Here is a 144,179-nt window from a genome sequence, read left to right on the forward strand (position 1 = left end):
TGTAATAGATGAAAATTGTTACTCAAAGGTACCAATCATTGTTGGAGGAAGTCATCAAGAGGACGTGACTGTTGGTTGACCTGCAAGCTGGACCTGGGCAGTTGGAGGTTCCCCACTCCCTCTCCATCCTTGGAACACGTATTCTTCCCACTATTCCTACACCAGGAGCTGTTTCAAGGACACACCCTTGAGAGACTGAGGTATGTTGAGACCATCTGGATTGAATATGTGATGGAACACAGGTAAGGCTTCTATACAAACGTTTTAAGATTCTGGCAGGAGAGTGCAGGGATCTACTTGTCTTATGGCTGCAAAGGCAGGTCTCTTATGTAAGTTCTCTTGGTTATTAAAGCTGCCACCTACCAATCTGGAGTGGCTGGCCTTTTTCTTCAGTCTCTCCTTGTCCTGTGTTCAGGGGCCAGTTTATAAATCAAAAAGTATTCTAGTAGAAGTGGGTACACAACAACTAGATGACAAACAAATTGTGTATAATGTTGAATGGTGCTATTTGCTGTGGAAAATGTTTATTTTTTTAAAAAGTGGGTAAAGGAGAAATGGGTTTGGGGGATTTCAGATTTCAATAGATTGCTTAATATGAGTCCTCATCTAGAAAGTGGCATCTGACCCAGGACTTAAAGGAAGTGTTACAGTTAACTTCATGGATATCAGGGGAAAGATGGTTCCAAGTAGACTGATCAGTCGGTTCAAAGGAAAAATGTTTAGCATTTTTAAGGAACAACAAGAAGCCCAGAATAACTAAAGTGACACAAATTAAGGAGATAGGGCAGAATAAGTTCAAAGAGATAACATGATCCTGATCTAGTAGATAATTTGGGAGGACTAACTCTTGCTTTGGAGAGCAATTGATAAGTTTTGAATAGAGAAATGGGATGCTCATATCTAGTTAAAACAAAACAAAACAGGAAAAGAAATGCCACCTCCTCTGTATCTGGTATTCAAAGTAAGATGGTAGGAGAAAAGGTTAGTGAGAGAGAACATTTAGGAGCGTGTTGCCGTAATCCAGGTAAGACATTTAGACCAGGACTGTGGCAGGAGATGTGATGAAAAGTCATCGTATATCAGATAAATTTGAAGGTATAGTCAATAGGATTTTCTAAAATATTGGGTATGAAGGATAACACAATGAGAGGAATCAAGGGTGACTGCAAGGGTTTTGGCCCAGGCAGGTAGAAGGATTGATTTGTCATCAGCCTATGCAAGACAAGTGGAGAATAGAACACATATAGGGATGAAAATTAGAAATTAAAATCTGGGTATATCCCACTTAATTAGACATGCAAGTGACAATTTAGAATAGTTAGTTGTATATATGTTTGGATTATAGGAAAGAGGTAAAGATGGGAGTTCTGAATTTGGAAATTGTCAATTTGTATCTGTAATTATTGCTGTATCAAGTTATAGGTATCGAATGTATATAGTAACTGAGGGAATAAATAAGCTCATCAAGGGCCAGAATTTAGAGGGAAAAAGATTAGGGCCAGTATCACTCCAAAATAAAGAGTTAGAAAGAAGAGAAGGAACCAATGAAGGACACTGAGTAAAGTAAAACAAAAACCAGAATAATGTGGAATCCTGGAAAGCAATTGTGTTTTTGCCATGGTGAAAGGAATAATCGACTAGATCAGTTCAATCACTGGCCAAGGTAAGATGCTGTTCCTTTTTTTTTTGTACTTGTTGGCTTGCTTTTGTTGTTAATGCTGTTTAGTTGTCTTTACTGTTTGTTTTTTAAGTCATTGGAATCTATTTCATATGTCTGAGAGCAGGATGGAATGTGATGATATCCAGGCTGTGTGTTAAAGTCCTAATAATGTTGGTAGGTTCCTCTCAATGAAAAATATTCAGGGTTAAATATAGACACATATTTTTTTCTGAAAATTATTGAACATTCAAAATAAAACAGTAATTAGGTTTTAATTATATTTGTAAAGATGGTTACTCAAATGGTTTTAATTCAAATCTACCTCAAGTTTAAGCAGTCAAAGCTAATTAATTTTGTTTGAAAACTAAGCACACGGTAACTAGTAATTTTCAAATTTTACCAACTCCACAGTCCAAGAGAGTCAAGTAATGGAAACTAATATCATCAAGTGTATTGTGTGCATCTAGTGAAATAAAATTAACCAAACCCAATAGGATAAATATTATCAAATCTATTTTTCTAGGTAAGTTAAATAATTTCTTTATTTGCCAGTAGGAAATAAAATTTGTTCTGCCTCCTAAATGCATTTTTTCTACTACAAGAATTTCAAAGGTCACTGGAAAATTATAGGAAGTATTACTATGATACAGATCTGGTAATTTCTTTGATCAATTCTGACCCTTGGATTTTAGCAAAAACAAGTATGTACCTATTAAATATGAAATCTGGTAGCCTGTCCTTATAAAGACTCCAGTAGTGTATCAGTGATTTCCAGGTCAACAAAAGGGAGACCTCTGAAACTAGCTTCATTATTTAATTGCCGAAAAGTCGTAGTCAAATTAACAATTCTTCACAATTGAGCTTAAAAATTTAATATGTCTTATTTGTTATTGATGTGATTTTTTCATAGCAATTATAGGTCTACAACTGAAGGTTGGTTGGTTGTGGTGCTCTTAGTATTGGCAGCATGGTAAACCTAGGCAGGCAACGTAACTACCAATTTCCCATTTCTGATTTGACATCGTTTCTTCTTTTTTAAGCAGCCATTACTTATTGTGAGCCCCCTAAGACTATGTTTACTTATTGTTACTTATCCCTTTAGTGATTACAGAATAAAGTGGTTATAAGAGGCATAAATAAATACCTAATTCATTTTTTCTAACTACCTTAAACCACTCTATACCATCCTTCTCAAATATTTGTCTTAATTTATGTTGGAATATTTCTAGCAGTGGGTAAACTAATTACTTTTTGAGTTAAAAGCTAATACTTTCTGAACTACAACTAAAACAAAAATTTCTGTTTTCTGGGCAAGTGCAACAATTAGAAAAATTTCAAATATTTCTTAAGTACTCAGTATGTTTTTGCTTTCTCGGCATTAAATCAAATCTTTAATATGTGCTCCCTATTGATGGTAAAGTTACTGAAATAATCTTAGCCTTTAAGAGGAATCACCATGGGCATGACATTTGCTCGTCAAAAAAGGAGTAATACATGAGAAAGAAAAGGATAATTCATGACACAGAAAATGGATATCATGCATGTAATCTCCCTCTGAAGGACCCATCTTTCAATTTAGATTTATTCTCCAGGCCAAACCAGGGCTAGTTTGCTGCATTGCAGTCTTTCAAAGATTTGCTAATGATTATCGTGCAAAATTCTCCTTCTCTCTTCTTTCCCAAGTTTTAAGGTGTCTATATTTTCTTTTCTGGGCAATCCTAATCACTAATAAAACTTTACATTTCTTAAAGTTTCTTATCGCTAGTCTGCATGTCACTAATTCTATCAAGATTTGCTCAAATACAATGACTTCCAACCTCTACAACAAAATTATTAATTTAAAAATTATTGATACACATTTTAAATGTTACCCAAATTATATTCCATGAATTATCTATTCATAAAGAAAAAAAAATCAGAACTATTACTTCTCATCCTGAAAACTATACTGTTGATGAAGAAAGAGTGATTTAGATTTTTTTCTTCATCTACATAACATTACCAACACATACTTCATTTACTCTCAAATAAAAATCACTGCTCGATACCATAGGAAAGAATTGTACAAAAAACTTATAGTTAATTATTCACAAGTAAATTTATAATAGTTTATATTCCAAATGTGTCTCACATCCTTATCAATGGGTAAACATCAGTGGTTTGATAAACATTTGTCCATATTTGAGTAGTTGTAGCAGAAAATCACAATTTGCTCTAAAGCTCCTTTATAGTCCTGTCGCCTTCTAGTTCCAAATTACATGCTGTAATTTAGCTGCTTTTTCCCTGAGTAAATCATGTTTTACTTTTAAAGATGTTTAAAAAATGTTACAAGTGAGATCAGAGCTGCTTCTAGGAATTAAATAAAATGAAATTTATTTTTATAAATACTATTTTATTTCATAAAAATACAAAAATATAAATATACATTTATAAAAATATGAATGAATTAACACAAAGACATTCTTCAACTAAATAAATATGGCAGTAATAGTCATTCCTATTTCTTTAGGGATATATTTTTTCATATTAATTTACAAAGCGCTTGCACAATGTTTCATTAAATAGTAAAGGTGACTAAGTCAGTTAAGAAAACATTTATAAAGTTCTTATATCTAAGAAAAGGCACAAAAAGCCTTTTATGGATTCTTATTGATTATTGATGTGATATACTTTCCTTCAGAGATTGTTAGGCAAAGAGGGTGAACTGGTTATTATTACTTTTTAAGATCTATGTCATTCGTATTCATTCACAGAAACTTACTGATTAAGCAAACCCTTACTAAGACAACACCTACGTATTGTTTGTAATTTTGATTTTTAAAAAAATTTCCTCCAAGGAAGAGAATCCACTCCATCTAGTAACAAAGAGAGTACTTCCACTGACATCTATGAAGTCATACCATACTCTTAATCTCGGTCACTATCGTCACCCCCATACATATCAGCAAGTTTTTTAAAACGAGGCCCCCAGTCGCTAAGGTAATCGTAATCTTGATTACAATCTGCTGTGAGAGATTCCAAAGAACTGAGTGAATCTGCTATGGAATCATTCCCTTCATAGGCATATGTTGCCAGTGAATCATAAGGAGGTGCACTTGGGTCGGAGTCATTTTCTTTTAATCTCCGATGAATAAAATCTTGTACATCAATGTTTTCCCACAGAGGCACAGTCCTCCTGATCTGAAAAATTGTTTCAGGCATTACGTCCCTCCTAAGTTTACTGTCTTCTCTAGCTTCTGGATTCCTTAATGTGCCAATGTCAAACGCTTGGGTATCTTCTTCCCCACCGCCTTCATCATTGTAGGTCACGATGTTGTCCCGAACATCATCTTTTGAAATTATCAGAGGTTCCTTTTTTCTTTGCCTCTTCAATGCAGCAAACAGCACAACTAAAACTATTAACAAAAACAAACAAATAAAAATAACAACAAAAAAGGGACAGAGAGAAAATTGTGGGATTCCATGATTCAGGCTTAAATTAAATGTAACACACTTCTGTGTTTGTGGTGTAAGAGGCATTACATTCATTTGGATATAAAAAGTAACTATCCTATACAGATTCACAATGACTTAGGCCAATGACTGGATGCACTGTATTGATAAAGAAGCAGATAGTATAGTGCCATTTGTTTACTTTTAAGACTCAATTTCTTATGGGGCTCTGGCATTGAAAAACTTTATTCAACTATGGCCAATGCATTTAGTCAACTGTAAGTATATAATCATTCATTCTTCCCCAATGCATGTTTGTTTCAAAATACTAAAATTCTAAAGCTACATTATTATCCCAAGAGAAAATGAGCACCAATTTAATATTTTCTTAATGACTCAAGAGAATACATGTAAAACATTACTCACATATATGCATATATACATATTTGCATTATATGCATAGGTTGTATGTATATGTGTATGTATGTTATGTGTATATATTACACATGTGTTATGCATATATATATATATATATATATATATATGCTGTTGATCTCATCTATTCCCATATGTCATATCTGTTTAGCTAAATTTTTTTATTGATCTGGTTTTGAAAGTCTGCTTAAAATATGAAATATAACTCTATAGGCTACAATATAAAATTCAAACTCAAACTCATCCTTAAGTTGTAAGTTGTAAGTATAGGCCTCTATAACTACACTAAAGTCCTGTCCAGTGCTGTTGTCATATTGGCCAACAAACTTTTCTCACTTCCTACTAGTTGGTAGAAAGAATACAAAAATTTTATTAGAATTATCTTCACTAACTTCCCAAGAGTTGACATTGAATGCTGAGTTATGTTGGAGACATTTCTTAAAACTATGCATTAAAAATGAGATATATCTATACTCTCACCTACTAAAGATCGAACATAAGTTAATTAAGTCCAACATAAATATGAAATTCACCAATCTAGTGAACCATACAGTAAGTTTAACATTGAATGAACTAATTTATAAATTCTCTACTGTTTTTTTGCATAGAAGAACAACCATAAAGTCAAATTGTTTTAAGGGTTTCTTAACTAATAAAAGGTTTACAGACTTTCACAAATGGTCCCTAGAACCTGGCCTCAGTGTTTTCTCCTTTGCCAGGTCAAATTATCTGCTTCTTTTCCCTCAACTGAGGTTTTTAATCTGGGATATGTGAATAGTATTTAGAGAGGCTAAACAAGAAACTGAAAAAAGTGCATCACTGTTTTCACTAATCTGTAACCTGAGTTTTAGCATTTTTTTTCTGTAATGAATATCAGGATAAACTGTAGTGATAGTACCAGTATGTGTGACTATTAAGCCAACAGAAATTACAGGTACTTTATATTGCATTATGGTTAGGACATCTCGAGGGATCATTAGACTTGCACTAGAACAAGGCACATGTAACAGTAATCAAGCTTGTCTCCCTTTTTGTTTTTTGTTTAATTTGGACAAACATATTTCCTTTTGTGTTACATGTCTTATTTTTATAAATTTAAATTATTATTCTAAATAGGTCCATAAGCTGTATCTGATTACCAAAGGTGTCCAAGGAACCAAAAAGATTAAAAAGCCCTGCCCTAGGTTTTCATCCTCTACTTTGCCTTGTAACATGGATATGAACTAAGAACCACATTTTTCAAACTGTAACAGGGTAGGTCTAAAATATTATTTTCCGTGCTATATTACCACCTTGCAAAGAGCAGACTCTGCTAACTACAGAAATATAGTAACTGTGTCCAGCCATTAGTATAAAGACTTGAATAGCAGCAAGGATGTTTAAGGAGCTTTTATGATGAAACTCTATGAGTTAGAACCCATTTTAACTAAAATAATAGAAAATCATTCCACATTTAGGCAAATAAATTGGGAAGATACAATAAAAGAAATGTATGCCTTCTATATTACTCAGGGCAGAAAGATGGCAGACTTTTCAGAATGAAAGAAGCCTTCTAAGGATTTCAGCATAGAGAAAAATATAATACAATTTAGTTGGATAATGTTATACTATCTAAACTTATTTCGGAGGGGTGGATTTTGTTCCTCCATGTATGCATGCATGTCTTTATGTGCGTGTTATTGTATTAATATTAAAATTTAAAAATTAATTTTGAAATATGCATAGTTCTATGTTGTTTTAAATTAGAAAAGTAGAACTATTTGAGCAAATAAAGCAATATGGTATCAGTAACACTTAGCTAAAAGGATAAGCCAGAATTTAATCTCCCTGGGGATACAAAAATATTTTACAGAGGAGTTGAACTTTCTAGCAGCAGGTGGAGATGCAGACTGCTGAAGGTTATGGTAGTAGTGTCTATGTTCTAAACCACCCTGAAAAAATGTTCTTTTAAATAGTTGGATCATCTTAAATGAAACAAATGTTTTCCCCTCACTTTCATCAGTTCCCCACTGAAGTCCTGCAAGAATATCTGGCCAAAGGGATTTCATCCAGATAGCTTGAAAGGATTTTCAATGAAAAGGAGCCAAAACATATGAGCATTGGAACATAAATTTGGCCAGCTCTCCTGCCCTAAGCATTCATTTTGGATGAATATTTGATGGAAACAAGTTTTGGGGGAATGTTTTACAGTGGAACAACTGTTTAATTGAATTAAATCATTGTCCTGTTAGGGCATGCTCAAATAAAACATTTGCAATTGGAAGCATGACTCCATTATGAAACATTGCTGGACTAGGTATGACCACAATGCCATAGTGATAATTTTTTAAATGAATTTAAACTTTTAATTTTGTATACTGGACCTACACTTAACACATTTTATGGAAAAAAAAATTACCTTACTGTGACAACTTAAGTGCATTGGCCAATTCTATGTCTGATATACATAGCTTGGTATTTGTTAGGAATATTATGTGTAAAGTAGTCTTTTGTATTAAGGATAATGGTTATAAAGGAGAATTCTAGAATAGAACAGTCTGGGTTTGAATGCTAGTTTAAATGCCCTCTAAATGAGTGACTTTGTGTAAGTTATTTGACCTTTCTGTAGAAGAATAAAAGTATTTACCTTATACGGTTGCTATGAAAATTCAATCAATTATTAGATGAAATGTCCATTGAAATGTGACCGTGTTAACACAAAACACTATAAATATAAAATATATTGTAAAATATACCTATATAACATTAGCTATTATATCTTGGTTTTTGGTCTCTTGAGAGCTAGACCTATCCCCATGCAGTCAGAAACTCAATTTTATTTTTTAATTGAAAGAACTATTTTAATACAAAGTTGAAAGAGTTCAATCTTTATCTATAAAGAAGAGTGCTCTTCAGTACTGGGTCGTGAGGGAGAGAATTCCATGAGTTGAATGAGCATAGCTTGGGGGTGCATATCATTCAGGGACACAGCTTACCAAGCAGTATGATGACACAGAGAAGGATGGCGATGAGGGCCCCCGTGCTCAGGCCGGCAGAGAGGACCAAGGCTTCGGCGTTGCAGGACTGCATGTTGCCTTGACTGTCACAGGCGCACACACGAATGGTGAGTGTGCCAGTGCTGCTTTGAATTGGATAGTCATTGTCAAAGATCAAAATGGGCAGTAGGTAGGTGCTCATTTTGTTGCGGCTGTACCCATCTTTTCGAGTCATGATGCCCGCTGTATTGTCTGGGAAATAAAAAGGTGGGGAAAAAACAAAAAATCAGACTAGTTCTTAAATTTTGCCTCTTGGGATTTCTTAATATTTGGCTTTAAAAATGTTCCATACCTTTATTATCTACAATGGTGAAGTTTGGATTGAGGGGAAATTCAGGCACTGGTTCAAAGAAGAATTTGTGGCCTCGGGGAGGGTCATCTTTGTCCATGACACTGACAGTCTGAATCAACTAAAACCAAATGAAAATTAATTAATTTAAGCACAACAGAAAGCAACTCTTGCTATTACAAGACATTTTAAATCAGCGTTTGTGCTTTAAGTATATCACTGAAATGAAATAAACAAAAAATATGCCACTTTCAGAAAATTTTTCCAAGGCTTTTTATAGTTCTGTCTAATGTAACTTATTTAATGAGGAATGAAAAACACCTATCTAGTGTCAGTTTGCAGAGGACCTGTATGAATCGTTGTCTGAGTCCTGGCCACTATAGCATCCAGCCTTACGGAAAACATTGATCATTCCAATGTCTATCTTCTTTTAACATTGTTAATATATATTACCAGTCTGCTTTGTTATTTGGTTACCAATCTAATGCCTCCACTAGATAATGATTGCTTCAAAGGCAGAGAACATAACAGATGCATTAAAAAAAAATGCTTAGCACAACCACTCCTAGAGATAAAGGAAACTATAAATAGAGTTTTGGAAAAATAAGCAATATTCTGCATAATATCAGAAAGCAGAAGATTTTAAAGCTATGGGGCACCATAATTATAATCACATTGCATACTTTATTCAAATTGTTTGCTTTTCTTTTTAGTAGTATTCACAAAATTTAGAAGAATGTAAAAATAAATTCTTCTAACATTTTGTAAAATCATTCTTCAACTTGAGAAATTATAGCACCTCTCAGCTGTGCTCGCTGTAGGTCAGAGTTGTGCCATAGTGTGAAGATAGAGCAGAAATGACAGGTTGGGCAGAAAAATTCCATTGAACATTTTATCATGGATAGAACACAAAGCTACACATCAGGGTGCCTGTTTTCTAGTCCTGGGTCTGCCATCTGTGTGATTTGTAATCACAGTCATTTAATTATCATGACTTTCAAATTTCTCTTCTACAAAAACAAATAGTTGCACCACTTTTTTGAGGTATAATACTCCACATTCTATGATGAAGAATTACTGGAATTTCATTGTAGTTTAATGCATCCATTGCTTTGGTTGTTGTGCACCTTCTATGGCCATCCCAGTCTGCATACTCACTAGTCAATACATTTTCCTCTTTAACTTGATATTAACTATATAATTTCATTCATTTTACTGATAAAATGACATGTAACTTTATGTTTCTTTATACAGTGTTTCTGAAAGTGCATAATTAATACAAACTTGATACACTTTTTCTTCTCAGAAGATTGGAGCATGACATTGAAAAATTCACATAAGATCTAATATTCTTGCTCAAACTTCTATTCTAGAATAGCAATAACATAGCTAATATTTAGTAATATTTTAAACATAAACAACATTGATCCTTTCATTATATGACACAAAGAGAGATACAGAAAGAATGTCATATAACAATGGAAATAGAGATTGGAGTAATCTAGGTCCACAAACCAAGGAATGCCAAGAATTGCCAACAACCACAGAGGCTAGGAAGTGGCAGTGAAGGATCCTCCCCTAGAGTCTTTTGAAAGGCCATGGACCTGCTGACACAATGATTCTGGACTTCTCACCTCCTGAACTGTGGGGAAGAATATATTTCTGTTGCTTTAAGCTAACTAGTTTGTGGTAATTTGCCATGGTAGCCTTAGAAAACTAATATGGCTGTGAAGACTTTTTAAAAATGGCCAAAATTATGAAAAAATGTTCAGCTCCAATAATTTTGGAGGAATTCATGTTAATATTATCACGAGATATTGAGTATTGGTAGATATTTAAAACCTAGTGTTGCCTAATAAGTGAGCAATTATCTACAATTGGTGGAAGTTATTACTAACCAATACAGATACAGAACGTATCTGGAGAGCAATTTAGAAGCACTGATGAATATTTATGGATAAAATTTATTTCTACTTTGAGGAGTATATCAAAGAAAAATGGTACCAGGTCATATATGACTATAAGTGTATTATAATGCTCACTGTAGGGCTGTCTGCTAGAGTAACGTTTTGTTGGTAAACCAAATTTCCATTAATAAATGTGTAGTTGAATAAGGTAACTAATGTGTAGCTTTGCTATGAAAAGTAAGCATCAAGTTAAAGATAATCATTCACTGAACTGAGCGTATTCCCATTACATGTTACAAAGTGAAAAAAGGAAAGCAATTTTTAATCCAAATAACTGTGTAGTGATTCTGTGCAGGTGAAAAGAAAATAAAAACTTCATTTGTATTTCTCTGTCTGTCAGTGGAATGTGATATGCATCTCTGTCTTAGCCTGCTTGAGCTACGGTAACAAAATACCACAGAACTGGATATCTTAAATAGCAGAAATGTATTTCCTCCCAGTTCTGGAGGTTGGAAGTGCTGATCAGGGTATCGGCACGGTGGGCTTCTGGTGCGAGGTCTCTCCCTGGCTTCCAGACAGCTGCCTTCTGCTTTGAGTGTTTGTAAAGACATAGTGATCTCTCTGGTGTCTCTTCTTTAAGGGACACTTATCCTGTCAGATCAGAGCCCCACATTGTGCCTTCATTTAACCTTAACTGCTTCCTTAGAGACCCTACCTCCAGATACAGTCGTATTGGGGAACAGGACTTCAACGTATTAATTTTGGGGGGACAGGAATATTCGCTCCATTATAATGTCTACTAGAATAGATGAAAGACTGTATTTCACTTCATTTTCTATATTAAAAAGATGATAGAATTATATATGATTCTTAGCAGCTGACTACTTTTTCCTTAAAGAAACATCTAAATAACTGGTTAAAATTTCTTTCAGTAAGATTTGTATAGTTACTGCCATTTGTTAAATACTATATTAATGTACACATGAACATACTCTGCATTTTCTTAAAATTACTTTAGATATATCTGAAATATTACTTTATAAGAGGACTTTGTAACTCTTGTACAATCTTTCTTTATCTCACTAATACTAATGTTGAAAAATCACAAGCAAAATACAACCTGTATCAAACCGAAGTATCTTGATTGAATAACTGAAAGTGGGAAGATACAATCAATGAAACAATTATTATGATTTCCTTTATATTAACATTAAACACTTATTTTCATACTTCATGTTTTATTTAATAATGCATTTTCATTCTATTCATGATTATAACTCAGTATCAGTATAATTATTAATCCAGGTAGGAAGTTTTTAATATATATGAGATTGATTATGTAACTGGTATGTGAAGTAAAACATATATTATAATTTTCCTATTATATTAATGATATAAAAACCAAGTTAAAAAGTCATCTTTTTAAGATCATTGTGAGCTTTTTGGTAAGAGGACATAAACAAGTGACAAGGAGGACTGAGAATAGTTTGCATGAAAAAAAAATTGCGCAAGTAAATTAATGCAATGTCATCTGCCTTTGTGAAGAGAAACTTTTTTTTAAGTTTATAATAACTTACCTGCCCAGGTTTTGCATTTTCACAAACAAATGTTTCATAGTACATGGCAAATTCCGGAGCATGGTCATTTATATCTAGAATTCTGATGAAGACAGGAATGTGGCTACTTTGCTTTGAGTTATCTGCAGAAAGAACATGTGGGAGATTTCAGTCTCATTTACAGAGTAGTGGTGATACTATTTGCCCCATTTGTAACTTAGCAACAGATCATTTCTGTGGTATTCACGTCTTGATTGGGTTGCTGATGGATATCTCAGCTTCTTATGTGGTTCAGATGAAAAGCATGATAAAAAGAGGAGAATATAATTGAGAATGAATATTATTTATAAGAGATAATTTTCTTAGACTGCCTATTTGGATGAGGTTAAATTATATTTTTATCCTGCAGTAGGGTATAAAAGGAAATCAAGTTTAAAATAAATGAATATTTGATAATCATTAAAATAATTGAAAAATCCACACTCTAAATCATTTCTCTCAGACCTTGCTATATTAGTAAAATCATTCCAGTCAAGAAAACAAGCCTACTTAAAGCTATTATTTTACTACTTTGGAGAAAAATAACGTGTTCAGATAGATGTATTTCCAACTTACTTATTTCTGTGGCTGTAATAGTGATGTTGTGCCAAGGAGTTGATTCCCGGTCAAGAGGCTTCAAAGTGAAAATAGAGCCATTTTCTGAGTGAATACTGAAAATCCGGTCCATATCAGTATGCCGATCAACAGAGTATCTAGCAGAAAAGACTCATAAGTCTAGGCCTTGTTTTAACATTATAGTTCATCTGCCATATCTTAAAGTTACAGGTAGTTCACACAATGGTCTGATAAATGTGACAAGTAAAATACTGCATTTTCTGATATAATGTAATTCTCATTTAGACAATTTGATAAATTTGACCATTTTCATTATTACTATTCTATGATTATATGTGCTTTGGAGTCATTATTTATACTTGTAAATCCTTGTGGGAGATTTTAAGTGAGATTTTTAATTGTCACTTTATTTATCATTTGCATTGGCTTAAATGGAAATTAAGTTGAAAAAACACATAAAAGCATGTATCCATAGAGTCCTTATGATTATAAGTGAATATGCAGAAGCTGTTGTAAAATACATGGCTCTTCAATGGTTCTCTTCAAGGATCATCTCAGCTGAATCAGAGGTCTTCCTCCAATCTCTCCCTTCAACCTATTTCAGATAAAAACTGAAGTGACAAAGGTCTGCAGAATTACGTGACTCTTTCTCATCAAGGCTGAATGTGAAAGATGTCACCATAAACTTTGTACCATTCAGTAGTTGGCAAAATATTGCCCACCCCCCTCCAAAGAACGTCCATTTCCTAATCCCTGGAACCTGTGAATATGTTACTTCATGTGGTAAAAGTAACTTTGCAGGTATGATTAAAGCTAAAGATACTGAGATTTGAGATTAATCTTGATTGTGTACATGGGCCTAAACTCATCATAAGAACTCTTAAAAGTGGAAGAAGAAGCAGAAAAGTAAAATTCTAGCTTGTATGAAAATCCTTTAGTTGCATCAGGCCATGATAGGCTGTACTAGCTACCGTTCTTGCATGTTTAAGGTTTCTGCTGCGGAGTGTTTAATTGAGCCACATGGGACACTTAGTGTGTCTCAAACGTTATTGTTTATATGAATCACATGGGACTCTTGGTAAAAACAGATACTGATTCAGTAGGTCTAGTGTGGGAATGGTCATTCTGCATTTCTAACAGACTGTTAGGTGAATCCCAGTAGTAAAGTCCATAGACAAGGCTTTGCATAGCATGGGACAAGCTGGTTAGAATAAGGACAGTTAAAGGAACAATAATGACAGAGAACAACTAATTAGCATCTGGTATCATCCTTACTTTTCTGGGTATCTATTAAAGACACTTAGTAAATGAACTTCTTTTTAATCTGGTGAACTAAGGAATTAACTTCTGTTATAAATCTGTGATATATCCACTATCAGGCACTGATTTTGACAAAAATAAGAAATAGATATTTAGGTTTCTAAACATGGTGAAACATTGGCAATTTTTAAAATATTGTATGAAAATACATTTATCCAAATTCTGTGATTTTTTTTGTGGGTCATTTTAATAAAGAACATGTAACAGTCTATTGTTAAAAGAACTTTGCTTAACTTAAGGGATCCATTAGTAAACTCAGGTTTCAAAAATAATTTTAACAATTTTATATAGTATATTATGTGCTTACCTAATTTATTTTCTACTAAACTTTATGAAATTATTGTTTTTGACTCATAAATACTGCTTCAAAGTGAGTCTTTGGGCATGTGGAAAATATATATATTGGGTTTCATCTTAAAGGTAGAATCGCTAAAACTTTTGCATAGTTGGTCTCGGATTTCTTTCTGTACTTTACTCCCATAAATATGAAACCAGCTCAGTCACCTTCTTGTTGTCCTTTGGAAATGTTATGCAGTGGACAGTGAAGCTACATGGAAAAGGTAGTATTCCACCACTTTTGCAGTAATTGTGATTATAATTTTTTCTACATGCTTGTTCTGAAAAAGAGGGGATTTTTAAAAAACTCAAATGACATACGGTCACTGTCCAAGAGTAACCATCTTTCTGGGGTGCAAAATCCTAAGTAAATAGAGGATAATTTAGAAACTTGGGTATAAAAATTATTAAAATGCATAATGGTGTGTATATACATATATTTCCAGAAGCAAAAGTTATGTTGGGTTTTAACTAAGAAATTGTCAGACAAGGATCTGAGATAGTTCTTATCTTTAAAATAATCCATTAATGTACTAAAATCAAGGATGAAAATCATAATGAAATTTTCTCTTTTTAATTTCTATTGCCTAAATAATGCTAAAATGAAACAAAATATAGTGTTTCCTATCTCTAGGTTTCAATCTTCCTACAGTTTAATTCCTAATGTGGGCTAACAAAGTCACTGGACCATTAAAATTTTTTTCCTAAAGTATCTACACCAAATTCTGATTTTGAGTACACATAATCCTAAAAGGAACACAAAGAATGAAACTATGTGCTGAATGGAACTCAATTAATAATATTTAGTTGTATATCTTTATCTCCATTGTTGAAAGGTCAATAGTTAACCATTATCTGCTTATTACTGAATAGATGTTGGATTTCTTCCTGCCATTTGCATCAAAGACCAAAGAGGAAAATAAAAATTGCTTTGTGCTCATTGCTACTTGCCCTAGAGATTAGTTTGGGGGTTTCTATGATTGAGGAATAGTGAACAATTGTAACATTATGCAAATCTAGCTTTGACTCACTTGGAGCTTATGTGGGATTAAAGTAGGTTGGTGTTTTTGGCTGCCCTACTCTTAGGTTCAACTTTGAAAGGAACTGTTTTCAAGTTAAGAATTCATGAAGGAGAATCGCTTTGATGATTTATTAATAGTTCACTTTAACAGTAACACTGTAAACTTCCGGATCTATATTCAGAAATTTGCTCTACTGCAAATGATGTCTTGCAGTTTTTCAGAGCTCAGAAATAATTTTCTTTTATATAGCAACCAGTGTTCTATTTTCAACACAGAATAGGATGTTCTGGTTTACCTATTAATAATAAATACACTGGATTGCAACAAATGACCAGAAAGAGGCTGATGAACACTTAATGCAGGACAAAGCTATCTCCATGTACCAGCAAATGGCTTATTAAAACAACATTTTATTGATCTCATTACATTGAATTTTGAACAATATATTTTTTCAAAAGATTATTGGCTAATTTTTTCAATGAATACCTTTTGCAGAGACAGGATCCAATCATATAGGCAGTAAAAATGACAATGTAAAAAGATTGCAAGAGAGCTAAACTGGCAGGTGAACTCTGGTTCTAGTTTCTGTTTTGTTTTGTTTTTAATGTTCTACTATTAAGAATCAAACACATTGTGGATCCCTGTATTTTCACCTACTATGAGAAAATATGTGTATTAAATTACAGACACCAGAATGAATCAGTAATATGCAGGAGTTTGTCAAAGATGGCATTCCTTTTCCTTTTTATTTCCTGAATTTCAGCTACATCTTCCACTAAGTCAGTACAATTAGGCCATGAGTCTGCTTATTCATTTCCAGCTACTGCTTTCCAGAAATACTTTTATAGCTATGAAATATGAAATCGTCATTCCCCTTTAAAAAGGGAATATGGCTATATAATGCTTGAACTAAAAGTTCAAGAAGCCTTTTTATTTTTTTTGCAACTATTAGTGACATGATTTTAAAATTACTATTATTTTACTCTCTGTAATAAAATCAAGCAAATATTAAGAAAGTACTGATATATACAAAGGCACTTAGTTATTCCAGCTTATGGTGGAATCATGTACATTGTATTGTGGCATAAACTGAATTTCTCACCAGCAAGTTTGTTTTGTACTTACTTCTCTATTTGATTTCAGTAAAAATGATTTCTTCTAAAATTTGTTGAACTTTAAATATGTTGAGCATAAAATAGGTGTGAAATGAGGCAGCATGTTATTTCAGAACCTGTAAAGCTATAATCAACCCTATAACTTGGGAAATCCATGATTACTAATGAGGTGAAGCAGAGCTGACAACAGCTGCTAATTGTAACCATAATCTCATGTTGCAAGTGGCAGATGTATGTCAGAAAATGTGATGAACAGATTTACTTGGTCGGGGGGTGTGGTGAAGATTACTTCCCAAATTTTCCCTGGAAAATATTTCTCCATGATGCTTATCATAGCCTGTTTATGTTCTGGGGATCAGTCATCGTCCTAAATGCTATCAGAGCAAACAAGAATAAAATATTCCAATGTTGTCTCCTTGTTGAATTATTGATGGTTTTTCACAATTACAATTGAAAATCTAAAGCTTTTTTTTCTATACATTTTTATACTAACAGAAATAAGCTTATGTATTATATTTTCAAGCATTGCCTTGTATTTTGGCAGACTTGGCAGTATAATTTTAGGAATATAATTTGAGATTCATTTGTTCTCCAAATATTTTTCCTCCCTTTGTTATAATTCTTGAGATTTTATAGGTAAAACTGCTGCGCATTGTTTTTTCAAGACTTGAGTACCCTGTAAAAAGCAAGTATTTCTGGGAGAGCTATAAACTTAAAAATGTACCAGCCACTTTTATATACCGTAAAGTAAGATTGCAAGTTTTACTGTTAGTCTTTGACTAAAAATTTTTTCTCTTAAAATTACATCCTAAGGAAATTATCAGATACAGGGAAGGAGGTATATATACACACACCAAAAAATGTAATTCTCATCAGTGATGCATTACCTACATTTTAGTATGTTATCTGTACAATGGAAGTTTATTAAGAAGTTTAATGACATTAGCAAATATTCATAATTGATAAAATACATAAACCTATATGTGTATTATATAAGCTCTACTTAATAAAAAATTGGAAATTAATAAATTGAAAGTTGAAATATTTGATGCAAGTAGAATAAAATAGCACTGGAGTATCTACTAAGGGGAGAATTACACATGTCTTATTTGCTACAAAATTACCTGTGCAATCCATTTTCTCTAAAATAAATGGCTACAGTTATATAATCAAAAACATGTTTGAAATGATATTTTGAATATCCTCTTCAAATATAAAATAAAAGGGGTTGGATTTACCATCCCCCCCCCCAAAATAAGCCACTAAAAACTAGTTGAAATATATGAAACTATTTTTGCAGCATTAGATATCAGGAGACAGAGAGGGTAATTTCTGAGAAAAAGAGGAAGAAACAATGTGATTCCTAAAACTGACTGCTCCTTGAGAGGGTTTGTAGAGTATAATGCAGGAAGTGGGAGCCCAGATGGAGTCTGTCAAACCCCTGAGTTCAGGAAATGGTGCTGAGAGTCCAGGGAGACCAAGGTAGCTAAAATTTGCTGGGCAGAGAACTTCAGAGGATAGAGCTTCACGGAGAGAGAACTACAGCAATTTAAAGAGGACTCTACTCAACCCTTCAGCTGAGTACTGATCAGAACATGCATGGGAGCAGATAAAATGAAGCCACAGATATAACCAACTGTAAGGGCCTGAGGGAGCAACACTGAACTGGCATGCATCTGAAACAGTTCTAGTTCCCACCAGCCAAAGTAGAAAAACCCATAACTCATTGGGCTTTGGTAGATTATTCAGAAATCTCATACCTGACTTCTGGAGAAAAATTAGTTCTAGACAAAAGGCTGCTAAAGCAAGGGTCAAAAGGATTAAGCTGTTTCAAGTAACTTAGCCACACATCTAAACACAGCTCAAGAGTATTTATGAAAATGCAAAGCTGTCCCACACTAAACACAGTAAAAACACAGTATTTATCATCCAATCACAAATCATAGGCATGCAAAAAACAGGAAATGTGACTGAAAAGAAAAATCTGTCGATTGAAACTAACCCAGAAATGATGCAGTTGACAGTTATCTGAAAATGATATTTAAGATGTTATTTTAAATAGCTCTATATGTTTACTTAGAAGAAAGAATAAGGAAATAATATAGATAGATAAATATATATAGGTATATAGATATAGATATAGATGTAGATAGATAGTGTCCTTCACAGAACTTCTAGAGAAGAAACTACAGTCTACTACTACAGTTAAAAATTATACTTGGATGGAATTAAAGCAGGTTAAATATTTCAGGAAAAAAAGATGATTAAACTTGAAAAGTAAGATGGATGGGAACTATTTAAAATGACTAAGAGGGGAAAAATAAGGCTAAAAAATAAATAAATAAACAGCACCAGTGAGCTGTTACACTTTCAAGAGACTTAACATAATTAAAATTAAATGATTTGAAAGAGAGGAAGGTAGGGCAAAAAATACTGAAGAAGCAGTGGTTGAAAATTTCCCAAGTTTGAGACAAGCCATAAACGCACAGATCCAAGAAGGTTAATAACTTCAAGTACAAAATATATGAAGCATATTAAAGAAAATCACATAATAATCAAATTGCTTAAAACTGGTGACTGAATTTAAATGCATCATAAGGAAAAACTAATTTACAAAAAGGAAAGTAGATAAAGACAGTGCAAAATCTTTACTATTACAACTAGAGAAAACAACTACTATCAATTTAAAATTCTATACCCAGCAAAAAATAACGATAGCATAAGAATAAGGAAATAAAAGGAGTGCAAAATAATATAAAGTATTAATTCAAATAAGGCAAAAATTAAGAAGGAGAAAAAAGAACAGTAATAAAACAAATAGCAATATGATAAACTAAACAGTATCAATAGTCACTTTAAATGTACATGGTCTAAACATCACAGTCAAAAGTCACAGCATGTTAGATTGTGCAGTGAAGCAAAACATAACTGTATCCTTCTTATAAGAAACATACTTTAAATACAAAAGCAGAAATAGCATCATATTTAGTGATGAAAACCTGTTTTCTTCATAAGACAAGGAAGAAGGCAAGAACTTCTGCTCTTGTCAGTTCTATTTAACATTGTTCTGGTGGTATTTGCCAGGGTAATAAAGCAATAAAAAATATAAAATATGTTCTTGATATGTAGACATAAAACCACAAAACATGGCTGAAAAGTTCTCTATGAGTGCAGAAATGCACATTGTATATAGAATAATATATTCAAAATTTCCTGAACCTGAGAAAGGAAACAGGCATCCAAGCCAGGAAGTACAGAGTCCAAAATAGACTAATCTCAAAGTGGACCACACCAAGACATATTTTAATTAAAATGGCAAAAATTAAAGATAAAGAGAGAATATTAAAAGCAGCAAAGATTATGTCTAACTGAATCTCTTTGCTGTACACCTGAAACTAACACTGTAAATCAACTACACTTCAATAAAAATTTTAAAAATTAAAAAAAAAAAAAAAAAAACCAGCAAGGAAAAGGAAAAACAAGTTCCATACAAAGGAACTCCCATAAAGCTATCAATCAACTTTGCAACATAAACTCTGCAGGCCAGAGGGAGGGACACAATATATTTAAAGTGATAAAGAGAAAAACCTACCATCAAGAATACTCTACCTGGCAAGGTTTTTATTCAAATTTGAGAGAGACGTCAAAAGTTTTACGGGCGAGCAAAAACTAAAGAATTCAGCACTACCAAACCAGCTTTATAAGAAAATTTAAAGGGACTTGTCTAAGTAAAAAGGAAAAGGCCAGAACTAGAAATATGAACATTACAAAAGGCAAAATCTCATTGGTAAAGACAAGTATACAATAAAGGTGGTAAATCACATGTAAAGCTAGTAGGAAGGTTAAAAGACAAAAGTAGTAAAATCATCTACATACACAATAAGTAGTTAAGTGATACACAAAACTTAAAGTTACAAAAGATGATGTCATATACAGTAAACATGGAGGGGTGGGGAGTAAAAATACTGGGTTGCTAAAAGCTGTTTGTACTTAAGAGATCAACAAATTAAGATAAATAAGTACTGGTGATATAATGTACAACATGATAAATATAATTAACACTGCTATATGTTATATGTGGAAATTGTCAAAAGTGTAAGTCCTAAATGTTCTCATCACAAGAAAAACATTTTTCTGTTTCTTTAATTTTGTATTTATATGAGATGATGGATGTTCACTAAACTTATTATAGTAATCATTTAATGATGTATGTAAGTCAGTCAAATCATTATGCTGTGCACTTCAAACTTTTACGTTACTGAATGTCAGTTATATCTCAGTAAAACTGGGCAACAGTTCTATTGTGGGCAACAGATTAGATGAAGAAAAACTAGACCAAATTTTGAGGGACATAGTTTGCTTTTTATATAATTTTGTTCTTCGGTCTCAGCTTTGTACCACTGATGCCAGTCAAATTAGTCTATAAATGCAAAAAATATATATATATATACACACACACATATATATATATTTTTTTTACTACTAGAAAACTAGATTACTTATTCATTTCATTTTCATTTTAGGAGTTTTGTTTAATACAATTTGTGGATTTTAAATTAATATATTTTATGTATGCTGATACAAAATTGTGAGAGTAAAATAATTTTCTGTGCATTGGGATTATCATAACTCATGTTTTTAAATTAATGTTGAACAATATATAAAATATATAATTTGAACCCAGACATTTATTAAAAAGAGAAAGTTAAGTGAATTTCATTCTAATTAACCTAACACTAACCAAATATTTCAAGCTAAACTCTGAGTATTAACTGCAGATTAAAATTTTATGAACCATTATTTTTATAATATATTAATCAACCAACAAATGAAATATTCATTAGAATATATTTAGAGCAACAAATGTTGCTTTGTAAATTAACACTTGAGGAGTAATTACATCTTAAACTAAATTTAATAATTATATATTCAGTATTGTGCTCATTAATTTTTTTATGTGTGATAGTATGACATAAATTCTAGGAAATTTGGGCATTCCCAATAATAATTTAACCATATATTTTCCTTAATTAAAAGTTAAATTTAAAAAAAGCAGAATTTTAGGCATCTTACTAGCCACCCATTAATAGACAGTATGTCAATATGTTATCTGTCTCTTTAGCCTCTGTGTCTTCATTGATATAGCTATCCATCTTCATCCACCCATCCTATTCATCTATTTATGTCACAACTGTATTTATATTCTCCTTAATCACCATGTATAGAAATTATTTAAATATTTCTGGCATATTTGAAAGCTTTGAAATTACTACAATATTCAAATTTTGGGAAAGTATTACCCTATAGTATTCAATACTATATTAATTTTTAATAGTTTTACCATTCTCAAGTATCATTACTCTCTTTACCAATCCTCTGTGTTATTAGAAGGTAATCGACATTTTGTTTCTCCAAAATTTTGATATTCAGTATGCCTAGTGACTATTTTCAAAAGAAGATATTTCAACAATTTTCAAGGTATCTCTTAATAGCTTTTCAAGTAGAGTATTTGTTCTAATTTATTTGTTTAGATCACTTATTACATGAACTGCGATTTATCCAAGAAGGACAATGAGACAAGAAACACATCAATAGCTAAGGGATTAAAATTATGGACTCTGGAGCCAGACAGCCTGATTCTCAAACCAAGCTTTGCTAGTGACTATTTGGCAAGTTATTTAAATGTTCAGTGTCTTAGTCTTATCTGCAGAAAGATATAATAGGAACTACCTTGTAGAGTGTGATAAGAGTCAAATGAAATAATATTTCCAGAGCACTTAGAATACAGCCCGACTAGAGTCTGTGCCATAGAAGTGTTTGGTCTTATTACTGTACTTGATCATATGTTGAACCTTTTTTTTTTTTTCTTTTCATGCAGCTTGTAAATAGCTAGAAGATTATTATTTTTCTGCAAACTTAGGTTTTCTCAAAGTACTTACTTTATTAAATTGTTCATGGCATCTGGGTCATATGCTGTAACCTGTCCAATGATGCTGCCCTCCTTAACATCTTCATCGACTTCTATCAAGTAAAAAATTTTAGTGAACACAGGAGGCTCGTCTATGTCTTCCACAGATATTTTGACCACAGCTGTGTCTTTAAAAGGTCCCAGGTGTAGGAATCGTGGATCAGGATGAGTGTTACTTGCATCCACTCTTAAAGTGTACAGCATTTTGTTTTCAAAATCTAAATTCTGAAGTTGAAGGAAATAAGAAAAATTAGTATAACAGAGCAGACATAACAATGGAAGACTGTTTCAAAATTTAATAACCACCTCTCATAACAATACCAATAATTCTGACTGAATAACTTTCCCACTTATTGCCTCATATCAAATAAATTAGTAAAAATTTGTTTTGCCTTACATTTATTTATAAGGAGTAATTTAATATAAGTAGTAAACACTATAAGGTTGATTCCCACTTAGTAATGCATTTTACATTTTGGTGGTCATAGCTAAATGAAGTATTATCTAATAAATACATAGCTTATTAATTTATTTCTATTATTGTTATTATTAAGGTTATACAAACTTAAAATCAGCATATAAAGTTGAGATTCAGTAAACTATTTATATGTTTCTTCCTTAGCCCTTACATTTCTAAAACTGGTGTTTTAAAAAGAAAAAAAATTTTCATTAAACTGAACACTGTGGAAAGCAAGATGTGAATGAAAGCAGGGAAATTTCAATATTTAGCTAGATTATTCTATGTTACATTTTATTGTGTTCTCCTACATGCATTAAAAATCAAGAAATTCAACAGTAAAACACATAGCATCTCCAGCCTTCATCTATTTGAATAGACCATAACACTTAACAATTTAAATATTTTGAAAAGTGCATGAAATAATGTGATGTTTGCATGCCTATTTTTTCTGCCATGGAGAAATATAAAACAAAAACTTTCAAGATTATCTAATCCTAGTTTGATTGTTGTCTACTATAAGCACAAATAGTTAAGGTTTTATAACAGTTTGTAAGTGTCAATGATGAAGATGCCTAGCTTATTTGGAATGAAATCACAACTTTCCCACTTAGATGAAGGGTAGACAGCATGTTAAGGATGAGAGAAATAAATCCTAGGCTTTTCTTCCCTGAAAAGCAAAAATAAACTATAAAGCACTCAATGAAAAAATGAAGACAGTGAGAAGAAACCTGTTTGACAGTTATAATCCCTTCCTGTGTATCCTTGTCAGTGATGACATCGAACATGTCTGCTCCATCTCCTTCAGCAATGCTGTATTCCATCTCAGCATTTTCCCCCACATCAGGGTCATTGGCTTTTATCCTTCCAAGATGAGTTCCAAGAGGTACAGACTCAGGAGAATGAAATTGATACGTACCTGAAAATTAAATCACAGCTGTTTTGACATTGCATCTTTAGATAACAAAATCTTTCATTTCCTCTGCCTTTTTCACATAAATAAATAAATTTCGAATTGAGTTTTTCATCATATTGAATTGTAAGCTGTCAAAATTATAAATTTATTAAGCTGGAAAAATAATTTATAAAGGCAGAACACTCTCATTTTGTAAATGAGAAATATATGTTCCAGGAAGATTAAGTGAATGTCTCAAGGTTATTTAGATAATAGATGGTAGTCCTGATATTAGAATCCAGAACTTCTGACTTAAGAGGGCAAGTAAAACAATAATTTACTGCTTGTCTGGAACTTTCAACGTTGTCATTGCAGTTTTACATATACTAAATAATTTAAGTAACATGTATTTATTCCTATATTCTAACTCAAGAATGGAAAAAAAATAAATCCATACACAGCAACTTCATCTTTTTTTGCTTGTTTAAGTCTTTAACTGGGATATAAATGTTATGTTTCCTGCAATTTCAGCTAATCATTATATTGCATTTTGCTGTTCATGAAAACGTTTTAGTTTGTGATTATTTATTCAAGAGATGATAGGAAACTATTACAAAAAAATGTTAATGAAAGTTAGAAATGTTTTTCAAATGTGCTGAAATCTACATAAGGCCAGTGGCCATCCCTGTTAATTTATTTAATCTAATATTAGTCCTCATAGGACCTCAGAGATAGGGCTCAAGGAAATCATCCCATAAAATTGGGGAAAGCAGAAGGCAAAACTAAGTCTCTCTGACTTCAAAGTCTATTCTCTTTCCAATTTGCTTGGTGATTAAGAAGATGGACTTCTAAATCAAACTACCCTGAATTTGAATTCTCATCACTGGGCAAGTTAGTTAAATTCTCTAACCCTTGATTTCCACATCTATAATATAAAATGAGAGCAATTAACTCTTAGGTTTGTTATGAAGATTACATGAAATTATGTCTTGAATATGCTCATCCCACTTCTTACTTCAAGGACATTTTTACTATTGCTGTTACAGTTTCAAACTTTCTGCTAAGATTATAGTAGATCATAGAATAATAGAGTGACAGGTCATTTAATGCATCAAATCATATTCTTTCAGTTTATATTTAAGGAAATGGAATGCAAAGTTTAGATTTATTTAATTAGGCTTATTATTCATATTCTCAGAAAACTTTATTTTTTTAACATTTATCATATGTCCACCATCCGGAGCTGTATCATCAAGTATTTCAAATTTGATTAGCCTGAGAAAATGCTTTTCTCTGTTGGAATCAATGCTATAAATTTAAGTTTGAGGGCCCTTCCCTTAACTAGGTATTCCAAGATAGAGCCCCTGAAACTTATACTTGCTGCAAAATGGAAACATTTTCAGCAGATGATGAGAGTCTGTTTTTGTAGGATCTCATGGCATGCAACGAATTCATCGTTTAACATACATGCCCCAAATGGTGACAACTGAAAGGCTATTGACTGATTCAATCTTCACCAGTAGATGGCAGATACTAGCAAACTTTAACATATCTGAGATGTCACCACAACCAAGGCATACCATGATACTATGGGCCACTAAGGAGAGAAATGTGGCTAATTAAATCAATATATTGATTTTAATGTAGTATCTGATTTCAGAGATGTTAAAACATCAACAAGCCTGTGTTTTAGAACTGAATAAATAAGAGATTATAATTGTTAAGTACAAACAAGAGAGCTTAGGCAAGACAAGTGACAGACGTGAGATTTAAAGCCAGATTAAAGTCAGACTTGGGAGTCTACACTCCTAACTAGGAAAGAGATAAGAAAAAGAGCCAGATGATCATAGGAAATATTGGGATAGGTAGTCTAGAAAGTGTTATAACTCTTCAAAAGTTAGAAGAAGACTAAAGTTGCCAAAAAGAACCTCATTTCCTTGTTTTCTCCACTACCTACTCAATGATGAGAGTGATCATGATAAAAATGATGAAAGTCACTTTTAATATGTGGGAAATTGTCATATTCTGTGGGGGGAGGGGTTGTAGATTTGTCTTTATGCATAAATCAGTAGTGAAAATACTAGTAAAAGTGTTAGACTGTTCATAACGTGTTTGAGAAGCTCTCCACTGAGATTACTGAAACCTTCCTTACTCTGGGGAAATCGAGGAGGATTGTTGTTGACATCTGTCAGAGTGATGTTCACTGTGGTGGTTCCAGAAAGGCCTCCCATCTGGCCACCCATGTCTTTGGCTTGTATGACCACTTGGTACTGCTCTCTGTTTTCTCTGCTCATGTCTGGTAATGCAGTTTTTATTATACCTTTTGGAAAAAGTAGAAAGATATTTTACAACTTATTCACTGACTTTTAAAATTAAGCCATGCAAGATCCATTTTACAGAAGTTAACCAGAACAAACAGATGATAACATGCCAGTGTACCTCAATAAGTCTTTCACTCCATAACCAATTTAACATAACTCACAGAACAGAAAAAAAAAAAAATTCTTCCATGGGCTATTGTTCAGGGAATGAATTTTGCTAAATCAATTTAATTATCCATTTGATTTAAAAACTCAGCCTCAGTCAAAAGTCTTTAGATGAATAAGCTTGTTTAATTTTGACAATGGTCACATTCTTCAGGTATGGAGTATTTCCTAAGACATATAATTTATTGACTCTAAAATTTTGTATTTAGTGTCATAAATTTAAACTTAATAAATAGTGATCTAAAGAGCTAAGGATTCAAATATTTTCAAACAATAGGAAATTTGCTTTTGTTTCCATGGAATAACTATAAGGAATAAGTAAAACATGATATGCTTAATAGATAGCTTTTTAAATATAGAAATTAATAATGCATCCAGATGTATTATGTAATGAGAAAGATACCAACTATTATATGTTGTTACCTGATTCTGGGTCCACTGAAAAATATGGCTGTCCTTGTAATATGCTGTAGACCACTTTCGCACTATTTCCATAGTTGGCATCATCAGCATCTGTTGCAGTCACTTGTATGACAGATGTACCTACATGAATCCCACCCAAACACAGACACTTAAATACGTATAAATTTGAAGCTATCTTTCTGAAAATATATTACTGGGAGTGTGGTGTGTTAGTCCATGGTATAAATTTCAAGAAATTTGTTTTAATTATATTACTCAAAAAATATCACTTATCTCTTTTATTATTTTTAATTTAAATACTCCTTAATAATATTGTTTGAGCTATCTAAAAAAAAATCCAAAAACAAATTTTATCATAAGGATGAATGTAATAAGATAAATGCACTGCTCCGTTAATTGGTTGAAAATACTGTGATGGACAGCACTTTTTCACTGAATATACAATGCATGTGCAATTTTTAATTAATGCATTTATTGCTAACTGGAAATATATATTCAAAGATAAACTCAACCTTGAAAGCACTCCTGCTGCTTTTTATTCTGATAAATTAACTATATACTGTAAGTTGAGTGAAAATAGAGGCTCTGTTTTTATGAAGAAACAAACAAAAGATATAAAATTGACTGCCAAAATTTTTGGTGTGCAAGATATATATGACTATTGAGTGTCTGTGCCTCTCTTTGAAGTGTACTTAACATAGTCATATATAATTGTACCTACTGACATGCTATGTATTATTATTTGCTACACATATGTAAGTCAGCAAATATACCCCCCAAAGTTAAGAGTTTATAATTGTGTCACATGCAATACTATAGTTTAACATTATTCTTTGTTTAATTTTATTTTGCAAATATTAAACTATTTTTCCTTAACTTTCTCACACATTATTTTTTAAAAGATAAGAGAGCTTTAAAGGAGCTAGCTTCAGGAGCTAAATATAATGTATATATACACAGTGTATACTTTATATAAAAATAGATATTTATACAAGATATAATATATTTATGGACTTTTATTTTCTAGAACTCTACAAATATTTAAAGCACGACTGTAAAACTACCGTTAACTAAAGCCTACCATGTAGTGCTTGTGTAAAATGAGTTTGTAGGACATTTTCCAGTATATTACACAGAATTTTTCAAATTGTTGACTCTGATTCTTACATAGATTTTAAAATTATTTTGGAAGGGTGATTTCCATATTGGCTCTGTCACCTACTTTAATGCCCCGCATCTATTACACATTCATGGTTCGTCTAATTGAGTTGTAGTGAACGTTTCTCAAAATTTGCATGTATACACTCATGCAGATTCTAAAAATCAGTACGTTGCACATTAAGGTTAAACTAACAGCTTTGTTTTTCATCAATGTGTTTGAATACCAATACATGAATTTAGCAAGTCTTTTTTATGTTTTCTCAAAATTAGCGCAAGAATTTGAGCTCTTCCTCCTGAGGCCTCTGTTTCTTCAGCTGCAACCAAATTGATATGTCCTGTGAGAGGACACACTACAATTTACTCGGTTGGTCCCAGGTGTACTCTTTTATCATTTAAAAAACATCCATTCATGTCTAAGTTAGACCAAAGCAAAATTCATAAAGTTATTTCCACCCCAAAATAATGTTCAGAAATTCTACTAAAGTGATTTTCTGATTGATATTTATTTTTATATAACATATAACTATGTGAACCTATATTAGTTAGATTAAGAATTATTTTCATAGTTGAGGATTATTTGAAATATAAATTATTAAGCAAGATGCTAAATGCAAGTGGTTAATTCATCAACTTTATGGCATTTCTTTTGCTCCAGATTCATTTTTCTTTTACTGTGGCTATCCTTTCATAATGTGCACAGGTAACAGCACTCCTCTGTACTTTTTCTGACACTTTTAATATTATTTTTGTTGTTAAATTTGGTTTGATCATTTGCTCTTTATAATGGGTATGTGAACTTGAACTTACCCCAAAATACTTGACCTAAAAAACAATAAAGAATAGAAATCAATCCCATAAGGTGCCTGACATGCTACAAACACCCGTGTAAAATACTGCCCCTCCCCTTTCAGAATCATGGTAATAATTAGGAATGTTGTTAAGCAATAATAAATACTGACAGCATGTCACTGACATGGTTATTCATAATAGCAAAATGAGGAAAAGAGAGATATCTAGTGTGTTCAGCTTTAGGGAATGGATTTTTTTTCATAAATATAATGACATTACACAGTTAGTACTATTTAGTAATAAAATTAGACAGGAAGTGGTTTATGTGTTTTTGTACTAATTTTATAAATATTTGTTTATAAAGACAGACTAAAAGGGAATATACCACTTTGATTTTTATATCCCTCTAAATTTTCTGAGCTATATATGTTTCATGTATTCCCAAATAATTTAAAATAAGAATTTTACTTTTTTATTAAACAATGTCAACTGAAATATAGTGATGCTGAAATGATAAATTTAAGTCATTTATTTGTTGGTTTTGTGTTGTGTGATATAAACTCCCCAAACGCAGGGGCCATGTCTGCTTTTGTTCACCATTTTATCTCTAAAGCCCAGCAGAATTTCTAGCGCAAAGTCATTACAAGATCTAACATTTACAGTATGTTTAATGTAGACTAGGCAGAATTCTTAGCACTTGATTTTAATCATTTTTTTATCCTCATGATAAACCTGGGATGTAGACCTTGGGGCATACAGAGGTTGATCATAATCACACATTTAGTAGGTGATAGACTGGGATTTGACCTAACTAGTTTGAAAAAAGAAGCTTCATTCTAAACAGTGTGCTAAATGTCCTGTCTGGACATATAATTGAACATGTTACTGAATGTACAGGCAGTGAACCTCTAAGAAAGAGCCTAGATTAGGACATGAAGCATTTATTGTGAGTATTTGTGTGATCTGTGAATATCTACAGACAGACTCCTTATTGAGGGGATGGCGTGGGAGGGGAACTGGGTAAGTTTTTGCAAAGTTAGGGGAAATTTCCAGTTAATGAGAAATCACCAAAATTACACAATAGGAATTTGCCTTGAGGGAGATGAATGCATGGACATATAGAAAGTTGATAGATAATCTTTACTTACAGTATAATGACCACAAAAAATGGAAAACATAAAAAAGTAGGCATCTGCTGTAAATATCTAAATCAAAGTTTATGCCATTTTCTTTCACTCTGTATCCTCATATATCACCCAGATTATGTGTTCTGATCAGAAGAGGCTTAATGTGTTTCAGATTTCAAGAGTTAATTTCAGTCATTTGATTTTAACTAAAAAGAGGGAGGGACACATGATCCAGAGAACCAAAATGAAATATGACATATGATACTTATGATTTTGACAGAAAGAATCAGGGGCAGAGGAGAAAGCAAGAAGAGGATATGGTAAAAGAGAAAAAGAAAACACAAATGTGTTAAGACAAAAATAACCAAGGAGACGGGGACAGGATAAAGGAGAACACTGAAGGGTAACATTGGAAAGAAGGGTAAAATGAGAATAAAGAATTTGTATTTTATTCCATTAGACTTCATTTACCCCCAAAGTTAATAATAGTAGTTTCTCAATTCTTTGATGTAAATTAAAATCACTAATATAATGATAATAACTTTAGAATTAAATCATTGTACATTATTACTTCATTTAGAAAAATTCTTTATTATGAGATTGTTCATGGGCTTTGAATGTTAATATATGGATTATACATAGCCTGACAAATTCCTAAGTTCAACTGTTACATTTCTCTGTAAATGGTTATTTCCATAGGTAAAAGCAGAGAAAAATATATAAAAGTATAATAAGTTCATCTTTATTTTCCTTTAAATCAGGTAGGAGAGTTACAAAAGAACAATAAAATTTCAGGATATAAATACATCTACTTTTTATTTAGAAATTATACACACACACACACACACACACATACATACAATGGATCTAAAATCTAATGTAATCTTATAGTAAAATGCAGTTTCCCCCTTACCTTACACTTATGTGGATTTATTTTACTAAGAGAGAAATTTGAATTAAAAGAATAAAATAAAAATGTTGCTTTTTGAGGAGTCACTAAGAATCCTATAAACTTAGAAGTTTTCCAAACTAATTTTGCATAATAACCATCACTATTTTACAGTGGAGAAAAATAGTGAGGTATAAAAATTATCCAGCCATCTTTACATTTTATTAACTATTTTTTTCTTTTTAAAACTAGTATAATAATAAGTTGCCACTATATATTCTGGGATACTTTTTACTTACTAAAATAGGTAACTAAATTAAGTGTAGTATCTTTCACATATACATATTATATTTATAAATATGTACGTTTATTTTTAAAAATAGATACACAATCAATTAGTGCAGTAATGCCAATATTACTAATAAGGAATAATAACCATCTTCTATAAATAGGATCAAGATTTACCTATAGTTCTTAAATCTTTATTTATTAGTACCAAAATCTGCAACCAGAGCCATATAGCTGCTTCTCATATACTATTCTCAGTTTTCTTGAAATTTGTAGACATGCAAGAAATGCAGTTGGCAGTGGCCCAGGTTCTCACATTTAAGGTCTACAATTCTGCAATAATCAGAGATTGTACTGCCTACAATTTAAAGTTTATATAAATGAAATACAGATTGCCTTATATGAAGGATTTTTTGGAAAAATGATCTGTAAGCCTTTTCCCATGTATAAACTTATGTATTCTGTATTTTAAAGTAGGTATTGAATAAGCAAAATGTTTTTAAAAAATAGAGAAATGCTTAGTGCAGTTCTGATTTTATTACACATTTGATAATATTAATAGAATCTAGATTGTATTAGTATTTCAGATGAGAAAGACTATTTGAATTAGGTAGGTAGATTATAAGAATATTCTGAGTGAGAGATAATATTCTATTAAATAACACAAAATAATATAGCAGAAAATACAGGTTATTTGAGTTCAAATAGAAGCTCTGATAAATAAATACTATGGTTTTAAAACTGAAGTAATGCTTTGAAAAATTTAAAAAGTTATTCAAATTTAAATCAATTATTATCAAAATTTATCATATTAAAATATCTCTGTCATCTTAATTAGAATTTTTAATTTTAATTTTTACTCCTATAGGTATATCAAACATTTTTGGAGAAGGATAAGTGAAAATTTTTATACTGTTGTGTCAAAGTATCTGACAAAATGACATATATACAAGAAAAAAATCAATAATGTTTTGTGATGGTTAAAGGGTTTTAACTGGAAAACCAAACTACTTTAGACTGCTCATCAAAGGGAGCAGAAATGAAGAGCATAATTTTAGATGTAACTTCATCTGAGATGTAAGCCCACAGACAAAGTATACATCTACATTAGCCCACTGGTCGACCTATAATGCACCAATTCAGTACTTTTCATGGAACTTTACGAGGCTAACAGATATTTTAAAATATTAAAGAAAACACAACCACTCATATTTCATCCTAGACTTTATGGTTTCATAGGACTCTTGTCTAATTTGGTAAGTCCCTTTCATATTATTGGAACGAATACCTCAAAAGGCAGAATGGCACTTTGCTCAGACATGTGATTTCATTTGAGTTTGGAGTCTGTAAATAACTTTACAGACTCTTGGATCTTCTGGCTAGATGTCATACATAGTTAAGAAACATTTAGCGTCATCACTCAGTATAGGTGGATATGTTTGTTTATCCTCATAAAGAAATTATTTGAGACTGATACTTATATTAATTGCAATAATGTCAAAGTTATATATTTAAAACTGACTTTAAAAGAATATTCAACTAAATACCGAATTTTGAAAATTGGTTGCATATTTGGGTTATAATATACTATATTATATCCCAAATATATCCCAAAATGTAAGTGTATATCACTGGATAGTTTTAGAAATGTGTTATGACTTAAGAGTCAGTTCTTATTGTCTCATTAACAAAGCTAAACCCTTCGTGTATGTATAGCTAAATGTAGTCACATTAAAACATTTCATAAAAACATTTCATAATAACAAATAGTATCTAAAATCACTGGCAGCTTTAAAAAATGAACCAATTATTTGTAGACTTCACGATAAACCATTAATGGGTAGAATATAACTAGAATAACATAAAAAAGACTTGGAATATTGTTGTTATGATACCAGGTTATTTGATCTTAATTCAGTTGCTTAATCTTTCTGAATCCAGGGTTCCTAATTAACAGAATGGGGATTTAAAGTTCTATTTGCCATGCTTCCCATGTTAAGTTGTTTCAATGATCAAATGAGACCATCAAAAGAAATTTGTCAAGTGCAAGCATTAGTTGTTATTATGCAAAATAATGCAAGCAAAACTGTCCAAAACTGCTGACACTATTTGGTATTCCTTTCATTTAAAGCAAAAATACATTAAACTTGACTGCCATTTGAATGATAGTTGAATTGAGGTGAAGACGTTGGTTGAACTGCAATGGAGTAATTGTTCTCAGTAATTACCTTAGATACCAGTTACAAAATAGCAGGAAATGTTAAGAAACATACATTGAAAATTATTAGACGTCAGATGGCTAACACTAAATAGTAGTTTTCAGTTACAGTTCTTATCTTGAGAGGCCGTGTCTCATAACTGTATGTTCATAATAAGTATCTTAGCAAAAAAAAAAAAAAAATTAAAAGTTAGTTTACATGGATTAGCATATACCTACCAACTCCAGACATTTCAGGAACACTGGCAGTGTATATGTCTTTTGTGAATTTTGGTTCATTGTCGTTGATATCATGGATCTTAATGATAAATTCAGATTCAGGTTCCACCTGCCGTCCAGTCTTTCTGTCTATAGCCTTGGCACGAAGAATGTACAGGGACTTTTCTTCTCTGTCTAATTTCTTTGCAGCATGAATATCTCCTGTGTTTTCATCTATTACGAACAGACTGCCAGCCCCATCTCCTGTTAATATGTATTTTAAATTTCCGTCTCCTTTATCTTGGTCAGTGTGAAGCTTCAGAGAGGTAGAAAAGAAGAGTTCTGTAAATATGCATTGTTGTTATAGAAAAAATAATTTTGGCAAATACCAGTTTATCTCCATGTGACATAACAGGAACAATGACTGCAATGGTTACCTTATTTTTCACTTTGGAGAAATTGAGCAGTTCAACTTCATCATTCTCAAAAATTTTAAACACACATTTTAAGGGATTAAAATTTAAATAAAATAAAGATAAAAATCTCTTTTCCAAAACACAGTGTTTCCAAGATATTTTTGAATAGAATGCTACCAAAATTTGAACCTCTAGTACATTAACAATAAAAAACCTATTAATCTAGTTCTTAAGTGTAAAATATTAATATCTTTTTGATTATATTTAAAATCACTAAACTCAAAGAGATGATGTGAGGAATCTCTGACCTTATTATAATGATAAGATTAGGATAAATACTGTAATTTTAAAATGATTTTATCTCCCTTCAGGATAGTATTGTTTGCAGATGCACAGGCTCTGTCTGTCATCAGGGAGACCACTCAGAGAAAGAGAATTTTAACCTCAGAGATCATTCTCTGTATGACTTTGGGAGGGTACTATTTCAATCACGATATTTTCATTTTTTTTAGAAATTGATGTATTTTATAGACTGATTTGAAATTTCAAGTGATATAAAACACACAGGATTTCTCCATTGGCCATATAGTTTGATGAAAATTTTAGAATTTTTTTCATAAATGTCTTCTGACTCTTTTCCATCTTAAAAGTAAAATCTTAGTATAGAAGGTTGTTCATTGAGTATTTAAAACAGACAAGTGGATCATGTATTCATAGAAATTGTGAATTTGAAAAAATCCTAGCATTTTTGCAAGCCTAAGACTATTCTGAAACTTGAGTACTTTACTAGCCTATACCTGCTCTGTTGTCTTCCATCAAATACATAGCAATTCCCATTACATGCTGGCTACGCCTATTTCTTTGGTGTCCCATTTCATCTCTGAATTATTTGACTGTTTTAATCTATTTTTTTATGGTAGCCAAAATTTCAGACTTGGGATTCATATTTCACTCGTTCCTCACTTTTAAGCCCGATGTTCAAGTAACCATATGCAGCCTTTTCTTTTCTGAAGTAATCTTCCTCATTCATCTGTCTCCACCTCTCTGGCTGCACCCTAGTTTTATTGATCAGTCTTATCTGGACCACTGCAGCAGTCTCCTAATTGATGCCTACCTCCCTCTTGCTCTACTCCAAACCATTTTTCTTACTAAAGAAGTTTATTTTTCCACATCACAAACCTAGTCATGTTACTTTTAGCTTAAAAAATCTTCAACCAAGTACAGTGCATAAAAATCATGAATCTAATGTCTTACAAACCAGGGTTAGTCTTATCAAATTTCTGTTATATTGGGCAATGTGTGTGTGTGTGTGTGTGTGTGAATTTATGTGGCTTCTATTAAAAGGGGATACTATTCTTTTTTAAAAGAATCATTTTATTGTTATTCTAATTGCTTGGACCCTATAGCTTTATTTATGCATCACCCCTAATCTTCTTCTCATCTCCAGATGCATCTCTGCCACCTTTATCCTCTTTGCTATACACTCTACATACTAATTATTTTCTTTTGCCTCCTTTTATTTTCCTCATTTCTCAGAAGGCCTGTTCAAGCTTTCACACCTGATGTTTGCAGATGTTTTCTTCACCCTTTAACACCCTTCTTCTCTGCATTTCCCCTAACTAAATATGTATCAAATCTCGTTTTAAAAATTCCTTCTTAGGGATGCCTTCCCTGACTCTCTAGATGAGAATTAATATATCTGCTGTGTAATTATAAAGCACATTTCACTATCCTATCCTGATATTCATCCCATTTGGTTAAATTATTTTTTGTGCCCACTGAAATGTAAAATCCAAAAGAGAACGATTGATATATATATATAGATATGTGTGTGTGTGTATATATATATATATATAAAATATTGATATAGTATACATGTATATATAAAATTGTTAGTTTCAATACATCTTTCCTAAAAAACAAAATATTTCCTCTTTTTTAACAATATGTTTTTACATATACATATGCATTTAATTGTCAGTGATTATTAGAAAAATCAGACCATCAATAATATAAAACCTGCCTTTTTTACTAAAATTACATATTAGAAATCTCTATATGTAAATACATTATTTTAATGACTGCATTTTTCAAATACTTTTTTCAAACTATTTTTGTACATGTATCTTTGTGTTACTAGTACTTTTATTCTAAGAGGATAAAAAGAAAAGATGCTTTAATGAAAGTAAAAAATTAGAAGAGGATAAAAATAGATGGTAGAGAATTTATATGTATTAGAAGCTTTACTTACTTTGGCAAAAAATGTGGAAACAACTAAAATGTTCACCTTATTAATGTGGTTCGAATGTATACAATGCTGCTATCTACAGCCATTAAAGTTATGACCTACATATATACTGTTGGGTTAATCATTTAAGTGAGATATTATGTCAAAATATGGTATATTGTGCATAATTTCACCTTCTTACATCTTTATTTTTCATAAAAATACTGTCAACAGGTATATAGTATTGAAAGCAACTATACAGTTTTAAAATTTCTCTTTATTTTTAAGTTGTACATATTTTATACATTTTATGAATAGATTTTTGTTAATTTCTCAATAAAAGAAAAGAAAAGTAAACAAAACTAGTCAAGAGCAATGGAGGAAATAAACTACACAATGTCTCCCACAGTGTATACTCTACTGTTCTTACATTTGTACACAGAAAAGGGAACATGAGAGATTGGTCAATTGTCAATATCATCAAATGTAGTTTCAGACTGAAACAAAGATAATCCAGGGATAATGATGCAATTTTTTGAAAATTGTGGAATATTAAATGGTGTGGAGCAAAGATTGTGTAGTATGTCAGGGGCCCCATCTTATGCTTATATTATGGAAATTATTAATAAGTAGCCAAAATAAAAAGCAGGAACAAGTTTGTACTGTTAGAAAATTTCAGTGGAAATTTTAGACATATATATGTATATGTATATGTATGTATATATATACACAAAAATAAAAGTTAGTTTTAATTTTTCTGTATTCCTCTCCATTATTTTCCATATGTTTAACATAATTATCATAATATTATAATAGATTAGTATATTATACCTTTATTTTTCACATTTAATAAATATTTTATTTAACATTCTATTGTGATATAATGAAATGTTCAGGGAACTAATTCTGTATCTATCACACTAAATTAGATCTGATTCTACATCTTACTTAGATTCAAATACCAATGGAGACAATTTACTTCTGAATGAATTTCTACTCATTCAAAATAGCTAGGAGTCTAGAAAAATGCCATTTTAAAAGAATTATTTTACACAAAATCAAACACATTTTAAAGTGATGTCTTTAATTTACACCTTGATTTTAAGAATGAAAGCTTCCAATAGTTATTTTCTGGTGCAATCTAGCAAAAACAAAAACTATTATCTTAAAATACTAAATTTCTCTATTGTGTACATTATTAGTTTTGAGTTATACACTTAGAATTAATAGAATCAATGGTAAAACCTATTATACAATAACCTAAATATAAACTCTTAAAAATAAACCCAAAAGTTGATAGTTTTATAAGATCAGTGAAAATAAAGTAGATATTAAAAATATTGTGTATATTATAGAACAAAGCCCACATAAAAGGCCTTAAGAAATAAGAGTTCCAAAACGTAATTATTTTCTTCATATGTCAGTGAAGCAAGTAGTCCCCTCTTCCTGGAAATAACTGTTTGCCTTTTCTAAACTTCAAGAAATACACTGAAAGCAAAGTAAATCTTAGATAAATATTTCAAATGCCAACTATTATTTTCCAACAGTATCATTTTTAGTTTTACTCTGCTACAATTTTTTTTAAACTTGAGAAGATAAGCATGTATATGCAAAATAGGCTAAAAATTTTAACTGTGATGGGTTTTTTTAATATATCAACTTGACTGGGCCACAGAATGTCCAGATATTTGTTTAAACATTATTCTGCATGTATCTATAGGAATGCTTCTGAAAGAGATGAACAATTTTCCTTGTAGACTGAGTGAAGTAGATGGTCCTTCCCCTAAGTGGATGGGCCTTATCTAATCCTTTGAAGCCCAAAATACAAAAAAGACTGAATAAAGGAGAATTTACTTTTTCTGCCTTCTATCTCCAATTCAGACTGTAAATTACATCATTGACTCTCTGGTTCTCAAGCATTTGGACTCGAAATATTTCATCGGTATTCTAGGTCTCCAGCTTGCCAACAGCAGATCTTAGGACTTTCCAGGCTCCATAATCATGAGCTAATTATTTGTACATATATTATTTATTTTTATATAATAATATAAATATATATTTGTATATAATAATAAAGTATATATTTATTATATATAACATATATTTACAGAGAGGGAAGTAATTTTGGGTATATGCATATAATATACAAATAATATATGTTATATGTAAGTTATATTTTACATAAATAAAATCTCTCTTAGTCTGGGTTTTTCAGAGAAAACAAACCAATAGTTTTTCGGAAAATTGGAATGTTAGAGGAGGTTTGTCATTTAAGATCTACTCACCTACACTGAGAGGGTTTAGAAGACATGTCTTTCACCACTACTGTGAGAAACAAATTTGTAAGGGAGCTCAGGCATCTCTGAAGAGTTTTGTGATCACTCTTCTCCATAGGCCAGGTGTTATAGTGGGAACTGTTATCACTGAATTGAGAAACCTAAATGCAATGGGAGTAATTGGATCCCAGAGTGACAGGGGCCAAGTGTAGCCCTCAACTGCCTAAAGAAAGGTGGCAGCATTATCATAATGAACAGCAAAGTCAAAGGAGCAGTCAGTAGCCTGACTCACACAGACCTATAGCATTGGCTAGTTGATTATGGTGTTCCTACAAGTGAAATAGATAGGAAAACTACTACATTCACACTTGACCTATAAATGTGGAAAAGTTCAAGATCAAGAGAACAAAAGACCAGTGTGAGTCATAAAAACAAATATGACCCCTTAATCAATTCCCAGACCTAACATGCCTTGAATAAAGAGGATGTCAAGTCTTCTTGAGGAAGGACACCTGCACACACCAAAAATTTGCACTCTGGAGTCTTTTTCTCAGCCTTCCGCAAATAAACCTATGCCTTTTTACCAGGGTAGCCATACACTGGGGAAAAGGAAATAATCGGGCATTTTTGGAATACTGGACACTGGTTCTGAACTTACATTGATACCATGAGACCCAAACTATCAATATGATATGCCAATCTGAGTAGAGGCATGAAATTCAGGTGATTGATGGACTTCTACCTGAGGTTTGTCTCATACTGAGTCAGTGGGTCCCCAAATCCATTGTGGTAAAGGATAAATTGTTACAGCTGGCCCATGCTTCAGCCAGAAAAGAGGCACAATGCCTGGTGGGCCTCTTTGGATTTTAGAGGCAGCATATTCCTCATTTGGGGGTTTTATTCCTATACATTTACCCAGTTACCTGAATAGCTGCTGGTTTTGAGTAGGACTAAGAACTTGAAAAGTCCCAGTAAGCAGGTCTGGGCTGGTGTGCAAGCTGCTCTACCACTTTAGCCGTATAATCCTCCACATCCAGAGGTGCTTAGAGTGTCAGTGGCAGATAGAGATGCTGGTTGGAGCCTTTGACTAGCCCTTATAGGTGAGTTTCAGTGTAGACTCTCCTAATTTTGGAGCAAAGCCCTGCTATCCTCCTTGGATAATTAATCTCCTTTTGAGAAAAACCTCTTGGCCTACTATGAGTCTTTAGAAACTGACTGCTTAACCAAGGGGCACCAAGTTACCATAAACCTGAGATGCTCATCATCCACTGATGTTACCTGACCTATAAAACCAAAAAGTTGAGTGTGCACAACAGCACTTCATCATCAAATGGAAGCTGTGTAGTATGTGATCAGGCCTGGACATGCCCTGAAAACACAAACTTTTAAATTACCAGAAGAAGGGCCCAAATGCCCATAGTCTCCACTGCTACTACATTGCCTTCTCTCTCCCAGTCTGCACCTATGGCCTCATGAGAACCTCTTTCTATCAGGTGACAGAAAGAGAAAAGTCTTGGGCAAGGTTTGAAGAGAATTTTGCATAGTATTCAGGCATCACTGGAAAGTGGACTGCAGCACCCCAGTCCCTTTCCGGGACATCCTTGAAGGACACAGTTGAAGAGAAATCCTCCCAGTGGATAGATACTATATATACGCGCATATATATATATATATATATATGTGTGTATATATATATATATATAGTATGTCTGTGTATATATATAAACATTAAGACTTGACAGGAGTTTGTATTATCTACGATGCCCAGAATATAGTAATATAAATCAATTATTGAAATATCAGGAGAATATTATATATATGATATAGTTTATAATGTATTTATATATATTATGTATATACATATACCCATCTCAATGGAAGCAGAAACACAAACAACTCAGATTATGAACTAACAAACATACATGTAATTGGAGAAGAGAAGTAAAGATATAAGTAAAGATAATAAGTAGTTTTATCTGAAATAAACAAGAAAAAATAAACTGTTAAGAATGATTCACAATATACTATCCTGTTTTCCTGTTATTTTTAATCAGTTTTAGTCCTATTGTGAAAGAAAAGATCTTTAAAGCATCCGAAGAATAAACATATGTTCAGGAAAAAAAATACAACAATAAAGACAACTGAATTCACATTAGAGGTAATGAAACCCAGAATTGTTCAGTAAAAATAACCTTCAAAAATGAAGAAATAATAACATTTTGAGAGAAAAAATGCTGAGAGAATTTACTGTAATAAGGATTTCATTTTAAACAATACTAAATAAATATCTTTAGGCTGAATAGAAATAATTGTAGATTGAATCCTTGACATAAAGAAATGAGAAACCTTGGAAAGGGCAATACAGTTGGTAAATATGAGACTTTTAAAATATTCCTTTAAGACAATTGACTATTTAAATGTAGGATAATATCGATACAATATGAGGTTTATACAACACACTAAAAGTAAATTATATAGCAATAATAGTCAAGTGTGTGAAAGGTAAATGGAATCGTACTTTTGTAAAGTTATGACATTTTGCAGTGATGGCATCATATTCCAGTTGGACATAAGTAAATTAAGGATGGATATTTATCTTATCCTTATAATCTTTTCATAATCCTTAGAGCAGTCGCTAAATAACAGAAGAAGATAAAACTGAAAAGACAATAGTGAAAGTAAAGTGGAATACTAGTTAGTGGAGAAAGACATAGAGAAATAGAAACATTGTTCTATAAACAAAGGCAGGAAACAAAGAAGGGATAAAGGAACAAATGTAATACAAGTAGGCCAGTACAATAATGGGCTAAAACCTCAAGTAACAGAGATTATTAGAATCCACTAAAAAATACTTAACTATATGTAGATTACAAGAGCCATGATTTCAATATAGCAGCACAGATACATTTAAAGTAAAGAAATAAAACAATAGCAAATAATAATTGTAAGGAAGCATGTGGAATGTATTAATATCAGACAAAATAAACTTTGAGAAATAAAGAGGAATATTTCATCATAATGAAAGGGGCTTTATCTCAGAAAGATATAATAATCATTATTGTTCATGGAGCTAATAATACATTTTAAAACACGTGAAGCACATTTCACAGAACTAAAAGAAGTAGTATACAAATCCAAATCACAGTTGAGTTTTATTGTGGAAATGATTAGCTTTTATTTCTTATGAGAAATGAATACATTAGATATATAATGAAAATGATATTTTAGAATAGGTGATCACATGTAATTAAAGCAGTAAATAAGAATTTATGTACAAAGAATAGATAGGTTCACCTAATACTGTGCATTATGTTAATAATGCTCTTAGAGTAGTTTTTGATTAACAGAAAAAATACAAAGATACTACAGTTAGTTCCCACATACCTCACCCCTAGTTTTATTTACCTCATATTACTATAGCATATTTCTTACAACTAATGAACCAATGTTGACAACTTATTATTATCTAAAGTCTTTATTTTATTCTGAATCCCTTACTTTTTACCTAATATCTTTTATCTAAACTACAGTTAGTCCTCGTGCCCCTTAGGCTTCTCTATACTGTGACAGTTTCAAGGATTCTCTGTGTTTTTAATTACCTCCAAAGTTTTGAGGAATTATGCCATGTATTTATAGTATGGCCCTCTAATGGGATTTATCTGATGTTCTTTCCCATGATTGTATAGGATTATGTGTTTTGGAGAAAAAGACCACAGTGGTAAGGTGTCATTTCATCACATCATATCAAGGGTACTTTCAACATGATGTATTACTGTTGATGTTAAGTTAATACACTTAGTGTTTACCCAGTTTCTCCACTGTCAAGTTCTCCCTTCGTTTAGTGTATTCTTTGGGAAGAAGTCACTGCATTCTACCAACATTTAAGAAATGGGGAAATATGCTTAACCTCTTTGAAGGAGGAGTATCTTCATACATTATTTTGAGTTGCTCTATATGGAAGATTTATTTATTCTCTCCCATTTACTTATTTATGATTGGTTATATACTAATATCAACATGGACTTGGATTTTTTTATTTTAATGCTCCAATTTTTTCAGCTTTGCCCATTGGGAACCCTTAAAGTCAATTATTGTGTCCTTTTGCTATACCCTCAACTTCATTGTGTGTTTCTGTGTGTGCACATTTTCTGGCAATACAAGATATTCCAGAACCATCTTCTGTATTTCCTTTCCCAGTCCTACAATCAGCTATTTCTTCAACAAGCTTTGATTCTTTTTATTGAAGAATGACATTAGAAACCAAGATCTAGTTGCTAGATTGCTACTGTGGATTTCTGCTGGGGTATCACTTTTAGAACTGCTCAGCTGATAGAACAATTAAATTATATATGGGTGTATCTGGAGGAAACTCTAATTTGAAAAGACACATGCATTCCAGTGTTCACAGCAACACTGTTTACAGAAGCCAAGACATGGAAGCAATCTAAATGTCTATCAACAAATGACTGGATAAAGAAGTTGTGGTATATAGATACAGTGAAATACTACTTAACCATAAAAAATAATAAAAACAATGCCACTTGCAGCAACATGGATAGATGTGGAGATTTTCGTACTAAGTGAAGTAAGCCAGAAAGAGAAAGACAAATGTGATATGATATAACTTATATGTAGAATCTAAGAAGAGGATACAAATGAATTTACTTACAAAAGAGAAATAGACTCACAGACATAGAAAACAAACTTAGGTTACCAGGGTGGGAAGGGGAGGTAGACGGATACATTGGGAGTTCAGGCTTTGCAGATACCAACTACTATATATAAAATAAATAAACAGCAAAGTCCTGTATAGCTCAGGGAACTATATTCACTATCTTGTAACATCCTATAATGAAAAAGAGTATGAAAAGGAATATATGTGAATATATATATTCAATATATAAACTGAATCACTATGCTGTACACACATCATAAACCAAATATATGTCAAAAATAGGCAAAAAATTTATGTGGTTGTATACTAATCCATGTATATACATATATCTGTATGAAACTAGTTGTATCAATATAAAGTTCATTCTGATATCTACACTTGGATATTTTAATATGCTAATTTTAGTAATTATAGAACAGAAAAGCAAATACTATAAAGATACAAGATATCTGGACAATACTATTAGCCAAATCAATCACAATAATATTTCTGTAACACAGATCCTAACATCTGCATAATATACATTTTTTAAAGTACACATGAATCCCCAGCACTCCCTTCAAAATGAAATATGCAAACTTAATTACCCCCAAGAAAATAAATAAAACAGTTAAAAAAACATAAATCTCTCTTATAAAGTACACTTGAAACATTCACCACATTATGCTGTGTACTAATCTGGCCCACAGCCTGTTTATGTATGATCTGCACTATGTCTTTCCTCCCTCTTCCCCAAAAATATATATTTAATATTTTTAACATTTTATATCATATGTCATATATGGAATCAATGCTATCCTTATCAAAATCCAGCAAATATTTTTAATCACAAATTGAAAACTTAAAATTAAACTTGAGAATGCAAATGACCTAGAGTAGAACTAGGCAATTTTAAAAAAAATAAAGTAATCAAACTCATATTACTGTATTCCAAAACTTATTGCATAACTACAACAATGAGGCCAGTGAGGTATTAGAAAGAAAAACAAGAATAAATAGAAAATCCAGAAATAAGCCCACATATATACAGTCATTTGGGTCTGTAAAAAGGTGCCAATGCAATTTCAATGTTAAAGAATTCTCAGTAAATCTTGCTGAAGCAATCTGATACCAGTATTTTAATAATGAAGAAACTTCAGCCATACCTCACATCATCCACAGAAATTAATAGAGATGTATTTTGGCTTCTTGATGTAGTTGATTTCATATCTACCATATTTGTAATTATTTTTATTCATTGCTTTGGTTCTTTGTTCTTTTAGTAGAACCTCGAGGAAGTAAGGGAAAGGTGAATAGATGGAGCACATGGGACTTTTTAGGGCTCAGTAAATAATGGTGGATCCAAGACACTATCCACTTGCCAAAATCCTAAGAATGTACAGCACAAACAGTAAACTCTAAACTGTGGAGTTTAGTTAATTACAGTATTACAATATTTGTTACATCAATTTTAACAAATGTTTGACACTATTGCATGATGTTAATAATAGGGGAAATTATATGAGGTAAGTGGTGCGGGAACTCTACTTTCTGATCCGTTTTTTGGTAAACTTAAAATTGCTTTAAAAATAAATTCTATTAATTAAAAACAAAACAAAAAATACAAAGTCACAAAAAAAGTCAATGTAAAGAAAGTGAAAATCAAGCCATAGACTGAAATTAAATACTTGCAGAGTATATGTATTAGGACAGGCCATATCTCTATAAATATGAAAAAATTAGAAATAGAATACCTGAAATTGAAAACTAAACTGACAAAAATAAGCTGTCCAAAAAACTGTCCAATTTTTGTCCTTATTTTACAGATCTGATAAACTCTTTCCTAGTTTTTAATAAAATCAACTATACACTTAATCCTAAGACCTACTAATTATACTTACTCTTTTGTGGGTACCCATATATGACAATGTGCACTTATACACTTGTATAAAAATTTATATTGTATTGTTCATATTAATTTTTTATTGTATCAAAGTGTTTATATATGTTTATTCAAAATAATCTGATAATTAATAGAATTGATAAACAAATTATTATGTCCATACAATCAAACACTACTCAGCATTAAAAAACAAAATGCTGACACATTAAAACAACACGTATGAATTTCAAATACAGTACAGTGACTAAAAAGAAGTCAAACATACAAATGAACATCTTGTATGATTCCATTTATACAAAGTTCAAAAACATGCAAAACTATTTATGGTGAAAATAAATCACAGTATCAGTATATTGACTGGAAAAGTCAAAAATGGCACTTTCATAAATGATGGAGACTCTATCCCTTGTTCTGAGAAGTGGTCGCAAATTGTGTGTGTGGGTGCATGCACGTGTGTGTGAGTGTATCTATACATGTGACATCGTCAAGCTCTTAAGAACAGTTGCGTGGTTTTACTTTTATTTTATGTAAATCTTGACTTAAAATCACTATAAAATGTTGTTCTTTAAACAACAATTAAAAAAAAAAAGAAATAGATGGCAACTCAGACAATGGAATGCTAAGGGAATGCCCTAGTTGGATTTATAGCGCTATTCGGGTTTATGAAAGAAAAGGACATAAGGGGTTCCACCAATCACTGATAGCTGAGAGATAAATTCCCTTAAAACCCTACAAATATCTCATGTGTCCAGAAATCCATCCAGTATCAACAGAAAAGTAATTGCTTGAAAATGGATGTGGCTAAAGTTCCTTAGGACTAGGACATGACATAGCTCATGCCACTTCATCTCTACTGGTAGCCCTAAGGGTTTCAAATATGAATTATCCAGGCCTGACACCAATCCTTATTTTAGTTTTGCTAATCATGTAACAAATGTAACATCAGAGAATACATGTAAAGGTTAGAACAGCAATTTTCTGTCAACATGGCCTACACAGGTATATTTCTTCTGTTCAAGTTACACGTTTTTTACATTGTTTTACTATAGTGAAAGAATTAGGGAAACAAATTTTATGAGCATATCACAATACTTATTACATGCAGAGAATTGCGCTATTCCATAGGCATTTGAAATACCTGTTATTAAAAATGGTGGGGGAGGGTATAGCTCAGTGGTAGAATGCCTGCTTAGCATGCACGACGTCCTGGGTTCATTCCCCACTACTTCCATCAGGAAATAAATAAATAACCTAATTACCTCCCCCCTCCCCAATATATAAATAAATTTTTTTTAAAAAAATGGATTACTAAAAAGACTCTATGGGTTGGTTTAATCATCTAAATGAATATGTCCTAAGTTTGAGAATGGGAGGGAGTAATACGAGATCCTCACTGGAATTGTTTGTAAAATCTAGCGGTAGGAATTGAGGAATAGGGGGATGCAATATAAAACACTCCATATTTCCATCTTAGAAAAATTTTCTTCCATTATTCCTTCTCCAGTGATGCTGGACCCATTTAACATTTTTGTATATCTAAAGAATGCCTGAGGCCTGATTTTGATGTCATTGAATTTACTGTGTATATTTCTAAAGGTATTTTAGGATGAGTCATCAGCCCTTCAGGACATTCAGTTCCATCACCAAGCAGCAGGGCTTGTCCTGTGTTCTCTACTTTTCAAATACCTCAACTGCCTAAGACAGGAGTTGAGAGTGGCCAGGTGTTAATAAGGCTGCTTTTATTATCAGCTCTATAGGCATATAACATGCCTACGATGCTTACACATCATTTTGGGTGGAAAGAAAAGTAATAAATAGAAATGGGTCACATAACAAATGGAAAAGGTACCCATAAAAGGATTAAAATACTAGAGAGGGGTGCCACTATGCAATTTCCAAACGAGCATCTCATCAGAAGAGAGTAATACTCTTAGTTATTCCCCTCAAATCTAATGATGCCCAGTTAGAGGGAGAAACCTCAGGACTTGTTATACCCACAGAAGAATTCCATGGCAACAACATATGTGGTGACTTGATAAGCATGAGTCCCATTGTTTCAAATATTCTGTGGGTATGTTAGGAGCTTGTCTGGAGATTCTCAGTAGGATTGAAATAACATTCCTAGAAGGTTGTCAGCATGATGAAAAAGTCTTGCTTAACATAAATAGAGGCATTAGAAAAGCTATTTTCCAGGAGACTAGGAATGGCTGGAAATTGGTTTAAGAGAAAACAAACTGTAGTTATATAGATTAATTTAATAATAACTTTAGCAAAGCTGTCAACAGTGGTGGCAGAGGGCTTATTCATTACAAGCATAGGGAATCAGATATAGTCACCGATGGCTTTAAAGGTCAGTGACTGTGTGGCTTAAAGAAACAAGCAAAGGAAGTTCAATTGTATAAATACTATATTAAACGTAAGTAATAGTGGGTCATCACAAAGAAGTGTGGCTTTTATCATTGTTTTCTAGTGGCCTGAATATCACAAATTTTTTTAAATGGCAATTATTCAACTCACTGGGTTTGAATAAACAAAGAAGCAAAACTGTGTCATCTCCACTGGATATACGTGGACTGTGTAACACAGTGACGCCTGGACCCCAATGTCCTAAATTCTTTCCTATTATCACTGGGATACTGTATGTCCACAAACCAAATGTAATCCAGAATTCACAGAATAATGTTCTTTGATTACTATCTCAGTCAGTTGTAAAGTTTGGTGCATAGGGAAATTACTACATTAATCTCTCTGACAAACCAGTACAATAAACGAATGCTTTGAAAATTGATTTATAGAATGAAAGTAAAACCAGACTTTTGTAAATGATAATTCTTCAGGATGAGAATATATTTTATGATCTGAACTAGAGCCACCACTTGATGAAAGCCCTCTGAAAACTGTCCAGAAAAGGAAGTAAAGTTGGCCTTATAAAAATTAAACATTCAATAAATGCTTACATCAACACATTTAAAAAGTTAAAATGACTGTGGTTGCTGCAAGAATAAGAGTAACTGCACTGACAATAGGATATTAAAACAACTCTGAAGACATATCATGTTTAACAAATATTGCAAAAGAGATTCTTATTAAAAACTGTGTAAGTCAAAAATCCAATCAATTTTCATGATGCTAGTAAGATTAATCTTTGTAGAAAATATAGCACAAAATATAAGACAGAAATGAAAATACGTCTTAGAAATATTCAGTAAGGAGATACGTACTGAGGAGAGTAGGTAGACTAGGAAATAGTTCACCTATAAAATATTTTTGCATTACTGGAGAGACACTCCTTAGGTTGAAAGAAGGCAGATGAACATGATCTATACTCATTGCTAACCCACTAAGAATGGATGTTCTAAACACACACTAATGGTATTTAGTAGGACGAGAATACTCATCTTTAAAACCCTTTAGGAGACTATCTGGTTTAGGGTTGCCTTTGGTAATTAAATCAAGAATCTATTATTCATGAGGCATGCTCTCTGGAAAATGTCACACAAGCTATATGAGTATAAAATGTAGATACTTCATAACCTAAATACGCCATGTTTTATAAAGCAAGTGACTGCCCATCTTACTTACACCTATTCATTAGTCATGGGCTTGAGATGCATCCTGTAGGAATCAGAGATGCTGCACTGAATACCCTGCACCTCTCCCTCCTTCATATTTTCCATAGATTGTATGTGTCCTTGAAACTATTAATAAAACTTAATTTGGGGCAATAGCTCTGATCTATACAGATTTGATCTGACAATTCCCTCTCATTTGTCTGAGCTCGAAAGGAAAGGACACACTTATTATTCCTTAATCAGTGCCATCCCGATTCTATTCTCGCAGATTCCTCTTTTACTGGTTCAAATGTGCCTACTAAACTTGCATCTTCAACACATATGCCCAGTAACAAAACAACAAAACAAAACAAAACAGTTCTCCTTGCTGTTCTGAGACTAATGTTCATTGAATTAATCCAAAATGTCTTCATTCCTTAAGAGCAAACAGTTTAAGGAAAGAATAGTCAAAAGTTGAATAGTGAGGCTGTTTTCAAAACAACGAAGGAAACTAAATATGTAATTGGGAAGCATGTTGTAGAATTGATATTCTATGCAGTATCAGCATAAAACACACTGCCTGCAGTTAATTCTTCACATTGATTTCACTGTAACCTCAGTGTTTTTAGAAGCTTTTATAATTCTGCAACACATTTCCTCATTTTTATTGGAAAACATTAAAGCTCTTACTTAGTAATGTATCAAACATTCTTTCTTAGAAAACCTAATGAGACAGTAATTTGACATACACAGACATTGTATCATTTTGATTCAACTATTACAGAGTGAATTTGAAAATCTGACTATTATTCTATTATTTTTTCTCTATTATACTTCAAAAATATTTTTAAATAAAACGTAAGCACTAGTACACTGTAACTCTGCTCATAAAGCATTGTCTTCTAGGATGCTGCCTTAATGAATTTATCATTATACAATAAAGGAACCCTTATCCCTGTCTTCTATTTATACATTCTCTTTAAGTAGCTTACCTAGTAAAATGTTTTTACGTACAAATTTTATGTGAATGAGATTGTATGTGATATCTCCATGCTAATTTTCCACTGTCTTTCCAAATCTGATACTGAAATACCTGCCTTTCATGTCCATCAATGTGTCAGATAAACCATTTAAAACTTTATATGGCCCCAAAAGAATTTCTTTCTGAGTTATCCTCTCTTGATCTCTTAACCTTGCGTTTTCCAGTAGACTCCACTGTAGTCAAATAGTGCTACCCATTGTAAAACTGATCGTGTCAAAAGTATTTCCTCTTCAATGGACTCTTAATCGGTCTACTTGAATCTCTTTCTCCTTTAGAATCCATGTTCTACATAACACCCAGGACTGATTCTTTCCAAAACAGAATCAGTTTATGTGCAACTCACTTGGTTAACACACATCCATGGCTTTTCATTGCACTAAATCTCTCTATCTCTCTCTCACCAAAAAAACAAAGCCAAAAGATTACCATGATTTCCAAGAACCTACATGGCCTTGCCTATTTCTACCTCTCCAAATTTATCTAGGCATTATTTTTCTCCTTGCTCACTAAACTATAACCATACTGACTTTCTTTCTTCACCATGGATCTCAAAGTCAGAAATCTTTCCTCCACTAGTCTCCCTTGTTTATTTAAGTAATGAATGCCCTCCTTGTTTGCCTGCCCTATTCCCACATGTGCCTCCTGAGATAAAGTCTGTTATTTTATAGAGATCTGTTGTTTCTGTAGAGATCTTTCATATAAACAAATCTAAAGGTCACCTACAATTTAAAGGATAGTGGCTATAATAATAGACATAGATATGAACAGACAAAAAAATGCTTATGATATGTTTGAAGAAAACTGAAGTCTTGAAAGGAACTAAATTAATATTAGAAAATTGCAGTATTGTCTGAAGTCTGGGAGAGTTATTCCTCTAGCCTCTTTCTTTTTCTGCAGTAACGCTTTGGCAATTCTAGGTCTTTTGTGGTTCCATATAAATTTTATTATGACTTGTTCTAGTTCTGTGAAATATGTCCTGGGGAATTTGATAGGGATTGCTTTAAATCTGTAGATTGCCTTGGGCAGTTATGACCATTTTAACAATATTGATTCTTCCAATCCAGGAGCATGGGATATCTTTCCATTTTTCTTAAAGTCTTCTTTAATTTCCTTCATCAGCGTTTTATTGTTTTCTGTGTATACGTCTTTCACCTCCTTGGTTAGATTTACTTCTAGGTATTTTATTACTTTGGGTGCTATTTTAAAGGGGATCGTTTCTTTACTTTCTTTTTCTGTTGATTCATCATTAGTGTAAAGAAGTGCAACTGATTTTTGAACGTTAATTTTGTAACCTGCTACCTTGCTGAATTCTTCAATCAGCTCTAGTAGTTTTTGTGTGGACCTTTTAGGGTTTTCTGTATATATATCATGTCATCTGCATATAGTGACACTTTTACGTCTTCTTTTCCAATTTGGATCCTTTTTATTTCTCTCTCTTGCCTGATTGCTGTGGCTAGGACTTCCAGGACTGTGTTGAATAGGAGTGGTGATAGTGGGCATCCTTGTCTTGTCCCAGATTTTAGTGGGAAGCTTTTGAGTTTTTCACCATTGAGTACTATGCTGGCTGTAGGTTTGTCATATATAGCTTTTATTATGTTGAGATATGTTCCCTCTATACCCACTTTGGTGAGAGTTTTTATCATAAATGGGTGTTGAATTTTATCAAAAGCTTTTTCTTTTTCTTAAGATTTTTTACTGATTTATAATCATTGAACAATGTTGTGTCAAATTCCAGTGTAAAGCACAATTTTTCAGTCATACATGAGCATATACATATTCATTGTCACTTTTTTTTCTCTGTGAGCTACCATAAGATCTTGTGTGTATTTCCCTGTGCTATACAGTATAATCTTGTTTATGTATTCCTACAATTTTGAAATCCCATCTGTCCCTTCCCACCCTTCTCCCCCTTGGCAACCACAAGTTTGTATTCTATGTCTATGAATCTGTTTCTGTTTTGTATTTATGCTTTGTTTGTTTGTCAAAAGCTTTTTCTGCATCTATTGAGATGATCCTGTGATTTTTGTCCTTTCTCTTATTGATGTGATCTATTACATTGATTGATTTGCGTATGTTGAACCATCCTTGTGTCCCTGGGATGAACCCCACTTGATCATGATGTAGGATAATCTTTTTTATGTGCTGTTGGATTCTATTTGCTAGTATTTTGGTAAGGATTTTTGCATCTATGTTCATCAGTGATACCGGTCTATAATTCTCTTTTTTGGTGGTGTCTTTGCCTGGTTTTGGTATCAGGGTGATGGTGGCTTCATAGAATGAGTTTGGGAATATTCCCTCTTTTTCAATCTTCTGGAAGAGTTTGAGAAGGACTGGTATGAGTTGTTCGTAAACAACAATTCTCCAAGGAAGAAATACAAATGATCAATAGGCACATGAAAAAATGCTCAGTATCACTAATTATCAGAGAAATGCAAATCAAAACTACAATGAGGTATCACTTCACACCAGTCAGAATGGCCATCATTCAAAACTCCACAAATGACAAATGCTGTGGACAAAAGGGAACCCTCCTACACTGCTAGTGGGAATGCAGTTTGGTGCATCCACTGTGGAAAACAGTATGGAGATTCCTCAAAAGACTAGAAATAGACTTACCATAAGACCCAGGAATCCCACTCCTGGGCATATATCCAGAAGGAACCCTACTTCAAAATGACACCTACACCTCAATGTTCATAGCAGCACTATTTACAATAGCCAAAACATGGAAACAGCCTAAATATCCATCAACAGATGACTGGATAAAGAAGATGTGATATATTTATACAATGGAATACTATTCAGCCATAAAAACTGACAACATAATGCCATTTGCAGCAACATGGATGTTTCTGGAGAATGTCATTCTAAGTGAAGTAAGCCGGAAAAAGAAAGAAAAATACCATATGAGATCGCTCATATGCGGAATCTAAAAGAAAAAAAACATAAATACAAAACAGAAACAGACTCTTAGACATTGAATACAAACTTGTGGTTGCTGGGGGACGGGGGGTGGGAAGGGAATGGAATTTCAAAATGTAGAAAAGATAAACAAGATTGTACTGTGTAGCACAGGGAAATATATACAGGATCTTGTGGTGGACTCACAGTGAAAGAGAATGTGACAATGAATGTATGTATGTTCATGTATAACTGAAAAATTGTGCTCTACACTGGAATTTGACACAACATTGTAAAATGAGTATCACTCAATTAAAAAAAGTTAAAAAAATAATAACAAGAAAATTGCACCCAAAAGATACTGCATCAGTACAGTGAAGACAAATTTACTTTAAACAAATTCTAAATTATGTTTATTATACTTAGAAAGACTACATTCACCACAATAAAATATTTCACTATAAAAGAAGGACAGTTAGAAATCCAGAAAGAATCTGTGTAATAAGAACAAATGCAAAAATATTGATAAGAACAACTGGACAAAAGTAGGGATAAAAACAACACAGTGCCCAAAATTAACTCAAGGATAGATCAATGACCTAAGTTTAAGAGCTAAAAATATAAAACTCTTAGAAGAAGGATTTAACAGTATATTCTTATATATGACACCAAAAATACAAGCAACAAAAGAAGACATAGATAAACTGGATATCATAGAAAAAGCCAAAAATGAACAAACAAAAACCATTGTGCATCAAAAGACACTATCAGGAAAGTAAAAAAGTAACCTACATAATGGAAGGAAATATTTTCAAAACATATATCTCATAAAAGTCTAGTACCCAGAATATATAAAGAATTCTTACAACTTAACACCAAAAGACAACACAATTTAAAAAATGGTCAAAGGGTTTGAATGTTTTTTTCCTAAAAGTTGATATACAAAAGACCAACAAAACATGAAAAGGTTTTTGTAGTATCAAAAAGTTAAAAATATAATTAGCATGTGCCCCAGCATTTTCACTCCTAATTGTATACCCTCCAAAATTGAAAACATATATTGAAACAAGTATGTGTACTTGAATGTCCAGAGCGGCACTACTTACAATAGCACAAAACTGATACCAAAGATCCATTACTGGATGAATGGATAAACAAAATGTGGTGTATTCATGTAATGGGATTTTACTCAATTTTAAAAAGAAATGAAGTACTGACAAGTGCTACAGTGTGGATGAACCTCAGAAATGTTATGCTAAATGAAAAAAGCTTGAAATAAAAGATGACAAATTATAGATTCCATTTGTATGAAATATCCAAAATGAGAAAATAATTAAAGATAGGAAACAGGTTAGTGGTTGACAGGGCTGGGGCTAGGGGGAACTAGGTAGTGACTGCTTTAATGGGTGTAGGGTTTATTTGAGGCAGTGGGTAAAAATGTTTTAGAATTAGGTAAAAAGTGATGGTTGCACACTGAAAGTGTACTAAATTCCACTGAATTATATACTTCAAAAACATTTATGTTAGTAATATTTCCAGAAAACTATAAACATGATAAAGTGATGAAACATAAGAAATCAGATCCTCTTAATGTTGATTTCCTTCTTCTTCTGTGATCATGAAATTTTACAATACTACATAAAGAGAAAGCATACTAAATGCTTCCAGAGAGAAGATCACCTGTGCAGGAATGTTCCCATCAACAGCTTTGGACACTAAAAGATAAGGAGTGACCAGTGCTGTTTATGTTTATGTAGAAGTTATTTTGAAAATGAGTTCATATTCAGTAATTAGTTAAATATGAGGATAAAATTAAGACAATTCATTCACAGACACAGTTTACCTTCCGTATGCCATTATAAAACAATGAAAAGTTTAGACATCAGGTTAGGCTCTCCAATTCATAATACAGTTAAGGCACTGGAGGCTTTGTGTTGAGAGTGATATTTATACATTTTGCCACATAAAAAAGACAATCAGTTACTTCAAAAAAATTAAAAATCTCTGGAAAGTATTAATAGTTCAATTAGGAAACAAACTAAAACTAAAAAGTGGCATGATTTTAATGGCTAGTAGATATTAAGAAAATTCATATGATCTTGAGGCTTTGAGTATTTTCATTTGTTATTTAAGTAGCATTGATTTTCAAGTATATATTAAATCTCCAACTGTAAACTCTGTATCAGTTGGTATATTCTGACCTTTTGAAATTTTAAATAGAACTGCACTAACCCCTTTTAATATCCTACTGAAATGCAAAGCCAGCTCCATTTAGCTGAACAATTATCAAGGATGCTGATATTCTATCACTTTTACTCCTCTTCCCTTGTGTGTCTTCCAGATCATCATCTATATATATTTTTTTTCTTAAAGTAAAAAAATAAGAAAAAATAAATTTAATCCTCCTAATTTCTACCCAAACCAGTGAACCAGTTAACATACGTAACAGATCCATACATAATTTTAATTTTGTTGTAGGAGATTTCATTTACTACATGAAAGCCCTAGCACAAAGTTACTTTGACCACTATCCAGAAATTTAACACTATGTGTTCATTATCTTAGAGTCCTCTTTTGCTTCCAAACACAGGGTTTTATTACTGACTTTTATTAATCCTTAATCAGAGCAGTTAGCCTCTGTCACCAGTAGTCTCCTTACCTCTGTCCTCTCCTGTTGCACTACCCACCAATAGGACCAAAATAGCCCCAAACTTTCTCATTTTACCTCTCTTTTTGTATTGGGTTTTAATTCTGCTCTAAAGATCTCACTCTCCGTCTAATCCATTCAACTTTTTTTCTTAAAAAAATGTATTTCCTTAATAAAAAGTACCCTCCTAAAAACTAAGTCAATATATTTTACTACCCCCAAAAATCTATTTTCTTTGAACAGGTTAATCAGCAATGATTTCATGAGAATATAAAAAAGGTAAAAAATTACTCATGTTGCCATTATTTGCAAATGCAATTACTATGATTCATATAAATACTGAATAATGATCAGAACTCACTAAACCATATTAGAATTGATTGTTTAGAACTACTGGTAATGACTTTTGTCCTTTTAAAGGAATAGTACTTGTTTTGCCTAGAGGAAAATGTAAAGCATAAAACAGTACCCAAATAATTTACATTCCTATGTATGATAGCAGCGAATCAGGCTTCTGGCTCCAGTTCCCTTTTAGGTGCTCTCTGATGGACTACTTTTTAAATTATTTTGGATAAGCCATTTATGTCTTAGACTCTTTCAAAGTATATGGAAAAAATAAGGATAAGTACAAAGGCATTGAACGTCAGTTCTTTTTCCTGGGCTGTGGCAACAGCAACTGTGCATTGCTGACATTTGAGCTCAACCGGAGCAATATAGATTAATACTTTATATTTTGCTACAAAGATGTGAAATCAACAACAAATCAATCAGTCAGTCAATCAGTAGCCACCATTAACCTTCTTCCAAAGTTTCTGAAACAGAGAAACCCAGGAGTTTTTACTTCATTAATACATATATTTTTCTACAGTGATGAGCATAAATTCAAGATTACCTTTACCATGTATCATATAAACATTAGTGCAGATTGGTAATTTACTACTCCTTTATCATTCTTTTTTTTAATGATACATTATTTCAATGGACATTGTAAAGGGATCCACAGAGATTATGTAACTCTGTGAATGTTAACTGAAGCACAAAATAAAGAGGTGGGAAAATGTACATTTAACTGGAACTTAAAGATTAATAGAAAGAACACGGAATAGGAGTTTGAAAATCTTTCTGAATAAATACTATCAGGCTCTTGGAAAAGACAAACCATTTTACTAAATTGAATAGCTTTTACCAAATTATAGTCAAGGTCTATGACAGGATTAACAATATAATATTCCATAAAATAAAAGAAAAGTATGAGTGTTCATGCTAAGTGTAATCAAGACATTGTGAATCATATTTTCACAAGCTTTGTAACAGAGCTATAGTATTGCTTTATTCAAGAAAAGACTCTCTTATCTTCACAAAACTTACCTCAACACAGAGCAAGCCTCCATGATGATTCACACACACACACACACACACACACACACACTCATTATAGAACATGGGGATTGTTTTCCATTCCAAATCTCACTGAAGCCAGATTTCTGAGAGCACCACAAGGAAACAGTTGTGTCTGCTCTCTAAGATTTTGGCCCGCTACGTTATGGTGTATCCTTTTTTTTAAAGAATTCATAGGTATCAAAGTTATAAAATATAAAAAACTATAAATTCTGTGCTATTTTTTCTCCATGTATCTTTCTCTTTTCCCAGGAAAGTAACAAGTGTGTTGATTGAGTGAGATAGTTTTGCCTTTATGAACCAAATAAATTTCCTAAATACTATTATACTTAGGAACCTTTGGTTTTTTTTTTTTTTTTTTTTTTTTTTAGGGGGGTGGTTGGTGAGAGATCAGTAATACAGCTTCTGATTCAGCAAAATTCCAATCACTTATCTCCTTAGGAAATATTTCCAGCTAATATGTTTCATTCTTTTTAGTCTCCTAGTGATTTTACTGGGACAGGCAATGAGGGAATTCATCAATTACCTGAGATATATTAGAACATCCTTTACATATTATGCCTTTTTAACAGAATAATTGTCAATTCCTGTATCAAAAAACTCTTTTAATTAAAACATCCAGGTAACATTAGTACTGACTTTTAACTGGCCATATCTGTAAAACAGTTTTCCTATTATACCATTAAAGTAAAATCTCTCTCTTTTGCAGCTGGTAATACAAATACTAGCTTTACGAACAAGAAACAATAATTAGACAACTAGAAACTGAATTTATTATTTCAGCCTAACTTTTGAACACTTCTGAGTTTGTCCCAAGAAATGTGGAAACCAGAGTGGCAGAAAGAACCAGAGTGCTAGATTAATTTGGTTCATTATTTTTCATGTTCTCAGTAGAACTGATTCAAAAGCATTACAACAGCAGTAATAACAGCAACACAAAAATTTTAAATTCTATGAAAATATAGAATAAAGCAAAGCACTTATAATTAATATAATATATTATAGTTTATACTATTTTTGCCAGTTGAATTTAGAGCCATAAACCTATATATTCTAATAAACCTTATCTCCTCTTCAGAACTAGGGCACTTATTTCCCCAGTTTACCAATGAGGTTCTCTTCAGTCATTGCAACTCAGTGAAAGGGAGCCACCTTACTCAAGGATACACTCTTCCCTGGGGCTCCCCACATCCTGTGTTGTATTGATTCAGAGTACAAAGGTCTAGGCTCTTTGTCTCAATCTGCAAGAGCTCTGAAAGACAATTAATGGGGCTGGCTTTTGTAACAATATCACATTTCAACCTCTCCCTCTGTCCAATCTTCACTTTTTTACTACCTCGTGGCTCTTGTTCCCAGAGTGCTCCCTAATATCTTCTTTATACAAAGCTCTGTCTCAGAATCTGCTTCCTAGGAAACAATCTAAGATGCAATCCACATTCAAATTATTCTCCTGAATATACATCACTTGATTGCCTCTAATTATCCAAAGAACAAACAAAATACTGTATTTCTGCTGCTTTGAAAAAGCTTCCGCTTTTTCTTTTTTCTGTAATACATTATAAAGTCTCTGATAACTTTCTCAAATTACTCTTCTAATATTCCCAAGGATTTGCCCACAATTTGACTTCTATCCACAAAAGTGAAGTGTTCTTTCAGAGTTAACAAATCCTGTATTTCTCTTGGCCCAGCTAAATAAATATATTGCAGTGACATCATTTTCTACACAATTACTACAAATTATCCTTGCTTGAGTTTCATAATGTTGAATTTTTCTGGTTCTCCTGTAGCCTCTCTTTATCTATATTTCTGAGTCTTTCTGGAATGACAAGTTTTTTTCCTGCTCCCCAAAAACATGCATTCCTCAGTGTTCAGACCTAGAGTTCTCTTCTATTGTCTTCCCTTCTCTTCTCTTGTCTTCTTTTCTCTTGTCTTTTCTTTCTAAATTTGTTGCCCTCATAACTTAATTCCCACTAGTTTCATTAAATACCAGATTTATATGAGTAAGTCCTTCTAAAGCAGTAGCCTTGCTCATAATTTTCAACACCAAGTTCTGTTGGACTGCTCCCCTGGAAATTAAAACTGTATCCTAATTTAAATTGATTGTAAAGTAAAACCTTTAGGAAAGTTACTTAATTATTCTAAGTTTCCTCAAAAAAAGTACTTATAAATGTATTCACTTGTTAAGTATTAAAATATATTCCAGGCACTTTTTAAGGCATTAGGAATGTAGCAATGAAATACACAAATGAAAATGCCTGCTGAATGGAGCTTATATTCTAGTAAAGAGAAACCATGGAACAGTGAAAGGTATTCACATTATTCTATCTTAAATTACACTCAGCCCTTTAAACCTCCATTTGTAAAAATTTCTTATAGTTTTTTATTAGATGCAAATTATAGATCCTACTGTATACCAGCAACTATGCATTCCATTATATCTGCAGAGATAAAAACATACACATTAATTCAATGAATTTACATTTTAGTGGAATGCAAAACATCCAAACAAAGGAAATATAAAATGATATTATTAGAGAATATTAAGAAATATGTTCAGGGGTGACAAGAAACCCAGCAAAGATTTGAGAGAAACTTTCCTAGAATTGATGATATATGAGGTGAATTTTGAAAGATGAACAAGTGTTATATTAAGTTGATGGCAAACCAAAGAGGTGGGAGATAGTACAGGACAATTTGAAAAAAGAACAAACCATTTATAAAATGCTGGAGGTATAAGAAGCATGATATGATCTAAGGACGATAAAGATTTTGGTATTATTGGGGGAAGTGCCTAGAATTTAAACACAGTAAGGCCATGTCTGAACAGGTTCTTATGCCAGGCAAAACTGGATTGAAGGGTTGGTGGTTTTCATTAGTATGAAAGTAACATGTGACAAAGATAAAGAATTAAGATACTATATAAAGCAAAGTAAACATAAAAATTCCATCTATTCTCACCTCATTGACCTGAAATACAGTCTACTATATGAGGTATAAATATGAAGCTATTAACTTATATTGTTTGTCCTCCTAAAATTAAAAAGTCTTCTGCACTTTTTTTTCACTGAATAATTTATCTCAGAGCTTCTCATATCATTTTAACTTTCATATACTCATTTTTCACAGTGAAGGAAGTATTCATTCTTACTTAAGAAATCTTTAATGAATGGATGTTTAGGTTCATTATTTTGTTGTTGTCACTGATTATTTTATCCAGTGATATAATGAATATGCTTGTACATATATCTTTGTGTATTTCTAAGATGGTAGGTATCTAATGGATATATTTCTGGTGGGAGAATTGTTGCATCAACTATTAATTATTTTTATTTTTGTTAATTTTAAAGACATAGCTAAAATGCACTTCAAAATCTCTTGCCAAGTCTCAATTTTTTTTTTTAAGTTTTTACAAGGCTCACTGGAAAAGAACTGCATCTAATAATTGTTTTGATATTGTTTTTGTTATTGTGAGTGAAGTAGAGAATCTGTTATGTTAATTGGCTAGAAAAATATTTTCAAGATGATGATCATTTAAAATTTTTGAAATAACAGGGTAATAAATTAGAACATGGAAATAATGCAAAAGTAGAAATTCCAATTAAGTAGGCTGTGAAAAGTTTAGCTTTTTCCCTTGGACATACGCTCCTGCTCCCAATGCCATTGGACATTACGCCATATATAAACATAAACGTGTGTGTGTGTGTGTACACACACATTTATACATATGAGTATATATACACCTTGAAAAAGATGAGTCTCAAAATTGTCTCAAAATTTCTTCATAAAAGACATTTTAAGTTCTTAAATATTTCTAATGACACTTTGAATGTTTAAATTAAAACGAAAGTTTAGAATACAGTAGTAAATTCTGAATTCTAATAATTTGCAAGATATCAGGTTTCTGTTTTTATAAAAATGTCACAAAACTAAGTAGTCACTGACCTTTTACTTATATGTGTAATTTAAATTATAATTACTGACCTTAAATTACTAGACTTTCTAATCAAACTAGTTCAAGTAGCCAAGTGAATAAGTGACCATAAGGCACATTGTTTTACTGTAAAGAATAATTCTTATAGATTTATTTATAGTTTTTCTAACAACCTGCCTAATCTTAGAATTGTATGAGGAAAAACAAACTCACTACATCAATACACATACATACACATGATGTATGTGGTTCCATATGTCATATAAGTGGTTTCCCCAGTGTTGTATTGCTTTGGTATTTATGATCAAGCTTCATTGTTCAAGTTATATCATATTAACAGGCTTGTCAGCCTAAAATAAACATAGAAAATAACTACATCATTGCAACTTCAAAGAAGTATGACAGAACAATTGAATACACCCTGAAGTTTTTCATTAGTAGTCAGAACCTTTACTTCTCTGCCTTCACTGATTTTTCCGTATATTTACATATAGACCTTATTTATCTGAGAAAAAACTCACTTTGCAAATTTGACCTTGTCTGTATACACCTGTATATGTATTAATAAGATGACTTTTCTTGTAAATGTTGCAAATCCTTCAGTGATTCAAATGTCTAGTGTGAATACAATAAGAATGGTCCTGGGATCTTCACATATAATTCAAATTGAATACTGACATAAACTTTCATTTCCTCTAAATTTTCTGATCCATAGCGAGGAAAAGAATGTTAGCAGTAAAAACCTCAAAAATTCTTCTGACACAGAAGAGGCCATTCTTATCACAGTTCACACATTTCAGCTACCTTTTATTCTATGAAGTTCTTCGTGACGTAAATGCAAACTCTGCTTCTTTTCAGCTTTATGCAAAGCTAAAATGGGAGCCTCTATTTCTAGCCTTGACCAGAAAGTCAGAAAAGAGAATGTGTACTCTATGATTTCAGCATTATTCACCATAAAAGTGGTCAAGATGAAGCACATATTACCAGGAGTGAAATGACACGAGAGAAAATTAGGATTCATTCATCAGTCATATTATATCTCATAGAATACAAACGAAGGTTATAGCCTTGAACACATCATTTTAAAGAGGCAATTTTTATACTCCGTGGAGTGCTAACTACAGCAATGTATTATCACTCTCACTATTCCATTCCAACTTTGGAGAAATACCTGTTTAATCAGAACAACTTTAAATAGTATTATCCATTGTGCTCTCAATGCACAAAATTCATTATATATAAAAACCTGCAAGTCAAAAAGAAAAGAGTTTAGGGTGAATTACTGTCACACATCATACTGTGTGATAATATCATCATAATATCACACAAGATATTATTGTGGCTCTAATGTGTGTGTGTGTGTGTGTGTGTGTGTGTGTGTGTGTGTACTTACGCCTGCACTGTACAAGGGGCATTGAAATTGGAAAGAAATTAGTTTTTTTCCACAGCCTACACACAAGAACACACACACACAGATACACCTGTGTGATATAGTGTTTAAAAGAAGCACTATAAAATATACAGTAACATCACAGAAAAAATAGCAACTGTTACCTGGCAGATGGATAAATGGGTCATAAACAGTGATATCAAAAGCAGACCTTTTAAATTGAGCAGGATTAATAGTCAGAGAATAAAATGGGAAGTATAAATAAACTGTGGGGAGGTGGAGATTAAATGGCAAAATAAGTATAGTGTGATTATGGTGTAAATAGCAGTGAATATTCAACTGTTAAGAGTTTTTAAAGAATGGTAATCTCAACATTTGAGCATTTTCTCTAAGCAAGAACCACTAAAAATGTTTGCAGAAGATAATACTGTGATACATAATTTAGAGCAAGTACTCTGATGGGATATAGAAAGGTAATTTGAAAGTGGGAAAAAATCAAGGATACTAGGACTAGTTAGGAATTTAATACTATAAGAAAGCAGAATAGAGACTTTGAGAGACTCTGATGGCTGACAGGAGTAACAGACATGTCACTACACGCATGAGTTTGGAAGATAAATCAGTAGAACCAGATCAATCACGTAAGAGGAATAAAAAGAGGAGACATCAGTGATAAACTCAATGCATTGTTACTTCTCGAATCAGTTTTGTATACTTTCTCTACTGGATGCTTTTAAGTGTCTGTGTGAGGAAAAATATTAAAACAATTCCTATCAAGACTCACAGCATATGGCCAAACACTTAAAAATGTCTTCTGGTCCTGCACTTGAGATGCAGGTTACAGGTGGGAGGAAAAACCTAAGCAGTGAGACCACTGAGTCTTGTTCTTAGGATTGATAACTGCAGGTACATAATAGCAAGTATACTTTTATTCAGCTTTGAAGTGACACATGATGGTGAAATGGGGCTTTAAGATTAATTACTCGGTGTGCTCTCTATATTAGCTCTGTGCTATGACTTCAGTTAATGGCTTCGAAAATTGGAGGATCTACGTTATTAAGGTCACTGTAGCCTGTGGAAGGTCCTGCTAAATATCTGATTGCATAAATATATCATTTTCTTTTGTACTCTAGCTTGCAGTCACCTCAATGGCATCTATTTTATTTTGTATTCTTTTCCTTAAAAAGTTCCTTGAAGATTAGCATGAAAGGCATATTAATTATTGATATACAATTGAGACTGAATTACGATTTATTACAAACATATAATTATAGAATAATATCCATCAATTTCAGCAATGACCAGAGCTTTTCAAGTGAGTCTAACAACAACAACAAAAAATCCTTTCACTGATTTAACTATCTGTCTCTGTACCCTAATGTACCTTCAGAAACATAGGTTAATGAATATTTCTTTGTATGGATTTTCTTTCCTTGCTGTACTGTAATCTCATTTTCTGTTTTAATATGAATGAATTTAAGGCTAAAACAGTGTTTATAATGCATTTTTACATTTTAAATTACACTAAAATTCAATAAAATAACATGCAATGTTTATATTATGTGTGGCCCGATTTTACCTAAGTATCTTGCATGATATATTATATAACTTAATTTTTCCCTCTTCTGCTCCATTTTGTTAACATCACGTCTCAATGTTAAGAAAAGGCCATCTTTAATTTAAAATAATGATTCTTCTACTTATGAAAATGAATACATAAAAAGGCATACGTGATTATTTTTCCCTTTGCAAAACTCCATTAAAGCAGTTCAGTTGGTTTGGAAACTATCTGCCTGTTCATTTTTAGCTCTATCTTATGTTTAATCAGTGCAGTGATTATAATAGTGATGATAACATCACAGTCCTGTGCTCAAAAACTTAGATTAATATCAACATTGAATTGAGTGAAAATATATGCCAGACACTGAGCTAGGCAGAAAATATTTTTATTTTCAAAGAATAAGTCAGTCTGAATGGATATAATGGAAGTATTTTTATAAAACGCAGTAAAACGAGACAGTGATGTCTATGTTTATTTTATATAACTCTGTTTTGTATATGGTAGAAAAGTAGATAGTTCAGAAGATTCAGGCTAACTAGTGACACCTGTCTTCTGCCCTCGTATTCTCATTTACGTACTAATGGTTTGAATGGGAGTGTTCAAAATTGCCCTGGAAAGAGGGGACATTTATCATTGATTTCACAGGGCATTTGATTGTGAATGGAAAAGCAGAATTGAGATGCTACAGTAGGCTTGCTGGTGCAGACAAGAAGTGAATAGAAAATGTTTTCAAATGGCCACTGCAGATTTCCATTTGAAGGTCTGAGTTCTTTGCCAGAAAGAAAGCAGTGAGCCATCATGTTTCTTATCATACCAGAAGACCTTAAAATAACAAGGACTGTATTGTTTAGAGTACCGTATCACAGTAAGGAACTGATTAACACCATCACTTATGAGATAAAACACTCTGGAAGTTCTACCAAACATAATAAAGCATGAAACAGAAATAATAAGGATAACTTTGGGAGGAAAAGGAGAACTCATTTTGACTTAGCACATTGGAAATATTTTAAAATCTTACACTACTACAAGTCTCACTGGTCCATGAAACATGCATATTTACATCATGATGTGTTTTCTCAAAAGCAAATTGAGAGAAAAGAATTTCAGTATCTCTAATAAATAATTCATATACAGTATTTATATGGCTTTTATAGAGTGAAAAGACAAAATTAGATAATAATTTAAAATGAGCAAAAATCCCATATAATCAATTCAAAACTAATATATCCAAATACCAATACAACATAAAAATATACCTAACTGTTAAATGATCAGGGTCATTCAAATTAAAACTGTAATGAGATAGTCCTACACATCATCAAAAATGGTTAAAATTTAAAAACATTTAAGACTTGCAATATAAAGCCTTATAAAGTACAGAGTCCCTAGAAACCTCACAAATTCCTGGTGGGAGTATAAATTAGTACAGTCTCTTTGAAAACACTTTCTTAGTACCTATTAAAGATAAATCTATGTCCATTCTATTTTTCAGCAATTCTGCTTTTGAAATATACCCAAAGATAATGAATTCACGTGTGACAATAAAATGTGTAAGAATGTTTACCGGTTTTATTTGTAATAGCCTCTAGTTAGAAGCACATCAATCATCTACCAATAGTAGAATAGATAAATTAATTGTGATATATTTATGCAATGGAAAACTGCATAGCCATTAAAAAAATTAATTCTACACAAAGTGTCATTAATTAATTTATCCTCCATAAAGTTCAAAAAAGAAGCCAGACATACTATTTAATTCCATGTACATAAAATTCAGCTACTGGCAAACTTATCAGTAGGGATTGGTTTCAGCAAAATGGTTACCTCTTGGAGGGCGAGTTAGAAAGGAGTAAATGAGGGGGTCTGTACTTGTATTCTAGAAATTTTCCATATTGTGATCTTGATCATGTTAGCATAGGTATATACAAGTACAAATTTTCATTGAGCTGTACAATTAAGATGTGCATATATTAGTTTATACATGTACATCTTTAAACAAATCAAGTTGGCAACACATACACATACAAACATACACACATGCGTTCATTAGAATCCTTATCTGTTGATTCAGAATTATTTATGTTCACAATCATAATTTGTAATGGAATTCTTCATAATATTATTTTCTATTTGATACAGTATTACATAGCAGTTAAAAACTATCTTCTGGAAAATCATTTTTGGACATCAAAATAAACTAAAAATACTAGAGAAAATTAATCTCATAAATATTATTATCAATGAGTTATGAGATTATATTACTTTCTTCTTTATATTATTCTTCAATGTAACTCTACACTATCAGTATACATTTAATCTTTCTTTGCATACTTTGAGAGAAAAGTGTTTATTACTTTACAAAAGACAATTTTATTATTGGTCACTTGTAGTTTTTAAATTATTCAAAAATCTTCTAATTCTATACTGAATACTCTCATCTCACATCTCCACATTTTATGTTACTGACTTTGGAATTTGAACTTTAAAATAATTACAAAGGACAAAATGTTAATAGCTGACTAATCCAAGTAATAAGAGAGTAAAATTAGGAAAAAAAAAAGTTGGGGAGCAAATATGCAACACTAATTTCCTGACATTTCTAAGAGTTATTTTTAACTTTGTGTTTATGCATCACCCAAATTTGTTTCAGTCTCACTAAAACTCCTAATATATGGTCAAATACAACTTCTCTAGAATTAATTCTTAATGTTATCAGTTTTCATAATCAGAGAATCACTCTAGCACTGTTGTTTTAAACTTAATGGCACTCTCAATATTACACAGTTTCAGTACTCTTTGACTAGACATTTTTTATTCCTTCTTTCCGTAAGCACCAAACAGACAAGGTAATTTGTGGAGAAAAGAGCTAGGCATTCTTTAAGAGTATGTCTATCCTTCTTACCTCTGACCTTACATTTCTTCTCTTGTTTGAGGGTGATCAAAGTTTTTAGCTCTCAATTTGAATTTCCAGTTTATCACCAACAAAACAAATTGTCCATTGCTAATATTAGCCTAACAAAACTAAGAAGAGGAAAAATGAATAATTTCCAGTACCCCTTGTCTATGTAATTTGGAGACAGATACTGAAGACTCTCCTAATTTACTTCAGAGCTGTCATTATAATGGATTTATGGGAAATATTAACAACATTCCTTTCTAATTGTGCTCTTTCATTTTATTTCTTTTAACTATTTCCTAATATCCATTTTATAGTAAAATTTCAACACTCCTTTGTCTACTTTAATTTTGAAGAAAAATGGATGTATTCACTTGTGTAAAATACATTTGGTAAACTTAGCTTATTGTAAATTAGATTTTTAAATTTTGTCAAAATCAGCACATTTCATGACAAATTTTAGGATACGTGGAATATAGCTTATCTTGTTTTTGTTGTATATTAGAAACATTACTTATACGTAAACAAAGATTTTTTAGCCTGTCATTTGACAAAGCCATTTTTATTATTTTCTCTTATACACATAAAAAATGAGTTCACTTACTTTGAAATAAAGGTGTTTATAAGAGTTTAAGACACACCTTTATTGGGATAAGCATAAAATAGTCAATAAAGCTTTTCTCAGAGATTTGTAAATTAAACCTTTGTCAATAAGTAATCTAGTGTTTTGCTGCTTTAAAGACATTTAATATTGCATTTCTTATTGAGTACTATTAATACAAAATATACTATAGTGACTACAAAGAGTAATTTTAAAGTAAATAGGAACTTTAAAAATATGTGTTTTTAAAACCTACATTAACATAATTATTGTAAAATATTGGTTATTAATTGAAATAGAGTTGCTAGTGAGAATTTTTTTTTGCCCTACAAGTTAATTATCCTCTAATTCATTAAAGATACTGGCTGAATTTCAATAGTGGTTGACAGAAGAAGAAACAACAGTCCCAGGAAGTCTGATGGATATACAGGACAATTAGATCCAAATATGTACTTCTGCATAGTCACTGCCATTACTCCCATATAGTGTTAGGAATATTATGTACTAATGACTTAATATTCTCTTTAAGCAATTTTCTTCCTTCAACCATCTTTCCTAACATTCTGAGGATACTATTTTAATTAAAAGTCAGAAAATAGTCATTTAAAGCAGAGTCATAAAACTTATTATGTGAAACATGTGAAATTCTTAGGGCCCTTTATCAAAGATTTATAGAAAGATATAAAAGAAATTCAACATGTGAAATCTGTTTTTTATTAAGATATGAGGCAATTTTGATGAATGTCTTTAATGACAATTTTATCTGCATAACATACTAGCTGTATTAACATCCACTTCCTTCTTCAGTTCCTACTGTGCCGTAGGAAAGGAAAAAATATTTTTTAAAAGACATAGAATAGTTTTTAACCTATATGATCTAAACCATATTTGCACTGTTGACTCTGTGTTGTAGGAGTTAACTTCAGACATGCATTTAATCATCAGACATTTATTTACAAAAACATAAGTGTTAATAAAGGACAAATACTTAACATGTTCTTGTTCCAATCATAGAATATAGCTTGTGTGGGACCAACACTCTTGTTGATACAAATAATTAACTCTTTACAAATTGGTTAACACACACACAAAAAACTCTATGAGGGCACTAATAACAACCAACGGCAGACAAAAACTGGGAGGATTACTAGCAAATAGGAAATAAAGCAATTTCCACATTAAGCCCTTTTCCTTGCAAGCATTCCATATTTAATGTGCCACCCAGAAAAGAGTTCAAGCAGAAATCAGCAGTTTTTAAGGACTGAGGGATCAGAGGTCAGGATTCAGCGCTGCAAGAATGGCTGAAAATTGAGAGAAGAAAGTCCAGAAACAGAGGAAGCCACAGAGTAAAGCGACCTAAAACTTGAATACACATTACACATAGCATGTGGCTGACTTCCAAACTGACCATGTATAGGGTAAGACCCCAAAGAATCCAGAGAAAAGGAACAGAATGAAAGTTGAAAACCGAACAGGATTTTAACCATTCCAGATAATAGGAATGAAGAATTTAAAATTCAGGCTCCTTATAGGTAGATATGTTTGGCAAATATATGAAGATTTCTAAGGAAACATAAGAAAGATGATAACTTAGGAGTCAGGAAGATGTCCTAGGAATTAGGATTACACTGCAGTACTAAGGGAGTAAACATAATAGTCTGCCTTGAAAATTCTAAAAACCTACAAAGAATCAAAGAAGCATTCAGTAATTTTACTGCTCATGGGGCAAAACTTAATATTCTTCAGAGGAAGAAAACAAAATCTATAATCTCCACAACGTCTTACTCATAATATCCAATATGTAATCTAAGCTTCCTATAGATTGGAAAAAGCATAAAAATATAACAAAAATGACAGAATTTTTGCCAACAGAAATAGACACAAATAAGATTCAGTTGTCGGGTTTAACAGGCAAAGACTTTAAAAATACTATCATAAATACATTAAAGAATTTATGGAGTACACTAAAATAATGGTTAAGTAATGAAAAATTCCATAAAATATATAAAAAATCAAATAAACAAAAGAAACCTAGAACTAGAAATTATAGCATCTGTAATAAAAATGTATAATAACAGATTAGACACAGAATCGTAAGAAGTAATAAATATTCACAGTAAAAATAAACAAATTGAAGCACAGAGACAAACATATATTAAAATATATATAACACAATCTGAATAATCTATGGGGCAATGTGGAGTACTCTACTGTATTTGTACTTGGAGTCCCTGAAAATAAAAGAGAACAAGACACAAAAACAAAATGATCTGACAATTTTAAAATTAGATGGAAAAAGATCCACTGGTATATAAAAGCCAGTGAATACCCAGCAGGATTAATAAAATACATGTGAAGTATCAAACTAAAATACCAGCTGAGATGAACTGTTGAAAGCCAATGATAAAGACAGAACTTTCAAACCAACCAGAAACAAATATTCATTACATATAGGGCAACAGTGATAAGAATAATGACTTCTTTATTAAAAGTAATAGAATCCACAATGCAATGCAGCAAAAATTTAAAGCACTGAAAGGAAAAAAGAACTGTCAGGTCAATCTATATATTTCTATATCCAATTAAAATAGCTCTCAAAAATAAACGTGAAATAATGATATCTTCAGATTAAAGAGAGCTAAGAAAATTTGTTTCCAGCAGACCCACACTGTAAGTATTCTAAAAGAAGTCTTCATTTGGGAGGGAAACTGATAACACCCAGAAATTTAGATAAAAAGCATAACTGGGAATGGTAATCTCTTAAGTTTATAATGTAATATAATATAATTTTATTTTTAAGTTTTTAAATAAATAATGAAATGCTTAAATAATAAACACTAACCATATATGACTCAGTTTGTAATATATACAGAAGAAAAATATATGACAAAAATAAAATAAAGACCTACAAGGGAAAGGAAATTACACTGTTGTTAAGTTTACTGTAAATAATTGTAAACATTTTATAAACAATAGTAAAATATGTAATACTAACTCAATATTTAGTATAATACATCAAGAATGAATTATATAGAACACAAATTCAGATATTAACAAAAATTAACCCAAAAGATAATAAGAAAGCAGAAATAGATATAAAAACAAACGGGGCAAAAGAAAACAAGAAAATGGTAGACTTGAATCCACGTGTATCAGTAACTGCATTTTGTATCAATGGACTTAACATCTCAATTAAATGTTAAAGATCGTCAGACTGGATAAAAAAGTATAAGCTAATTCTGAGCTGTTTACAAGAGCTGCATTTTAAACATAATTACACAGAAATACTGAAAACAAAAGGATGGAAAAAGATAAACCACAAAAACACAAGCATAAATGAGTTGGCATGGGTAAATTTGGATCAGGTAAACTTCAAGCAAGTAGTATTGTCAAAGATAAAGGGTGATATTTCATAATAGTGAAATGTCAATTAGTCAGAGACATAAAAGATAATTGACCGTGCACCCAATACTTGCATAAAAATAAATGAAAAAAATTGACAAAGGTAAAGAGAGAATTTTTTAAATGGAACTTTTTAATATTCTTCTTTGAACAAGGAGACACACAACTGTAATGATAGAGAATTGAACAATACCATCATTATCTTTATCTAAGTCTGCAGAATATTATACCCTGTACTAAGCAATTCACATTTTTTTCAAGTATTAAGACACATTTACCAAAATAGTTTGTAAAAATTGCAGGTTTTCTAAAATAACACACAGTAGTAACATATCTTGATTGTGTCTATAGAGTAAGAAAAATAGAATAGGAGCTGTAGGAGAATATAATCTTAATTTTTCAAAAAAAAAAAACCATTTTGTTGTTAGAAAGTATTAACGGAGTTGGAACTTTCACAAAATAACATAAAAATACATCGCTTCCCACTATAGAAAAAGACACCTTTCCTCTTAGATTTGCCAAGTCATTTATTCATTAATCTTGAACTTTTGTTTGTGCCTCTGTTTTTTAATGTATAGTTCTGACTATGATGATTTATAGTAATCATATCCCTAGGAAATTCTAGCTGAGAAGTAGAATTATTTACTGAGGAAATTCCACTAAGTACTAATTTAATGGCATATCTAGAGTGATCACAGATTACTTTTATCATTAGTAATAATGATAATTATTACTATTAAAAATAGCAATTGATGATGTTTGTGCTTATTTTCCCCCACCCATCTCTATCCTCCTGCAGAATCTACTACTTCTATTTTTTTTTCTTTTCTTTTCTTCTTCTTCTTTTTTTTTTTTTTTTTTTAACACTGATGACTTTGTAAGGGTGGATTTGATCTTCTGCAAATTTGGAAACAGAGGAAGAGAATGTTGGGACATTAGAAATAGTTCAGAAGTACTGAAATCAGTAAAAGAGATCAGGAAAAATTACACATATAATTTGGTAATCTTACTAATAAACATTTTCTATCACATTCTAATATTTTTTCAATGGTTTAACAGTTACTTATTTTTCAGATTAAAAAATCTTGAATTTTAAATACAGATATTTCTAGGAGTAGTTAATTCCTAATTCAGTCAGAACTTATTTAATCTCATTTTAGAATTATAAATAACTGCTTGAAATTACTTATATTAAAAAAATAGTCATTGTTTTGAATTGACTGTGATTCTGAAGTATATTTTCTATTTTAGGGCCTACAGCAAAATGGGAGGGGCTTGGTTATAATTAGGGTCCTTGAGTATAACAGAAAAGGAAACAACGTTGGTGTAACTTATGTCAGCAAAAGGAAATACATTTCTTTTAATTTTTCTCTGCTCTTTCTGTGCTTTGTAGTGTCAGTTTCTCAGGACCAATATTAATGCTAAATAAAGATCTATTGAGATAGTAACTGAATATTAATTTTGAATAAATATGTGATGTCAAATATTTTGAGAAAGTTAAAAAAAACCTTCAATCTAACACTAATTCAAAGTGCAAATGTCACAGATTCTAGGAGCTAAATTAGTAGACCAAAATAATTAAAATTGTACCATGAATAAGATTTGGTAGATGACTTCATAATTTTGACAGAAAATCCCAGCTGGGGAGAATAAAGATTTAGGGCTTTAGGTGGGAAGATGCACTTGATGTAGGACTTAAAGCAAAGAGAAGAAGTGAGATTTTGGAAAAGGGTGTTGGAGACTCCCTGGAAAAGGACCTCTGAACATGATCGGATAAAGGCTAAGTATTTGAAAAAGAAAAGATTTCACTTTCTCTAGAGCTAAGCTGCTTAATTAAGGGAGCATAGAACATAGGCAGGAATAAGCAATGATACTGAACACTGAATTCTACTTAAGTAAATTTGGGTTATTTTTCTATAGACATTTTGTCCAAGAATTTGGTATCATTCACAAAGCAGTGTGTAATATGTTTTTGAGACTTAAAAAAAAAAAAAAAGGTCAAGTGAAAAGGCTATTTAGTGTGCTAATGCAATAGTTCAGGAACATGGTAATATAATACTGCAGTGAGGGGACTGGCAGTAAGAATTAAATGATAGCACTCTATTGTAAAAGTAGGTATTTTTATAGAACTCAGCATGAAATAAGCCTTTGTAGACTGTCCTGAGCATCTAGCCTTAATGCTTAATATTTTTCTCATATGTTCTTAGTTTTAAACAAGCAGCTTGTAAAGAGCACATAAAACAGAAGCAGCTGCTACATGTACTGCACCATAAGTAATGACCTTCTAAAACCTTTTGAAAGATCATTTATTTAGATTCTGAAAAACACTATAATATACTGAAAAATTTATCAAACATCCTTCAGGAAATTTCAGACTTTATTTGTCTCTGTACAAATCAAACTGCTATACCCTAAAAGCCTAAGAGAAAATAGTCTAACCAAGTCCATTATTTTATATATACTCAGGGGAAATATCCACATTTAGTGCACACATCAACATAGGAAAGTGCAAAAGAGAGTCATCCTCTTTTTGTTTGACCACTCAATTGAATATGAACCAGACTCCTAACCGTTTGTCTGTTGGTACCACTGTTTCCCATTTTTCAGTTAACGCCTATACCAAAAGTATCCAGCTGCAACCAAGAGTTTCATAAATATTATAGTTCCCTTCCAGTTCAGAATTCCATGATTATACTTCTGATGATTTCAGCTTCAGAACAGTAAACATTTTGAATTAAAACTATGAAAAATTGCGAGCTAATTTTTTAAAAGAAGATACCTTATTGTATTTAGATGTTGACTGTTTATTTATAGGCAGTTCCATGGCACTATGTCGACTGCCCTGAGCAAACTAAGTATGAATATGTATCTTTGAATTAAAATGTATTGGTCAGTTGGTCAACTTAATAGTCGATGTTTCAAAATTATTTCATAAATACTAATGTTTTCCTTCAAAATAATAAACACTATCCCTGTAAGTCTCTCTCTTCATGCAATAAATGTTTTAAAAACCAGATAGTAAAATCAAATTCTGCTCAATTCTCAATAATTATAGATAATTGATCAATTACTTATTAATCCATGATGACTAGGGATTTTTCAAGATCTAGATCTAATGTGTGAAAAATCAATTGCATAAGAAGTTTCTCTGACAGAACAGTAGGAGTCTTTGCTATGCTTCTTGTTAAATTTATTTTAATTCCTCTCTTGAGCAGTATTACTCTTCTGACCAAGTAATTTAGGCACATGTGTCTGTTTAAATTACAGGGAAGCTACACAGCAATTGTTGTGACTTTGTCATCTTGAGTGAGAACCAAAGGTTTCCCTTTTAACAGAAAACAGAATTAGTAAATCTCAGATTTCATTATTGTGAAAGCAAAAACAACATTTCTGACTTTTCTCTCTTGTATTGCAAATGTCTGAAATAACATAAGGAAATATTCTACAATATTTCCTTATAAAAATACCCTCATGATTCATTCTCTTGGCCCTCCACTCCATCCTGACAATGGAGGCAAATTGATGATCCCATACTTGTTCTCCATGAATAAGGAATTTGTACAAGAGCCTTTAGCAGGGACTCATAACCCATGCTTCATGTAAAAACAACTCAGCATGGAATTTTGGGCCTTTTATAGTAATGGTCTAACACCATCCTATTAGACTGTTCTTTTTGTAGGGGTGTATGTGTGTGTGTATGTATGTGTGTGTGTGTTTCTTTTATCTTGCCACATGCAATCCCATCTCCTTGGATTTATCCACATGCAGTTTTTTAACTTTTTTACTGGCTCTTCCTGTCTACAGACAAAGCTCCGTTCACAATGCTAGAAAATATCAGAAATTTGGAGTTAAAGAAATTTTAGTAACAACTTAATTTAATGTAACAAGAATCTGAGGTTTTGGAAAGTATAATTGACTTACAAATTCTGCACAGTTTGAGTGGCACAGTCAGGACTGAACCTTGTAAGTTGCATGTCTGTGTATGTGTGCAATGAATATTTATTAAATTTTGCTGCTGCTACTTTATTTGTTCTAAAACTACTTCCTCTAAATTCAGGATCAAATCCTAGACTTTATATCCAAGGAGTAAAAGTCCTTCCAACTTTATACAATTTTGTATCACCTATAAATTAGTATAGGTCTTATCATTTTCTGTGATACCTAGCTTCTGAAAAATAATTTTAAAACCATGAAAATCTCTTCCCATTAGAAGCTCTTATTCTTTCCCAATCTTGGTGCATAGTAAATAGTATGACTTTATTTCACATGGGATATTGCCAATGCAGAGGATCCTAGAAGACTCAGTTTGAGTTTACCCAGGGCAACCAGAAGGTGGTCAAAAAGACAGTCTGTATGGTGTTCAAGAAATTAAGCTGTCGTCAGACCTCATGTGTTTGACCAAGTTCAGGGTTGGGGGGCTACCCCGTCTCTGTATATGCAAATAACTAATAATACAGTCAAAAGCCAGGAGAGCAGGTGAGGAGAGAATTTACAGACTTTTAAGAGTTTAATAAATGCTAAGAGTAGTTGGAATCCCACTTTTATAATGAACTAAATATGTGGTGCATGGCATATCTAAGACAAGGCCCTATTATAAAACAGAAATTTTTTTTCCAAAAAGTATTATAGCTGTTTTATTTTTTGAAGTTTCTGTTTCATATGAGTATTGTTTTCCATGGATAATATAAAAATAGTTGACACATAGTTTTGGTTTGATTATCCTCATTTGAAAAATATTCTGATTATTATAAAGGGTTTTCTATTTTGGGCTCATGATCTGGTTGTCAAGTATAAGTAAGTACAAAAAACTGAGCATATTAACTTGTCCATGGTGAAAAGAGGTTATTTTCCCAAGACAAGTGATAAATACTTTGTGAAAAGTAATTTAACAGAGCTAGGCACACTTTTAGTAACTATTTTTGACAGATTACCGAACTAATTAAATATAAGCAAGATGGTACAAAAAGATCTAAAGCACAATGTACATTTTTAAATGTCAGTGCAGTAATGGTGGTCAGTTAATCAATGTGCACGCCACTTTTAAAGAAAGCATTTTTGTTTACAGGTAAAAATAAATGCTTGCAGTGGAGCCTTGATTGTCTTAAGATTCAGAGTATCTCTTTTTATCTGTGTCTATTCTTCTGTATCTTTGACTCTCCAAGGATAAAACTCTGTGCAAGGCCCCATGAACTGAATGTGTCCTTTATACACTGCCTTAGAGAAAGAATCATAAGGCAATTTCAAGCCCTGAGACACAAACATTTGTCAGTTGAACTTGAAATATCCTGATGTTAGTTATTAACTATAGTGTGAAAAACTATAGTGTGAAAAAGTGATGTTAAATGAGGGGTACTGGAGGGGTTCATATGACTAACTTGAGGAGAAATAAGAGAGGAAAAAAGCATCAGCAAGTGAACCGTGTGGGGCAAAATGAACATGACCTACGGAACCAGAAAAGAGAGATATTAAAAGAATAGGAAATAATATGCTTCCAATAAAGGAAGCGGTATTTGACAAAAGTACACTGTCAAACAGAGAAAATGAAAAATTAGATCAAGATTTCAGCAATTTCACAGACAAACATATTTCCAATTTAACAACAATAAGCATGACTTTTGTGCTACTGGCTACTTTTCATGTTCTCATTTTTGGCTCATTCTCTTATTTGTCTGATGTTGCCACTGAGTCAAACAAATATTTGTACCATTAGAGTCACTTCTAGTGTCTTGTGCCAAGAATAAATAATAAATATATGATCCATGGGCAGTGTTAGTTTTTATAGTGGTTTATTTTGTTTTATGCTCAGAATTTAAAAGTGCCTCAGCAATAGGTGTAAATTGGGGATAATTCACAGTGAACAGTGAACAGGAATTGTCATATGTATAGTATAGTATGAATGAGATTGGTAAGGGGAAGATAGATAAAGAGAAAATTCCGGATGTCAGAAAGATCACATCACCTATTTCAAGACACAGAAGAAAGAGAAGAGAGGTAATGAATCTCTTTCCTCAAACCTGGATACACCAAGGAAGTTACATATTCCTTGTTGCCATTTGCTCCTAAATGCTAATGAGCAATTTTTCACTTGCTGCTACTAAAATGGAATTAAATCTTTCTAAGGGTAGCATTTTCTTTCTACTTCTGTTTTTCTTTTCTTCTTCCTTCTGCCTTAAACCCTTTGGTCATCATTACAGGCAGGAAGCAGTTCACTTTGATTGGTGATAAGAAACAGGAGCATCTAGAAGTATTCAAATTTATTTCTGATACATAGCATACTGTTTTAATTATGATAAATTATGCATCAGCAAAGACCAGTATATTTTAGGAATTTTGAGTACATTACAATTGCATTTTGTTTTGCCTCATATAACACATTAACTTATTATCTACCTGTTTTTGAATTAAATAAAGAAAGTTTGTTTAATCTTTTAGATGCACACACATAAAATTAAATCATATCTACCTGATTAATAATGAAATAACTCCACAAATAAGTAATTTTATTTTGAGGCTTACTATGGATACGGACCTAATCTAGCTACCTGAATACTCACATCCCTCACTCTACCCTACGAAAAGAATTTGCAACATCATGCCTTCTGCACATCGTAATTAGTCAAATACTATAAAATAATCATTAGTGACATGGAAAGTTGCTGTAAAAATTACTATCACTTTCAGCTGCTAGACGGATCGTAAAAAAATTCTTACCTTGCCTACATATTGTGTGTCTGTACCTGTGTATTCTTCCAACAAGAAGAACTGATTCCACATCCAGCCACGCTTGGTGCGATGCAGCACTTTACCATCATCTTGTGTCAGACCCGTGATCCTTTCACTTGGAAAATCTCTGTTGGCATTTTCTTGTAATGGGATAGCATCAATTGTATGAAACACAGAGGTCCAGATGAGTAGTGGTAGGAAATGGTAAGTCCTCATTATCTGCGGCTTCAGCAGGATATCAAATTCAATGTGCTGTTTCCCCTGAGAAGTAGGAGGAGAAAAATGGCTAATTAGGTTGTGTTTCATTTTCCCATAACCTGTATACTGTAAACATTTCCTGAATGTTATTTAAGTGTTATAAATAATATATTATACATTATTTTTCCATGTTACATCAGTGAACTATCACTAAAACTCACATATTATACAGATAATTAGGGAAAACATATATAACACAAATAAATTAAACAGTAAGTTAACAGCTGACCTCATTATCACTGTATTACAGCACATAAATGTGAATTTATTTGTAATTTAAAATATTAAGAATTTTGAAAAAATTAAGTTCTATAATATATCAAAGCTCATAATAATAATAATAAAAGAATATTTATTCCTAATAATAAGAGTATTTATTAATATGTACATATATGTGAACCTATATACTTTAAAGAACACTATTTTCTTCTATAAGCTATTTCTCTTCCTCATCTTCTATTTCCCCCTCCTCCTCCTTATTCTTCTGTTAAATGTTGAGACGTTGCCTTGAGGCAAATTACATGATACCAAATATACTTTCGATTGTATCTGCAGTGCCTAGCACTGTTCCATTTGATCCTTTCCAATCAATAACTTTTTTACCCAACAGTCAGTTGTCAGTCACATTTATCTGAGACAGGAAAACATGCTCTCCTCATGTTCAAAAACATTTTACCTGATAATTAAAAATAAGAACACATATTTATTTTCTAAAATTATAGAACAAAACAGAGCACACAAAATTGGTATTGCAAAATCAAATATGGGTTTTTATCTATGGGATAATTAGATCCAGAATTTTGAAATAAACAATGTTTCTCTGTTGACATAGTAAATTGATTCTCCTCTAAGTAAAAATGATAGTTAATCTGATATTTCAAAATTAATTTTATTTAGCGGTAAATTGGTTTAATTTGCAAGGCATTTGATCTAGAGGCATGACTGCTGATGATAATGATTTGGGAAGCAAAAGAAACCCATCTCAAAGTGGTGTAGGCAAAAATAAAAGAAGTAATTGGATTATAAAATCAAATTAAGTGTAGAAAGGAAAGAATGAAAGCAATAAAGAAGTGGGCATTTCCTGTTCATGAAAACTAGAATTAAAATCTAGGATACTTGAGTAACTTCTCTCTTTCTCCTTCTCTCTCTGTCTCTCTCTTTGGCTTTGACCTAATCCTTCTCAGTCTGTTAAAATATAAGAATATATGAAGTTCAGATTTAACATCTTCCAATCCAGAAAGCACCTGATAGTCTTTTCTATTTTAAGTTTAAAAAAATCTTGGAAATGGACTCAAATTTACCTGACTTGGACCAGATGCCCAGTGCTGGACCATACACATCTATGGATTCAGTTGCTGTTATGAAGGCATAAAGGTCAAATATAAGCCTCTGGCATGGCTTTATCACTTGTTTTCTGTGAGACTTGGATATTTACCCACATCACTAGGTCTCAACAATTGCTATCAAAGGAGAATAATTAGTAACTGACCCACAACGTATTGCTATTAATATTATTTTGAACTTTTATCACAAAGTCATAGATATTTGTAATACAAGGAATTATTTTCACAATAGCACATACCTATGAGAAGACTGAGGTGTGAAGAATTTAAGGAATTTGACAAAACCATCCAGATAGTAAGTATATGAACTCGATTTTAGACCCACAGCTTTAAACAATTTTTTTTTGCATAAGATAATACATATAAAGAAGTTAGTGTGGTGCTTGCACACAAATTCTCAGTGTGTTCATGTTCTCAGCCTCAGCCTCAGCCTCAGCCTCAGCCGTGGATGTTCCCACCATAGTCATGTGTGTGTGTGTATATCTGGCTGATTGGCAGGTATCAGTATCAGTGTTTGCTATGGTGAGAATGGTGATTGGCAGATAATAGTATCAGTGTTTGCTATGGTCTAAAGCTATTGGCTTGTCCAGCTATATGTACCCTAATTTCCATACCTACTATTTGTTAAAATGTTCTTACTTAACAAAATACACATTATATGGCCACGAATCTACACATTCCTCCAGAATGAGAGAAATCAGAGTTATGTTAATTTTTTACTCTGAAGTATTGGGTGATGGTAATTATTCTTGGTAGAAGAAATTTTCACATATTGGATAAGTCATTCTGGTGTAAATATAACTTAACTTGAACTTTATGCTCACTAAAAAAGCTTGGCCTTGGCCTATTTAACATGCATTGTACATCTGCTTTAACCATTTAAGGAAAGAATGCATTTAAAAATCAAAATGGGGAAACTGTGGTGCAGGCATCCAAAATGAAACTGAGTGGCCACTGTGGACATGGTTTCAGGCACATTCCTGCATGGACTTGAATTTCCTGAGCTGTATCAGACTCCAGGATACCACCAGCTGCCCTCAAAACAGTATCTGCTAACAGCTGTAGCAGCTTGTAACTGTGCAACCATTTCAGACCCCAGCCAGTCCTTGCTTAACAAGCATCCTTTCTTCTTGCCAGCTCCAATCCTAATTCTTGACAAACATCTTATGTAATTTTCTAACATATAAAGGATTTTGCTTTTATAAGCCTCCCCCATTTTGTATTCCAGTGGAACACAGTACAAGTGCTTCTTTAATCTGTGTCTCCCAGGCTATACTCCTCAGTTTGGCTCAAAACTCTTTTTATTCTCATTATAGATTTATTAATTATTCCCATCAACACTATCAGAACTTTATGTGGGTATTAATAAGACTGTAAACTATAGGAAATTGGTAGATTTAACCAAAACAATGTAAAATTCTGAAGCAAATGTCAGGAAACTACAATTTCAAATATTTTAGAAAAGATGTAATGGAAAGGTACCATCTAGTGGACATTAGTTCTGAAAAGACCCCACATTTTATTTATAATTGGCGGTGCAATAGAAAATAAGCAGCCAGAGGATTTCAAGAACAGCTGTGAACTCACTTCAATAAAATACAACAAATTCCTTCGTTGACCACACTTGTTACCCTGGTTTCTTTCCACTGGAGGATTTTTTTGGCCATCATCCTTGGTGATCACCCTTGCAAGAGAAAATGGAGAGCATTCCTCATTTCCCGCCATCTGTTCTGCAATGCCCACTTTGGGTAGAATGTAAGCCTTTAAGCAGAAAAGTCCGGTTATATTAGATGGAGCCAGAGACTTGACAGAGGCCAGGATCCCATAGGCATCTATAAGCTATCGTAAGAAATTTGCTTTCATTTTCAGAGCAATGGAAAGCAGTTGGAAGACTTTATCATGCCATGTTTAGAGAAGATCAATCTGGCTGCAGAGTGGAAGACAGATTATAGGGTAAGAAAGGATTTGGTTAAGAGGGAGATCCATTAAAAGTCTATCACTCTAGTCCAGAAAGAGATGATGTTGGCTTATAGAGAAGTGCTTTGAAGTGGACCCTAATACTCTACTCAGATTTCCTTGGATTCTTTAATATGCCCACACACACACAAACACACATACATGCACTAGTACTTTTCTATGCTTTTGCTTCTAATGGCCTGCACCTGCAACTCTCTTTGGAGGACTTCCCTTGGCTACTGGAGCCACTTTGCCCACAGGCACAGGGAGCCTAAAGTGCCTGCAAGTTTACAGTTATCTACCACAGAATCCCTGAGCCAGTGTCTAACAGGTGCAGAAGTATTAAAACCGACACAATATTTACATCCCAGAGCTCCCTTAAAGAATCGTGCTGAGGCTGGGACTTTGACTGAAATCATATATATTCTCTCGGATTCTTCTTCCTGTCCTACTTTCCCACACTCTTCTCCACTTCCTGACCTGGAAGCAACCTGTTAAAACCAATCACTTGCACCCAAATCCTTGCCTCAGGCTTTGTTTCCGAGAAATCAGACCTAAGACCTGAATAAGACCCGCATATTCACATATTCACATATTCAGGAGAGTAAATACTACTTTCTTGGGTACTGGTTATAAAAGATTAAAAAGAAGAAAAAAATAAATAACTCCTAGGTTATTAGTTTGTGAACTGGGTAGATTATTAAGCCATTTTTTGAGTGTCATTTATATCAGGGGAAGAGACCATCTATTAGAAAAATAATCATTTTCTTCTTATTCTTGATCAAAATAAAAAAGTCATTTTATACTGCTACTAATAACATTTCAGCATAATTAATAATAGGATGCAAATTGATTCACTTTTCTACTGCTTTTATATAATTGAATTTATATATTTATGACAACCTTCAAAGTAGATTCTTCTATAATCCCTCATATTATTATAAGGAAACTAAGGAACAGAGAAGGTAAATGACTGTGCAAGTTCATATAAGTAGCAGCAGAATGGTGGAAAATTAAATCCAGGAACTCCCTTACACTTGGGCTCTACTGCTCTAGAAATAGACTACTAACATCTGTGATGCTGGAAACCAACATTTGTTCTAACTTGCCTTCCATGTTATAGCAATGTGCTGTCTTTTTTCAAATACTGTTTCTTTAACTCTCCTTGCAACAATATTACATTGACTGTATTAGTAAGAGGGATAAACTGAGCCTTTGTTTGTTGAAGTAACTTGCTAATACGACAGGGTGTTAGGCACCTGTGGGAAAGATAGAAGGCATCTAGGATTTGAATTCCATCAAACTGATGTCAATGCTCCTGATCTTAATTATACTGGTGTTAAGTAATATTGCTCTATATGTGCCCACCTGGAAGCCTCCTTCATATACTTTAAGTGCTTGCCCAATTCAAAATCTTCGCCTTACTCACGCTCTGACTTTTAACAGTCTTACCTCGGTCATACATAGCCAACTTCTCATTATTTTCAGTTTCTATATTATATTCTGCTTTCTTGCAAAGTCTTTTACAACAACCTTTTCAAGAACAGCTTACCCAAATTCAGTCTCTACTGATTCCTACCATACATTTATTTCCGTCAAATAATTTACAATAATTTTAATTATATTTTCTATTTAGTGGATTATATGTTTAGTGACTACTTCCTTTAGTTATAATGTAACTTGTCTGGTGGTGAGATATTTTGTAAATCAATGTGCCCTGCATGAAACAGTTATTGACATGCAGTAGGTACTTAATATGTATTTGTAAAATTAATTGTTTAGTTGATTCATGCCTAAAATGAATAATCCCTAATTTGAGACTGGGATCGATCGCAAATGAGATTGACAATATTCTATTGCATAAACAAGCCAATACAGATATACAAAGAATTTAACTGGGAGGAAACGTGCCTTTTAAAAGAGTTCTGGAGGTATTTTTTCCGCTAACAAATGAAATTCAGTCTGCAACGAAGTAAGAGTAATATTCATAAAAGTTTCCGTAACGTGGGATTAAGTATGAACTTCATAAAGTGGTATAGAGTGTTTGATCAGCCCTTTTATTAAATATCTTCTTTATTTTCTTCATAATTCTGGGCATAATTTTTTCACTTTTGAGGAAATTAATGTACTCCTCCTGTGGCCAATTTAACCACTGAACATTCCTCAGTTCTTAGACAAAAGTGCAAATTCTAAAAGGATTATTTTTCATTTGTTTTTAAAGTTAGCAATTCTTATCCCATAAGGTTTATTAAAAATTCTTTATATCCTTTATTCATTCAATAGCAACAAGCTGATTACTAAATTTTCTATGCTTAATTACCACTATCAGCCTTAAATGCTCTGCATTTTAATCACAGTTTTTGTTGATAAATAAATACTATCAGATGCGTTATGAAGTACAATATTTTAAGTTTGGTTTAATTTTGATTTTGTAATCAGGGAATTCACTTGAATCTTGTTATCTTTAAAAACTGAAAATTGTTTTATTATCATTCCCTTGTTCTCTTAATTATATTTCAATTGCATTTGAGAAAAATGACTGTTGGCTATTTGTGAGCCAAGAAAAAGTGCATTATTGTAATTAAGTAGTATGTTCAGCATGTAAAATCCACATCCAAAATTAAATTAGATCATTATTTCTTATCCCTATAGTTTAAACTCAGATAAAGTATTTTAGTAGTTCCAATCATGTTTTCAGGCAGCTTCTCAGATGAAATATACATACAAAACAAGTGTATGTGATTGATTTTAGTGTTTTATCATTTTAAGATTTGTAATCTACAAAGCATTTCCACATACATTAATATATTTATCTTAAAAGAAAACTCTGAATGGGGGATCAAAACTTACATATGACCCTCTATTATAAAGATGCCTCCTTTGTGGTTGGCCAAGATTATTATATCTGTTCAATTAAGGCACCATCTATAATATAATAAAACAAAGAAAAAAGGGATAAGTTGAGGGTATTATTTTGTGTATATTTTAATTTGAAGATATGCCTTATAAATGAATCATTTTAGTTAGTATCTGAGATGGAAAAACTAATAGGAGAGAACTGTGTTCACAACTTACTTAAGAATGTTGGCTAACAAGGTATTATTGGTGTAGGGAACAAGTAGAATTTTGAAACATTTTTAGTTGAGGTGTTCTTCACACTGGAAACTGGACAAAACGATTTTCAAATTGGTGTGGGAAAATGACATAATATGCAGCATAAAATTGGACTACAATAAAGCTAAGGGGAATGCCCACCATCTTAGCAGCATAAGCACCTGCAATAACACCTTCATCTGAAGGAAAAAAACAATAAACAAAGCACAACAGAGGATCTATGAAAACATATGTAAGAAATCATGTGAAGAGAGGGCTTTCCATAGGAAAGAGTGATTAAGCTAGTATAGAAGTTGGAAGTTCCCATTCTCAGCACTTCTTACAATCTGTGGGAACTTCCCCTTAGATACATGAGAAAAGGAGAAAAAGGCAACAACAAATTTTATATAGAATGAGTCAATATCATTAATACATAAAGAATAATCTTAAAACAGGTAATAATAGTAAAGTTATATATAAGTAGTTAAAAAGAAGTACAAGTGAATTATAGACATGTGTGTATTCACTATCTAAGCGAAATTGATGAAAACATGCCATATGCAAGATGGTTCCAGGCACTGGCAATATAGCAATGAATTAAACAAAGTAACCGTACCTGCAGAGATGGTAAAGGTATTCTGTAGAGGACAACAGACAAACAAAACAGAGGAGAAACAAACAATAAAATAAGTTAAGTGGCAGATGGTGCTAAATGTTATAAATAAAAATAAAGCAGGATAATTTCAAAACTTACTACACATTTACGGTTATCAAGACAGCTTGGTTTTGGTAAAAGAATGAACACACAGATTGACTAGAATAGAGAGTTCAAAATGAGATCCACACAAATGTAGTCAACTGATATTTGATTAAAAGGGCAATGGCAATTCAGTGGAGAAAGGATAGCTTTCTCAACAAATTGTGCTGGAATAGCTGGACATCCACATACAAAAAAAATTTGTTTTAAACTAATCTCCATACAAACCTTATACTTTTCACAAAAATTAACTCTAAATGAAACATAGATGCTAATGTAAAATTACAAAGTTTCTAGAAGAAAATACAAGAGAAAATTTTGATAAACTTAGGTTTGACAATGAGTTTTAGATATAAACATGGCAAGTACATTTTATGAAAGAAAAAATTAAGATAGATTTTACTGAAATTAAAAATGTCTACTCTGTGAAAGTGTTGTTAAGAGAATGAAAAGACAAGGCAACAACAGGGAAAAATGTGTGCAGGACACATATCTGATGAAGAATTTATATACTAAGTTTACAAAGCACATTTAAAACTCAATAATAAGAACATAAAAAACCCGATTAAAAATGTGCCAAACCTGTGAAAAGATGACACCCCACCAAAGAAGATATACCGAGGTAAATGAGCATACCAAGGAAAAAAAAAAGCCTCTTAAAGTCAATTGCCATTAGGAAACTGCAAATTGAAATTGAAACAAGAGGCTACTGCAAAACTAGAACAGCTAAAATCCAAAAACTGACAGTATAAATTGCTGCTGTGGATGTGGAGCAACAGGAACTCTCATTCATTGCTGATGGGAATGCATTATAATACAGCCACGTTGGAAGGCTATTTGGAAGTTTCTTACAAAACTGAACAGTTTTACTATATAAGTCCAGGAATCATGCTCCTAGGTATATAACTCATCGATTGAAAAATAATGCACACACAAAAAATCACATTAATATTTATAGAAACTTTATTCATAATCTCCAAACACTGGAAAAAAGATGCCTGTCAATAGGTTGTACTTTAAACTCTGATAGCAATTGGATTTTTTTTCTTTTCTTTTTTTTTTGTAATGCAGCTGCCCAGTTGTCCACTGAGATGAAGGCTATTTCAGGTAAAGACATTGTCAGCCGCAGGAGCAGATAGAAAATTAGATGCCCGCTCCCCTCCTTTGAGGCTCTCTTGTTTTAGAGATCCTGGTTGACTTTGATAATTGGCCTTTTGGGCCATTTGCTTTACTCTTCTTGCACTTTAAATCCAGCTCCTATGTTTTAAATTCACCAATAAAGAGTGAGCCCCCAGAACCCTAGGCCCCCACTCTCGACCCCAACAAAAGCAGAAACTCAGACCATGAGGTCAGTATCTTTCTCTCTCTCTCTCTCACCCCATCACCTCCTCCCCAGGATCTAGATGTGTGCTCCCAGGTGTGCCATGTACTTTCCAGGAGTTGTGAGTAATAAACCTTTGTTTTTTTTTTTTTTTTTTAACCAGATTTTTCTGACGGTTATTGCTGAGAGTATTTTGCAGTCATAATTAGAAACACAGGGCTGATCCAGCTACAACATTGGTTATAATTAGGCTTAGAGTAGCACAAAATGTAGGTCAAAGGATAAACAAATTGTGGTATGTCTACATAATATTATTAAGAGATAAATATAAATGAGCTATCAAGTCTCAAAAAACATGAGGAAACTAAAAGGCATGATGCTAAGTGAAAAAACTCCAGTCTGAAAAAGCTACATACTGAATGATTCAAACTATGTGACATTCTGAAATAGGCAGAACTATAGAGACCGTAGAAAAGATCAGTGGTTGCAGTGGTTTGGGAAGAAAATAGTAGGGATGAACAGGTGAAAAGGGGAACTTTTGAACAGTGAATTCTGTATGGTATGTCTGAGTGACAATACACATTTGTCAAAACTCATACAACTTTACAGCACAGAGTGAGTCTTAATCTATCCACATTAAAAGAAGAAATCATTTAGGAATTGGGGACTGGAGACATGGGGTCCAAGAAGGAATGCAGACTGCCACAAGAGAACCTGACTTATTAAAAATGTATGAAACAACCTCAGTGAAGGGAAGGGGAGAGAAAGGTGCTGCCCTAAATAACATTGGAAATAAGTGGAGCCTCTTAGACTAAATGGAAAGAAATTGCACATATGCACTGCTTCCTAGTTAATAAAGTTGTTTCTCCCAAGGGTATAGTTTAGCAATTATGCTGTTCTACATGTATACTGAAATTGATTAAGTAAACAGATGGCAGATATTGGGAGTCAGGTTTGTTACTGTTTGGGAGAATTTACAGATTAGCATGAGGAGGAGGACAGCATGATCCATGTGGTAATGGATTAGAGCTGGAGACATCAGTGAAAACTCATGTACTTTAATATAATTACAGATGATTATATATTGAAATATTTATAGATATGTGTATACATACAAGTTAGTATACATGCATACGTATTCTTTGCTCTGTTAGCTGGGATGGCCTGATAGCAAAACCACCTGTTGCCACGGAACTCACTAGCACCCAGATCTTGGTTTCTAATCCCAGTTTCCAATTAAAGGAATCAGGGCTCCTTGGAAAAATGGCTGATTCTAGGACTAGAGTAGGAAATATACAAGAGCCAGGTGCATCTTGTAATGCCAGAAAGTAAAGCAGTGCTTAAGGCACACACGCACGCACACGCACGCGCACGCGCACACACACACCTAAAACACTACACCATCCCTAGTTAGTTTCTTGAACCCCGCCCACACTCTCTATTAAACCCTTCCTCGTCATTGAGTATGTCAACTGTTTCCCAGAAATATCCTGACAGAAACATTGGGGAAAAGTTAAAAGTGAACTAAATGTCTAAGAGTAGGAAAAGGGTAAGTAAATCATGCAACTTAATATGTAATATAAGGTCATATCATCACATCATCAAAAATCTATGTTATAATTATTTCACCAAATATATATGACATGCCTACTCTTTGTCCAGGCATTTGTCTAGGTGAACAGAATAGCTTATTCCTTGAGGAATTTATATTCTAGGAATATAGTCTACATATATAACAAGATGGAGTTTATTTATAACACATCCCAGAATAAGTTACTGACATTGGAAGTCATTGATTGAATAATATTTAATCTACCAGGAAAATGAAAGAAAATCTTAAATTTATATTTCAAATTTTTAATCAGTGGAATAAAATGGTGTAAATGAATTTTTTACCCGTGGTTTCATGTCAGCTTCCAGTGTCAAAAATGAACATCAGACTCTGTCAGATGTAAGTTAATGAGTGTCTCACATGCATCAGCCTACACTAAGTATTTCACACTTCACAAAGAACACATAGTGCTAAAAATTGTCCAGTATTTAAAACTGTACTTGATTTGACAGAGCTTCTTTCTTGAGTTAGCTCTAGAAAGCAATAGTTCAGACCAAACTGTTGCCCAGCTCATGTCTCAGGATGGAGCAGGGGAGAATGGGAACAGGTTGGTTGTGGTAGGACGTGCTTAGCAGTACTGAGGAAAGGAAGGGAAATTAAGTAGCTATGGGCAAGCAAATTATAAAACAAATATGCAAGCACTTATAATAATCACCACAGTACAGATACAGATGACAAGTTAATGTTTTAAGCAAAAATAGAGAGTATTTTGGATTTTAAACAGTAATTTTAACTTTTGCTTCATAACCTTCTTGTCAGTCTGATGATGGAAATGTCTTTAAGACATGAATTAAGTTACAAGATGTGTAGCATTAAAAAGGAAATCACATTTTATTAAAATAAGCTATCAAACTATTTTCCAAAACTGATTGTGATAAAATAATATATATGCTTCTTAATTAATGCAATAAATAATAAGACCTAGTAGCAGATCTGATCAGTACCAAAACTGTGTAGAAAAAAATGAACAGATGAGGTATTTATTATGATATTTTATTTCTACTAATGATAAAGTCACAGATATCTCTAATACTTCTGTAGATTGATACCTATAAACATAATTTTGGAATATGTTAAACTTCAATTAGGGATTAGTACAAATATTGATGTAATTTTTTTAGTTTAAATTTAGACTCCATGTTTCAAAATAAAAGGGATGTAAAATTTGAAAAATATGTAATTTTACATTGACATTATAAATGTAGGCAGAAAAGTAGAATGAACAGTAAATGTGGAGGAGGATATGGATTACTACTCTGAATTTATTACTCTCTTAATGAGCTTAGATGAATTTATTAACTAGGTTTTATTTTAATTATATCTAGAATAGGAATCATAAGCTTACCTTCTCAAGAGATAAAATGATTAAATAAAATCATGTGTATAAAAAGAATGTGAAATCTAGTAGGTCCATAAAATTCAATTACATACAGTCTTCCTTTCCTTCAAACTGGACCTATTGATTAGGTCATTATATAATTATATTTTATGAACGTTCAATAAAACAGTAGGCATTTGCCTAGGAAACTATAAATGAGATTTGAAAGGGTCATTTTAGATTATTATATTAACCATTTTACAGGCATAAGCACATCCATAGTTTACTGTAAGGGTTAATCTGGATTCTATAGTAGATGCTGCTGTGCTTCATGTGGATCCCATTTATCAAGCCAATCTACTTGCCAGCGAGCTGCTGTGAAGTTTGTCTGCTAGCTGCCTATAGCTGCTCCCTTCTGAGAATTTTCTGGATTGATGAGAACCACCAAGCTAGGAAAGTTCCTCCACTCCCCACCCAATCAGTGACACTAAGGTATAAATAGCCAGACTCCTTGCCTCAAGGTGGGTCACCTCTCTATTCCACTTTATGCTCAGAGCCTTCTCTTTGTAGATTAGGTCAAGGCTAGGCTCAAACTTGGGACCATGTGGGTTGGGTGCTGTGTTTTTTCTCCTCCTCTCTCCTGCTTTATTCCCTTCTTACAATTTTCTCCAGAGCAGCACATTTTCAGTCAATCACCTGTACTCAAACCCAATTTTCAGACTGACTCAGGGGAACCACCTAAGATTGTATAAATTATCTGAATGAGCATCTAGTCTGTTAGAAAGTGAGCCACCCAGCTATTCTTCAAATATTTGTATGATGCCTACTATTGCCAGACATACAGCACACTATAGGTGCTTGGGATACAAACAAATCATACAGAAAGAGACAAACACTATCCAATAAACACAACAAATATGAAAAACTTATAGTAGGTAGAAGGTATTTGGAGCTATTAAAAAATTAATGCAGTATAGTGGGGTGTGAATATAGGTGCTGGGCAAGGAAAGGGAAGTGAAATTCCAGGTTGGTCTCATTGATAAAGCATTATTTGGGTAAATATTTGAAGAAAAGGGAGCTATCCAATTAGATATGTGAGGGTGTTCTTTCAGGCAAAGTATAAACTGGATTAAGGGTACTACAGCAATAGAGTGTCTGGTTTATTTCAGTTGTGTCTATGTGAGAGAAGTAACTGAGGGGGAGAGTAGAGAAGAGGACAGAGCAACTGAGGGAGTGAGGGTGTTCCTGTAGCCCAGAGAGGAAAGTGTATCAAGGAGGAGGTAGTGACATCAAACCAAGTGATTCAACAATATGGGGGTTGGAAATTGACATTGGATTGAAACTATAACCTTCACTGTGTGATTAATATATTGTAATGCTTTTATGAGTAAATGTAGATTGTCTTTTACCTGGATTATTCAAATGCTTCCTAAATAGTCAAAAAGTCAAATAGTTAAGCTTTTAATTCCTAGAAGATGCTACAGTCTTTCTTAGTGACAAATACATTTACAAATGTTCTAATATCTGTCATTATTTCATTTTTTCTGTGGAGTCAGCCTAGAAAATTGTTCACATTTTAAAACTCAGGACTATTACAGGTCACTGCTCCATGACCTCAGGAGCCCAGATGCCTGATTTCAAATCACAGCTCTGCCACTCCTAGCTAGGTGACCTTGAAAGTTATTTAAGCATTGGTTCCCCAGTTGCCTTGATATGAATGTTGTATTATTATTATTATTATTTTTAGTGTTTTGAGTTAAGTTAGTTGATACACATAAACTAGATGGAATAGTGCCTGATTATACGAGCTTAAATGGGCTGGTTAATGCAATGATAACAGTGTATTACAACAATAATATATATGTCCCATGCACACAGCATGTTTATCATAGTTCAGCTAGTGGTTGTTCCACTAGAAGATTGTTCCACTTCATGTTTATCAGAATTTCAGGCTGAGGCTGCTTCAGTCTCTGCTTCCACATTTGCCAGAGCAGGAGAAAATAACTTTGGCATTCATTTTTTTAAAATCTCCACCTAGAATTGACACATCAATTCCACTCACTTTTCACTGACCAAATCAGGTTACTCTGTCAAGTACCTTCCTACAAAACACTCAGAACTATTTGGTAAATAACAAGGATGATTATGATGCCTAAATTCCTAGTTACCAAATATGAGGCTGATTCATCCCCCTGGAGAAGAATGTACACAAAATACAACTCCCATCCAAACTTACCAAGTTCAAATTCAAGTCCAGGCACTGCTTTTCACAACCAGAGACAAATAAACTAAAATAGTGTATCTGCTCCCCACACATGCAATAAAGAGTGGTGACACAGGGCAGAATAAGCACAATAAATGCTTTTCTTCTGAAAGCAATGGCAATTTTGAAATCATGTGTTCCTATCCTACCATCCTGGCAGTGGAGAATTAGGCCATCATTAGACCTCATTCTTCAATTCTGGTTCCTGAAAGGGGTTCCCTTGTCTACTTTGTGGCCCTTCACCTTCTGGAATTCTTTCATATTCGTTTATCTCACTGACCACAGCTGAAGAAGGCAGTACCACTCCTTGACAGCTGAAAAACAATTCTTAGTCAGCTTACTGGCTATGGAAGTTGATGGCCCGAGGATCATTTTAACAATGAAACCCATACTTTTTTGGTCTGGGCTGGTGGTTTGTTTGGCAGGACAACTCTTAAAAACTAAATTATCTTTTTCTCTTTGGCTCCAGTCAGTTTCATGTGTCAAGAGACAGTCTATAGACATATTTTCTATTTAAATATGCCTCTTTGATTTTTCATATTTATTTATTTTCTTACCACTGCTCCACAAGTCTTGCTATGTCTACTTGATTTTAGATTCCTTGGTCTTATTGGGCTTCCCTGAACAAACCACAGCTTCAGTGTCATTAACATGAGACAATCTGTCCAAGTAGAAAGACTTACTGGGAACCCAGCACTTAACTGGGTCCTGAACCTAGCGGATATAATCAACTCAGAAGTTTAAAAAGTAAGTCTGAAGGCCATTCTCTTGATTTGCTTTTTACTACAAAAGGTTTGATCAGCCATTTTCATACAAAACTATTATTCCTCTTCTATGAAAGAGCATCATAAAATTTACCTCTTCTCACCCTGTTAGTATCCCATTCAGACCATCTCCATCTCCTTACATTTCTGCCTGCAAACTGTCAATAGCTCACTGAATTTGGCTCCTTTTTATAGCATTTTGACGATAAAGCCATAGTGACAAGTACACACTGCTAATACCCTGTGTTTTTGCATTTTCCTTTAGGGCTACAAGCTCATCGGGCCCAGAATCAGCCTTCCAAGTTGTTACAAGTGATAGTTTTACCAAATAGTACACCCCTGTATGAAACAGATTTCCATCTTTTGAGACTCTCATAAGGCTTTCTTTACTGCCTGGCCTTAAGTCAATGCTACAAATTTTATGGGTTGTTGTTGTTGTTGTTGTTGTTGTTGTTGTTGTTGTTAGGACAGCATATCATTTCTAGTAGGTATTTATGTACCCAATCACATTGTTCTGTGGTAACAGAAAATCTCAAAATCTCAGTGGCTTTGGAAACAAATGTTTATTCTTGCTCAGGATATATGACCACTGTGGTTTTCCTGGGAGGCTGTGATAAACCTTATCCTCCCAAGGAACCCAAGGCAAGGGAAGTGCCATCTCCATGCTCCCAGAATTACCAAGAGAAGAAGGCGAGAACACTGGAGCATCTCAGGCTGTCACACAGAAGAGACATGTTTATTTGAACTCATATTTCAGCGGACAAAGTAAATCTGATGGTTGTGTCTAAATTCAGAGGTTGAGAAGGACAGTTATATGATGTGTTTGGAAGAAGGAAATCCAGAAAACTTTGGTCAACAGTTTGGATGGTTGCTTCACTAACATGTAGAGTACTTGTTACATGCTGAATTGTGTCCACCAAAAAGACCTATTGAACTCCTCACCCCTGGCACCTATGAGTGTGAATTTACTTGGAAACAGGATCTGTGACGAAGTTAAGATGAAGTCATCCTGAATTAGCATAGGCCCTAATTCAATATGGCTGGATTATAAGAAGAGGAGAAGAGACCGATATAGAGTGAAGATGGCCATGTGAAGGCGGAGGTAAAAGACTGAAGTTATGCTGACACAAACCAAGCTACCAGAAGTTGAAAGAGATAAGGAAGCATCCTCTGCCAGAGTCTATGGAGAAAGTACAGAACTGCCAACATGGTGATTTTAGACAATTGGCCTCCATAACTTTAAGATAATAAATTTAAGCTATTTTAAGCCACCTGGTTTATTGTACTTTGTTACAAAAGACCTAGAAAACTAACACACAGCTAATTAAATATTAATCTTTATTATGAATTTATAATATTTTCTTGACTTTTCGTGGTAAAAGTAAGAGATTCTTTTTCTATGCTTCAGCATCATCAAGTACATAATATTTAGGGCAGAAAGTAAACATGCAACATTTTTAAGACCACAGTTCTGGAATTGTTTCAGAAAGCTGTGATAACTACTAGTTATTTAACTTTTGGAAAGACACTAACCTCTCTCACTGACTCAGTTTCTTAATTTGTAAAGCTTATCATCATCATCATCATCATCATCATCATGATGCTAATTCTCATAAAAGGCTTAGAAAAATGCTCAAGGCCAGCTATGTTTAAATTACTTATGACTCCCTCTTATCCAGACTATCATTCAAAACCAGAATAGGCATTTTTTTTTTTTGTCTGTATATTAAACCATCTTGCACAGGGCAGAGGGGAAGATTAGAAATATATTTTGAGGGACTAAATAAACTCAGTAAACTTTAAATATTTAATATTTAGTGTATTGAATTACATATTTCTTTTAGAATTCAAACTGAACATATAATGTAAAAAATATGATAGAAAACCATATGAGGTACTTTGATATCATTAAAATATAAAATCATACAAAGCATGAACATATACATCTAAGCATTTTTATTAAAAATTGAATTATTCTTAAAACATATATATACATGCTTTTTATTTTAGCCTATATGAATGAAAATACCAGCAAAATTCCACTTATATTCTTGAAATGTGCTGAGAAATAAACTCTATCAGATCAATATTAAAGATTTCTTGGCACTGATGGTAATTTAAATGTTACTATAGCAATCACCATGGTAATGTTTTCAATTAGTGTTCGCAGTCACAGCGTAATGTGAGTCTAGTGTACCATTTGGCAACTTCATAATGGATGTACAGATTATTTAATTTTACCAAATAAAAACTAAACAGACCAAAAAATGAAACAAGCAAGGATCATGAACTATCCCTAAGTCTTAAATTTCAAATACTCTCTAACTAAACTCTGCAGATAGTCTAGTGTAAGAATGTATTAGCATGGTTACCTTTGTAAATGACCTATTCAGACACAATGCAATTTCAAAAAATTACTTAATATTTCAGTAACAGACCTGATATTAAAAAATCCAGTGTTTATTTCATATGGAAAGTTCATCTGAAAACAAACTCACATATGATAGATCATTATTAGTAGGTATCATGGAGGGAAGGAAAATGGAGATGATAATAATAACGTAAGGCATTTATTACTGTTATCTCTAGCATTTATTAAGCACACTTCATGAAGCCGGCACTGCTCGAAGTGCCTCACAGTTTGGGCAATCATCTGTCTGTTCGCACACAGCCAATGTGTCCCTCCGCTAGCCCACTGGGATTATGCTTCACTGACATCTTGAAGTGCCCCTGTGGCTATTTAGCCAGTGAAGTTTGAGTGGATGTGATCACGTTCTTTCTGGGAAGAAGGTTTATGAACTGCTACATGATCCTGCTACTTTTTCTCTTTGCCATACCAAGTAGCAAGACTTCCCACCTGGGGCCCAAAATGAAGAAAACAAACAGCTCCCTGACACCCCCACCAGCCAACCTGTAATGAATACATAGAGGAAGAGAAAATCAGACTTTTCATTTGTCTGTTTTAAGCTCCCTGAACACCTGAGTCTTTTAGGACCGATGCTTTTATCTTAAATCACATAACAGTCTCAAAATCCATCTCATGAAGGTGCTATTATTCCCGTTTTACACACACACACGATGAAAATTTAGAGTGTTTAAATAAATTGCCCAAGATAAGAATTCATTAGGTGGTGAGCGAGGAAATAAAAATCAGCTCTGAGAGTTGACAGCTGGTATCTGGCCTGGCAGCGGAGAGCTCGGCTATGCTTTCCCCTGCTGAGCACAAACAGTTTAACAGAACAGCATCATCAGATGGGCTCACTCACCGCTGTAAGTACACAAGGCACGGGCACCAGGTACCCCCAAAATGACCACATATCTCCCTCTCTTAGTCACTACATGTTTATCAAAGACAACTTCAAACTGTTTTTCCAGCATCCCATATAGAAATTAATATACATGTACAGAATTGCCCCGATTCCTTGATATTATCCAATCAAGTGCCAATCTGTGCTTTTCTCTGCTTTTATAACCGCTTCCCAAGTGCCCCAGCTCTATACTAGATCTATCCTAACTCCCTCTGACCGAAATACCTTCTGTTTCCCCATGTTGGGCAGTAGGCCTTGTTGCAGAAAGTTTATACACTCACTTTAACTAACCCTGTATTCTTGGTGACCTTTGGGCATTGGGTTTTTTCAGGAATAGTCGACATTTATACCTAGGAAATCTGGCTTTAGCATCCATAATATAACTACTATGTTGCAATCCAAATAAAGCAGTAGGAGTTTTGAGAATTAATGACAGATAGTTATCATAGATTAGTTTCTTTCTTAAAGTAATTCTGTGATCGTTTTTACTGAACAAATTAAGGGATCCACTTAAAACAATATGTCAAAGGACAGCATAGAACTTGGCACTGATATGACTTACTGGGGTGTGAGTGTGCATGCATATACACACACATGAATTTATAAGGAAATTTGTTAAGGAATAGGCTCAGTTCCCATCCCACAGCCCAAACTCATGTGCAGAGGGTTGAATGGTTGAATTAATTATACACCCAGCGCCGGGGCTATAATTATTGTTGGGTTGTACAAGGACCTTCTCTTGTTTCATCCATTTATTTTTATTTTTATCCTCATCTGCTACTCTTAGCTTCCCTAATCTTCCTAAGGCTTTTTCAGTATGTAAAAACCTGTGAATCAAAAGTGTTTTATAATAAAATTAATTATCCTCATCATGTACCCAGAGGTTAGTATAGAATTATGGTCTGACCTGGAGGAGGAACAATGGACCAAGAGTTCAACTGACTCAGTGTACTCAGTCTGTGCATTAAAGGTGGGATGTAATGAATACCTAACTATAGGAGACAATGTCAACAATTTGAATATATTATCTTTCACTTTACACATACTGCACATAAGTGAATCTCATTTTTAAGGCACTGTAATGTTAAAATGCTTAAAATTTAGTTAGAAATACTGCACAACTAACGAGGTTAATAAAGGGTTGATTTATCTCTATTAACCCACTGAATTCCAGAGAGAGAGAGTAGTTACTATTTTTATTTTAAAATATCATGCACTCACTATTAAACTTCATTAGGACATCTTTTCTTTGCTATAAGGGGAAAACTAAGAAGTAAAAATGCGTCAGAGTTAGCCTTCTAAATTCAGGCCTTACTGAGGTTCCTTACACTTCTTTCTGTATATTTTCCTCCATAGGAAACTCATTCATAAGTCTACCACATGATAAGACCCATTTATTTTTCATTTTTTCTCTGTATCTTTGCCAAAGGAGCATATGCTTGCTGCTTAAATAGCATCATTAAGCATCAGAGATATGTAATATGAAATGTAGTATATTAATTAAAGCCAAAAAAATTCCTCAAGTATTTGCCTCTTAAGAAGGTACCTATTAATATATATAAATTTTAAAATAGATGCTCTGGTTTCTTAGACATTAATAGTGACTCCCAAACCTTGTTTAATTCATGTTTCTATTACATAATAATATAACCATATGCCCTGCCAAACACTTGACACAGCTGTCTTGTCTAATTCTGCTTATTAAGCATATGAGGGTCGCCCATGTCAACACTGCAACTCAGAACACTCAGTATGTCATTATCTCCTGATAATAACTTAGTGAACAATTATTTTTAGTTCATGATTTTGTCATCCTAATCTAATGAGACATCATCAACAGCATCAGCATCAGAACTAAAGTAGGTAAATAGACAGAGGGACTAAATAAAGACAATCGCAATGTGCACTGACATTTTATATAATTTTTTATTGGTGAGATAATCAAACCTCTAACATTTCTACCTATTTTACTGGTTGTGAGCAGTTTGTTTTTTTTCCTGAATTGCAACCATCCTCAGAAATAGATACTGTAGCATCTCAGGAAATCTTTAACAGACAGTACTGGTATATAAGTGGCATTAATAAACTTCATCTTGGATTTTCCAGAGCACTGATGGAATATCAAGTATGGGTTTTGGCCATACATTTACAAGTCACTTCCACAACCTAGTGTTGAAATTGTACTAGGTTGAGGAGTGGGATGAAGAAGAGAAAGATTGTTGTTCAAAGGAAAAATACAATACTTCTCACAAAATGCCATTATGTGAACACAAACAATTATAGGATTTATATACAAAAGTTTAATCATTGTATATGTTAGAGTCTGCCAGCATTTCAGAAAGGAAAATCATTTGGCCAATATACTCAAAACCTATATGGTATTCATTTTATAAGATATGAATGCTTATTTAAGTTTAGCTATTTGAACTTAGAGTTTTTCAATGGTTGCATTTAAAAATCTGAGGATTTGGCTGTATCCATTTTGGGAGGAAGTTTAGCATGACTGGCCAATTAATTTTCTCCTGAGTAGTAGTTTTAAATCTAACAGTATCTTAAATACAACATGGAAATTAATCATGAAATAAAATTCTGTTTTCTTCAACCAATCATTAAAAATGCTTTTAAGAGTCTAAAACTTCGGATCTGGTAACTTTTTATTTATGAAATTTTGGTGAAACTGAGAGAAAATTAAGGAAGCAGAGAGTTACAAAGAACATTGTTTTTTAATCCACAGAGAGAAAAGGCATTATTTTTATTCCCTTATATTAAACCCTGAAAGTTTTTGAAGTTGCATTCAGATCGCTTGGAGTTTCAGTACCAGAGTGTTATCAAGTTCTGTCATTATTTTTTTTTTTTTGTCTCCTTTTCTTCAACATGACAAGCTTCAAGTTTAATAAATATAGGAAGTCATTAGCTCAAAACTGTTCATATCTTCTTTCTATTTTTCCTCACTCTGATTTTTCTTTGATTTCTGACATACATATGTCAAAATACCTTTCTGAAGATATTTTTTTCTGTCTAATATTTCTTTTGTCATGATAAACCCATACTTTTGAGGTATATTTCATCCAGCCTCACAAATGAACATATAGGAAAAACTATTATGGGTCTCTTATACAGAAATATCTTGGGGCTCAGAAGGATCAAATTGCTCCTCTAGGAGTGGACTTAGAACATGACTGGGTTGGAATATGAAACCACATGATCTCATTTCAGAGGACATATTTGTAACTCTCATTTTTACTGTTTAAACTAGCCTCTGATATAGCCAACATCAGGTTCAAATCCCTCTGCTTGCTTTTCAGAGTTCCATTATCTACCCAACTACATTTTCAACATTGGGACCCACTGTTTCTTAACACATTTGCTCTTTTCCAATTATGATATACATATAAGAGAGATTATATGTCTTTGTTTTTTCATAAAAAGTTGGCATTGGTTCTAATAAGGCTGAAATACATTAATTCTAATTTTTATTCATTTTTTTTAAAAGAAACAGTTTAAGACCCATTATCTTTCTCAAATTATTTGAATTACCTCCTGTGTTACAAATGGGATGTTTCATAAATTGGGGTAAATGAAAAAAAAAAATAGAAAGCTTTTCGGATTGACTTAGGCTTCCGTTTATTTGCAGGAAGAGATAAAGAAGTTTGGTTTTCACTTATTATACATAGAAAGTCTCTCAGATATTTATCATCTTTACCTAACCACATATTAAACATTAAAAAGTTAAGTATTTTTCATACCTACCCAAAATTAGGAGAGAAAAATAGTACAAAATTTTTCTGACTCATGGACAGTTGTTATTAATGACAAAATATTATTGAAAAAATTAATAGAATTATTTTTTAGATCCTATAATTAGGTGTGATTTGTTCTTATGAAAGCTCTTTCCATTCTCGGGGAGCCCATTAAATCATGTAGACATAGGTTAAGTGATGGCCTTACAATTTCTGATGGAAAAATCCAAATGCTTATATGTCATACAAGGATATTAAGCTTCCTCTTCAATAATGAAAATTTTTTTTTAAATGTCGGCACCTCTGGAATAATACTATCAGAGTCAATTATTTCATTTTTTGTTAATCCCTTCCCCTAGTCTGAGATGAATTGAGGATTCTGGGCTCCCAAATAACAATTTCTGTCAGGGTAATACTCATTGGTTAGAGAAAAGCTCTCCAGCTAAGTGGCAGCAAGCTAAGAGCAAAGGATGGAGATACCTAGGAGTCAAGTCCTGGGAAACTGCCTGGACTAGGGAGTTCAGATTTTGCAGTAATGCACTACATTTTAATTATCCTTTCCTGATGTCTTCTGTTCCTGAACATTACCTTCATTCTTTTATCCTGTAAAGGGTGTTAATTTATATTATTATTATTAATTACTATTCTGTCTTAGTATTAGTAGGACTGAGGGAAACAAGCAGGAGCCTATTAGGGTTAAGCACTGAGATCAGCTGAGAAACTTGAAGAGGAATCGTAAGCAAGTAGTAAAAGGTGAAATCTAGAATTTTGGAAATACTCCTAGAAATTTTAAAGAAATATTTGGAAAGGTGGACTCAGTTTGCTTTTATTGTGCAAGCTGGAGCTAAGGTCAGGTTATTTGTTTGTGAAAGGAAAGAACAAATTTGAAAACTGGAGAAATAGATTGGAAAAATTGACTACAGATGAGAATATAGATTTGGAGATACACATATTGATAGAGATTAAGAAACAGATATAGGTGATATATAAGCTTGTATTTTATTTGGAGAAATCATATTTTTAAATCCTCATAAAATTAAGTAAATACTAATTTATTTTAAATAATATGTAGTAAAATTGTGTCAAAATACATCTTTAACTATAAAATGAAGTGTTTCAATAACTTATCACTCAACTAGTAAAAAAAAGTCCAGGTGTAGATTTGACTTCTTTTTATTAGAAAACTGATGTGAGTGATTAATTTAGGCAGTAATAATGGAATAAGTATTGTCTCAAATATTATAAACTGCCAGTAGAAATGATAGCATGTTAGGGCATTTCCTCATATTTTCATATTGCAATCTGGGCTAACCAAAAGAGGGAGCTAAAGTATTGTGCTAAGTAGTTTGGTTTTATAAATGTAAGATTTTGGATCAATTTCACATATGAATTGCATAATGTGTTTAGATGTAAATTTAACTGGGTCTGATATTGACTTATTAACATTGAGATATTATGGGCAATATTTAACTTACGGCCTTAAAATTGTATATATCCCTGAAAGAAAATTGTTTTTTCAGCCATCATAAAATTATAAAAATAAAATTAAAAAGATGGATGGAATATTATGTAAAATCTCTTAAAATTGAGTCTTATAAAAGGAGAGGAATACATAAGCCTCAGGTAACCTGAATCACATCATTTTTCTCTACACTTATGTAATTAGAACTAAGAATATTGATGTTGTTTCCATGTACATAAATATTCCAAAAAGTAATGTAAAGTATGATGCATCTATAAAGTACACACCAAAAAATATATATTTTACATAACCAGCAATATCACTGGCAAAGAGATCCTGTATGCCAATTTTATGTGCGGTTTATCCAGCATCACTGCTACCCATTTTCCCCATAGACTAGGGCGAGGTGTTGTTATAAATAAATGTTCGTTACCAAAGAAAACTTTACAATGGGGTTAATTTAATTAGTGAATAGTTTAATTTCTTTTTTCAGAACATCAGAAAGAAATCTGTAACTCCAGTAGGAAATCACAAGGAGAGGAGATAATTTACCTATAAATAATTAATTTTCATGTAAATAGATTTTGAAAGGAAAATGTTTAATTGACTATCAGGTACTTTTGTTGTTATGTTTCCTCAAGACATTACACTGAAACAGAGGCTGTTGCTCTTTTGTGATTTGGGAAAACTTATCTTACACACTCATGCTTATATTACTCTCATAACACTATAGATAAAACATCGCTAAGGAGAGTAATTTCTTCCAGATTTAACTGAAGGGTCTAATACCTGAAGTGCCTGAGAGATTATTTGTTGACATACTATCCAAGGAGAAAATTATTAAAAGATTCCAATATATAATGTCTCAAAGACATAACTAACCTATATTCCTCTTTTTAAAAATCTAGTCTTTTATAAATTGAGTGTTTGTTAGGAATTCATTTGATACTAGAATTATTTATTCTTCAAATGAATCCAAGTTTGGTCTTTAAAACTTAGACTGACATACTTCCCTTTTTCTCAAATATTGAGCAGTTTTATTAGCAATTGTTTCATTTCATGCAATCTTTGCTATAATATAGAAATAATTTATACATATAGCACAGTTTTATAACTGCAGAAATATATGCAAAAGTTCACTCAAATGAGTAGATTACACTATTTGCATTAATTGAACAAAAAATGATTTAAGATGAATTATTTCTTTAGAAAAGTATGAATTTCTTTTAGGTGATTGATATTTAAATTTGTTATAGTAGTTGTGAATATGCCAACACAATACTTGAAATAGCGCAGAATGCTTGGTGCTATAACATGATAAATTAATACATTTCTGAATATTTGTGACAATAATAAAATTCCAACTCATATATTTTTATACACAGAAATTCTGGTATCAATGCAGGAAATTTAAATAATATAGAGAAGGTCAATTGAACAGATGAAATTGTTCTAACACTAGAGTAGACACCACCACAGAGGGATCCACATCTCAGCAAAGGCCTTCTAAAGGACCAGGTATAAGAGCATAATATCCAGGCATTTGGATACTGTCAAGTATTTTAATTATTTCCATTGTTCTATTTTTTCCCTACAAGATGGAAACTTGTTAGAGAAGCAATTAAATGTTTAATATAACTATTTTCACAAATTTAATTGACATCAGGACTGAAAAAGCTCTTAGATATCTTCTTGTCTCTATTATTTTCAAAATGAAGAAATGAAATCCCAGACTAGTTTATGAATACGAAAGCCCCTATCTCCAATCTTTTTAGTCCCATCCCTTGTTCTCTTTACTAAACTAGATTGAAATGAAATTCCACCATGTAAAATTTGGGAAACAATTAGTTAACTCCAGTTTAGTCCTTGAAAATGGCATAGACAATTGTCATAACTCTGTGTTTCCTTCTCTACATAAAGAATTGACTTCGCTCGTCTTACTCTTTCTGGAGGGAAAGCCAGGCCCAACCACAGAGGTTAATTAAATGGTAGTCATTTTTTATCTTTGGCTATTCACACTTGATGTGGTATTTTACATGTGAAGGGTGTGAATCAAGACCTATTTTACAAAATTATAATAATTTACATTGATAAAACATTCTTTAAGCACGTAATTTATTCTTGGAGATCTAGATTCTACTGTTGGTTTTCTCCTCTAAGATCAGTTTAAGCAAATTTTTCAGGGTCTTAGTATCTTTACCTGTAAAAAAAAGTCCGTCAATTAAAAAAAAATGTCATTTGGGTTTATTCTTGCTGTTAATAATCTCTGATTGTACTGACTCATTCATTTCTTAATTTAATCTTCCTTCCGAGAGAGATCACACTTTATAGGATAAACTTTTTTCATTTAAAAATAGCATTAAAAAAACCACTGTGACAACTTGGCCCTAATTCCATTAATAATGAAAACTGGACAAATCGGTTTTCTAAGATCCATATTTTCCATAAATTTCAAACATATTTTTCATACTCTGATAATTGGGAGTGTTTTTTAGTGTTCTGTGCCTTTTGAAAGTATGATTGCTTACATAATTTTTAGCAACAATTTCTTCAATTTTTCCAATATGTTCTTATTGTCACTCCTACTCTCTGCATTCATGATTGATTATATAGTATTTTTAAAAGCCAGTGAAGATTTATTAGGAGAAAACATATTGCCTAATCAAGTAAAATCTTAGCATAGGGCAAAAGCATATTTTCCATCAGTTATTTGGAGGTGTAATTATTTTTCATTTTCTGCCTGCTTTTAAAAGTCTACACAAGGAAAACTCCTGAAACATGTACAGAATATTATAACTACTTTTTCCAAATATCATAGTAAAATTTCCTAAAAGCAGTATTAGAAACTGACAGTTTGTGTACATTGTGAGTATAATTATAATAAGAAAAATTGATATTCATTGTGCATTGTGACTATTATTAAATAGTTATCAAAATTAATATTTGTTAAGTGGGTACTATGATAAGCACTTTCATGCATGTATTGTCATAATCATTCTTGCAACAACCCTAATGTTACAATTATCCACGTTTTCACTTGAGGAAATTGAATCTTAAGAAAATGAAAATAAATTCACTGAGACCACAGGAGGTAAGAGATGGAGTTGGTGTTTCTGGCTCAAGAATCTAAGCTCTTAACTATTGAAGTTATTGAATAAATGTGATTTGTTCCCTGCTCTGCAGCCTAAAAAGAAGGGCAGGCAAATTTGCATTGGGAAAGGAAGAAGCAGGGAGTTAAGAGATATAGAGTTAGCATCGGATCAAAAATTATAAATACCTTACCTTCCAATATGGTATATGAGTCAGTTTCATAATTAAGCAATGTAGAACTTACTGAAAGAATTCTTTAGCAAACCATGATTCACTCGGCATACTTAGACTATTGTGTTTCCTTGTTGAAAATAGCCAAAACCTTTTTATGATGTAATCTTAAAACTCCAAATTGGACGTATTTTCATTTTTGTTTTATAACTATAAATTACATTTTAGCCAAAATTAACACAATTTTATAGAATTAGAAGCATATTATGTTATTTTGGGTGAGAATATTGTCATTATAATTGTTTACTTTGCACAAACAGTATAGTCCTACCAATATACATTGAGTACTGTGCTAACAAGTGCTTTTAAAGACGGTGTCCAACCAGTCCTTGTGAGGTCAAAGGTCAGTTTTTCAGCAAATAAATTGTATATCGAGGGCCCAAGAGAATATGACTAGGGTCACCTAATTGAGATACGGTTAGAAAAGTATTGAATGCCAACCAAAAGACTGTCTAGGATCCTGCTACAAAGAAATAAGAGTTAGACTAATACAAATATCTCTGAAAATTTAATCAGAGATCGTCGAAAAGAGGAAATCTATAAAAAAGAAAGAGAAGCCATAAAAGTGCCAGGTGTGACATAACAGACAAAGTAATGAGTGGAGCCTGTAGGACAGCAGATCCTCAGAAGCAGAGAAGAACTGCAGTCACATAATTAGACTCCTTCTTTTGGAACATTTATTAGAAATATGAAAATCATGTTCAAAATGTAATCATACAGATAGGAAGAAATCAACATTTGGAGACATTTGAGACAATTCTAGAACAGACCCTGCTGTCCCTCATGCCTTAAAGGTAGAACCTCCCTCAACATTCACGATAAAGGAGAAGGATTTCTTTTTTCTTTTTTTTTTTTCTTTGAGTTGTAAGACTGTCTCTTATCGTGTTAGATAACGATACAGAAATATACAGAGGTATGTGCAGGTCTATATGTCCTCCTTGCAATAGGATACTCTTTCCTGCCTTAGCTTCAGTGAGTCCTCAGCTCATAACCAGGAGAAATCAGAGAACTAAATATTGTGGATACTCATAGTTAATATTTAAATATTCTGTAGTAGCTGCCTTAAATTCCTACCACTGTGTACACAGTAACATTTAATAAAAGTCTAATTTTGTATACATACAAAGATGAACATTATATTTATATTAAAACCACTTGTGTAATGAAGCAAGAAAAAAATGCAAGAATGCAGTTTAATATTACTGTGGAAAATGGAAAATGTCCAGTTCACATTTTTATTACTAAGTTTATAAGCATTTAAGCAAGCATAATATAACAATCTAGTTTTTACAAATTAATTGTAATTAGGATATTATAAAATGAGTAAAATTCATTAACATACCAGAGCTTTTGTACCTGCCATTTCTTCTACCTAAAATGATGTTTCTCACATTTCCTTCTCTCCATTCAGAACCAATTCAAATATCACCTTCTCAAAAAAACCTCCCTCACTACCTTGATAAAGTTCCACTCACACCTTCAGTAACCTTCTACCCCACCACTTATTTTCTTAGCATTCATCAATACCATATTTATCTTATTAACTACTTGTATTACTCCCTGAGAAAGTACCATCTTGTGATTAGAAACTCTTTGCATCATGTTCCCTGCTATGATCTTAGCACCCAGAAAAATGCTATGTGCATAGTAAATACTAAGTAAATATAACTTAATGTGGTTTCTATATTTTATTTTACACAGATTAGGAATAAACCATCAAATCAACAACATTCACCACAAATATAACTTCCAAGTTAATTTCAGTGAGTGTTACTCACAATCATGCAATCATTATTACCATTTTTGTTTGAATTATATTTTCAAACCATAGTAAAATTCTTCTACAAGTAAACCATTTTTATAAGCTCTATTCATTTTAAGGTCAAGAATGTCATTCACTTTGTAGTCATTAGTGTAATTCAAAGAACAAAGGGGAGAAAGCCATAAAAATGATAGAAAAGGAAAGCTAAATACCTGGCATTAAAATATGTGATGATATGAGACACTATGAAATTTTATTGCCACTGATTTAAAAGACTTTCATAACTCCTTCATATCTCCAAGATCCATGTGTAATGTACTCACTCTAACTTAAAGCAATAAACTTTATAGTATTCTATCTATGATAGTAAATATTCTCTATTAATTTCAATATGGTATAAATTCACAGCACGAAACTGTTCAAAATATAAAATGGTTTTATTGTATGCTATGTCAGCTTAAGGAACCACATGACATATATGAATATTTATATTCATAATGTTGTAACTGACTTCCAGATCTATGCTATCTAATTTCAAGAACAATGCAGGCAGTCATCAAATTAAGCTAGGTCTCTCTCATGCTTTCCTATATGGAAAGTTTCAGTACACTTTGCTTAGATATAATGAACCTGAGCAATACCATTCTTAATAATAATAATAATAACAGTAGTTATTATAGGATCAATGGTGTCTCTTTGTAATACATTGTAATGTAGACATTGCTAATATCCTTATTTTACTCAGGAAGCTCCTAGAACTCTGAAACATTAAAAGACTTTCTCAAACTCATACATGAAGTATATAGTAAAACTAGTTTTTATACTTTGAATGTCTCACTCCAGGACTATGCTTGCCCTTACCACCATGAAATATTACCTATCTAAACTTCTCGTTTATTGCATTTTATTATATATAAGACAATTTGCACCCAAAAATGAAGATAACCTACCAACAAGACAGAACTAGTAAATGGAGGTGGGAAGAGACTGTATGTCTACTGACATCACCAACCTAGTGTATTTTTACTACTATTTTGATAAAGTTGTATTGTTAAGCATAAGTATTTTAACTTACAAACTGTTAAGCAGTCTCTATCTTTTTGGGGTGATATGAAAACTCTATAAATATCATGAAAGTTTTGGCCTTTATTCCAGGGAACTCACAATAAATCATAAATACAATATTTCTGTAAGGACTTCAGGATAGTTTTGATCACTTGAAATCTATACTTTGAGCCCTTTAAGGTTGTGGCTATATTTTTATGATTCCGAATTTAGCAGAAAAAAATTTAAATATAAGATAAAAAACAATTGCTGAAGACTGGGATCCTAAGGCTGAGAAGTACTGACACATTTCTAGATGTGATGGAGTGTGAGTTGTGGGTAAGGGGAGAAAAGGTTATTTAGAGCCTTCATTTACAAAATTATACTTCATAGAATGTACCAGTAATTCAGTTGTTGGCTAGGTGAGCAATTAGAAGGTTACTATAATAATATAGCAAAGAGACATTAAGATTTTTATAAGTGGTTGAAAGACTGGATAGTAAAAAAACAATGTAAGATGTGACAAGCTTATACTCTCAGGATTTGCCATTTTATCTTATAAGACAGAATTACAAATCACAAAGACATTTTTTTTCTATGCACACCTTTTGGAAGCAGTGAGTTGGAATAGAAACATGATTTTGGATTAATTAGAAAAGTGGTTTTTAACAGGGAGTTACAGTCCCACTTATTATGTGCTCCCTGTTTCATATTGGGATTGTTGATTTCAACGTTATGGATAATATCAAACAAGGGTTCGATTCACACAAAGCAACTAGAATGGTGGGGCAGTCTGTAAAGTGTCACTTATTTTAAAATTGAAGTAATGAGAGATGTTTATACTGAAGAGAAAGTATAGGCTAGACAAGGTTTTCTTTGAATGCTTTTCTTTGACCACTATTAGATAGGGGTGAAATAAAGATTAGTACCAAGCAAAACGAAAACAAAATAAAAAGAGAAGTTCTGAATAGATACATGTTGTCACTAATGACAAGAGGAGAATCTCTAACAACTGGAAACAAGAGTGGTTTCCATGGGAAGGTCTTCCCAGCACATGTTCCACCACCACAGAGCCTGGGACGTAGCAGGTATTCAATAATGAGTAAATTCAAAGGTAAGAAAAATGAAATAATCAGTCAACAGATGAATTAATTACTTACTACAAATAATCTGAAGATCTTTCTTCCTGATACTGTCATTTCTACCACATGAAAATGGGACACAAAAATCAGCTTCTTAATGTGAAAATTTTGTATGTATCTATTTTGGGATTCCCAAGGCTGAGCAGTCAATATCAAAACACTACCAATTTGTCTCTCCCATACACACCTTATGAGTATTAACTATCCAAGGAAAGCTTTAGATTTTCAAATCTTCATGCAGCTGTATACATGCAGGACTATGTTCCTGGACTTAGAGTCAAACTCACTTGTCAGTAGTACTGAAGCGGGAGGAAAGGGGACAGGGCAGAACCACTGAAGGAATGACACAGCAACTGAGGACAGGACAAACTGGTTAGAACCAAGATGGTGGAAGATTCAAATAGACCTTGAGCTTCATGGCACACCCACAGGTGCCATGACAGTTCCTAGGCCGACCATAAAAAGGCCAAAAGTGGGCAGGGGGGTGCATTTCCTTAAAATCCTTGCCCCTTCCCCAAAGTAGTTGGAATAATCCTCCTCCTGATTAGCATATGAAATTACCGAGCCCATAAAACCTGACAGCTCCGCACCTCGTGGTCACTCTCTGTCTTGCCTTCTGAGATGGCCTGCACTCTGTCTTGGAGTGTGCATCTATCTACTTTTACTTTAAACTAAACACCCCACACCTCTCAGCTTCTCTCCTACTCACCTTTCTTAGATGGCCCACTTTCTGCCTATGGAGTGTGATCTCCTAAGCTGTGTTTCCTTCCGAGACAGACTGCGCTCTGCCTACGGAGTGTGTATCTCTCTAAATAAATTTGCTTTCACTTTACCATGCCTTGCTCTTGAATTCTTTGCTTCACGGAACAAGAACCTATTCTCCCCCAACTGTACCATGTCTCCTTGTTCTATTTATCTCTTTTTAATGAATTGTGACCTTGGTATTATTTGACTCCCCATAAGGCCCATTTCCAGTCAGTTAGAAAGTGAAAGTTGGGAGAGGTGGAACAGAAGGGAAGAGTTTCTAAAATTGTCTCTGCATCTATTGACCAATTTTTATTCACTCCTCATCTAAGGAGTTTCTCATGTTAGAAAAGCCACTCTTCTGTTACAAATCTCTGAATCATCTCCCCAAAATGCAAGCCAAATTAAGAAAGAAAAGCACTTGTAGTTAAATATATTCTGTCTCTGAATTGGAGGTAGAGTGGGGATAGGTAAAAATGACAAGGGGACAGAAGCAAAGCAATAAATACAGAAACAGAAGTAGCCGCAAAGCTAAAGCCTCAGTGAAGGTAAGAAAGCACAAGTAGTTAAAGCTGCAAGAGAAATAAATGATCACGGTTCATTGCATGGGAAAAATAAATCTGCTTTCTATGAATCACCATAGATTTACACTCGATTTGGTTGAAGGCAGCAGGCAATGTACGACTTAAGTGAAGTCTGTTTTAGCCACCAATTTAGAATTCAAGCCAAAGAGAAAAGATAAAAGGTGGATAATGTCTTTCCTCATAGATTACAGTTATATTTAAAGGAGAAAATACATTTAAATTTCAGCACAATACATGTCATCTAGCATAATAGAAATAGCAACTTATTAATGCATTATACATAGTTATATACTTACTAGTGTATCATCTGATATATCATATTAGTATATTTGTTATTGAGAACTTTTTAATCCATGTTACATACTAAAAATTTTTCTGTAATCTTAACATATGCTTACTTTCCTATATATTAAATTGCTTGAAAATCTACTTATAGCAAGTTGACCATTTAATACCTTAAATTTTTTCTCATTATGGAGAAAAATAAAGATTAGTTTTCATATTGCTTCCTGGTTTTTATTATTATTATTATTATTATTATTATTATTATTATTATTATTATTATTATTATTATTATTTTAATGGAGGCCCTGGGGATTGAACCAAAGACTTCACATGCATGCTAAGCATGCAGTCTATGACTGAGTTAGACACCCCCCACCATGGGTTCCTGTTGACACAAGCGAAAATACTAGGGATGAAAAGTAATAAAAACATCAAGTAATTACATTTAGAAAAATGACATAAAACTATAATTTTAATAAAAATGTATATCAGTGATAGTATATAAAACATATTTGTAGAAAGCTACTATATTGTATAAATATGTATAGAATTCTGTATAATCAAATAGTTACTTACTTTCTAAAATCTGCTTTTAAGTCCATATTTTATATAACAAAATATTGTTTATAAGTACTGAGGGATATGTTTGTCCAAACTCATAATCTAAATAAAATTTTCATTCTACGGTAGAATTTCCTCAACACTCTTTCTAAATGGGCTGTTTACCTACATTTTCTTGTAATTTTAGAAGAGAGCAATTTATAAATATGGTCATTGAAATATAGTGTAAGACATATACAAGTAACATATTTATCCTGAAACAACATTTTGTTCCTCCCCAAATATGTTTAAAGCTTGATTTCAATGTAAGACTCCAATAAACACAGTTTAGTCTTGTGTATAATGGAGAAGACTCTCCATGCCTATGTTTAACTAAAGGGCTGTAATGATCCTAAAGGCAGTGCTTCATTTGTTAGCAGCAAACCAAAAGCAGCATAGATTTGGGGAGACATCAGACATCCATAATGGCATCATTATTAAATTAAATTATTGTGTTACTTTACTACTGAGTCTCCAATTGAATCCTGCCATTTTCTTAGTCTCCATTGTATCATTTGGACTCCATCAGTTTCTGTATTCATCTTTGGGTGTAAGTAATTATAAACTCAAGTACTTGCTTCCTGATATATATTTATTTTTTGAAAATTCTGTCAGAACAATTACCCTGTTAATTTTCTAAAACCACAAAAAATTTCCAAAATAGAACTTTCCTTCCTAATTAAATAAAATAATCTTCCATATTTAACTATTGAAAATGAAATTTAACCAAGTCTTCAGTCCAAAGTAGTGAGTGAGACACATCATACATGTGTATATATCTGTCTGTCTAGATATAGAGAAGTAAATATATAGATATAGACAGCACTGATTTACCAAATCTTCATTTTAATGTACTAAAACATCTCTACAACATTAAAATTATAAACTTATTTTTGGCATGCCATTTATATTTCAATAGAACTCCCTATTTTAAACTGACCAAAGTTAACTTTAATTATAAAGAAAAATGTATTTATTGCCAGTATGATAATAATATTCTTCATTGTCAATGATTATTATCAGGGCTGTCAATTCTAAGCTAAACATAAAAGGCAGACAAAGTATGATTTGCATACATAATCATACATATTATTATAATAATGCATTAATTATTTGGCCCTTAGAAGAGTAAGTATTGTCAGAAATACAAATCTGAATCTTCTTTAATCCTTTTGTACTAAAAAGCATAACTGAATTGAAACTACATATAAAATGTCACATCATCTATATAAACTGGCAATATTTATCTATGAGAAGAAAAAATATTATTTCTCCTCTAATAGTTAAACCTATTTCAATCCCTCTTAGTACATGCATAGTTGGTTTATAACGTACTAATAAGTTATAACATTAACCTGGAAGGAATGGAAATAATACAAATATTTATCCTTGACTATTTTATTAAATTATTGCATATATGTTATTAGATGTAAAGCAATGCTATTTGATCTTTGTATCATATTTTAATATAAAGAAAATTTGGAATTAAGCAAATAGTTAACTTACCCATTAATACAAGAAATATAAAACGCCTATTGATCTTACCCTCAATTATGGAAAATTACCAAACAAATAATTTAAAATTTTACCATGTAATGTACTATCTCTATATTTTATATGACAGATAATAAATAATAAAGATCTCATTTTCTATTAATAATTATGCTAGTTTTACCTAAGATGGTTTGAGATAGTGTTGATTCCTACTTTATTTTCCCATCTACCATAATAGCAGGCAAAGAGATTACATTTTTATGAGGTCTTCAAGACTTTTAGATGTTCAATAGAGAATGGTTATTTCCAGTTACAGTTTTTAAAAATGCAGGTCTAATTCTTTGTATTCAAAAAATTATCCAAATCAACCATGACACATGGACTTTGAGTTTAAATTTTTCCAAAATTAAAGAAATAGTTTTAATTGCTATTTTATCATTTGTTCATAATGTAATATCTATAATTGCCTGACAAAAGAGATTTTTAGTGTCTAATGTCATGCCGTTGTAACAATTTAAAGAAATTAAATAACTGTGTAACTCATTTATACATTGAAATAACTGATTGTGTTATTCCTTTCTACTTTCCATATATATTTTTCTGGGTGCACACACACAGGTCAACTTAGAGATACATATACACAGAAATAGAGATAGATGGAGATATATAGATAAGGATTAAAATATACAGGTATATAGATTTACTTTGTAATTTGACCTGTAAGTTTTCTCCGATGTTCCATCTGTGGTTTAATTACCATTACAGTGAAAAACAGATTTGAATTTCTTAGATTTCTGATATATTCTTTGCAGTAACTATTTATAACACATAAATGTGAATATTTTGAAAAATATTTCTGGCAATTGCATTAAATTATTAGAGTAATGTGTTTAGGTGGAAAAAAATAGATGATCAAGAAGTTACTAAAGTGTCTGAGGGAAAACCCCCTTTGAAAACTTTTAGGATTGACTGCCTAGTTTATAAAAGCAGTATATTTTAATTAAAAAAAATTTTTGTGTGGGGGGGAGGTAATTAGGTTTAGCTATTTAATGGAGGTACTGGGGATTGAACCCAAGATCTTGTGCATACTAAGCACGCACTCTACTACTAAGTTACACCCTCTCCCCAAAGCAGTATATTTTATGTGGTGTTTTTTGGCACAGGACGTGAATTATTGGTGTTTATTTGCTTAGATTACATGTTGTTTTGTTATGCATTGTTGTCATCCTTATACTGTTCATGTAACTATTATTTCTTGTATTTTTATAACTTCCTAAGATCCTATGCAGTAAATATGAGAAAAAAGTCCATTATGCACTGGATACTCTGTTAATAAAATATCAAGTGTAATGAGTTTAGCATATTCCAATGTAAATTCTGTTGGCTATATCTATTTCTTACAATACATTATGTTTATCTTTAAACTCAAAAATCAAACAATAACTATTAGCCACTGCTATCTCCATTCTTTACAATTGTAGGGTTAATGTCAAAGAGTGATATGAGGGGCAGGCTTTTTAACTCATACTTATGAAACAGTCATTGCTGTGGTGTTTCATTAATTAATTAGAAAGACCAAGAATAATCTTGCTCATAAAAATAAATAGAGAATAGGAAAGCACTAATTCTTCCTGAAATTGATTTATAAATTAGCAAAGAAATGGAATAGAAAATAAAAGAAAAAGAAAAAAATGTCACTGAAAATATTCAGGTCTTCTCCTTTTCCCACCTTTTCTCTTAAAAATAAATATGTATTTTACACACTCACACACAGACACACACACACAAACACACCCCATCATCACAACCAACACAACGACAATACCTCATGATGTTTCCATTTTCTCTTCATAAGCAGTAAGATCCATTATTATGACTTTTATGTTTTGGGAGGTGTTTCTTGCAGGGCTAATATAAAATTTCTTGGTTAGGCTCCAGAGATCATGCTTTTATTCAGGCACTTTGCATTCTTAATGTGACTATAAGACCATCTCTCAGTAGTGCTAAATTTAGGGATAAATGCATTAACATATTAGGACTGCTATGAAGATGTATGAGAGTGCTATAAAGACACTCTCCTCACTGAGCATTCCTTACCATATTTTACTGATGAAGATAATGGTTGTTCCAGGCAGAGGAGTTTGAAGTGACTCATAAGGGAAAAAAACTTTTTCAAGATATTAAAATCAATCCAGGAGTCAGTGTTTTCAACTAGTCACTCTGTGTGTGTGTGCGTGTATGTGTGTGTATTCCTAACATGATTTTCATGACTCAACTTTCACATAATGTTTCCACATAATGATGTATTTTAACATAATGTTGCCAATTTTTCATATACAGTTTGACAGGACTGGTTATGTAATGTGATCTTCCAAAACCTCAGTTTTCTTGTGTAACATCAGAGTTGGAGGTGGTTTTCTCTTCTAAAGTTTTAGAATCTTACGTAAACACCTAAATAATTTAATATCATAGACATTGAGAAGCTTTTGGGGGATATATTTCAAGACACAACTCATTTTTGGAAATAGATATGCAAGATACAAAGAAAGAAATTGCTTTACCGTAGGAAACATGTCATGTTCTACAATAAAAATTATCATATCTATAAATTGACATCAGGTAAAAACAAAGCTAATTAAAACCAATGTCCTCTGGTCCCATTTAGTGTGTTTTCTTCTTCCTTAAGAAAACTTAATTAAGTAGATAAATTAAGAAGTAAAATGCCTAAGAAGATAACTAGAGTTTTTATTATAAAATATCTCACCATAAACCAAACTTATTCTACAGTTAATATTACTATTGATTTGATATTATACATGACAGCTTAATATGTATAAAACTATCCTTGAAGTGAGAAATATAAATATTTAAAATATCACATTGAATGTTTTTTAATGATCACACTTTTTCTTAAAGTTAGATTTATTTATACAATATATTTAGACTTTCCTTTGAAGGAACAAAACTAATCTTAAAGAATATCGCAAACTAATGATCCATTTTATTTAAGCATTTGTATTAATGCTAAATAATTATCCACCTAGGCTGTTCACTTTCATAGAGAACAAGTTACAGCCAATGTTTATTCATGACACATTCACATGTATTTTTTAAATTAAGTCTCACCTTAATTTATACGTTCTTGCGTACAATGTATTGCCACATTTTATGTTATATAATTTTAAGCCTGAATTCTGAATAGTTGTACCTATACATTGTGCAAATATTGTAGGGATTGCATGCTGCCTCAAATCACTACTGATGTCTAAAAAGAGGTAACCCAGTAGGAAAAAAAAAATCTACAGTTAACTTTTTTATTCACATTTGGTAAATGTACCACAGAAGGGACATTAAACTGGCTAAACTTCGCATATATGAGGGTCACAGTAAAATAACACATGAAATCTTTTCATGCAAGGTGACATTCAGAAGAGCGTCTGATCTAGCATAATTTATCAAGTCGAGCAACACAACATTTAAAAACATAATCTCAAAACCAACTTTGATATCGTGATCTTTTACACATAGGCAGTAGTACAAGATGTTTTTATTTCAATTTTGCAATTAATATAATAATAGTGGCATAATTAAACCATTTCAAAATTGTTTTTCAAACTGTCAAATAGTGTAATAAAGGGAAAATTATTTTCCATCTTGGAAAATAATATCTTATATGACTTGCTTTATTAGTCCTACCAAATCTTTCTGACTCAAAGTTAGTGAATTCTTTCTGAATTGACACTACTGTCTGCTTCCTCTGAAGTGTTTTTCTATTTATTTCCAGAATTAGATTTGCTCATACTATGAGCTCTATCTTACATTTTCTCATTTTTCAAAACAAATACAGAGTTGACAGTATCTCAGCCTATATCTATTAAGTGCATTTAATTATTCTGTACACTTCCTTTTAAAAAACTTCAGTTGAATCCATAACATATTTAATGACAAGACCCCAAAGCATGCTGTTCATAGTAAGCCCAAATTCTTTGCTGCTATGTGCTAGAATAGCATGTTATTTCATTTTCTCTGTTTTTCAAAAAATCTACCATTCAAATCTGTATTAACTAGTTACATAGTTACACAAATGTATTCTACACTTGACATAGCATTGCCTAGGTAATGAGGCAGTGTCTGAATCAGGAAATAGCATTTATCCTGTATTGAATTCTAGAGGTTTTTAAATTATACTCTTTTCTAAGTTAAGAACATTGAATGATCAAATTCATTCTTAGTCAGCTATAGTTGAAGATAGGTAAATCTTCTGATTCCATAGATGAGTAAGGAGAGCCAAATGAAGATTTCCTTCTGTCATGCAAAAGTTACCACTTTTTGTTGTTACAAAATCACTCATTTTTTAATGCTACATAGATTTCAAAAACCTTGTGAAAAATCTTGATTAGTAATCTCATAGATATATAACACAATATTAAATGACAACAAATTTCCAGAAAAGACCTCCAATTTCTCCTCAAATCTTTAGTCCATTACTTTCTCAATAAAAGTTGATAATACAAATAAATGTGAACTTATCTAGTATAGATGATCACTTCTCTTTTACACACTTTTTTAAAAAAAGAATTCTGAGAACATACACTGCTAACAGTCTCTAAATGTAAGTGCTGTAGAATATTGATAACCTTTTAATTAAAATTCATCATTCCTTTTTTGATTTTAGCATGCTTGAAAATTTAATCGATGTGCATGGTTATATTGGGTAGGCAAAGAAAAAAAAAAAAACAATGCTCCATCAAGTCACTGCATTTTCCATATTACTTCAAATAAAGCATACTAATTTTGCCTTTGAAACTCTCCCTTCTGTGGTTTTCATCCAGTCTTATTACATTAAGATACATTTGCCTACAATAATGGAGAGCAATTATAGCCAACAGATGTACACATTCAGAATGTTGACCTGAGTGAGAACCACAAATATGTGAAGAAACCTCCTTTACCAGGTGAAATGATCACCATAATCCTGACATCTTACGTCTGTCTATAGATGTGTTATTTTTACTATTTATGTATCATTTTATTTTAATATTAAAAATAAAGAAATCATTTCTTATTAGAATATGAAAAATGTCTTTATTTTTGACAGTTCTGATTCAAATTATGTAAACAAAAGTTATGAGAAAACAGAGTCCATTTCAAATTAATATAATAGTACACCTAAACACTATTAATATGTGAGTAATTCAAAGCGACCAAAATCAACTAACACAATGTGAAGTTTAGTTTTATTTTCATAATAATGCTCCGTATGCAGATTTGAGCACTATAAAAAGAGCTTTGCTAGGTATCAGTTTTGTAAAAGTAAAACAAGAAACAAACATTGCAAGTTTTTCCCTGATCATTTTAATATCTTATTCAAATACTATAAACTGTATTCTTACCTGCTTCTAAATGCTGAGAGAGAGAGAGAGCGCAAAATATAGCAACTAGGAGAAAAGCAATAATTGTACTACTACATTATAAGAAGGCAAAAATTGAAGAGCTTATATTGTCAAGCAAAGTAAATGACATTTACCTTGTTTAGCAGCGGAACTGAGTTAGCTCTGCTCAGTGCCGACAATTCCGGTGTTGCCTCTGTCTCATTCCTTCTCTTCTCTTTTTATAGTATCTTCACAGCTGAATCTTCATGAATCTCCGTATGCCTCCCTCTTCCAGCGAGCATCACTTTTAACTCAGACAGGCAGGAAGCTGAAGCCAAAGGAACTCTCTATCTGATTGGTTTCCATTCAGCGTTTCTGATTAATAAGAGACGTCCCTCACATAGGAAGATATTGCCGCTGATGGCGCTGCAGGGCTCCAGGACTGGGGCTGGGGGAGTAAAGACTCTTTAGGCATAGTGATTTACAAGAGAATGAAGTGGGAGGGCTCAGAGAGGAGGGTTTTGTCAAAGACCCCCGTGAGAGAAAATAACCCAGTGTTTTTAGTCTCCGTTAATCAGCTCTGCTTAATACGGTTGCAGTTGGGAGAGAAAGGTCACAGCATGTCTGTAACCTGTAAATCATCTTTAGAAAATATGTGTCACGTGAAGAGTCCTGTTGCTCAAGAGGAATTTTGTGTGTAGCCCCTGCAGAATTCACGACTACCTACTTCAATTTTAATACCCAAATCCCAAGTTTAAGAAAAGGAAGAGAAAGAATCCCGATTATATTTATCAGTTTTAATGATGAATTTTTATCTGTGTCTCTGAGTCTCTAAATTAAAATAACCTTTCAAAAACAGTAATTTTAAAATATCTGATAGTTGATTCTTAACATGTTCTTTTTCAGTAAAGAGAATGATTTCAAGTATAATTTCAAATTTCTGCAGCACTTTGCTTTTTACTTGACAATGCAGTTGAGGGATTTTCACCTTCCCTGGAAATGTCCAAATATAATTGTGACCATAGCAACATCATAAGAACTAGATGGTCCACCTGTTAGGTTTGCTGTTGTACATTGTACAACTGTTAGAGAGGGTAAACCATAACAGAATCAAATCCTGTTTCAGAAGAGAAGTCTCTTTAGTACTTCTGGAAATGGAACAATAAGAGAAATATTGATTAGTAGATAAATCCTTCTGAAAAGAAGTTCTGGTAATAGTTGTATGAAGTGCACGGTGGGAATACGGCTCACTTTATAACGGCTCGTTAAGTCACAGTAAGTAAATAGCTTAAGTGCCAAAAAATATCAATATCTTATTTGATGCTTCAAAAGAAAACTGACAATAGAAAATAAAAATAAAATCACCACTCCCCCCCACCCCTGCCAATGGTGAAGCTTATCCATGAAGTGTAGATAATACAGCTGCCTATCTGAGACATGTGCATCATGGAAATTCATTTCTTGAAAGGGAAAACAAATACTTAGAAAATACAGTTTCACATGTCCCAAAATAAAATGTGACACTGCTAATGTACGGTAATTGAACTCGTGGTACACAGTTTTTAAATAATTGTAAATTTGAAGTGCAGGAAAAGGAGCAAAAAAAAAAAAAATGAGGCAGAACCTTACTTCCTTCATCTACAAATAAAGGAAGAAAAAGAAGAAATAAAGCATATTGTCTGGGGCTACATAGATCCAAGTGATTATGAACAGCTTAGTGAATTCTTCATGGAGGCTAAGAGTGTTTTCTTGAGGCAAAGACACTTTATATAAAGTTCACATTCTCCTCTATATTCATTTTTTCTGGGTCTACTTGTTCCTTTAGATAAACATATAGGAAGTCTCTCTGTTAATGCTGAGGTAAAGCAATGCATGTAAAGTGGGGAAAATGAACCAAACAAAATATTTTATCATAGTTTAAGGTAAATGTTCACAAATAAAGCTTTAAATCCCTAAAGTTGCATACATTTCATTTCACAGTGAAACCCAACTTTAGGGAGAGACTTGTTTTGTGTGAAATCCACAATCCAACAAAACATTCTATTGCCTTATTTGATGTTATTTTTACTACTTCTAGATAAAGGTGGAAAGGGGGATTTGCCAAGTAAAAAAAAATGCTTACTATCTTCCTGTCTCAGGAGTCCTCTGCTTTTCTCTCAATTGTCACAGTGATTATGGAGCATTTGAAAACAGGGGACCTCAGCCTTGGAACTATTGAAAATTATTTTATATCGTGTGTATAGCTACCTGTAAGTTTTCAAATATAAGTAGCATTCTACCTCGTGGAAGACAATTTTTGATACTTAGAATAATGTTTACAAATACTTAGTAAAGAGATTTGCACAAAAATATTCATCATCATCATTATTTATAGTAGTATGACTATATTTCCTCTTCTGGAGTATTGACATCAAAATTAATTTACAGTAAATGAAAGTATTATTTGAATTATTCTTTTCAAGGTTACTTTAGCTTGAATTAACTTTTCTATCATTTGGTATTTTAAATGTAGTACCTTATTGCAAAAAACATACCATGAAATTATTTTCTTTTCTTCTTCTTTGAATATAATGCATCTCCATACTTGAGGACTCCATCTATATATAACACTCCTCAAAACAACTGATTTATTCCTGTGTGATATTGTGACTTTCACTAAGAAATATATAATTATTCTTTGTCCCTGTTTCTGGCACAGAGCTCCTAAAACAAGTGGAATTTCCTAAGTGATAAGATCCATAAAAGTATCTTTTCTTAAGTTAGTGAGGTGACTTTTGGACTGCACCTAAAGATTGGGAATGGATGCCAGGAGAACTGACCATGTGATTACAGGGTTGGAACTTTCAGCCCCACTCCCCTGATTTGGGGAAGGGAGAAGGGTTGGAGGTTGAATCAATGGCCAATGGCTAATGATTTAACCAATTATGCCTATGTAGTAAAGCCTCTATAAAACTCAAAAAGACAGGGTTTAGAGAGCTTGCAGGTTGGTGTACAAGGGGAGATTTGGGGGCAATGGCACTTTGGGTAGGACATGGAAGCTCCATGCTTTTTCACCATACCTTGCCCTACACATCTCTTTCATCTGGCTATCCCTGAGATACATCCTTTTGTAATAAACCTGTGCTCTAGTAAGTAGCATGCTTCTCTGAGTTCTGTGAGCCACTCCAGCAAAGTAATAAAACCCAAAGTGGGAGTCATGGAAACCTCTGATTTATAGCCATATGGTCAGAAGTACAGGTAATAGCCTGGGCTTGTGGCTGGTGTCTGAAGCTGTGGGGTAGGCAGTCTTGTAGGACTGAGCCCTTTAACTTGTGGATGCTATTTCTGGGTAGTGTCAGAATTGTGTTAAATTATAAGACACAGAGATGGTGTCCTGAGACTTGCCTTCTTGACATCTCAGTTGGGGGCAGGGGGCTGAAATTTATTGCAAGATAATGGTTATATAATATATCATTATTAATTTTTTATTTTATTCATAGTAGTTTGTATCTGTTAATCCCACACCCCTAATTTTCACTTCCCCCCTTCCCTCTTCCCTTGATAACCACTAGTTTGTTTTCTATTATCTGTGAGTCTCTTTCTGTTTTGCATATTCATTCATTTGTATTTTTTTTTAGTTTCCACACGTAAGTGATACTATATTTGTCTTTCTCTGCCTGACTTAGTTCACTAAGCATAATATTCTCTAGTTCCATCCACATTTTTGCAATGGCAGTATTTTGTTCTTTTTTATGACTGAGAAATATTCCTTTATATATATAAAACATTTTCTTTATCCATTCATCTGTTGTTGGGCACTTGGGTTGCTTCCATAGCTTGAATATTATAAATAGTACTGCTATAAATATTAGGGTGCATGTATATTTTCAAATTCGTGTTTTTATTTTTCTGGATGTATACTCAGGAGTGAAATTGCTGGATCATATGGTAGTTCTATTTTTAATTTTTTGAGGGACCTCCATATTGTCTTCCATAGAGGCTATATAAATTTACATTCCCACCAACCATGTACAAGGTTTCCCTTTTCCATGTCCTCTCTAACATCTGTTATTTGTAGACGTTTTGATGATAGCCATTTTGACAAATGGGGAAGTGATACTGTGGTTTTGAGTTGCATTTTTCTATTAACTAGCAATGTTGAACAGTTTTTCATGTGCTTTTTGGTCATCTGTATGTCTCCTTTGGAAAACATCTATCAGAAATCCTGCCTATCTTGTAATCGAGTTGTTTGGGTTTTTGGTTTTTTTGTTTGTTTTTGATATCGAGGTGTATGAGCTCTTTATGTATTTTGGATATTAACCCTTTGTTAGTTCTATCTTTGAAAATATTTTCTCCCATCTCATAGATTGTCTTTTTATTTTGTCAGTGATTTTCTTTGTTATGCAAAGGCTTTTAAATTTAATTATGTCTCATTTGTTTATTTTTGCTTTTATTTCTTTTGTCTTAGGAGACAGACCTAAAACTATATTGCTATAATTTATGTCAAAGAGTGTTCTGCCTATATTTTCTTCTAAGAGTTTTATTGTTTCAGGTCTTACATTTAGGTCTTTCATTAATTTTGTGTTTATTTTTGTATGTGGTGTGAGGAAATGTTCTAAACTCTGTTTCACAGAACTAGAGCAAATAATCCTAAAATATATGTGGAACTACATAAGACCCCAAATTGCCAAAGCAATCTTGAGAAAAAGAATAAAGCTAGAGGTATCACTCTCCCAGACTTCAGACTATACTATAAAGCTACAGTAATAAAAATATCCTGGTACTGGCAAAAAAAAAAAAAAAAAAAAAAAAAAAAGACATATGGATCAGTGGAACAGAATAGAGAGCCCAGAAATAAATCCACATATGAATCTATGGTCGATTAATCAACAACAAAGGAGACACAGATATATGGTGAAGAAAAGACAGTCTCTTCAACAAGTGTCATCATTTTTAGTAAATTCAGCAACCACTTAGATGATCCACACAACACCTTGACTCCTCCTTGCTTTCATTTTGTTATTCTGACTCCTACGTTCAAGTCAGTCTCTCTGTGACTTATGCCAGCATTTCTACCTCTCCTTCAGGACCTCTCCTCCATTGACCACATATATTCTTTCGATGTTTGTCTCCCCTCTGAGATTCTAACTCTTGGCTCAGGTTTGATCCCAGGGCCCATTATTAAAACCACTTTTTTGTGTACTCTCTGTTCTACTTCTGATTCATGACTCCACACAAACTGCCTCTTCTGGTGAGTGATACTTTTTTGGAGGATGGTGATATAAAGAAAAGGGAGGGGACTTTATATCATGTTTGTGGCAATGAACTATGACCCATAGACAGACTCTGAGAGCATGGAGTGATCCTTACATAAATAATACAGCGAAGTAGAATTTTGGAGTTAGAGTTAGTGTTTGTAGTTCTTTTTTTTTTTATCATAGTTTGAAAAGCTTCAACATATTGCATTCTTTATATAGGTGATGGAAGTTTCAGAAGTTCTCAGAAGCCTTGCGTCTATCCTTAGATATTCATAAACCATGCAGAACATGGATGATGTATGTGGGTTCTCTACTATTTTTTTTTAAATTCTGCTTATAATTATTATTATGGCCTGAATACCTTTGTTATTTCTATGGCAACTGCTACTGCTATCATGAGTAATAATTATACAACTAATTATAATAATAAAATGACTTTAATTTATTGTATATTTGCATTAATAACTAAAAGCATTTTACAAATGTCTTAAAACAACTCTACAAGGTGGATTTTGTTTTTACTTGATACAGTGTAAGGATACTGATAACTGATGGTCAATGAAGTTGTTTGTCAAAATTTGTTTAGCTTAGGTAGTTAATGGAACCAGAAGTAGAAACCAGTTCTATTTAAGTTCGCTGTCCATTCTCTTAAGCACCATAGAGCTTCCTTCAACTGCCTATTGGCAACAAAGCACATCAAAACTCACTGATGGATGACCAAAGGTCACTGGAATATTGTATATCCCCTAGGGAGATTTCTCATCCACAAAGTTTCTACACAGTATAGAATTATACCTAAAATGTTTATTCTTGCTAAAGATATTTTTATATGATGTCGAACAGAGGAAATGTGTATCTAATTTAGAGTAAGTCTAGTAAGGAATTCGGTTAGAAGATCATGCCAATTTATAAATGATTGATAAGTATTAAACACATTTTAAAGCTTTTGTTTTCTGGTTCATCAGTAAATCTTTGGAAATACTTAACAAATGCTTGTCCAGATTATGTTAGTCAGGTAAGTATTCTGACAATAATATGGTATAACAAAAATTCCCCTGACACCTACATTTAAAACCCCTAAAATTCTACTCATCTTTGTATTCCTTTAGCACATGAAAGAGCAGAGAAGTTAGCCAGTAAATGGTATATTATGAGCCTTATACAAGTTTCAAACAAAATGAAAATTTAATGAATAAGTCATTATTTTATTTTTAATTAAAATAGTGTTGTTATAAGCTTGTACATAAACACTGTATGCTTATCCTAAAAGTCAAATGGAATAAAATCACTTGATAACACTCAAATTTAAAAAAATTCCTTTTGCTATCAGTTAGTATGTAACAAACCACTCACACAATCATTTTAAATAAATGGGATTGTATCCTGTGTATTATTTTTATCATGGATACTTTAAAATTTTTGTTTTAACACTTCTTCTTTTCCTCTTATTTTTCCTCACCCCGTCCCTCTTTTCTTTCACTACCCCTTCCTTTGATGTAGGTACTGACAGTAACAGCCTCTTAACCTAATGTAATCAAATTTAAAAATCTATTCATTTATCTAACCTATGCATCTATCTTTGTACCTATGTATCTGTGTCTCTATCACCTATTTATATCTATCGATCTCTCTACCTATATTGTTTACATGTACCTTGAGTATTTTAATTAAAAATAAACAGCATATTTCATTACCATCTCTGAAGTTTGATTTTCTACTTAATATGTTGTGAACATCTCTACAAGTCAATTTATAAACATATTGTTTGAAAGGCTGCTAAATATGATCTTTTATATATTTATGGACATTTTCTTCTTTAAAAAGTTTGTATCAGATTTCTGAAATGAAATTTTAGGATTTGTTTTTCTTGGTAAAACACTCAGTCATCTACTTTCAAGTTTCTGAAGTTCGCTTACTATCTTCTCCTTTTCTGCTATTTTCTTTCTTGGACTGTGTTTCATTTGTGTATCAGAAAGGAGTGAAATTACATATCTGTGTTTGATTTTCAGGGTTATGCAGGTTCTACATGTAGGTTTTAGTTTACTAATGCATCAAAAAACAAAAAATAATGTCATTTGCTCCACCAAATTTGAAAAGAAAAATATAAATTGAGAACTTTGATGTTGAAAAGCTTGGCATTAACAATTTAGATTCTAAAAACAGTGATTTTTTTTAAAAAATCAAATAGCTTTATAATAGACAATATCTCAAAGCTTCAAAATAGGCGCTTTCCCATGCAAATAGCAGAAATTGTAGAGAATTTGAAGTAGAAAAATAATTCCCATTAAGTAAGCTAATGCTTATCTCTGTGTGTGTGTTGTGTTTTGATTTACTTAATAGCAATTATTTTCAAACAGGTAGTTCATAGGGATACTTCCATCCATGCCTTTAACATAAGTGTCTTGCAAAGCTTTCAGCTAATGATGTCCTTTTAATTTTTTCCCATGTCTTTTAAAGATAAAAATCTAATTTGTATTGTCAGTCTTTTATTTTTTCTTTTAGAGTTTTTAAATTTTATAATACTGTTAAATTTATATTTATTTAATCTTTGCAAATTTTTATATTGTGTGTTCCACAATGTGTGTATCAACATTTTATAATTGTAATAAATATATTATAAATTGTACAAAAATTACAGTTAGCATATTATAAATATATGTGTACATATCTTAAGTGAACTGCCAAAAAAAACCAAAAACAAACTAAGAGCTCTGAGTTAAACAGTGACTTTAACATCATCTCCATACATAAGCAAACCCTTAAAGAATATCTTCACACACAGTACTTTGCTAGAAGCACTGAAACACCAGAGTGGAAAGTCTGAGTTTCTTAAGACACCAAAGGGATAATTTATACCCTGCAGAGTGAAGGTGATCTTGAGAAATTTTCTTTTTAAACCAACAGAAAGGAAAGACTTCTGACTCTTATCTACTGTCTGTTAGCATCTAACCCTGGTTGGAGTAATATGGTCAGTGGCTCTTGGCCCTGGTCACACATATCACCTAAGCATAGGTTTCTCATCCTGAGATTCTGATTCAGTTGTTCCAGTGTAAATAAAACCCAGAGCCTGGCAATTCCCTTGGCTTCCCTGGTGATTCCAATGAGCAGATCCGTCAGATAACAACCACAGGCTTAGGAGTTGATCTGAAAATGGGCTTGCAAATTGAGGCCCAGTGTTATGTTCAGGAGAGGTCTATCATGTGATGTCTAGAGGGCTCTGAAGGCTTCAGGCGACAGTGCTTCCAGTCCCAGTACGCAGTGCTCGAGGCGAATGGAACTTAAGCAACTTTTCACCCTTCCTTGAATGTGCTCCTCTTTCTTTGTTTTGCATATTTCGGATACTACACTGTTCCTTCTGCCAAGGAACTCTTACTGCTCTCTCTCTTTTTTTTTTTTTTTTTCCTAATCCTTCAAGACAGCGTAAGTGCCATCTCCTCTGTGAAGTTATCCTTCATGCAAGAGTAACGATTTACCACTCCTCTTCAGATATCAGTAATGGGCATACATTCTTTCTGTCTCTTGGAAGGAGACAGGTCCACTTCCCTTCATCAGAGAGTAAGCTCCTTGGAGACTAAAATCTTGTCTTATTCACATATTGTGATATTACCAGCACATACATTATTTCATGCCTGGTATATAGTAAGGCTCATAAAAGGGACCTTCTAATGTTTAAATTAGCCAACTGGTTAATATATAAGACCTCATTTTTTTGTTTTCTAGATGGAAGTGCTGTCTACAATCACATTATCTGCAAAATACTGCTAACCTTTTCTATACAGCAGCATAATTTAACAAGCAAAGCTAGAGTAACAATTATTACAAACACACTTTAAAAGGAAATGTAATAGTAGTCAAACTTTGATTTTATAGTTCTAGCTATTGTGTGTAAATATTAATATCTTAGTACCTATATATTAACTTCTAGTCTTAAAATGAAAAATGCATACAGAATAATTGGACCGTACTTTTGTTTTGCTTTAAGTATAATTGGTGTTATTTTTAAACAATAGTTTGAAAACCCACTGTGATAGTTATCGTGCTAGGTACCTCCTAAATTTACCTCATTGGATTTCCCCAATAATACAAAAAGGCGTGCATGAGTTTTCTTACCTTACAAAGAAAGAACAGTAGGCTCAGAAACGGTCAAATGTAACAGCTAAATGACAAGCTAGCAGGTAACACAGCTGTGGCTGAACTCAGATCTGTTTTACTCTTTGACACTTTTGTTATTTTTAGTGTGTTGTACACACAAGAACATCAGAGTACATGTTCTGAGCACATCTATCGGATTTTCTTCTCATAGCCTACCCTTCAGCAGAGTGGGTTTGATAATTTAGGTAATAATTCAAGTTTTACATGTGCTAGCTGTGTGAATCTGAGTGAGTTACAGAATGACTCACAGCCTCAATTTTCACATAACAAAGGAGGAAACAATCATAGGATCTCTGTGAGGACCAAACGAGGCAATGGCATTGCTATAGAGAATGAAGTGTTAAGTGACTGGTGTCAAATTTGGAAGTTTTGCTTTTAAAATAGACAGAAGTGCACCTACAGGGACAAGATCCAGTCTAGAATTATTCTGGTGCCAGTGGCCTTGTATCATCCTATTTGACACTGACTGTTCCTCCAGTTTTGCTCCTGGGCCAAGACTAAGCATTTGGTTGTGCATCAGTTCACTCACAGCTGAAGTGTCCGATGTCTGATTGTTTTTTTTCACTTTGGGATTCCAGAATAACAGAGAGCTAACACTGACTAAGCCTGCTCATGGAATATTAACTCAATTATGCAAAATGTGACAAGGATACGATGATTGGAAAAATCACTCTTTTGCATATAGAGAAGGGAGAATCTGCCAACATTGTTATAGAAAAAAAGCTAAAGGAGAAAATACAAATTGTACTTACTGAGCGTATGCAATGTACAGCATGAGAGCACGTCTCCTGACCTGTGGGGGAAAAATCCCAGTAATAAGAAAATTGTAGTAGTAATGTCATCAGTGTTAGATTGGTGCTTTATGTAATGCACATATCTATAGTAAGGCATGACTCTGGGTGTGTCAGCTTCATATGTAATTAATTACATTTAGTGAGTATATGTGTTTAAAATAGTTTGACTTACCTTTTTAAAAATTTTGTGGGACAATATTTCAGTTTTAATGTGGACGTTTAGATCATTCACATATAACGTAATTACTAGTATAGCTGAGTCCAAATCTACCATGTTGCTTTTTGTTCTCTGTTTGTCATTTTCTCCTTTATTCTCCTTTTCTTGACATTCTTTATATTAGGGTTTTTTTAATTTCATTTTCTCTTTTCTACTAGCTGTTTTTCTACACCTTTTGTTACTATCTCCCACTGGTTATCTTAGAAAATGCAGTTTTAATATGTTAGAGAAAACAATATATATTCTTATTATCAGAGACAACATATTAGTATTTTAAAGCATATAAAACAATGGAAAAAGAATGATAATGGAATACCTTCATTCTTCACTGTGCCTACATTTTGTGCAATTGTTATATGTTTTAACTCTGCATATTTTTATAAAACACAAGACATAGTATTTAATACTGTCTCACACAGTGAATAGAGTTTTAAATTTAGTCATATTTACCGCTTCCAATATTGTTTGCTTCTTAGATTTATCTGCTTGCATTTGAGATACAGCATTTTCCATAGTGGCAGTGCACCTGAAAACAAATTCCTTTAGCTTTTTTTTTTTTTTTTTTTTTTTTTGAGACTATTTTCATTTTCTTCATTTTTGAAGGATATTTTTGCTGGATATAGAATTCTTTGGTAACCATTCTGTTTTCTTTCATCACTTGAAAGATAACATTTCTTTGCCTTCTGCTGAGACAGTTTCTGTGGAGAAGTCAGTTTTCTTTCTTATTATTGATCATGAAAGATAATATTTCTTTTTCTCTGGCTGATGTTAAAATTTACTCTCATATTTCATTCTCTGATGTTTGTTTGTGTTTTCCCTAGGTGTAGTTTTCTCTGTGTTTCTTCTTGTGGTTTATTTATTCACTTCCTTGAAAAGGTAGTTTGACATCTCTGTTTATATTTGGGAAATCATTTTTCATTATTTCTTTTAAAAAACTGTGTCTGTTTCATTCTCTTACTCTCTGTTTCTAGGACCTCAATCATATGTTTGTTAGTATTTCATCATATGCTACATTTCTCTTATATTCACTCTCCTTTCCATTTTTTCACTTGTGCTTAAGATAGAATGTTTTTCCTTGAACTGTCTTCAGGTTTTTCTAGTCCTATTTGCTAGTACTAGCCTGGTGTTAACTCAACATATTAAACCACTCTGTCAACTATTTTCTCTATTTAATAAATTAATCCTCACTGTTTTGATGCTTGTGCTTACTTCAATATCTGCATTATTTTCAAGTATACTTCTATTGACAGTTTCACCTCCTGAATATCACTTGAATGTTTTATCTCCTAACATGTGTAGTGACTTTCATTATGTACTGAGTATTGTGAATAATATGTCCTGAGAATTGGGATTATGCTGTCTTCTTCTGAAGGATATTGCTATTTGCTCTAATATGCAGTCTAATTCTCATAGATCACTTGGATCCTGTGGAAATTTGATTTTAGGCCCATTAAGGCAGACTTACTTCTGTCTGATACTTCTCCTCGTGCGTTGGAGAGTCTCAACTAAATACTCAGAATCTTCACTGTTATCTCCATTCTGTCTGGATTCATACACAAATATATTTCAGCACTGTGATAACTCTGGCATTTCCATTTGACTCTAAGCCTACCAGCATCTCTTCTGTCCTAGGCATCCCAGAGTTTTGCCTTGAATATCTATAGCCACAGACACTCGGGGAATTTTTATATAGATTTTGGAGAATCTTTGTGTGTAGTCTCCACCTGTCTCATATCGTGTCTTCAAAACTTAGTTCCCCTGGCTACCCTGGTTTCCAATCTTTGTTTCATCCATGTAGCAATATAGTTACTTTCTTTTTATACTCCATTTTCCTGTGCACCTTTGGAAAACACCCAGGGAAAAAGCTAAGATAAAGAAGAATTTTACTTTCCGTGCTTTCCTTATCTCTCAACTATCATGGCACTAAATTGGCTATTGTCTTAGAGAAAAATTGGTGCTCTGTTAAATTAACATCAAGTTGGGAAGGGGTATCTCACAGATCTGCTACTGTTAGCCCTTTTTTCTTTTTTTTAGCAGACGGCTTATGTGACTTCTTTTGGTTTAAAATCTCATCTCTTGCACACATGCTTGAATCTAAGCCATGTGCTTTTATTTTCAGGTAGCTGAAAATAAGTAGATTTTTTTTTTTTTTACCTCCGTATGTTAGTCCCTCTGCCTAGAAAGTTTCCAGTTCTATTTATTCTCTCCCTGCCTGCCCATTCTACCTTCAAACTCAATCTACCTAAAGAACACATATTCACCTCTTAAGACACAGCTCAAACATCACCTTCTCTTTAATTGTTCTCCTCACTGCTTAGGCAGAGTTAAGAGCTTCTTGCTTTATGCTCCAAAAAGCACTAAACAGAATACTTTATTAGCATTTATTTATGTTTATTATATCACATACTAGACCATACACTTTTCAAACAGAACATATTTTCTCCTTTTGTTTGTATTCCTATCTCTCTCACTATTACAGGTGCGAGGGAGTGGGGTGATTGATTAATACCTGTTAGGTAAAAAATAAATGACCATATGAATAAAAAGTATAATAATATATTTGATTTCTTAAGCAGTATTGGCTTGATATATTTAGTGCCTTAGGTGAAGTATCTCACATTATTCTAACTGTATTCCAATGTAAGGTTTAAAAAACAAACAAACAACATCTGATATAGAGAAAGTTTCCATAATAGGTAGTCATGAATCCACTACCAGAAACCTGTTTCTCTAAGACTGTAGAATCCAAATTCTTTCCACTAACCAAAACCAAGTAATTCTCCACTTGAATGAAAGTGTTAGCAAAATTATTATTACTTTAAATTGTGCAGATGACATACTAAGACAATAGGAAATAGGAGAAAAGCTTTTAATTCTGTTATAATCCAGATTAATATAATAGAATCATCAAAGTGAATTAATTTAAATGCACTCTCTTAATACACATATACAGACACACACATATATAAATTTTTAGAAAATATATATTACTAATTTCTTTAAAAAGTAACTCCTAACCTCAAGAAAAAAACATGGCACTCTGAAAAAGTAAATAATATATTTAGAATTTTTCAGAATTAGAAAGCACGTACATAAAATATGTTTGTATAATTGAAGTAGTACCGTGTGACTGTTACCACTAAAAATTCATAAAACTGTAAAGTGTACAATCAAACAAGGTCTTACAAATCTTTATGAACATGTACGCATAATTTTAATCAAAATTTTCTCTAAAAGTTAAGTGTGGATCATGTATATATACAGATATAAAGTAATTATTCTGTTTGAATAGCAATTCATACCATTTAGGTGAAATTATTCTTTTGTTAATCATTAATTTAGAAGTAGGAAAGGCACCTGTGACAATGTATTTAATTATGAACTGCACACTGAGACAAATTTAAGCAGAGTTGTATATCTCTATTGTTCTAGTATGAAAGTGGAATTAGGCTCCTCACTGATACTGCATTTGACAATAGACTTAAGTTTTCTATTTCAAACATTTTATCAATCACACAATTAATACAGTATTTTCTGATGTCAGCACCCTGAGACTTTTCTCCTGCCACTGTGTAATACTACTGATTAAACCAAAAATGCACAAATGCATTTTACCGATGATTATCTAAACTCAAACTCTCAAACACACTGAGACTAGGCATGCTACTACATTGATCTTTCAAATTTCTTTGTGTAGAAATGTCATTGTCTTTCTCTATATATTTTTTTAAAAATTTTCCCCCTCTTCTTCACTTAGAGTGATTTCTACTTTGGGACATATTATTGGCAAATAGCAACTAACCATAAAATCATTGTATCTATGTTGGCAATTTAATTTCGATGTGCAAATGAGTGTTTTTCCAGTTCCTTAGATATACCAATTTTTGGACTAAGGTACAAAATGTCACAAAATTAGATTATATAATCAACTACCTGGAAATTAGAAAACTAAGAAACTAGAAAAATAAAATTTGATATACTGCCTTTTCTGTATCTTAACAAAAGGCCAAGGTGTATGAAGAATAATTACACAGAAACAACTTCTAGAAGGATACAGAGAAAGAATGAAAATCCAAGGGAAGTTAATGGGCATAAAAAGATGAGGTTGTATTAGCTCTGCTTAGTTTCTGAAATAGCAAAATACCAAAGGGAAGTATCTGTGCATCTGCCTAGCTGTAGTCTCCCTTGCCCCCAGACGAACAGGTAAGCCTTTTCTTCTACATTGTATCAAATTATTTCTTCCCCAAATCGTATCTGACTGACCATTAAATCAAATCAGTTTATGTATAACTATTCCTTTCCATTGTCTTAAAATAAGTCAGGTATTGAACAGTGTGAATTATAAGAGAAAAAGTTTTTAGTTTGATTTTCCTTGTAGCAGAAATGAATAATGAACATCAAGATGCTAAGAGCCTGTCAGCAATTGGATTATAACATAACTATGTAATCACTTAAAATTCAATTGAAAAATAGTTGAAATTTAACTTTATAATGCTGTAAATTGAAAGTAAATTTGAGAAACTGGAAAATATTTCTCTTATTCTAGATCAAGTAAATTCTTAAAGTGGAATTTAAATGTAAGTTTAGCTTTGACTGTGAACTTCTACATTTATTTAAATCCCTAACTTTTCAATGATCTTTTTAAACAATGATATTGGATGATCTGGTAACCATTTGAGTATTAAAGGGAAAAAAGTGATTTGTATTTTACAGGTAAGATACATTTTATAAAATGGTTTCACAAAGAACACTGAGTTCACAAAGACCTTTTTTTTTTTTTTTTTTTTTTTTTGAGTATGTCATTGCTGTCTACCCAAAGAATTTAGGAGGAAAACATTACTATAACTCTCTTTATTAATTTATTAAAGTGAATAGTATATTCCATGTGGACAATAGAAAGTCCAGAAAAAGTGACTGATGAATTTTCAGAGGTTGAGCATGTTAAATGTTGATTATGTTTGTAATTATATATTTGAGTGAGAGAGGAAGAAGCTTGTTCCTTTCCCTCAAATTCTATATTTAAATGAAGGTTTTTAATATCTTCATTAAGAATCCATGTGTATGTTCTATTTACACTTTAGTTTTTGCTTATTTGTTTTTAAAATTTTTTTAAAGTATGATTATGGTATCATCATGGCCCATGAGGTCTCCAGTTTGGGCAATTTAGTAGCTACCTTTTCTTTTTCCTTTGATATTTTTTTCAATTGTCTCTCTCCTCTCCTCCTCTCTTCCCCACCCCTCTCCACCCTTCCATTTCCTTTTGTGTATCTAATTATGCAACTTGCTTTTATACTTAGTTATGGTGACTGGACATGGATGTGTGGTGTTTTAATTCCATTGAATGGATATAGAAAAGGTCAACTATTTCTCACTGATAGACATTTAATTTCTTTCTTGTGTTCTCCCACAACCTTTTTTTAAAGTATATGTGTAGTGTTATCATTTCTGTTAGAATTCAAAATTCTGGTTTGATGTGTCAAAGGTAACGCGCATGTTTAATGTTAATTTATGCTGCCAGATATTTTCTCAAAAGTTTGACACAGTTTACATCCCCACTGTACATGACTAAATTACTTTCCAACCATTGCTGGTACTAGAAGTTATTATTTGTGCATGTGTGTGTGTGCGTGTACAAACCTTATCAGCAGTTCTGATCTGCTTCTTAAAAGTAGAATGCAAATTTCATGCGTGCTTAAGCAAATTTAAATCAGAAAGGTCAGAACTCTGGGACTAAAAACTGGACACATCTCACTTGCCATAGTCCCTAAGCTAAATTTGGAATGTGGTTACTAACGTCGAAGGCTTCTTTTATTTAGTGATAGCTAATAGAATGGAACAGATTGAAGCCTTAATTACTCATCCCATTTTAACAGAAAAAAAGTAGATTCCATTTAGTTTTTTTTTTTAATAACTTTAGATTTATTTATGTATCTCCTTGGTTTACTGCTTGCAATTAGTAGATTAATCTTCCTAGGATATATGTTATCAATATATTAAGCCAATTAGTTAAGAACATATCATTTTCAAACTTTTATGATTAGAACCCTGTTAAATCTAGATAGATATTTATTCTTTATCACATGATAGTCATCTGGCCCTTTGTTTCGGTGGGTTCCACACCCTCAGATAGGGAGGGCCGACTTTACTTGCTATTTTATGTAAGGGACTTGAACATCTATGAATCTTGGTATTTTGGCACCCGGTATGCCTTTAGTATTAGTTGGTCTGTTTCTGAGGAACAGGTGTCAATTCTACAGTATTTTAAGGCTGTGGATTGTGTAGCAACGTGTTCTCAGAGAAGCATTCAGGATAGCAGTAGAAAGTTGGATAGGAGTGAAATGAAGATGTGGCAATGTTGATTGGACCTGGTGACTGAGAATTAGTAAGTACTTTATATGCCTTGTTTAGAAGCAAATATGAAAAATAGTGAGAAATATGACCCAGAAACCAGTAATATTTCTATGCTTCCAGTGGCCTGGGGTGTGTTGAGATATCCCTTGCATTCTTAAAGACGTGCTACAACTGGCTTTTCCCACCATGAAGAAAGGCCTGTCATGCTTAGGAGGTTCTTTGTACAGTTGAACCTTGAACAACATGTATTTGAACTGCACAGGTCCACTTATACATGAATTTTTTTCAATAATAAATACTACAGTACTACAGAATCTGCAGGTGGTTGAATCCACAGATGTGGATCCCTGGGTATGGAAGGTCAACTATGAAGTTACACCTGGATTTTCAACTATACGAAGGGTTGGCACCCATAACCATCTCATGTTTCAAAGGTCAGCTGTATTTTGGATGAGGCTTATTTGTTGTTTGGGCATATTTTTGGTCCCCAATAACTAAATAATCCATAAGGTTTCTACATTTTTAGTCTATATAACAATTTCAGGGAAAAAAATATCTGTGTAACAATTCCAAGTCTCTACAAGGCAGATCTGCTTGTGGCCACTGCTTAGTCCCAAACTGTTAATAGCAGAGAATAACATTGAGTCTCCATAGTCCAGTATTCTCCGGGAGAACCATCCACCCATGTCTTGCCATTTTTATCAGATTAGACCCTTTCATCATAGAGCAGGCTCTGATTTGTCCTCACTAAAATAGATACTTTTTCCAGATACGGATTTGCTTTCCTTGTCACAATACTTCTTTCAAAACTACCATCAATAGATTTATATGTTTTGTTCATTATTTTATTCTTCACAGCATCACTTTTGACCAAGAAACATATTTTAGAACAAATAAAGTGAGGCAGTGAGCTCAGAGAATTTTCAAGTTTTCTACATGACCCTTGCCCCAAAGCAGCCACCTTAGAGAATGGCCTTTTGTTGACGCTGTTATGGTGACAGCTCTTAGAGTTAAAGGACTTATCTTATGGATGCAGTGTATGATTTTTATCAGAACCCACTACAATGACTTTTCCCCAAAACCAGAATATGATAATATATTCTGAATAGAGGTGTAGAATTTGGAGTGACTACTTTCTCTATTACTCCCAATTATTTACTAGGGAAAAACAAAAACAAAAACAAAAATGGCTTCCCATATCCATACCCTGGGACTTACTGGATTTGAGGAACACTATGAGGTTTCCATTGACCTAGAAGCTGAGATTGTCTCCTGACCTTTTGGAATATCCTTGTCACTGCAATTATAGACCAAAAAAAGAGTTACTGTCTGAGGGGATTGATCATAGTTATCAGGGGGGGTAGAATTATTACTATGAAATGGGAGCAAGAAAGGATATGTCTGCAACCCAGTAGATTCTCTGAGCCTTCTCTTATTATCCCATGCCCTTATATAAATATTATCTTATTTCATCATTCATTGCAGGCAGGATATTTAATATAAAATTCCCATTAGGAACAAAGTTTTTAGTTACCTATCTCTAGGTTAAAAAAAAAAATTACAGCCAACTGAGATTCCAACCGAGGGGAAAGGAAACAAGTAATGCACAGTGGTATAAAGAAATTATAAATACATATTCTGGCCACATAGCCAGTTGCAAAAATGAAGATAATAGTAGCTAAGCATATTTTCTTTCTCCTTTTGTTATTCATAAATTATACAAAACTAATGGTCCCTTTACACAGTAACCTTAAATTAATATAATGTCATTATTCATATACTGTGAATATAATTGTAATTTAAAATTTAAATTTAAGTACATTTAAGAATTGTTGTGATTAAGCTACTAAATCATATGATCATCACTCAGAGATGGATAAATTCAAATATAGAGCTCAGTGTCTCCATTTTTAGGGAAGGCACATGTACATTTTTGGTTGTACAAGGAATAGTTGCATCGACTTTGGAAGAATAATTTATGCATTTTTGCTGAATTCTGAAATTAATTGTAGTTAAAAGAGGTGTGTGTGTAGATACTGAATGGATGAAGGGTTAGTTTGTTCTATGTCTGTTTTCAATTTGATATCACAATGACCTCCTTCTATGATCTTCAATCTCTGTACCTCATAAGAAATGCAAGAAACTACCTTTCTCCAAATCCCTTTCCCTGTGTAATTCCAGATTAGTATTTGACAACAAGAGGTACTTTCATGAGATTTGGAAAGCAGAAGGGAAGGAAAAGCCATTATTCTCTAGAGTTATTTACAACTAGAAACAAGAGTAGACAAGATTCAACAGAGTCTTTCCAGTAAACTCTTGAGAAATGTCCATTTTGGAGCTTTAGGTGAAAATATTCGATAGTGGCTTCCATGCTCTACAATACAGCTTTTCTGAACTTGGATGGTGGCATTTTTGACCTTAGCTTCCTCAGTATTCCCAGTTGTGCTATAAGCCCTCGTCCTGATATTACCTAACTGGGATATATTTAGTAGCCTCTGTTTTCTTAACCAGATGTTGGCTTTGAAAACTGTACTTTAGAAATACCTGTTATTGTACCCTGTACATTTTCTGAGATATTTCTTCAATTTACCTTAAAGTTCAGTTTCCCACTCTGTGCCTTTATATTGATGTACAGTGTCTTTGATAACTATTCCTTGGCCCTCACTCTCAGCTAAAACCTACATCTTTATCCTCTTTATCTTTACCTCACCTAATTTATTTATTTTGGGGGCTGGGTAGTTAAAACATAGTGTAACAATTTGTTAAATGATGTTATCATATTTAACAAGAAAAATACACAGATATGAACCAATGTCAATTTTTGTTGCCTTAAAGCTGTAAATGGCCAAAATGCCTGCCCCCAACACTGATGCATTGTTTTGAATGTTTTAACATCTAAACAATGAATATAGTTTATCAGGACTAAAATACAGTTTTAATGGAAAACAGAGTATCTAATAATCAAATCTTTTTTGATAATTGTTTTTCATCTATGCATTCCTCCATTGCCCCCTAGAACTTTGCTCGGTGATTTGGGAACTCAAGGAAAATGGAAATGCTGAATCCTCACTCAACTTAGTTTCCTCACAGCTGATCAAGAATCAGTGAAAAAGTTTAAGTTTTGGATTCTGTATTCTTCTACTTTTATAAACCTAATTTTCAATACTAAGTGATAATTCCCAATTTGTCACCTAAAAAACATGTATCACTAGCCAAACAAATATATTCAGTAAGTGTTGTTAGACTTTTCCACTCTGTTCAATCTTTCATTTCTTTATTCAAAAACACATTTAATGAACTCACATTTTATGCTGGGATCTGAGCTAAAATCTGAAGGTACAAAAATAAGTAAGACCTACCTTGTCCTAAAGAAGATCACATTCTATTAAGCAAATCAGGGGAAAAACAAAGGTAACCCTGGGCTTTGTGCAAGACTGATGATAAGCAGAGATAATTATGATTTGATACAAAGGAATTAGATGTATAAACTTGATATTTATGTCATAATAGGCCAGTAAGTCTAAACCACTTGGGCAGTCTTGCTGGTCTGAATATTCAGCAAGCCACTATTTTCCTTATGCCATTATCCATTAGCATGAAGTGTATAGTGGTAGTGATCTCTTCAGGCTGATTTAGGTGTCTTTATAATTTCCGCTATGTACATAGCCTGAAGATGTTCACATTAGCCACTCAAAAATATTTGCATACACCAGTTGGAGCTCCAATACTGAGTATAGTTTTCTCCATCTCTTTTCTAGACTACTACACTGTCTTCAGAACTGATGTCTCTATTTCAACTCTTACTGCTACCACTGAATTCATTCACCAAACAACAAGTTAATAATTTAAGAAAGATGGTCAAATCAGATGATGTATCTGACTAAAATAATTTTGTCACCTATTCTTGGTATATAGAGTAAAACAAAATTCTCCACCTGAGCCTACAGGAAAATGCATAATCTGCCTCCTTCCTCTGTTTCTAATTTTGATCTAGCAAATTTTTAATTTATGGTAGTTTCTTCTCAATTCCTAGAGTCCACCAAGCTCTTTTTCCATTGTATGGCTTTCCATTTGTTTTTTCAGATAGTTAGAATGTTTTTTTCCTAGTTATTGCTATACCTGGTTTATCTACATCCTTTAGCCCTCAAAGCAAATGTCATTATCAAAGAAATAATTTCCTAACCACTGAACTCAATAATACCTTTAAAAGTATTGGAGTTGTCTCCTTATTACTAAGGTACATTGACACTTTCCAGGAGGACAATAGAAGTTAAGGTTGGTTATCACACCATAGAAATGATTTTTGGAAGACAGAGGGACACTTTTGTAGATTATCTCTTACAGTAATTCCTTATCTTTTGTAGTAGGGGAACCAACACCACTGATGGCAGTCTCAGAATTTTTCAGCTATAATTTCAGACTTTCAAAGATTGATTTGACAGCCATAACAAGCCTGTTATGCTAAGGTCAGATCCCTGGGAGAGAAAATGAGATGGAAATATCCTAAATATGAGATGGAAACATCTGGATGGATCCCAATAGGATTGTGGTTCCAATGATTCCTCTGAATGCTCAGAATCTGAAGAAGTTCATCCACTGCTGATAAGAAGGAGCACTTCCCACATGAGAAGTACATTGCAAAGGGAGACTACTTTTGCACAAGGCAAGGGCTGATCTCAACTTCCTTCTTAGTTTTTAGGCCAATAATATTAAATCAAAGCATATGCAAGCTGGGCCTAAGAGGGAAAGAAGAGATTGCACATTAAAGTAGCTAGCAAGTACCAGCAGGGACCTGGCTAACACCAGTGGATTGAATTTTGAAAATGCTTGATCAATGGATTTAGTACATAAAACTAAATGAACAAGAGTTCATTTGATTTGGGAACACTAATTTGAAATACATGGTTTAACTCCCTAGCAGGGACCCCCGCAAATAAGGTAAACTCACTACTAGAGAGACTTTAAGAAGTCTGGAGAGAGTAATGGCCCGTACTGAAAGAAGTTGGAATGCTTGAGTTGTTATCTCAAATGGAGGAGAAAATGGCCGAGGGATACAGGCATAAAGGAATGAGTATATTATATAGGGTAAGAAGAAATACCAGAGGATTTTGTTCCTCAGGAAGGCTCAGAGGACATATCATTCACCAATGCCATCAGGATGACAATGGTGAAAAGATACCAGCTTCACAAAGAAGTTTGGTGTTGGATCTCTGCTGCTGCCCAGGGTTGAAGTTGGGGATAGAGTCTCTTGGCTCATTAATAGACATGGGTACTTTTGAACCTGGGAGCAACTGAGGCAGGATTGTAGACTGCCAGAAGTCAGAGGGCTTTAGCTACTTTAACAGCCATGGAGAGACAGCTAAATGGTTTGAGTCCAGCTCGAGATCGTAATTCTGTATGTGACCGCCCAGTCTGTCCACAGGTAATTACAAAGACTGTACCTAGAAAGTCTCACAAAGAAAGACTCCCTCCCCACACCAGACTTGGTGCACAGCCAATGCACTGCAGTCTCTAAACAGAATTGTGGTCAAAGACTTGGGCTCTGCCCCCAATGGCAGAGATTAGTGCTAGCATTTGTCTAAAGAATGCAAGGCTGATGATCTCCATCATATCTGCATTTAACCCACTGGTCTGGTTACTGTGGCAACCCAGAGTGACTGTAGACTATAACAAGCTAAAACAGTTAGTAGTCCTGATCTTAGCTCCATGCTGAATGTAGTATCATTGCTAATGTAGTTTAAAAGGGTATGTAGTATATGGCTATTGATTTAGCAAACGTTTTTTGTTTTTTTTTCCCTATCCCAGTCAACAAAAAGGATCAAAAATAGTTTGCATTCACAGAAAAGTCAACAATATTCCTTTACTATTTTGCTCTATGACTATGTAGATCTCCTGCTTTCAGTCCAAAATGATCTGGTTTGTCTGGACATCCCAAAGAATATCACATTGCTCAATTACATAAATAAGATTAGGTTTATAAGGCAGGATGAGCAAGAGGAGTCTAGGCTGCTAGAGAAATTGATGAAAAACATGTGCTTCAGGGACGAGAGAGAAAGTTTCACAAACCTGCCACTTCTATAGCGTTCTAGAGGGCATCCTATGATATTTCCATCAAAGTAAAAGACAAGTTTTTCCATCTTGCATCCTCTTGATATAAAGAAGGGGGCACAATGATTAATAGGGCTCTTGGTTCCTAAAGGCAGTACATTCTATACCTAGTAATACTGCTCTAATCTACAATCTGGGTTGCATGAAAAGATGGGAGTAAGACGAAGAGACAGTATGTTCAGGCTGTGACCCAAGCAGCCCTGTTGTTTGAAACATGCAATCTTGCAGACCCTGTGATGGGGGTGTCAGTAAGGGGAATCTAGAGTTTGTGAAAAAAAAATTGTGGGAGAACCACAATATGGTTCCTGAGTATCTGTAGCAAGGCCTGCAGCAAAGGGTTATATGTTTTTTGAGAAACAGCTTCTGTAATCTACTGAGACCTGATAGAAGGACATGAATTATCCATTATGAGCTGAGTTCTCTCAAATCTGATGAGACATATTGTTGTACAGGCTTAGCAGAATTTTACCGTAATTTGGAAACTGTATATCTAGGATCAATCCTAAGCCAGGCCAGAGGGCACTAGTAAGCTGCATGAGTTGGTAACATGGACTCCCATTTCATCCACCATGGTGTACTAGCGTATTTCCCTTAGTTACTTTCTATGTCAATAAGGGAGGAGGTCCTGCACAGCTAGTTGAAGGAATCTGACCTGAGTTTACTGATGACTAACCTTAATATGTGAGTTTAAGCCAAACATAGACAGAGACATGTTCTTGAAAGACAGTGGAGAAGGGAAATCTTTCCAAAGGGCCAAAGTTAGACTGGTTATCTGATTATTATAATACCTGATTATCCTCTTTATATGAAAAGAAAGTGGTCCAGTATGAAAACTTATTCAGAATCATAAGCTGTGGCAAATGGCCTGGCTGCCTAGACAGGGACCTGCAAGAGAAAGATCTGAAAGATCAAAAGCAAGTATGTCGGGTATAGAGATATGTGGCTGGACATATGGGAGTTACAGAGTGTGGAGATTGTTAACTATTGCTCTGTTACCAACAACACCCACTAGTAAGAATCAACCATACCAGAGGCACTGAGAAAGCAAGTAAACAAGTAGATAATCAGCAAGCATTAGTCAGTTTTTGTTATCACTCACCTCTGGCTGACTTGATGGGTGAACAGTAGAGTGGTCATTGTGGAAGAGATGAAGTCTACATGGGCCTAATAGCATAGACTTCTACTCACCAAAACTGCACTAGCTTTTGCCACAGCTATGTGACAAATTTGCCCACAAAGGAGACTAAGGCCAGGCTCCTAGTTTGGCACTGTTTCTGAAAAAAATCAATTGGGCCACATGGTTGCCAATTACAGGTCAATTACAATGAGTTTATTCCATCGTGTATGAGCCAGAGGTTCATTCTGACAAGAATACAGAGTCCAGCTGTGGATTTGCCTTTCTGGCACGCAGAGTCTCAGCCAGCACCCACCATCCAGCGGCATACGGGATGTCTTGTCCATAGACATGGAATTCCACGATATAGCACTTAGCCAGCAGACACATTTCACAGCAAAGGAAATGCTTCACCACCCTGAAGCAGGTGGCTCCAGAATGGTCTCCTGAAAGAACTGATGAGGCACCAGCATGGAGGCAATTCTCTGGGGGGTGGGGGTGGGGTTGTCATTCTGTAGGATGTGGTATACTCACAGAATCAGAAACACTTGAATGGAGCAGTGTTCCCAATCAGAAGAACACATGAGGCTGAGAATAAAGAGATGGAAACAAGAGGGACCCCCTCATCCTCACTCTCAAAGAACAATGAAATCTGCTTGCTTCCTGTTGCCACAACTGTGGGTTATGTAGGGTTAGAGATCTGGTTCACAAAGTGGGTGTACTCTTACAAAAGACACAGCAAGAGCCCTATTTAATAAAAAGTAACAGCTGTCTGTTACATAAATGAACCAACGATGGACTCTGTATATTGACCCCTAGATTGTATATTTATTCACAGGCAGTTGAGAATAATTAGCTCAAAAACCACCAGCACCAAACTCATATTTTTCATATCTATTTTCAAAAATAGCCCAACCAGCAGATTTTTAGTCATTTAGAGTATGCTTGCTTTGCCTATCTCACTAAACTGTACCCAACATCTGCTAGTCATTAATAAGGAGAAGGCTGTGATTATAAGACTGTAAACCACGGCTGCCCTTCACAGCTCTCTGACCCAGAGACACCTTGTTCCACTGCTGTGACTTCACCTAGACATGTAAGCTCTCTCACTCGCTTCTCCTTTTGGATGGTCTTATGTGGTGAGGGACTTTTCCTCTCAGGCACACCCCTGTCCAAATGCTTCCCAGTGAAATTTGTCATCTGTTACTACCTCTGGTATATCTTATCATGTCTATTTCATTGTCTGGTCCCCAAACTTGTATATCAAATAAGATCTGTAGATCAAAAGAGGTGACTGACAGCGTGGAGAGATACAGCTCCAAACCCTACATAAGAGAGAATTTGTAGTAAGGAAGCCAGTGATCTGGCAGCCTCCAGCTGCCTTCACAATCTTCTGTAGCATAAGACCTAGGTCTACTTTCTCCCCCGGCAACTCCCCAGCAACTGAGTATGTTGGGAGTACTAGTTTCTGAAAAATTCTGCCCCAAACAGGACTCCTTTGCTCTTGAATTTTCCACTGAGTTGGTTCAGACTTTCTCAGGGCTTTCCTGCAACCTGTGTCCTTTCTACCCATTCTCCCTCCCCTGTCACCTGTGTCTGAGCTGCATCACAGCCTGTAGGATATTCCAGCCTACTCCTCCTCCTTCCCCTCTTTATCTTTACCAGATGTTACTCCCAATAAATTGTCACACTTCCTGCAGAACCCGAAATCACATACATTCACAAACATGCATGTGCGCACACACATACACACACACACAAACAGAAAGCAAACAGTAATAAGAGGGATAAAATAATATTTAAATTGTTAAGGTAGCATAGACTAGGGAAAAGACTGTTATCATCATTTATCAGAATACAATACAGAAAGTTTTGATTTAAATTAATTAAAATTAAACAAAATTTAAAAATCATTTCCTCCATGTCACCAGCCTGATTTCAATAGTCACAAGTGACTATTGGCTACCACATTAGATAGAGAAGAAAGTTCTGCAGAACTGTGCTGATACAGCAGTATTGAAATAACCAGTAATGATAAACCAATGTGGGAGAACATTTCAAAGAACATACTCAAAATACTAAATAGTGTAAAAATTCTTACATAGTAAATAAGAAGTTATATTGATTAAATCAAAGAAAATCACAATTAATTCAGTTCAGTCAATTTTGAAAAATATTAAATGAAAATAAAAATGCACTTTATTCTTTGTTGTTTAACAGTATTAATATTTAATAGAAACAATGTTTGGTAATATTGTTCAATTGGCCCCTGGAATACCTCACTGTCTTTCCCTCTACTGTCTCCATTGTGTTCTGTCTTCTCAAAGATACTCCTTTCTCCTTTTTCTCCCCAGATACTTGACACTTTTTTATTTTTATAGCTTTTTACAGTCCCATCAGCAATGCAATTTTGAGCAAGCTGGCAAAACTAAGTCTCAGGTCTTACATCAGTGAAGTGTAGTTAATATTAACCTTTTTGATATATTGAGGATTAAAGTTAAATTATTATTTTTTACTATATGTATTCATTATGAAGAGCTTGAGTCTAGACCCACATAAAATATTTCAATCCAGATCATAGGGAAGGTTAAATTGTTGAGGCACTTATAATTGTTGTCTGAACTTACCCTAAAGGAAAAGTTAACCTTTCTAGCCTTATTTATTCAGGAGATAGGAATGCTGAGAGAAAGGAAAATTAGGATGTCAATTTTTAAACCACAGACTTTGAAGCAAAGGCAGCACATGCAAGTGGAAATTGCCTATAAATTGCTTGAGAGATAGGAAACCATGATGCATGTATAAGGTCAGGGCCAGAGGTGAGTGGGGATAGCTCAGTGGTAGAGTAACTGCATGCTTTGCATGCATGAGGTTCTGGGTTCAATCCCCAGTACCTCCATTAAAGAAAAGAAAAGGGGAAATAAAGTCATGGCAGATTGTTGGACTGGAGTGCCATAGTAGTGAATATTGGGCAGTCATAACTTGTGGTTGTGCATTAGTAAGAAACAATTTGTTAAAACATAATTAAAGTGTAGTTTAATAGACTATATTTAATCTTTGTATTTGCTCTTTAACATTTCTGGCTGTTATTCATTAGTAATACCCTTGTATTAATATTGTATTAATAAAACCTTTATTTACCATGGGTCTAAATATGATACTGTGGAAACAAATTCAGAAAATTCAGTGGCTGATATTAGACAGGATCACTTAGTTCACTATACTTTAAAAATTTACTTAAAATAGAGGATCCCTGTTGACACTAATGAAATCCACTAAGATATTTGGTTGGATATTCAATAGCTATTGAAGAGAATTTGCCTGGAGAATTTTCATCATCAGTCATTCATATTGCTTTCTCATGATCAAAAATGACACCAATAAATATGGTAATTTTATAATCCACAAAGAACATATTGTATTAATTTTTAGAAAACTCTTGGGGCTCCTTCAAGCTCCATGATTATTCAATATTATAAGAATTAAAGATTTTATAGTGTAAAGTTTAGTCATAAAGTGAAAT

General features: G+C 32.9%; 1 protein-coding gene across 2 annotated transcripts; it reads right to left on the reverse strand.

The window, feature by feature from the left end:
* Positions 1-4,144: 4,144 nt before the first annotated feature.
* On the reverse strand, positions 4,145-117,137 carry CDH9 (cadherin 9). 2 transcript variants are annotated; one of them, XM_014557539.2, is made up of 12 exons: positions 116,842-117,137; positions 77,132-77,404; positions 33,643-33,937; positions 26,952-27,071; positions 26,195-26,362; positions 23,879-24,066; positions 22,662-22,915; positions 12,930-13,066; positions 12,336-12,457; positions 8,855-8,972; positions 8,503-8,754; positions 4,145-5,055 (listed from the first exon to the last, which is right to left on the reverse strand). In XM_014557539.2, the coding sequence occupies exons 2-12, from the start codon at positions 77,357-77,359 to the stop codon at positions 4,568-4,570; spliced, it is 2,370 nt and encodes a 789-aa protein (XP_014413025.1). In that variant the 5' UTR covers positions 77,360-77,404; positions 116,842-117,137; the 3' UTR covers positions 4,145-4,567. The 2 variants fall into 2 exon arrangements, with proteins under 2 accessions (XP_014413025.1, XP_032326373.1); XM_032470482.1 differs by lacking the exon at positions 26,195-26,362.
* Between the last annotated feature and the right edge of the window lie 27,042 nt (positions 117,138-144,179).

The sequence above is a fragment of the Camelus ferus genome, chromosome 3 (assembly GCF_009834535.1).
Source record: "Camelus ferus isolate YT-003-E chromosome 3, BCGSAC_Cfer_1.0, whole genome shotgun sequence".
In the NCBI taxonomy this organism is placed as follows: Eukaryota; Metazoa; Chordata; class Mammalia; order Artiodactyla; family Camelidae; genus Camelus; species Camelus ferus.

Excerpts from the sequence above, each read along its gene's own strand:
- CDH9 (XM_014557539.2), bottom strand. The coding sequence starts at position 77,359 with ATGAGGACTTACCATTTCCTACCACTACTCATCTGGACCTCTGTGTTT. Across the intron at positions 27,072-33,642 it reads TCCTGAAATGTCTGGAGTTG|GTACATCTGTCATACAAGTG; the intron begins GTAGGTATATGC and ends GGATTCATGTAG. Across the intron at positions 8,755-8,854 it reads CACCATTGTAGATAATAAAG|ACAATACAGCGGGCATCATG; the intron begins GTATGGAACATT and ends TTTATTTCCCAG.